We start from the raw sequence: 144,179 nt of genomic DNA, 5'->3' as shown, positions 1-144,179 counted from the left end.
CCCTGGAGCCCTTGGTGAAGACCACGGTGAGGCAGGCTGTCCTTCTCCAGATCATGGAGGTTAACGGTGGAGCAGATATCTACCTGCAGCCTGGGGAGGACCCCATGCTGGAGCAGGTAGATGTGCTCGAAGGAGGATGTGACCCTGCGGGTAGCCCGCACTGGAGCAGGCTCCTGGCAGGACCTATGGACCCATGGAGAGAGGAGCCCACACTGGAGCAGGTTTGCTGGCAGGACTTGTGACCCATGGGGGATCCATGCTGGAGCAGTCTGTTCCTGAAGGACTGTACCCTGTGGAAGGGACCCATGCTAGAGCAGTTTGTGAAGAACTGCAGCCCGTGGGAAGGGCGCACATTGGAGAAGTTTGTGAAGAACTGTCTCCCATGTGAGAGGCCCCACGCTGGAGCAGGGGAAGAGTGTGAGGAGTCCTCCCCCTGAGGAGGAAGGAGCAGCAGAGAGAATATGTGATGAACTGACCACAACCCCCATTCCCTGTTCCCCTGTGCCACTGGCAGGGAGGAGGTTGAGAAACTGGAAGTGAAGTTAAGCCCAGGAAGAAGGGAGGGGTGGGGAGAAGGTGTTTTAAGATTTGGTTTTATTTCTCATTACCTTTCTCTGATTTGATTGGTAATAAATCAAACTAGCTTCCCCAAGCTGAGTCTGTTTTGCCTGTGGCGGTAACTGCTGAGTGATCTCCCTGCCCTTATATCAACCCATGAGCCTTTCATTATATTTTGTCTTTCCTGTCCAGCTGAGGAGTGGGGAGTGATAGAGTGGCTTTGGTGGGCACCTGGTATCCAGCCAGGGTCAACTCACCACAAAGATAATCTCTTCGACTGATAGCAGCATTTTTGGTGGAGGCCTGGTGACTGTTAGGGCATGATGTCTCTCAAAGGAGACCAGCGGAGCGTATCAAGACTGTTCACACATGGAAACTGTGGGCTTGGTTGAGGGGTGGTCATTTTGAGTGGTTCCCACTCTGGTGAGATCCATGTTTGAAAATTTGCAGAGTGTCAGACTTCTACAGACTGGAGAACTGCAGTGCAGCATATGCAGAGGGCCTTAACTCCTCCTGCTGGGGCCATAGACTTGCAGAGCATGGCTCAAGTTTTGCCAGTCTCACGCTCACAGACTCAAATTAAAGATCGACTTCCTGAGCCTTCTGTCAATCCTGCTTCCTGACAAAGCACACAGAATAAACTACCTACATGCTTTGTGGCTTGTTCATGACCTCAGCCTTTCTCCCATCTGAGATGGGTTTCTTGAATCCCTTTCAACAGTACATTGTGTTAAAAGGGAATGGATATTTTTTGTCAAATTTTTTTTTTGATTGGACATACTGTGAAGTAAATTTGTATTTGCTTTTGAATCATGGCTTTCTCAAGCCTAAATATACAATAAAATAAAACATTGCTTATCAAAAAAAAAATAATTTCAATGCAATGTAAATACTCCGAGTCCATCTGCAACGGAATTGTGCATCATTGGGTATCATTCTTTCAGGCCTGTAACCCAGGCCATGGGCACAAGGTGACAGAAAATTTACTGATCAGCTGCACAGTGAGGCAAGTCCTCCGCAGTGGTTCCATGTGCCTGCTAGCACATATAAAAACAAGCTAGGCCAAATGAGATGGCTTAGAGCAAGACTTACTGGATGTTTAGTGAGTTAGTGTACCTCTTGGGAATGCTCTCCATGAGATATCCAGGGCTGAAAAGACATTTGCATGTGTGCAGTTGCCCTGTAGTGATAGCAGGATATACATACACGATAACTCAGTTTGCCAACTTGTTACTGGGTGAAGCTTCAAGCAACTCTCAATTCGTGCCTTCCCTTCAGTTTTGGTTACTGTGATGTCTACAGAAGTGTCACAGCTGTGATCTGGAAGTGTTGAGTGAACAAACTGGACAGAAACAGCAGCAAAACGGGAGCAATGGGAGGAATCTCTGCCCTGAACCAGCCTTCTAAGAGATTCTTTTGAGGTCATCAGGGGCACAGCCTGAAGGGCCATTACATTACCTCACTGGTTCTCCCACATAACATGGTCTACTATAACACTTACCCAGTAACCCTTATACTGAGGGTTGACTAACATTTGTGAAAGGATGGCTGATCAGCCACCTTCCAGGCATCCAGCGTTGACTAAGCTTCCAAAAGACAGAGGCTCTGCCCTGGTAGTTTGATCATTCACAGTGTTAAATGTTAGTTAATTTATATTATCGATATGAGTGACTTCAGCCATTATTTTCTGTTAGATTAAATGCGGACTTTAAGGTTCTTTGGCATTCACTATTCAATCACCTCTCTACTCTCGATGCCATTTCTCAGTCTATGTCGTATTAAAGAATCTAAATGAGTCACATTTCTTTGTAATACATCTTCTCTAGCCTTCACATAAAGATTAAGACTTTTTTCAAACTCCAGATTTCCAATTTAAAACTGTGCACAGGACCTAACACATTGTCCCTTCATTAATCTTTTCAATGTGCTAAGAGATATCACCTCTTTGGCCCATCTACTTACAAAGCTGAAACTAGCTTCCTCATGGCACTGCACTGGAAGCTGTTGTTGCATTTCTTGTTCTTTCCTACTTTTGAATCCTCTTTTGAGTCCCTAATTTCCAAGGTGTCATCTCTCAAACTGCAGATGTATCCTTCCTGCTTCTTAAACAATGGATCCAAATAAGCAAGCAGTCCAGATCAATCTAAGTGATTTATTCTCATCATCAAATGAACTACGTAAGAAATGCTGACTTACCTGTGGTTTTCCATGGAGGTGTGGAGATGGTCCATAAGTATGTGGAACATTGCAAAGCCTGAACAATTAGAAATTTAAAGGACTCTCTGCCTAAAAGCATAACCTATTTTGTATTTATTGCATAGTTTATGTACAAAAAATAGATAAGATTTTGTTGATTTTCAGGCTACACATTTTCTTCCCACTTCTCTCCCTCCTTGATGTGATCAAATTTACTGAAGTGACACGTGAACATTTCCCCATTGTGACAGCTATGGTTGAAACATGCAAATCCTTGGATGTTTTTGTTCCAGAGAAAAAGAAATAGAACATTACTTTAAAAAAAATCCCAGACATCCCAGAAAGCAGTCAAATATTTATGCAAAATGAGTGTAGCTTTATACACTGGCACTGAACACCACAATGCTCTGTCTCACACAATACTGTCATTCATGTGTGTACACACTGCTACAGGCAAAAGTCCCACACAATGTATTTTTATACAATTGCTAGCATATTTCATTACAAGTTGTTATTTTAATTCCCTTATGCAGGGGATTCTCTTGATAGAGGCATTCTGTCTCCCCAGAGTTTCCTAAAAGGAAGAAGAGTCGCAATATAGAATCTAGAGAAAATTATGGAATAAAACATTAAACTTCAGTTGTAAATAGCATTAGCAAAGAATATTGTTATACTAATAACAAAGGAAATGGAAAGAAACTTTTTCTCCCCTGAAGAGAATACAGAGAACACTAAGTTATATTTTGTGTTCTTGCAGCTATCATGTAAGCAATTAGAAATACAATGCAAAGTAGACAGAATTGCTAGTATTAAATTTATGATACACAGCACATTAGGACCTCGAAATCTGTTAGTGTAAATAAGAACTGGATAAAACCTGTGCCACTGAAGCACAGAGCAGAATGACTATCAACCTCTCTACCTCAAGAAGCAAATACCCGATATCATCCTACCTGCCCAAGTAGCAAGTGATGAGAGGCAACGGCCTCAAGTTGCACCAGGGGAGGTTTAGATTGGTTATTAGGGAAAATTTCTTTGCTGAAAGGGTTGTCAAGCATTGGAACAGGCTGCCCAGGGAAGTTGTTGAGTCACCATCCCTGGAGGTATCTAAAAGACATGTAGATGTGGCTCTTAGGAACATGGTTTAGTGGTAGACTTGGCAGTGCTAGGTTAATGGTTGGACTTGATCTTAAGCGTCTTTTCTAACCTTGATGATTCCGTGATTCTACAATTCTACCTCAAAAGCATATCGAAAGGCAAATTTCCAAAGACTGAAAATTTGGGAAAGGCTGAAGAAAAGCATATGAGATGCTTCACTTTAGTTATCTTGCATGTAGTTGTGATGCAGAAGCCATGGCTGAACACATAGTAATGTTACACACGAGTTGAATCCTGGATTGTGGACTTTCTATTAAACTGAAGCCATGTGCACACCATGGGCAGCCTTTCAAGGGCAGTGGTAGTGCTTGGCCTCACTGGTCCTCGCTCCAGCACTTGGGAAGCCTGTGAGTGAGGAAGGACTCAGGTACGCCAGAAAATGATGTGGCTTTTCCCATTCTGCTCTCTCAAACTGGACTGACCCTCTTCCCTTAGCATGGGTAAGAAATGTGAAATACAAAAGCATTGCTTGGTTCTTTCCTGTACAAATAGACCGATACTTTCCTGTGCAAAAAAAAATTGAAATAAAATAAAATAAAATAAAATAAAATAAAATAAAATAAAATAACTAAACTAAACTAAAATAAATCCTCTATGGAAGCATCTAGTGAGGACCCAGCTGTTTGTTCTCCTTTGAGATACCAGAGAGAATGAAATGATGAAATCTGCACACAAGACAGAGTCTGTACCATAAATGAATAAAACATCTTTTTAATTCCTCTGTGGGGGCTTTTCTGTGAAATCCAGGTGTCCTTTCCATTGAAACTCTCAGAAGAGAAAAAAATTATACTGTTCATTATCCCAGACACAGCATTTGCATAGAACACTTCACACAGTGGCTCCTGTCAAACTATCCATTACTCTGCAACATCGGCTCTCTGGTCACCATGAACCACTTGTGACACCTCAGCATGCATTTCCTTTGTCCACTACACTCCAGCATGCTAAACATCCTATACTACACATCCCCTTCTCCTTTGCAACACGATTAAGATTTTTCTTCCTTCCTCTCCCTGGCAGAGCAGCCATCTCATCCTGCTTAAAACCCATAAATCTGTATGAAAACTTCAGGCCTTTATTAGAAGGGACACTCGGAATGATTTGAAAGTGAGCTCACTTTATAGGTTTTTTTTGTCAGATCATTTTTCTGTGACATTTTTCCCAGTGGTTCACAGACACTCTTTTTCGGGGGAGCCAGTTTGTTTTGTTTTTACAGGGGCTTCACATAGATTTCAGTTTCATTGTGAAGCATGGAGTAGGTCGTGTTTAAACAAGCTTGCTCCTGTAACTTCACGCCGTTTAAATGCACTCTTCCACTTTAATATCCTCTTAAATCATTTATGTATACATCACTATTGAATATACCATACTTTACATTCCATATGTAGCGACGCAGGACAATTACAACAATGCAAGCCAATTAAAGCTACAGGGTAAAACTCTGACCCCGTTGAAGTCAAAGGGAGTTTTACATCTTACTTCAATATAGTAAGCCTTTCACCCCGAGGCCCTTTCTGTCCCCCTATGTTTCCCCTGCTGTTTGTGCAAAGAGTCCTGGAGAATATCAGGTCTCAGAGAGCCAATTAGACAGAGACAGCAGTAAAACAAAGCTTCCCCCCGCTGATGAGGAGGGGGCAGCCCTTTTCCTTCAGGAAACAGGTCCAAGCTGGGGTGGGGCTGTGGCTCAAAGTGTCAGCCCCACCATGGGTATAAGGTAAAGGCAGAGGAGAAGCTCTGCAGGTACAAGGATGCAATGGGGGCAAAGTGACATGAAAGTAATTGAAGGTGAGGGGAAAGGGCCTGAAGCTGTGTTGCAAGGGCAAGTGATCTGAGCACTTGAAAGCCAAATGTTTCCTTAACTGCTATTTAAAATGACTGCTCCTGACCAGGGGTGCCCAACCTTCCCCACTGGGTGGGCCACACAGCTACCTCCGGTTGCCGCCTAAGGGTGGTATGCGGTGGCATGTCCCCTGGGAAGGACCAGACGTCCTGCACATGCAAAGCACACGTGATCTTTTGCTTTAATTTTCTACTTTCCCAGGGGGTTCTCAGCACAGGACAGGGAGTAGGTCGCTGACTAGAGGAATTACTCCAGCAATGGCAAGACATTCCTAGTCACTCTGTCCCCCACAGGGTCCCTCAGCCTTTCCCATGACATTTGAACAGATGTGCATGTTCCATGCAACAGGAAACAGGGTCCCAGACAGGGCTGGAACCATGGGCTGACTCCTCACCATCTCTGCCTACCAGAAATGAGATGCAATGTGAGATCTCTAATCACCAATGCCACTGGCCCACAGTCTGAAGTTTTAAAATGTAACCTGAAGAGATAGGTGCTCATATGTTCAAAATTTCCAACGTGATCGCTTCTCAGAGGATTGTGGAGTGGTCTTAGTAGCCCAGTGGGGTTAGTTGTTCCAAGTGTAAAATTAGTTTTTGAAGAATGGAAATCCATTCTTGTTCTGAAACATTGAATGAAGACTAGACTTGTCCTTGACACATTTTGTTTCAACGGAAAACAGATTTTGGTATGATCTGGCCTTAAAATTGGATAGTACGTTACAGATCATGGAGACACTGACAAAATGGAGGGATCATAAGCTGTTGAAAGGTGCTTTCTGGGTGAAGATATTCATACTCATAGAACAGTGCACCAGGACTACTGTTCTTGGACCAGAGTAACACTTACTGTGAAACTGAACCTAGAGAAGTAAAAGAATCCTTGAATTTGGTATTAGATCAAGGCTTTTTGGAGGTTTTTGAGGTTCTTAAGCCTTATGAAAACCTGAATCAGACATTGTTCACCTTCCAAATGACAATGCCGTTGCCTGAAGGCCTCCTTGGTGCCTGAAGTTCCTTACTATTTTCGTACTTCACTTTTAGCTGTGGGAATTGAATGTGAACAAACAGTGTTCATTTTGGTGTTTTTGTGTTGCAAAAGGTCAGGTCCAATTCTATAATAGCATGTATTCATCCTTACAAAGAAATGCTTTGTTCAATCTGGACACAGAAAGATAGTGAAAGCTTTTTAAACTGGTTAAAGACAGACATGGATTCATTTATCCAGTCAATTTTGTTGGTTTTTGAAGAACAGCGAAGCACTGCCTTTGAAAAATCTTTGCTAAATTGCCTTGAGGAACCTTAGCGAAATCATAATCAATGTACTTGTGAATACTTAAAAAAGAGTTGCCCATGCCATGATAGCATATACTTTTTTTGTTTCCCTACTGCAATCATTGAAGAGGATGACATAGAAATGGAACTCCACTCTATTCTTACCAAATATTTTGTTTGTTTGTTTGTTTTTTTCTGAAATCCTTTAGCGACATAGGGATGTGCTAGTCAGAAAGAAGTTCAGATTCAGAAAAATAAAGTTATCAAAATTAATGACATTGAGTTTATTTATCCCTGAGAGTGTTATTGATGAAATGCTGGACCATGCAGGAGCATTGGATAAACTGGAAAGAAATACCTGTATTCTAATCCATATCAAGTGTGGAACAGTTGTCTGATGATCCCCTTACAAGTACAGACCAAATAATGAGATTACATAAACATACCTTCTACTAATTTCCTTTCTAGTGGCTTACTAGCTAGAAACAATAATACCTTTTTTTTTTAATGGTGATCTGTTTTGGGACACAGTAATCATCTATGAAGAGTAAGAATTAGTTTTTCTTCTAGACAAGCACAACTGAGACATCGTCAAGAGACCATGACAGAGGGGCAGAGGTCTCTTCCAAGTATTCCAACCACAGCCTTCATTTCTGGTTTGTACAGGGAATAAGGCTTTATAAAAGGGATGTGAGGTGCATGCTGGTGAAGAGATTTTTAGCCAACAGGGAAGAATATGTCATCAGTTTTCCTGTCAAAGTCACTGGTTAGCTCTTGATACTGTTGGGCATCTGTGAACTTGCAATCATCAGCAGCACGGACAGGTTCAAAGGAGCATAATTGTAGGCAGAAATTGTTAGGCTAGACTCAATGACCTTCCGCAAAGTATCAGGGCCATGCAATATATCTCATGGAATAGTCTTTTATAATAACAAAATATGATGCATTGAACTGCACATTTTTTTGCCAAACTTGATTTCTGTCATGTGGGTGCTCTACTTTACAGGTGTTAGAACCAGGTATCAAGAGACACTAGTTTCCACAAGTCCAGGGACCTGCTGGGCACAAGCTTAGTCAAACTGAGTATCTTCTGAATTGCTGAAACCACTGCAGTCAATAAGCCCATGACATTCAGTGTAAATGTAGACCATATTTTACAGCTTCTCCAGCCAAGAGGAATTTGGAGGTGTTCATGGATTCAGCATGGCACCAACTGGAAGAATTTTGGAAGAAGAGGACCTTTGACGTTGCTCATGATGGGAGTGTGACTTTCCTAAAGTGTCTCCCTCTGGGTTATGTCTCAGGTTTTTATTCACTGCATTTTGGACAGATGAAAGAAAACCTGAGTTGCTCCCCATCCTGTAGCATTATCCCTTCTGCTGTCAGTGGCATGGGAGGCAACTTCAATCTGGAGCTGCTCTGTGATTGTCTATCTTCTGGCAATTAAGTGGAAGTAGGTACAAGGAGGTGTCTCACATGCTAACAAGGAAGAGGGGAGCCTGAGGACAGCAGCATGGACTGTGCTAAACAGGTACTCATTAGTGTCTGCTGTACATTTGTAAGTCCCCAAGGTAGGATGGATGGATGTGCTGTATTATAGGGACTGATAAGGAAAATGTAGTGGATTGGTCAAAACCCAAGTCCTTTTATCGAGTCATTTGAAGTCAGTGGGTTGGTCCACTGGAAGCACATGGCGAGCGTACAGTGCAAACATTCACTGTTCATAGCCTGTGATTGCTCTGTCCTCACTTTTCACATGGAATCTCACTACTATCAGTTGTGTTCTACCCTTCCAAAAGTTACCTTGAAAATAAGAGTTATTATACCATATTGCATTAAGGAATTGCCTCGTTAAATGGAATGCTGTATTTTTCTATTCCTTGGCTGCTGTGAAGTATTGATCTCCTAAGTTTAAATATGATCATACTTCCTCTTCTGTTCTGACATAAGGATGGAAACCACTGTTGTTGCAAGGTTGCAAAGCCTTCAAACATGTGACTACATTTTGTCCTTGTGAGATGACAGTTATACCAACACCTGTTTTTGATTAAGCAATGCTAGCAGCATCTCATTTCACACACTTTGTTGGTGGTTTTTTACTGAACGCCTGAAATATAATAGGCAGAGGCATGTCCTTGGAAATGTAAAATAGTATTTCCTTTCTCACATATTTTACACTTTTCTGATGAACACCACCCAGACCTTAGTCTCCTTGACTGCTGGAAGGGTTGATTTGCATCATTGGCTGAGGACGGTTTTGATGCCCAGACAGCCAGATCCAAAAGGCTTGTTCTTTCCACTCTTTCTGGGTATTATAATGAAGTGCTCTGGAGTAATCTAAATTATGTAAATACTCTTTCCTATCAACTATGCTTCTCATATTTTCCCTTAAAGCAAGATTAAAACAGTGTAGGAAGTGTGCTTGATATTCCCTCTAAAATGCTCTGCACTTAAACTGTACTTTTTTTTCATGGTTTTTCTACCGGAATGAATTAGGCAAAGCAGAATTAACCTTGTCAGTCACCAAGTCAGCTTCCATGACACAGAGTGCTGCAACTAAGAATACAGAAATAACAAGAGAGCCCCAATGCAGTCACCCTCCACTGATTCCTGCATAGAGTATGTAAAGTGCTTTGGGGTGCTCTGAGAAAATAGACCCAATATAAATGTAAAGTAATAGTTAGCAAAGATAAACCTTTTTGCCAGGAAGTCAAGGGTGAGGGGAAGCATTCTCAGGCAAACAAAAGGTTTTATGTCCAAAACCATGGATGGTGGGGGAAGCTCTGCACAGACCTCAGACACAGAAACATTGAGCTGCTATCTGAAGTGTGTGGCATGAGCAGGAGTTTGGGGGAAGGAAACAGGCTGCTTTAGCAAGAGGCAAAGTGGGTAACCAGAAAAAAAGGAGTGAATTAGAAGGGAGAAAGCGCATGCAGAGTGGTGCGAAAACTGAGTCCATGTGGTGGTAAACCAGCATGAACATTAGAGAACTGTTGCCAGATCTTCCTATTCTGGCTAATTTAGTCTTGTAAAGGCAGATTATAAATGGGAGCAAGGCAACCACGTGCTTCTGAAAATGTAACGTCTGCCTTTCTGCTGATGTAAGGCCCTAGGAATATGCTCTGGGTTAGAAAAGGAAAACATTCTATCTTTGTACCTACCTTATCTCACCCTCATGGCTGTCTCAAAATCCTGAGCCAAGCCCCAGTCATTATTCCAATGGACTGTTCCCAGGCAGAGGGCAGGATGAATGCATAACACAGCATTCAGGCTGCTTCTACTGATGCTCTTGGAGCAGGGGCAAGTGCAGGAGGCTTCTTCTCAGACTGAGGAAAACAGAAAAAAACAGGAAGAATAAGGGGAAGCACCCTCAAGTGTGAACTGCTGAGATCACTGCAGTGCAAGGGGCACCGTGTTAGAGACACCCCAGCAGCCTGGTCCATGCTGTTATTGAACAGTCTGCACAGATAGCAGTCGAGATAACAAATCAGAAATGCCATCCATGGTTGGCTTGGGCACACTGACATGGTGAGAGGCCTATCATTGCCTCTGGCACTAATTCAGGAACCTTTGCATCACACTCTATTGCATGGTGAAGACAGGACATGGCCCACTGGTTACCAGTAGCTCTCCCAGAAGCTCCACCAGTACAGTTCAGTGACACATTTGCTTTAGAAACCCAGATGAGTTCCTCACTAGTCAGGCTGTTCCTGGAGTAACTTGCTGAAAAATATTCCTGCAACACACTTAAGAGACAAGACATGCTCTGAAACAAGAGCTGAGGTTTTTGCATTTTTTAAAAGCAGTCAAACAACAATTTCCAAAACTGTGGGGGTTTTAACATTATCAAACTTTATTCTCCACCCTAGACTTAGTGTTTTCAATTGACTGTGTTCCTGCTTGGTAGCTCTAAAAAAAAAGATGCCCTTAGACTTTGCAAAATTCATAGACTCTTGTCACCTACCATAGAACTCTGTTGTGACAGGATGCCCCCCAAATTGGAGATAAAGTGTGACACTATATCCATTAAGTTACCATTAGTAACTAGCCATTTCAGTTTTGTGGTGTTGTTTCCTTGCCACATCTGGTTAATGGAGAAAGGAAGTCCAGAACACTCTGAATGGGAGCTATGGGGGCAATATCCTTGTTTTTTTAGGAGCTTTATCTTGTGAGCATTTCAGCACAACTCAAACGAACATCTAATTGTTAATGCATAGAGCCGACTCGCGTAAACAAAAGTGCCTGTAGTCAGATGGAGGGTCCAACAAGGCTCCATGTATAATTGCTTCCAAAGAAATAACAGATGACCAGAAGATCTGTCCTATAAAATTTACAAATTAAGCAGATAGATAGAATTTTTGCATCAGAAACCAAGTACTCCCCATTAACACTGGAGCTCATGACAAACTCAAATGCTTCTGGCAGGCTTTTCTTAATTCTGTCTTTCCAATAATGACTAAAGCAATGAAAGTCTCCTTTGTGTGGCAGGAAAGGAGATAAACTTGAGCAAAGCGGAAGCTTCAAGAACATGTCATTTCAAAAGGGCTTGCCTTCCTGAGCTTTAACAGAATAGCCTAATTTTCATGATATAGTGTTGCCAAATAAGAAGAAAAACATATCTCAAAATACTCTTTGTTCTCTGAGTGCCTGTTTGTATAACAGCAGCAGCATTGTTATTCTGTGTCATCCCTTGTTGACAAGCCTGTTTGAGTTCCAGTAATGGAAAACTATCATGTTGATTTGCTTCAAATTAACCTCATCTTCTTGTCATACTGCAGGTATTTTCCATTACAAGAAACAAATATATGGTGATACGTAAATGATTTTGATAAAGTCCGACAAAGATTTTAAAACAGCTGCATAGCTGCTTATTTTATTTTAGAAAAAACAATAGCATCACAAAGATGGCATCTGTCAGATGTCTTTGGTAATTTTATCATTAGGTGTTGTCATGACTTTCTACATCTGGCTATAACCAACAACTGCTTTTAGTCTGTGTTATAAATATTAGTTTGAATGACTTACTTAGAACTTCTAAACCAATCAGTAAGGAGAACTGAAAATAGTGAAATCACCAGCAAAACTAACATTAAGGACTGTAAATAATTGCTCTAACCAATTTTGATATGTTAGCTTCAGACTACAATGATTTTGTATCCCAGGCACAGAGCTGCTGATTGTTTCTTTCATATTTTTCCTTTCAGATGTAAGACTTGGGAAAAGTGAATTATTCTGATCCTATGATGACAGTACTAGTGTCACGATGCAGCATACTGAGGTGTACACTTGTTCTATGCAGAGAATGGTGTTTACTTTACTGTTAGCAATTACCAGAAGCGACTCAAAGTCAGCACCATTTCTGGCTATAACAAGACTTACCACTTCAGCCCCTTCCAACACAACAAAAACTTGTGCAATTGAAACTTTAAAATTCTGTTTCAGAAGGAAATGCTTACTTAAAATGTGTAGTTGTTGCAAGCCTGTTATTTAACTACATACAGGTACTGTGGTGTGCACAGTAACTGCATGTTAGGCAAGTAAAATACAAAACCACTTGCATTAAATGCTACCAACACAGGGCTGCAACCTGAAGGCAGGTGGTCTTTTTCTAAAAATTTACTCTTTTAACTCATTTTGTTTATCAAAGGATGGAGAATGCTTGACTGGTAAACTTTTGTGCTTCCACCCCTTTGGACTGCAGTGTGTAGCAGAATGTTGTGTTATGTTTGTTTATGTTGGAGTCAAGTCACTGGGCAAAGACCTTGAACAGAAACAGGACTATGTATAAAGCCTTGAGATGGTATCTACACTCCATAATGATACTGACTTCAGATACAATTTTGAAATTACCAGGAAAACTTTTCAAGGAACCTGCAGGTCTGAGTCTGATATGAAAAAAAAACACATGCCAGAATGACAAACCATGTCTCCACTATAGACTTAGAAGGAGCTGGTGGCTCTGTCTGGTGGTTTATTGCAGAGCCTTTTAAACCTGAACCCCATTGCTATCTGATGCCGACTTTGTCCATGTGAAATCATTTGCTGGTCTCTCTCCAGCTATGATCACAGAAATGGTCCAGCTACAAACTCCAGCATCATGATTAGCACTAATGGGCCAACCTAAGAGGACAGGAGAAGGGCTGAACAGCCAGCAAGGCAGAGCTGAGCCCTCTGATGTGATACCTCTGAGTTAGGATCTCCCTTCCTTGACAGCCCACAGGAAGGAAATTTACCAGTTTACCTTGTCTCTATCTTCCCCGTAACTATCATCATCTAGCAGTACCAAATGATCATGACTATCCAGCTCACAGGACTTAAGACTCTGTCAGAAACACATTACAGACCACAGTATCTAGGAATGGAACTCCTCCTTTTGTTCCCCCTCTGTCTGTAAGCTCCGGGCACTGGACTGAGCTTGCTCCTTCAGCTCATGAGTGTCTTCTCACACATCCACGGCCCCACTCTGCCATCCAGTTTCTTTGTCTTACCTGTGTGAGGGAAGCGCCTGGAACCAAATGAGGGTTTCTATTCTCTTCTCCTAGGAAGATTTAGTGCATTTTTAGTGGCAATATCTGACAGTCCAGGCACAAAAGTAAGGTCAGATCTATTTCTAGGGCCCTGTTGGTATCTATAACTGCCTGAGTTGTACTCTAACCATATGTGACACCCACCGAGTGAATTTATTGTAGCAATCACTTTGAGCATATCTCAAGGATTCCATCATGATATTTTGCTGCTTGCAATGCCAGAGAAAGAACAACAGCATGAAATAAAATGCGCAGAACTTCCCCTCTTATGAAAGAGAAATGGAAAAGCAGAAAACAGGCTGAATTTCTCCAGCGTAATTTTATGTAAAAAGAAAGACCAGCAACATCCTTTAAGGCCTGAAATGTCAAGCTTGTAAAAATAGTGTTCTTGGGAGTTGTATTTGATCATTTGTTAAATACTGTGATATAAAATGTAGAAATCCATGTGTAATGCTTCAAATCCCTAATCTGGTTTAAAAGGTCAGTTGAAGCCTAAAAGGACTTGACATTTTCCCTTTAAAAATCTGACTTTTTGACTCAGAGCTAACAACATTTGAGCCTGAATGACCTGAAGGATAAATACAAAAGCTGATTTCAATTGAACTATTTAGAAAGCAGGGGATCTTCTAATTTGTAAGATAGCATTCAGGGAGGTTTTTCCATTAAGAACTCAATCGACTGAAAAATGATTTCCTTGGGTATTCCACAATCTTTCGATGCTTGTGTAAATTTTACACAGGAGGGGGCAGAGAGTGAGGCTGAAGATGTATAACAGTGCCAGGAGAGCAGAAAGCTCTTTATGAAACAGAGGTAACTAGTATTTGCCTCAAAAAATGTACCCTTTCCACTTTCTCCTTCACTGCCTTGGAAAACTGGGTCTGCTTCAAAATCTTTACTGTCCAGTGCAGATGAGGCTTGCTGGCTAGTACTAAAGTATTGATAAGGACGATGACAGTCCCTTCCAGCGACACCCCTTCCCACACCTCAGACTTCATTTGGCTTGCATTGTGTAACCACATGGGTGTTTGATGGCTGCTTTCGTGGAGGTGTGCACTAACAACCTGCCTGGCTGTACAGGTATGCTGTGCAGGTGTGCTTCTTTGCAGAGCCTCAGGCTATTCTGCCTGGCTCCAGCTCCACCAGAATGTTACTGTGGCAACCGAAAGCATGGCCCCTTTTTCCTCCCCAAGTCTCCATTGCTCCCTGATTGCCCCCTTCCCTCGTGACCTCCAGCGCCAGACCTCCTCCTGGTCACTTTGCACCCTCACATCCATTTTCCCAAAGCAATGATGGAGAAACTAGGGCTGCCTCATGGCGAGTCAGCCTCACCCCTCTGGCCTCTCATGCTCACGGGTGTTGGCCCCACTATGTACAATCTTCCAAGGGGCCCGTGAGGCTTGAGGCGAGCATGGTCCCACACCAGGAGTGAGGCGCTGACCTCCCTGTCCAGCACCATCTCTCGAGGGCCTGTGTCAAGCCTTCAGCCTTGGGTGTACCCAGGGCAGGGGTGGGAGGCAGACGTGCAGCCCTCCTAGCCCCACCACCACTGGGTCATCTGTACATGTTCCCTCCTACCAGCTCTGGCAGTTGGATAAGCAACAGGGCTGGAGACCACCACGTGGGGGCTGGGAGTTAGATGGAGGGTGATGGAAGGGTGACGCTGTGCAACACCTCACAAAGACCCCACAGAAACTCCCCTCTGACTGGGCACCCTACGCAGGCAGCTGCTCCCCCTGACCAATCACCACATGGCTCCCCACGGTGTGGCAACCGTTGTGGCATATTGACACGCGTCAGACCCAGCGGTTGCATACCCATCAGTCACTCGCTGGAACAGAAATACCAGTGATTTAACAGAGTGTTGTCCCAGGATCGATGTCTCCCATCTTCCACCGGTGTTTATTTTTTGATAAATGCCTCAGTTTTGGCTCACATCCACCCAGCATCTGGGGACTATTATACCGTGACAACCTTCTATTCCATTGTCACAGAGTCAGATGCCTGAAAAGGATAATAGGTAGATATTTCTGCTCTTCGGATGTTAAGAAATAAGTGGCATTCCTATTCCTTATTTAGTTACTTCTTAATTATAATGAATAGCTTTAGTGATAATTACCAGATTCCTATATTGATAAAAACTGGCACATTCTGCATGTTAATAATAGCACAAATTTGATATTTATGAACTGCTGTTCTTTTGCAAATATAGACATTTGGTAATCATCATTATGATGATAAAATTCATTAAAATTTGAGAAACAACCTATTATCCCTTCTGCCCGTCATCTTTTAATTAAGTAACACAGAGAGATTTTTTAAGACTCTCCTAGTCACACTGCAGAGTATTGTTGCTGTAAGGGAGTCTCTATGTATCAAAATACCTCCATTTCAGTTTTGATAGACTTAATGTAAAAGATCAAAAGTAGATTGACAGTAAATTAGTTGCAAAAAGTATTTCAGACATTTCAGAAATTTTAGCCACACTTAGTTCAGCCCACACTTGAATCTTGTTTGGGTGTAGATTGGAGTTTGGGTGTATACTGGAGGTTATAACAATGTTAGAGTCTATATTAGGATTTGGTAGTTTGCAATAGAAAACTTTTGTGATTAACTTATTCTTCAGAAATTTCTAGCAGTGTGAATGCTGGAAAATTTGTGAGGTCAGTCGCTCACATGAAAAGTTCAGTTTTCTCTAAAAGGATAAGTAAGTCCTTTTTTAAATTTGGATTTGGCCAAGAATAAAAAATGTATGGGGACGGGTTAGATTCAGACACATTCAAACAGTTCAGGCAGTTGAAGAGCTTTCAGTCCTCATCTATTCGTGGTCTGCATTATAATTAAAAATTTTAAGCTGTATTTTGAATGACAAAAATATAAGCAGTATTAAAATTAGTTTTTACTTTGGATCTCTTAGATATTAGTATCTGGACAGAAGAGTTTTCTTAAATAATAGGAGTGTTTTGTTATTACAACCATGACCTTTAGGACTACAACCACAATAGGCACAATTTGTATTATTTGATAATATCCTAAACTGAAATCTCACCTTGTCAACACACACCTGATCTTGTTTCATTTTTAATGCATTTATTTACCTGACTTAACCAAACATTTATACTAATTTCCTGTGATGCTATCTTTGTACTCAGTAGAACTGTCAAAAATACTGCTCAGAACTTATTTTAAGAGTTCTTCTGTATTTCCTTTTTATTCTTGATTGCTTTGATGCTGGAGAATACTCATGTGGGTAGCACTTACAACACCAGTAAATGTTTCAGGGAAAGATACAGCCTCTGCATATCCTATCTTTGCCTTTCAGTCTTAACTAGGGCCTAATATACTGACAAATCCGGGCAGATTCTCATGCATACTGTGATATATCATCACTGTGTTCAGCCAAGAGTGAAGGAAGCAATTCTGTGAGGTCGCAGGATGGTCAATGCTCTTCTGTTTGAGTTTTTCTTGGGTTCGTCCAGACAATTTTCATCTCAAAAGGTTGTTCCCCTTCTTTACATAGTTAATTCCTTCCTCTACAAAGCTGACATAACTCATCTGAGGAAAGCTACATAGGAGTTTCTTCTTCCAGACAGTCTGGTGTCATGCAGAGGCTATGATGATACGATCACAGGAAAACCCAAGAAAAAAACCTCATGAAACAGAGGAACAAAATATTTTCTCTTACTTAGTCCAAACTTTGCTCTCATGTTTGTTTGGAAATTACTGGAGCTAGAGGGGGAAGTAAAATTCCCATTTAAAAAAAAAACCAAACAAACCAACAAAAAGACACCACCATTTTAATAAAAAATAAGTAAAGCCTCAAGAACTGAAATACTTTATCCTAAATGCAAAGATTTAGAGTTGCAAACGATGCTGCACTGCTACCTGGGGTTTGCTTCCCTTCTGTTCCCACCACTGTCTGAGGGTTGACTTTCTCTGGCAAACTGCACTAGAACCACTTCTATTCTTGAAGAGCATTGGTATCCCATGGAAAATACCGCCCTGTCCACCCACCCACCAGAATGAGGCAACTGGACCACAACATCCAAGATGTACTACAATTGTACTACAGCACTGGGGAAAAAAACAAAGCAGAACAGTTTGTTCCCCAAGATGAAATCTGGTCTGGAAGATTGGCTTGACAAATAAACAAATCAAAGCACAGTTAGAGTTTTCTTAGCCTTTCTCTAATAATCATGTAGAATCACAAATTTTAGATGAACTCTGTGATAATCTGCAAATCGATATAAACCAGCTGGGGAGGGGAGAAGAAGTGAAAATATTCCTCTTTCGTAGTTTCAGAGCCTAAATTGAAGTTACCTGGAATAATGCTAAATTTCTTTGCAAACATTTTACACAAATCTTGGTAAATATACCATTTTGTTGCTTTGAAATGACAGATAAAACAAGCTATTTTAGCACAGACAGTCTGCCAGTCCTCTGCTCCAGTACTGTCTTTCATTAACAATAATAAAAAAGTGATGGAAATATGATTTATATCTCCAGAAATTTCCAAAGGACTGCCAAATGTTGTCTTGAAGCACCCTGCTCTTAGGCAGCCACTATAGTGAAAATGTTCCCAACATCCTTCCAACGCAGCAAGCAGGAATAATGTAATACTCTTTCTCCAGATGCATTACATTGTTAAGCACTTAATCTCAAGGACCTTTTTGAAGTTCAGATAGTCCTACTTTATTCATCATCTAGTGTTTAGTTTAAAGTAACAAATGATTGAGCTGAAAGTCTTTCAGGAACAAAATTCCTTTTTTCCCCATACATAAACAGAGTTGCAGCCTTTGCATTTTTTGCCATCTGGCCCGCAGTGTGAAATGACATTAGTAGCATGTCAGGTTTATTCCCTTTTCAAAAAAAAAAAGAAAGAAAGAAAAAAAGAAAGAAAAAACATAATCCTAATCTATAGTATGAAGCGTATTAAAATGAAACATCTGCCTCACTGAAATGAGTGGATGAACTCTGAAGCCTACAAGCTGCTGGAGTTTGTCAAGTACATGTTTACATTGCTGACTGTTGTAAATTTGCAGGATGATGACAAGAAGTCTACAAACTAAAATATCTTATTCAAATGTTTTTAAACATCTGTTTCGAACAGAAAATGCCAGAACAACGAAGTGGCATAGTGATCACAGGCAGACTGGGGATGCAATAATATTATAACTTGGGTTACATAATAAAAGACGATGGCAATAGAGGTTTGTAACTGCAGTTACCGGCTTGTGATCTTAAGTGGATAGACTTGAGTGTCTGCCATTTAACTATGTGACTCCATCCAAAGTAAGGACAAAATATGGTCAAATGCCCCTCAAAAAGTTCGCTTTTACTACAGTACCTGCTGATTACAAAGCCAAATAAATCCTGTGCTCCAGAGAACAGCTTTGAACACCCCCAGGAATGAAGGATGGCAGATTTCTCAAGAGCTTTGTGCAATCAAGAAGCACTTGACCAATGAGATTGTATTGTTTAGCAAACAGAGTTTATCCTCGTTATCAAAGGTTTTTTGCTTTGCAGATCTTCAGATTCAAGTCCTAGGATATAGATATTTTTTTAATCACCAATGCGAACTTCAGATGTTGCCATGTAGTGAATTTCTATTCTTCTCTATTCTCACCCTAAAAAAAAATCCAGAGATGATTAATAAAAAGGTGGTAGATTTTTTTGCCTCTCACTTTTTTGAAAGGCAGCCAAGAATGAAACATAAAAGAACAGCATCTTCCTGGTCAGTACTCTTTTAAAAAACGTTTTAATACAAAAAAATTAATTTATTGTTATTTCTAAATTGACTTTGTGGTATGATATAACATTCTTCTGAAACTCACCAGACTCCTTTGGAGTCTGCTAGGACCTAAGCACTTTTGCTATAAAGCAGGGAGAATTCTCAGATTTATTTAAGTTCTTAGCTCAAGCAAAATTAAAATATTTCACTGCCTTCAAAATGCCTTTGAGCTGATGAAGGACAGTGCCAGGAAGCTAAGCAGGGTGACCATGGCAAAAATATGGCCATGGCATAATTACGGCCAGGGCTGTCCATATCATTTATTGTTAGCACACTCTCCAGTCCATGCCAGTCAGCAGCGAATATGCAGGTGTGCTGAGGAAGACTGAACGGGACTAGGATTGCTCCCTGTAGGTATTACATAGGACAAATCCACTTTTGTTTTTTTTTTGGGGAACAGACGGAAATACAAATTAAATTTAATGATATGGATATGAGATGTGTCACTTGCTTTGAAAGCTAGAAAATAGTCTTTGGCCTATTTTATCTCCTAGTATCTGTATGATAATTTATTTCAGCTGGCATTATCACAAGCAACAGAATTTTACTCTGTATTTGATTAATCTGAATGATGCAATAATTTATTTGTACCACTGCTTCGCCAAGTTATCTTGGGAGGATTAATTCCCAGTGACTTAACTTCATGTTTATGCACCCAGAGTAACAACATTTGCTTGTGTTTGTAAATGAATAACATTATTATTGCCTGCATCAGACCAGAGTAGGATGAACCATCTACCTGTAAAGGAAGCGCATGTCCCAGGAGTATTGTCCAGGCTGTTCTGCCAGGAATGCCTGGTCTAGGTGCTAAATGCATAGACAGACATGAAGTTTCTCAGGGCAGTCACACAGCAGCACAACCTAAATTAACGTTGGACCTTCAAGGAGAGGAAGTAAGAGGAAAGCATGAAAGGGAAGAAGGGTGATTTATAAGCTAATGATAAAGGAATGAATAAGGCCCCCTCATCCATCGCCCACTATACGGCAGTACGGGTCTTTGTTCTGAAGACATAACTCAAGATACAGTTTATACCAAAGAATGCAGTTAAGCTTCATAGTTGTGTTCATATTCATCTTTAACATAGTTATCTGATGGGTTTGTGATAGCTTTTAGTATCATCTTTTTAATATTAGTGCCTGATTTAATGTATCTGCATATTATCTCAGCCTTGCTAAATGTGTAGTCAGTATTACTGACTACAAGTCTTAATCTTTATTTTCATGGTGGTTGCCCTGGAATTCCTTTCAAGGGGAGGATCCCAGTAGTAAGTCTTCATCAGACATATCTATGACAAAGACATGATATTCTCAGGGACTTTGCATAACTTAAACAAGAAATTGGCTATCCCTGTAAAGTACATCTTCAGCTTCTTTGTGCTTCCTCATAGTCAGATCCAAGACTAGGAATTTGGCTTCTGTAGCATTTCCGTTCATCTTTTAGGGTCCCTACACAAACTTGGGCTATATCACATAAAGACAGCATATTAAAATAGCAGTCCATACAGGAAAGAACACAAGTCTTATGAGAGTGGTTTAGATAAGATATATTTAAAGTAACTTAAATGAAGAGGTTATTTACCCAAATAATAATAATTGCTTCTGTAAAGCACCTTTTTGTCTAGGAGGTTCTTAAAGTCTTCATAGACTTTATACCATTACATGCTTCTGTAAATATTTTTCGCTCTGAGGTTGAACAGAGAGGTGGTGGTCATGCATTTTAACAGGGAATTTTGGTGGAAAGCAAGCTATGATCTGACGGAGATACTGGAATGGGTTGTTTATAAAGGTGTCATGGTCCAGAAGTCAGCTAGGCAACTTGCTTAAAAGAGTCTCCAGCAGCACTAAGAACCACTGGCTAGTACTTACTGAAATAAGAGAGTGCCATTTTCAACACTTTTGGTTTGCTGCCCCAGGCTCAGGTCTGTTTCTGTTGTCACGTCTGGTGAAATCATTGCTCTTGAGCACATGGTCCCAAGTCAATGTGCAAATAAATTTTCTCCATCACGGTGAAATTTTCTCCATCTCTTTTTTATTAATGTTTTTAATTTCACTTGAACATAATACTTTATTTTACCTAATTGTTCATTTATTAGGAAAAAGATTGCTATCGCAAACTTACGTACTGGATTTTCCAACTCCTTGGTTGTCAGTGAGAAGTGTTCCTAATTTAGCCTAGGGTCTGGTTCAGCTAAAAGCACTGGGGTGAAATCTTTCAGTCTGAAAATTTAAGAGCTTAAGGGGTGTGTGGAGTCCTCATTCACTTAGCGAATCTATTCCTACTGAAACCACGAAGCTTACACAATTACCAAACGTGCAGGCATGCCTGATGATAGAAGCGTGTCTCTTGAACTTAGAAACAAATGATCACACTGTAGTTAATACTTTAAATGCTATTTAGATGGGAAAGAGAAGCTAAATACCCACAAAGAAGTTTCCTTTTCTAACTGTTTCTTGCAGCTAATGCAGTCATATAAACATAAAGCAGCCTTTACATGTGGAGCACAACTTCCTTTAACATGTCTTTTGGGTTCTCAGCTCATCAGACTGAAGTTCAAACAGAAGGCCAGAACAATTCAGAAAGTGTAGAAAATGCACAATCACATAATCTTCTTCTGTGGCCATAATTCCAACCAGCAGTAATGTACTGCCTCATTCTATATAGGGATATAATATATATAGGTAAATACAACTTGTGGAGATACGTGAATATGTCATGCAGAATGGGCTTAAGAAAAGGTCATTTATTGGACTGTATTTATACTGAGGGGCAAATCCACAGGGAAAGAACAAACAACCCACTTCACTGAAAATATGCTTCCAGCACACTGCCTAGAAGAGGGTATGTCAAGCCCCCACGATGCTGGTACACAAAATGGCATTTTGAGGAAGGGCTTTCTGCAGAGCTGCAGCGATGCTAACGAACGCAGCGCAGATTTGTCATTCTGAGCACTCAGGAGCTGTGTCAGCTCCACACAAATGCAAGCACAGCACAAAGCCCACTGGATCCTCTGTTGAAGTCAGTGCAGTTATACAAATATATAATTTATTAAAATCTTTGTCTAGACACACGGTTTCTGTTGTTGTGAGGATGCCAGAAGCATTGTTACCTTCTCCACTTCACTCTCTGATGAAGTAAAAGGACCAATCAAATATATCATCACATGCATGGGTTCACATGCTATACTATGTGGTTACAAAAGAGAGAAAGAAAAAACATTAATGAGAAGATAATGTTGTTAGAGAGTTTGCTCTTTCTCTGTGGACAGAAAATCATTCCTCATCAATGCTAAAATAATTAAACTGATATTTAATAATAGAGCTGTATACTGTATATGTGCACAATAATCTTTGAACACAATTTGAATCAATAGCAGCAAATATTAACACTAACATTTTTTGCTGCAAATGAAACATAAAACCTTTGTACATGAACAAATAGTGGAAGGAATTGTGAACATCAAGATGAATGAAATGGAGAAATCTTTCTTTCCTATTTGCTGTTTTGGTTGGGAACAGGTAAGGCTGAGGAAGGTGTCCATGAAACCCAAACTCCAGACTGCAATTTAAAATCCCCAGACTTTTCATGCACTAAATTTTGATTGAAAGAAAGCAAGCTGTCAATAGGGCAGCCTTTCAAAATCATGAGTATTTGCAAAGAACTGGAAAAGTGCAGGGTTACTAAGACTTCTGTAAATTATGGTTTTCTGAATGAACTAGAATTTCATACAATGGAAGAAATATAACAAAATATTTAGTATAGTCAAAAAATTATAATTGATTTATGGCTAAATATTTTGGCAAATACTTCATTCTATATAAAAATATGGCAAAGGTTGAATAATATAGTGTACCTCAGTACCTACAGTGCTATTAAGGAAAATATCGAATTTGCCAAGCATTTTTTACTGATCATAGAATCCTTCAGCTTCACTGTAACTTGATAAAACTCTCTGAGTTATCCTGCAGAGTGCTTAATACTTCCCTGGTGGACTCCTGAGGTCTTCTCAAATGTAAGATATTTCATGAAGGGACAGGCTTTTCTAATCAGGCTGCTTCTGCTTTCAAGTTTATCTAAAAGACACATTATTGAAAATCTTTTCCTTTCACAGGAATCTTGCCTATTGTTTATATAGGTATCACAGAGAGATATGTTTGATACAAATTGTTTCAGTTGGAAAGAGCTCTGCCAAAGAAAACACACAGGCAGCTGTTTGCATTGCATATAAAAATTTTGTTAAATATGGCTGCACCTGTGTAAACACAAATTTATTTCCAAGAAGTACCCCTGCAGCTGCAAAAGCTTTCAGACATTGCCAGACAAGTTATTTTTATTAAACCATGTAACATACTAAATAGCTCTTTCGATGGCTGTCATGCCTTAAGAACATATAACATAAAAAATCTTGTCCATTTTTAGGGAAGATATTTTTTAGTTTTACTTTTCAAAAGCTAACAGAGCAATAGGCCCACATTATAATTTAGCATTATTCTATATCAGTATGAAAATTTAAAGCCATGCATAGATGTATATACTGTATGAACACTATGTGCATGTGTGCAGACATATGTAGTTTTAGATTTTGTTAGTGCCTCAGTATCTGCCTGATCCAGAGTCTACCAGAGGTGATAGATTTTTAGTGCCTGCAGCAGACTGTGAATCAGAGTTAACTTGCAATGCCTGGATCTGTTGTGATATTATTGTATATTCCGTGCTTCACCTCCAGAAAGCATAAACAAAGAAGACTATTTAAAAGACTGGAAGATGCTGGGGAAAATCCGGGGCAGTGCGCTGCTTCTTCACAAAGCAGGAGCTCTTTGTTTCCTCCTGTCCCACACGGATGCAGAGCAGGCACCGCATGGCCACCGCCATCCTCTTCCCAAGGCGGGCAGAGATGGAAGCTGGGGAAGGCACAGGGACCCTCCTTCCTGGCGTCTGCCAACGTGCTTACGCTCATGCTTCAGTGAGAAGGGAGCAGAGGGATGAAAAGATTTCTGGGGCACTGGAAACCTTCTTGGATTGTTAGGAGTCTGTTACCAAATTAAATGGCCAAAGAAAGCAGCACGTCCATGCAGTCGACAAACAGGATGGACCCAAGTCGGTGCTTTCTGGCTCTAAGGCAGAATTTCTTCCCCTGCTCTGGTCACCCTCAAAGACACAAAAACACCTTGCCAAGGTGGGTGCAAACTGGTCTCCGGGGACTGCCTGTGTGACCAGGGGACGTAGTCCACATTTACGAGTATGCATTCTCAACCTTTAGGAGCCTCTGGGGTAGGATTAATCGACACGGTGCGCCTGGGCTCCGGGTTTCCCTGTGCAGATGCACATTATGTAATTTGTCTGGTGCATTTGCTCGCACACTGAGGTCCATTCTGCTGCTCTGCCAGACTTGGACTGAAAATACATGCATAATTATTTAAATCTATACGCATACACATTCAGTCTATGTGCAACACATCAAGAGGTCTACCTCTTCTTAATAAGTTCACAGATCTCCCACTGACATTTATTTTAGTTATTTATATCAAATCATTTTCAAGGAGAATAAAAGCTCTTTTATACACTGTAGGCTGTATGAATGGCTTCTCTAGAAAGCTGAAATCAATAGTGCTTAGTGATTCAATCAGTGTTAGGTGCAGCGCCGTTCCAAGCATCAGGGAGCCTCATTGGATGGGTAATATGGTGCCAATGAGCCTACCTGAACTTAGCTCTCCTTCCTGTCTCTCCGTGAGGATGCAGAGGGCAGGGTGCTAGGGGCACAGCCTCAATTACAAGTACAAGCTGAAGTAATAGCCTGTGTTTTAATATGTGATCTAGCCATACCTAATTCTTTTTTAAGGCATATTTCTGGTGATTAATGTGTAAATGCAAGCACACACAGACACACATACATAAATATACTTTTTAAAGACATTTCTCAATCATCTCTCTGTGCTCCCAATTCAAGCACAAGGGAATGGATCTTCAGAAAATGCCACAGTACCTTTTCTCAGCAGCCTCAATCTCACTTTCCTGTGAAGGTCTCGAAGGCAAAACTAATTGGTAGGCAGGATATCATGGAGCTGCTACAGCAGCATTCAGTGAGAAATGTAAGCATCAGAGCAGGTTCTTACTCACTTTAACAAGAATGCAACCTGAATGAGCAGCACTATTCTTCATCTTTATAGCAGGAACAAGCCTGAAATACTGAGAGAAGCAGTCTAGATATAGCTGGCATGTACCTGCTTGACATAAAGAAGCCGGATCTCACATGCTGCTCCAGTTCTGACCTGCAGCTCTGAAATTGTGGGGATGATAGTGAGCCTAGTTAGGATAGGGGAAAAAATTAAGACTATGGATATAAGAAAGAGAAAAAAGTAAAGCAAGTATGATAAAAAGTGATCACCAAAGCCTGCTTGAATTCCAAAGGAATGCTGCTCCTGTTCTTCACAAGCAAGTTGCCACAAACCTTTGGAGAATGATTTCTTTGAACATGACAAGCATATTCATGCCATGCTAGATCAGACAACCGCTGGCACTCAGCTAGCACCAGAGACATGATAAAAATGTATATGGAGCCTACGGGAGGCAAAGTTAGAAATAATTTGACCCCCGAAAGGTCTCAGGCAAGTCAAAAAGTAGGGATTCCCGTAAATTTTGTAGGCTGAGCTTTCAGGTGCCTGCAAGAATGAAGTATTAATGTACTGTGATTCTGGAGAATCTTGCTATTAAAGTGAGTTGCACGTAAGCATAAGAACAAGTGAAATTTGTTGTTCACTGCTGAGGAATTATTTATTAGTTTCATAATTTCATAAGTTGGTGAAGGAGAAGAAACTACTTAAATCAAGTAATGAGAACAATTTTCAAACAAATGTTGATGAATTCAGCCACAATTAAGAAGTGAATATATAAAAATGGTGAATCACATACACACACACAAATCAAAACACAAAAACAGTAGGGGAGAGGGGAAGGAAGAAAAAAGCTCTTATCCAATGAAACATTCTCCCACATTCACATTTTCGCTGGTGGGGCAAAAATATAAACCTCAGGTTGTATGTGCAGCTCTCCTACCTCGTAACAGATGAGTTCATGCAGTGTTCATCCCAGAATCAGACTGTAAATACACAAGCAAAAGACTGGATTATAATATGTCCAGATCCTTTGACCACAATGAGTGAAGAGTTAACTGCTTGCTTTGTCATTTGTGTATGAGTGAAACCTTGACCCATGGTCTGGAAGTGGTTTACTCTATACCCATGCTGATGGCTATAATTTGTGATGTGTGGACTTGGCTTTTGTGAGCAGTTTATTCTTTATTAGTTTGTATGAGAGCTGGCTAGTTGGTAAAACAAACCAAACCAAAACAAACAACAGAAAAATAAAATGAACAGGTCAGTCTGTCTCCAGTAGTATTGGTAAGACTTTCATATTGACAAGGAGGAAGGTTTGTCTCCACTCAGTGGCAAAACATTCTCCTTCAGCAATAAGGATGCAGTCCAATGTCAGGAGGCAGCAGCAGGGTAAAATGCGGGACGTACAGTTTCCACAGTGGGAGGCGTACTGGCAACTGCCATGGAGAAAACATGGCCATCAGTCTTCCTGCTGAACGGGTAAGGAAACTGATGACAGTGATCAATTCGTTTTTTTTTTTTCCATTCGGACAAGAAAGACCATTTTCCTAACTGTCTGCTATGTCTAGGATGTAAAAGAGTCCTTTTGGGTTCCTTATTCCTGGGAGGAAGTGCAGCATGACTGCACAGCCAGCACTGTGCAGAGCAACCATGAAATGCATTGTCCATGTGGTAATTCATATTTTATTCAAGAAAGCCCTAAAATATAAAGTGTTGGTTGATTATGGGTAACCAAATCATGTTAGGTGTCCATAAGCAATTATAATAAAATATTAAAAGATTTTTGTAGGTCTAGCAAAAAAGATAAAAATATAGAGCCACATACTTCTGATTTAATTGCTTTCGATTTTCCATTTTCGTACATTAAAAATGTATATAGGAGCTGTCATCTCAGTTGCATAGGATATCAAGCCACTTTATTATTTGAGAAACACTAACCTAAGTACAGTTGATTTGCCAGGTCACAAAGATTCACCCCAACTAAGTTACACATAACAGAGTCACACTCATGATCCCTCCTTAAATAATAAATTTAGAATCCTTATTAGAAAAAGTGCTGCTGTCTAGCTCCTGGAATTAAACTATGTTGTAGAAGTCTCTCGAAAAAGATAGAAATAAGTCGCTTAATAAAGTCTAGATCATTCCTTAGGTTAGCTAATAGAAGCACCCGTGGTTATAAAATTAATCAGTCTCCGCTATTACAGCAAATTGGTGAAGATTGTATTGACACATCTTCATCTGCATGTCTCATCAGAGGTGTCCGTGCCATTTAGCTACAAAACCCTGGAGGCTTTACTCTGCACAGAATCTTATAATACTTCAATTAAGGGACACCAAGCTGCCAGCCAGACAGCAGAGCATTTATTTCTTGATGACTCCTTAAGTTGTGCCACAGGCCTATCATTAAGAGAATATTTTTCACAGCATGTTGCAAAGATCCTCATGCCATTAAAAGGAATTGAAAAAGCATCAATTTGTTGTTTCCACCTAACACAGATATTTTTCATTGCTGGAACAGCCATTAAAAACAATCTGTTTTATTGCGTTCTGAAAAGATCACAGGAAGTACACATTGTGATTTATTTTAAGTATGACATTAGTATTAAAAGCATAGTGAATCTGAAGTATTTGAAATAAATACTTAAGAAAACAAAGTATTAAATATGTTTTCTTAAAAATTTCGCTGAAAAATCCTTTGCCACCTGTTTTAAGACCTTCAAATAGAGATTCTTAAATGCCCTTGAGGGGATGTTTGCTTTTTGAGGGAGGCTAAGGCCCTTTTTGGCCATGTGATATTCAGGACTAATGAAAAAACACATATAATGGATACAAAACTGAAAAGTGAATTTTTGTCCTCATTCCTCCTATGGCTGTGATCTTTCCTCAAGGTGGAGTAATACAACCTCTAGGCCAGGGCATAGTAAGATTTACATGGAATATAATATATATAGAATAAATTATACCTTCTCCAACAATTTAGGACTAATCTGCAAAGGGACTCAGGCATTGCTCAGCCACTTGAAGTACTTCAATAGTAGGAAAAGCTGAGGTCCTCAAAAGCAACTAAATCCCCAGGCGCCTGCACTTCCTTAGACACCAAGGAATTGCCAATACACCTGCCTATGTGACAGTACAAGCTAACCTTACTGACCTGTTGTGTGCCTAACCCCCTGGGTAATCTGGAGATCAGCAAGCCCACACTGATCATTCCTGCAAACCCTCCTCTAGGGCTCATTCCCAGACCTGCCTCCTCACTGGACATGGCTCAAGACATTAGGGTCTAGCTGAGTGATATGCTCAGTTTTACTGAACTGGTAGGTGAATGGGGCTTTCATCTTTTTTCTCATCATCATTCTGTCTGCTTTACAGCAAGAACGTAAGCCCTGTTTTCATACATCTGCTTGGGAGTCCCCCACCTGCCAGGGTATGTTCTCCTCCCGGGTAGGTCAACTCTAGTGTCTCCTGTGGGAGGTCTTTTGCTTTGCATTGCACTGTAAAGGCAAGTAAGAAAAGCAAGAGGCTTGCTCCCTCAGCCAGTGTGCAGGAACCTCATATGAGAGTAACAAAAATGGGGGTCAGTGCTCCAAATCAGGCACTATGGGGATCTGAAGGGAGGTTTCTCACATGCCCAGTGACTCCTTCAGTCTTTGTGCTATCAATGACCATACTGCATCTCTTTTTTGATCTTCCCACTTCACCAGGCAGTCTCTTAAATTCTTTTTTTAACCCTGACTGTCCCACTTACAGAGGGGTGGATAAGAGCCTCTCAAGAGCCCACACAACCCTTACATTGACATTGTCTTCTGAATACCACCACTCCTACCTCTGTGTGCTAGGATTTCTTTCCAAGGTACTTAACTCTGTTCCTGTCTGAAGGAAAACCAACTTGAGTTGTCACTGAGTGTTAAGCCTTTCCAACCACTCAGGTCCCTGGTGATCTCAGCCCTTTGCCCACTAATGCTGTAGTTTCATGGACAATTTTGAGGGAAGTGGTTCCATTATTTTACAGTTTAATAGGAGCATCCACCCTCTCCCTGGTGCGGCCACAGCTATTTGTGCAGTCATGGACTCCAGCTGGGCAAACAGTAAGGATTAAGCTAAACTGGGCAAAAAAATAGTTGGTTAGTTTTCAGCCAAATCAGTCCTTGATCTGAACAATGTAGGCTCCTCAACAGCTTGGGTGGACACAGGCCAGGGTGGGCTGAGAAGGCAGGAAACAAGCAACATGGAGTAGAGCAGAGAAAGAATCTTTTTACAAGGAAGAGAGCCAAATTAACGTACGTACTGCTGGTATGTTGTCAAGTTAGAGCTGGTAAAGTAAAAATAACATATTCTGAATCTTGCAAAAGTTTGCCTCCTGAGCATCTCTAGCCACACATAAATGAAATAGTAGCACTGAAAAGCAAGTATTTGTCACCCAAATCTGATTTCTGAAGTAGCTGTTTTCAGTGTAAAATGTATATTTAATATAAACGAAAAAGCAATCAATTATATTAGCCACTGGTTTATCTGGCCTTAATCTTGATCCTGGAATCATAACTCATAGTGAGTAATCCCACTGAATGAAATCAGATTCTTAACGTGATTAAAACCTGCTTCCTTAAGTAAAAATTTCTAGGGTCAAGACCCTTATTTGTAGTAAGTTTGTTTTGGGATGAGCCATTAACAAGAGACATCTTCATTTTAAATCAGCAGTAAACTATCATGTTAACATACTCCAGAGAGAGGGAGAGAGAGATTAAACTATTTGGCCTCCTACCCCTTGTTCATAAATGTGTATTTCTGAAAATATATTGAAAGGAGCAGCATTTGCAATTTCATCTCCTACTCAATTAATTTATTTAAAACTAACATGTACGGTTGAGTGTCAATTTTGCGGAAAAAAATCCAACCTTATAGAATGAGGGCCAGACTCTATAGCTCTAATTCATGTGAATAGTCTTGCTTGTGTGAATAGTCCCATCAGTTTCAATGGACTATTCACACCAGTTTCAATGGATTATTCACATACCTTAATACCCTATGGTATTTGGGATGAAAAGCACTATATAAATATAAACTATTATAAAAATATTAATAATATGCATTTTTAGTTATAGCAAATATGCATTTATCCTGGTAGTCATTATAGCCAATAGGGTAAATCACGCTACAGCTAAGAAACTCCTACTACACATCCAAAACTCTTATTTAACTGTCCTACTAATAAGTAAGTCTTTTTTGTAAAAATACAAATATACATTTACATGAATGGAAATACGACATGTATTTATGAAAAAGCTTTTGAGAGCGTTCAGGTAAATACGATGTATGTTTTCTTATTTCATAAAGGCAATTTTTTTTCTTTTTTCTCTTTTAGAATAAAAAAAAAACACAGGTCCAAATTCATCTCTGCAGTAGTTCTATTGACTTCAGTGGGGTTTTACCAAAACCAGGAAGGCAATTTCACACAAAGGGTATCACAAAAACTCTACTGTCAACCATTCGAAGGGCCAATTTGCAACATCTTGTGTGCAAGCACTTCCTGCAAACCAGCATGGAACCCTTCAGCAGCTTCAGGGGAGCTGAATTGCACATTAGGCAATATTCACGTTTCTAATGCCAAAACCTACAAATCCATAGTTATCATAGATCCACAGAAATTCATAGATATCATTCATAGATTGCAGTAATAATAACAATTAGAGAAAAATTGACAGACAAGTTACATCTTAAGAACCTTTCCTCAGTAAAATAGTGTATTAAAAAACCTCTGTGGGGACACATCCACAGCCACTGTGACTCTGTGGTCTTCGATTCAAAGTCAGCCAACTCCTAAAGAATAAAAAAGGGAAGAGAAAGTGTGAGAGTGATGTACAATTTTGTGCCTCCCAAACCAACAGCTGTGCAGTGAATTAACATTACATAGTCTAGGAAGTCAGTCGCTGTCAGGGAAACAGTCTGCTAATTTATTAGTTTGTTATTACTCTGTTTTCTTATTTATTTATTTCTACCAATTCTCAGGATGCACGGTAATGCCAGCGAGTATAATGCAAATCCCAGTGGTGTCCCTTGGGGTTAAGACACAGTTCTTTTTAGGTAAGCACCATGACAACCTAGCATAATGGACCCTAAGTTTGTGCTACATGGGCAGCTCCACAGCCCTTTTGGCCCCCTCTTCCCACTTCTTGTTCACTGCATGGGAGAGAAAATTGGTCAGTGATGAGGGATGTGGTGGCTGGATCTTCAAACCTGTCCTCCAGGCAGAGAGCTGTGCACTGCTACTTCCATCAGTGACCCCTTGGGCTCAGCACTTCTACCAGTGTATGTCATTGATGTGTTTTTTCTGTTCCTCTATGTTGTGTTTTGATTGGTGTGGATTTACAAAGACAAGAAAGGAGGGGACACTAAGGGTAGGTCTACATTACCAACGGGTATGACACAAAGAAGGAAGGACAAGGGTTTGATTTGCTGGGACCTTGTATGGGTCCACTATTGTAAATCCATATTATGACTTCAGTGGTGAGGAGGTTTGGATGAGGTACCAGTTCCAGGCACACACTATCTGTGCACAGAGGACAGACTGGTGGAGGATCCCACAGGATCCCAAAAAAGCTCCCTATTTACTAAATTGACACACTCAATGGAGACTTTACCTTCTCCCTTCTCTCTTCCGCACGCCCACTGTTATGGTGATGGCACCAGACGATCTTCACCTGTTGTGATTCTCTACTTCATTTCAAATCCTCCATCCCACGTGTTAGACTTCAGAAGATAGACAGCATGCACAAGGGTGAGAAGAAAGAAACAGAAGCTGCTCCCTGACAGAAGCCCTGCCATGTAGCCCCGTCCTTGTCACATACCTCTCTACATTCTTCTGTCATTAATTTTCCAGACTCATCCAAACTACACTGGGCTTTCCAAACTGAATAATAAATTGATGTTGACCTGAATCAGAACTATGCTGGAATGACTTCAGTCACAGTTGAACCTGAACCAGAAACATGCTGATTCACATCCCTTGATATGTCTCCTTTCCTTGGCTTGCCTTTGCTTTCTTCTTCCTCAGATGAAGTTCTTCATCTGATCTCTACACATTTTCTTTCACCTTCCCATCCCATCTCTTAATCTCAGGAAAGAAAACCCCAAAAGTAGTGCATTATTCTAACAAGTACTCTACAGTAAAATTAGTGGTCCCGAGGACTCTTCTTTCTTCCCCTTCCCCATTTTGCAGTGCGGCCAGATGATTGATCAACTGAAAAGAACAAACTTAACACGAGGACCAAAAACAAACGGACATGACAACCAAGAGCTGCCCAGTCTAGGGAAGAGAAAGCAGATCTAATGTAGTGGTCTGGATCTCATGCAGTTTCAGCCCTGGGCTTGGTGACTGGGGAAAGGCAGCTGGATCCCTGAGCCCCATCAGGCCATGGGAAGATATGAGAGGTTAAAAAAGAACTGTGCTTTGCACTTGAAGTCCAGGCAGGCTTCAGTCTCTCAGAAAGATCAGGCAGACCCATTGCAGTGGTTTCAAAAGGGCCCACAGAATCATATAAAGACTGGTATGTTCATCATCTTTAGTGACTCTTTTTGTTCAGGACTTAGTTGCCTTATATCTGAAAGCAAAATAATAAGCAGGTAGTAAAGAAAAGAAACTAAAAACCACCGTTTAGTGACTTCTTAAACCGAAGGTTCCTTTGGGTCAGTCATATTTAATAGGTACTAATGAACCTATCTTACATAAAAGTCTAACCTCTTTTTGGAAAAAAAAATCACTTTTTATCTCCACAGTATCTTGTAGCAATAAGTTCCACAGTTTAAATATGTATTTTGTTTTAAGTATGCTGCCTGATCTTCCCCGAGTCCCCCCAAGACAGTGACTTGAGAGTCACTCTCTTACTCTCTGCTTTTGTTTAATCTCATCTTGCTCCTTCCTCTCACCACAAAACCAATTATTTTCTCAACTTAAAAAAGACTGCCCTTCAGTTGCCACCTTATTTCTTTTCTTGTCTCTTCCATTTGGAAAATTTAGAGTTTTTTCTGTTCAAAACTGATTCTGAATCCTCTTCAACATGACTTCCACACCACTAAGGCTGGCAAATTGCACTTGAGTCTCCCACGAGGCTATTCTGACCATTGAGGCACTGTATAAAACAGAAGTAGTGGCAGTAATTCCTCTTCCAGATGTGTTTTATCTGGGAACAGCAAATTTTCACAAAGCTGCACCTTATTATTCCCTGCACAGCCAGCCTAGAGTTCACCTTTTCTGTGAACCTACAGCAAACAATGCTGAGACTGCTGCTTGTTTTAATGTTCCCTTTAACTCCCTTATATCCACCTGCCATACCTTCTTTTATCCTCTGAAACCTACTGAAACATGTCTTTTTTGTCCTGTGCTCATGCATCTCCTTGTACACAGAACTCTGCTGTGCAGCTGAGATTCCCAGATACTACCAAACTGCAAGCAGTAATAACAATTCCACATCCTGCACCCATTTTTTTGGATGTGGAACGTGTACAAATTTCCTCTTCACATGGAATGCGAATAAAATTTTGTCACAGGTAGAACGACACACTTCAAAAAAGCCCAGGTAGCTGTTTGTAGGATGGCAGGTATAAATGTCAGCATTTTATCCCACTCAATCACTTGTTTTTACAATATTTCAGCTCTGTCTTCATGAAAGGGACAAAGCTGAGATTTTTTTTCTCTCTAATAATAGTTTCTGTGAGACCTAAAGCCATTTTTCATTCTCACCGCAAGTTAAGGGCATGGTCATTGTGACTGCTTGACTGGGGTTACACCAAACAAAAGACTGATTTAGTGCATGTTGAGATGCTCTTCATTCAGCTACTTGTTACCCCTCCATCACAGAACTGCTGTCCCTTATGATGTGCCATTTCTACTCCAGTGTGACTGAAGAAAAATCACACAGAATCACAGAATGTTAGGGATTGGAAGGGACCTCGAAAGATCATCTAGTCCAATCCCCCTGCCGGAGCAGGATTGCCTAGACCATATCACACAGGAACGTGTCCAGGCGGGTTTTGAATGTCTTCAGAGAAGGAGACTCCACAACCTCTCTGGGCAGCCTGTTCCAGTGTTCGGTCACCCTCACCGTAAAGAAGTTTTTCCTCATATTTATGTGGAACCTCCTGTGTTCCAGCTTGCACCCATTGCCCCTTGTCCTGTCAAGGGATGTCACTGAAAAGAGCCTGGCTCCATCCTCATGACACTTGCCCTTTACATATTTATAAACATTAATGAGGTCACCCCTCAGTCTCCTCTTCTCTAAGCTAAAGAGACCCAGCTCCCTCAGCCTCTCCTCATAAGGGAGATGTTCCACCCCCTTCATCATCTTCGTGACTCTGCGCTGGACTCTCTCTAGCAGTTCCCTGTCCTTCTTGAACTGAGGGGCCCAGAACTGGACACAATATTCCAGATGCCGCCTCACCAGGGCAGAGTAGAGGGGAAGGAGAACCTCTCTTGACCTACTAAGCACACCCCTTCTAATACACCCCAGGATGCCATTGGCCTTCTTGGCCACAAGGGCACACTGCTGGCTCATGGTCATCCTGTTGTCCACTAGGACCCCCAGGTCCCTTTCCCCTACGCTGCTCTCCAACAGCTCTGTCCCCAACTTGTACTCATACATGGGGTTGTTCTTGCCCAGATGCAGGACTCTACACTTGCCCTTGTTATATTTCATTAAATTTCTCCCCGCCCAACTCTCCAGCCTGTCCAGGTCTCTCTGAATGGCTGCGCAGCCTTCCGTTGTGTCAGCCACTCCTCCCAGTTTTGTGTCATCAGTGCACTTGCTGACAGTACCCTAAAATAAGGGTGCATAAGCCAACAGTGGGTCTCCAGTCCTTCAGAGACTCTTTTCCACTGTTCTGTGGGCAAGTATCTTAGTCCCTAGAATGTCTCAGTTTCATTTTTTGTCTAATGCCCAGTTTTGAGACAAAGGGATATCTGCCTATCTATCCATGTTAATTGTGATTGTGAACAAGCCTTTCTACTTGTAATGTCTTTTTTAGTTTTCTATAAAATTAGGAAAGATCCAAACACAATAGCAATGATCAGCTTTGCCCCCAAACATAGAAATAAAATTTATGTATTATTAAGTATTAGAACCAGATTATTTACACACACAAAATTAAATACACATATTAATCCCTGAAGCTCAAATTCTACCAAAGTGCAGAATGAAAGTAATAAAATCATACAATGAATAAATTGGGGAAAAGAAAGATGTAAATACAGATGAGTGCATGGGAATTTTTGACACCAAAATGAGAAAAAACTATGAAGACTGACCCTGATCCTGCAGACATTGATTTGAGTAACTTAGGTCCTCTGTGCAGAGATTTGTTTCAGCATCTGAGGTTCTGAAACCAGAAATGTGTGAATTTTCCGCTGATTCTTTCCCTTTAAGAAGCCACCATAACTGAGTCATCAAAACTTTTTAATCTCTGCAAAAATGTGCTTGTAAGTAGAGTAATATCATAAACACAGATGAATGCTCATTCATGCTGGACCTTTAGTAATAGACTTGCAAGTCACTGTCAGATGATTTGTTTCCATAAGATGCTTCATTTTTCTTATATAATTTAGGCAGCTCAAGGCATGAGCATTATCTTGACCTAAAAGAAAAAAAAAATCTCTGTATACAGAGTTTTGTCTTATTCTAGGAAAACTCCCCCATGAAAGAACTGATATGCTTCAAACACCCTACTAATGGTACAGTAAATTACATTTTCTCATTTGGAACATTGTAATAGATTTCTCTACAGAGTGATTTATCATGCAACAATTAGGAACCCTAGGGAATTAGATGACCATTTTAAATTTTATCAGCTTGTTTCAATAAACTGTTAATGTGACCCTAATGTTTGGGAAGCACTTTAATATAATCAGATTTCAGTTGTTCAATCTACTGACATTAATGGCTACCTCATTAATCATAGGATTCTCACTGAGACCTCAGAGGCTGTGCTAAGTTCAGTGGACCAGTTCTTACAATAATAAAAACAACAGGCAGTTTCCAACAGGGAAATATTCTCACTTTAACTGCAAAACATTGTTTTTTGTTATCCTCCAGGGGTTGACAAGGTCATTTAATAATCCCCCAAAGGTTGGAAAAACAACATTTTTGTGTAGTTCAGCTTTATTCATAAATTGGTCAATTAAAAATGATACAGTCAGAAGAATTGCACTCTTTTGCTGTAAACAAACAGCGGCAGCCTAAGATGTAAAATATGAGAGGAAGACTGTGTAATAGCCTATGTACAACTGGGTGTTATGGTTCAGAGTATCTACCCCATGCACCCAGGGACAGTGATGTTTCCTCCCTGAAAGCACTTGTATTCCGTGGTAATGGCTCTCACCTTGCTGAATAATTACTAATAAAGCTTACTAATCTGTAAGGCATTGCATGAATACTGCAGTGGCTTCCCTGCCATCACCAAAGATGTTGTTCTATTTTTTCAAAACATCTTGTTTTCCTGAGTAGTTTAATGGAAGACAATCTGAATAATACCAAAGGCTTTGTCACCTTATCCTTTGATGTGTCAGTGGCAATTCTGCTATTACATACTCCTTTTAGAGAATGAAGAGATATGGTGTTAGAACTTGTGTCTCAAGGTCTAGGGAAATTTTGATGACCATCCTTATAAAGGCCTTGACCTTAGGTGGTTTGGGTTGGAAGGGACCTTAAGGATCATCTAGTTCCAACCCCCTGCCACAGGCAGGGACACCTTTCCACTAGACCAGGGTGCCCAAAGCCTCATCCAATCTGGCCTTAAACACTGCCAGAGAGCAGGCAGCCACAACTTCTCTGGGTAACGTGTTCCAGTATCTCACTCCTCTCACACTACAGCATTTCTTCCTAATATCTGAGCTAAAGCTACCCTCCTGCAGTTTAAAACTGTTACCCCTTGTCCTGTCACTACATGCCCTTGTAAAAAGTCCCTCTCCCTCTTTCCTGTAGGTCCCCTTCAGGTACTGGAAGGCTGCTAGAAGGTCTTCCTGGAGCCTTCTCTTCTCCAGGCTGAACAGCCCCAACTCTCTCAGCCTGTCTTCATAGGAGAGGTGCTCCAGCCCTCTGATCATCTTCATGGCCCTCCTCTGGACCCGTTCCAACAGCTCCATGTCCTTCTTATGCTGGGGACCCCAGAGCTTTTTGTTAGGAAACACACAGTCATATTTCAGTGCAAACCTTGAAGAGGTTAGGTATGGTCTGAAGGAAAGTTGAGTCCTTTGCATGGGTAGATAAACAACCAACCACTCAAATATTTGTTTCCTTTTGTTCAGAAAGTTAGTAAGAATTGTGGGCACAGGATGTGAGGAGATATTAAAACAATTTCTGAGAAATCAAAACAGCAGCAAAAATTACTGGTATCATAAAAAGCCGTAAACTGAATTCAGTAGAAGAAGCAGCTTTTTCCCTTCTAGTTGCACAAGTTCGTTCAGCAGCTGAAGACCTGCTTGTCAGCCTTTGATGGACAGCAGAATGGCAGAAATTTCTACTGCCTCCAAAAGAAAGCACTTTTTGTAATAAAGTATATTCTGGAAATGAAGGAGCCAATAATTTCTCATAGCTCTAACACACAGCCTGAGAATGCCAAATAGCAATAAGCATTGAAACAGTTAATTTTAAGAGTTGATTTTAACACGGTCTTGGTTTCTTTATTGATAATGCAATCTAACTTAGGTATATATAATTGATAAGTTATTCACCTGACAGTCAATACAGTTAATGTGTACTTAGTTTATTTGCTGAGTTAATCTGTCCGAAACAGGAAAATGGTAGCAAGCCAAAGAGGATATGTACAGTATTGACATATTTATCCAATACGTTGCTGGGGCTTCAATAAAATTAGGTTTACCAAGTTAGAAAGTCGGTTCTTTAAGACATTAGCAAGGATCATGCATTTTGAGTCCTACTTTGTTTAGTAATGAAGATAACAAAGACCACTACATTAAGTCTGGTTTTGTAATACATTTAAAACACAAAAAGATTACTTTGATCTTATCATATAGGCGTATTCAGAGGAGGAAATGTTAGCAGCATTTTGGATAGACTGGAAGGCAACAATGTAAAGCCACACTGCAGAAGTGATTATTTATATAGCATCCGAGAAAGGGACGACAACATTCCCAGATATGTTTTCAAGTTATTACTGTTCAAGAAAGAAATCCTAGAGTCAGTGAAAAAAAGTGAGGAACAGTAAAGACCTCTGGATCACTAAGTCTACATCCTGGCTATCACAAGCACCACACCAGGCACTCTCCTTAATGTCTGTATTAAAAAGGGTTGGATTTTTTGCTACAAATACTTCCATTGAAAGCTACTCCAGTCCTGCTCTCAAATGGTTAGAAATCTTCTTAATAATCAAATAAAAATCATCCATGGTAAGTTTTGTCATTGTATTACTCTTTTATAAGAGTATGACCGTACTCTTTTTTTTTTTATTTGACTAGCATTAGCATCTAGCTTAGATATTTTCCTACCAGGCATTCCCATTCCCTTGGGAATCCCACCAAACTCCAAGTATTCTAATTCACTGCCATACAAAGTATTTCTCATTTACCTAAGCATCCAAAGCTTTTCATTGACTGTTCCAGATTCATCTAATCCTTCTGGAATATGGCTGATGAACCTCGTAGAAGCGGTCTCATCAGAAAATAACCTAATATTGGGAGCAGAGAGCTATGAAAAACACATGATGGAGTGGTGGAGTCATAATTAGTATAGAAAAGAGGATTTTGATATTAAAAGACTGAGAGCTGCTGTTCTGAACTAGACAGATCCACATACATGTGGCTATAGTGGAAACTGCACGAGGAAGGCTGTCCTGGTTTGGCAATTAGAGAAAGTAAACTCACAAGGTAAGTTATCTTATGAGAAGATCTCAAAAGCTTATCTTCTTGTTCTGTAGAGATTTTTTACTTATCAGTAAAAATCCTATGAAACCCCCCCCGATATAATTTAAAAGGGCCAACGTGAGGGAGTCAGGATTAGCAAAAAGGCAGTACTGCAGTGACAGCTATCATTAGAAGCTAAATTAAAAGCTTGAAAGGTTCTGTAATACAGCACCTCTCTATAATATGCAAGTACAGGAACGAAAGGGAGGGAAAGAGCTTCACGGAGGTGACCGACATAGGAAAAAAGAACTAGCAGAGAACGTAGAACAACTGGAGGCATCGGAGATCAGAATGATGATACAGGAAAATGAATGACACTACAAGATTTGGAGAGACCGAGTCATTTTAATCTTGACTAAAATACTTTAAAAAAAATTCAAGCCATAATCTGTTAGTGATTATATATGTGGCCTTGGCTGAGTGTCCAGTGCAGAATTTACCTGATTTATGGCTTTAGTGCAAAATGTGACATTTTTAGTACGTGTTATCAGCAGTGATCCATCACGGCGTAATATGTAAGATTACCCACTGGAACCCAGTCTTTTTGCTTCAGGTGATTTTATTTATAGTTTGTGCAGGTGCAGATGAGGCAGTGAATCTCAGCTAGCATGTGAAGAGTCGAACAAATGAAGCACCTTCTTTCTGGACTGTGCTTTTAGACAGACGGGAAACTGTCAGTCAAGCATCTCACGTTGAAAAGCTATCACTGGCTTTAAAGAGACACTTAACTCCAGGACACAGGTCCGGCAGTCTGCTCTGGGTTTTGGGAGGGAGAGAGAATAGAAAGGATTGATCACAGAATCACAGAATCACAGAATGTTAGGGATTGGAAGGGACCTCGAAAGATCATCTAGTCCAATCCCCCTGCCGGGGCAGGATTGCCTAGACCATATCACACAGGAACGCGTCCAGGCGGGTTTTGAATGTCTCCAGAGAAGGAGACTCCACAACCTCTCTGGGCAGCCTGTTCCAGTGTTCAGTCACCCTTACAGTAAAGAAGTTTTTCCTCAAATTTAAGTGGAACCTCCTGTGCTCCAGCTTGCACCCATTGCCCCTTGTCCTGTCAAGGGATGTCACTGAGAAGAGCCTGGCTCCATCCTCTTGACACTTGCCCTTTACATATTTATAAACATTAACGAGGTCACCCCTCAGTCTCCTCTTCTCTAAGCTAAAGAGACCCAGCTCCCTCAGCCTCTCCTCATAAGGGAGATGTTCCACCCCCTTCATCATCTTCGTGGCTCTGCGCTGGACTCTCTCTAGCAGTTCCCTGTCCTTCTTGAACTGAGGGGCCCAGAACTGGACACAATATTCCAGATGCGGCCTCACCAGGGCAGAGTAGAGGGGGAGGAGAACCTCTCTCGACCTGCTGACCACACCCCTTCTAATACACCCCAGGATGCCATTGGCCTTCTTGGCCACAAGGGCACACTGCTGGCTCATGGTCATCCTGTTGTCCACTAGGACCCCCAGGTCCCTTTCCCCTACGCTGCTCTCCAACAGCTCTGTCCCCAACTTGTACTGGTACATGGGGTTGTTCTTGCCCAGAGGCAGGACTCTACACTTGCCCTTGTTATATTTCATTAAATTTCTCCCCGCCCAACTCTCCAGCCTGTCCAGGTCTCTCTGAATGGCTGCGCAGCCTTCCGGCATCTCAGCCACTCCTCCCAGTTTTGTGTCATCAGCGAACTTGCTGACAGTGCACTCTAATCCCTCATCCAAGTCATTAATGAATATATTGAATAGAACTGGTCCCAGAACCGACCCTTGAGGGACTCCACTAGATACAGTCCTCCAACTGGACTCTGTCCCGCTGACCACTACTCTCTGGCTTCTTTCCTTCAGCCAGTTCACAATCCACCTCACTACCCGATCATCCAGACCACACTTCCTCAGTTTAGCTGCGAGGATGCTGTGGGAGACCGTGTCAAACGCTTTACTGAAATCGAGATAGACCACATCCACAGCTTTACCATCATCTATCCACCGGGTAACATCCTCATAAAAGGCTATCAAGTTGGTTGAGCAAGACTTCCCGTTGGTGAAGCCATGTTGACTGCCCCTAATGATCCCCCTATCCTTGATGTGCCTAGAGACAGCACCAAGAACAAGTTGCTCCATCACCTTTCCGGGGATGGAGGTGAGGCTGACCGGTCTATAGTTACCCAGGTCCTCCTTCCTGCCCTTTTTGAAGACTGGAGTGACATTTGCTTTCCTCCAGTCCTCAGGCACCTCTCCCGTTGCCCATGACTTAGCAAAGATGATGGAGAGTGGCCTAGCAATGACTTCCGCCAGCTCCCTCAGCACCCGCGGATGCATCCCATCAGGGCCCATGGATTTATGGACGTCCAGGTTGCTTAATTGGTCCCTGACCCAGCCCTCATCAACCAAGACAGATTCCTCCTCTATCCTGACTTCTTCTGAGGCCGCAGGGGTCCAGGGCTCCTCAGGACAGCTTCCAACAGTATAGACAGAGGCAAAGAAGGCATTCAGTAACTCCGCCTTCTTTTTATCCTCTGTCTCCAGGACCCCCACCTCATTCATCAGTGGGCCTACATTGCCTCTAGTGTTGGCTTTACCTGCAATGTATTTGAAGAAGCCCTTTCTGTTGTCCTTGACCTCTCTTGCAAGGTTTAATTCCAAGGAGGCCTTAGCTTTCCTAGTTGCCTCCCTACATCCTCTGACAACAGACTTATATTCCTCCCAAGTGGCCAGCCCCTCCTTCCACGATCTGTACACCTTCTTCTTCCACTTGAGTTTGCCCAGCAGTTCCCTGTTCAACCATGCAGGTCTCCTGGTACCCTTCCTTGACTTCCTACCTGTGGGATGCTCTGATCTTGAGCTCGGAAGAAGCAGTCCTTGAACGCTAACCAACTATCTTGGGCCCCCTTACCTTCTAGTACCCTGTCCCATGGGATTTCCCCTAGCAATTGCCTGAAAAGGCCAAAGTTGGCCCTCCTGAAGTTCAGGGTTGTGATTTTGCTAGCTATTCTGTTCCTGCCACATGAGATCCTGAACTCTACCATCTCATGGTCGCTACAACCAAGGCTGCCCTCAACCTTCACCTCTTCCACCAGACCCTCCTTGTTAGTGAGGATCAGATCCAGCAGCGCTCCTCTCCTAGTTGGCTCATCCACCATTTGCATCAGAAAGTTATCATCAATGCACTGGAGGAACCTCCTGGACTGGGGATGGCTGGCTGAGTAGGCCTCCCAGCAAATATCAGGGTAGTTGAAATCCCCCACAACAACCAGGCCCTGTAATTGAGAGACTGCTCTCAGCTGCCTGTAGAAGGCCTCATCACCGTCCTCATCCTGATCCGGTGGCCTGTAATAGACACCCACAACAGTATCACCCCTGCCAGCCTGCCCCTTAATTCGCACCCACAAACTCTCAACTCGCTCCTGATCCGCCCCTGGACAGAACTCAATACATTCTAGCTGCTCACTCACATAAAGAGCAACTCCACCACCTCTCCTTAGCGGCCTGTCTTTCCTGAACAGATGATGTTTTCACAAGATGTGACTTGATGTTTCAATTTCATTTATTTAGCTCTTTCTGATTGCCATTTAGCAAGGAATGGCTTTGAACTCCTAATTGTATATTTTGTTTTTATCAGAGCACAGACCCATCCTGTCCTTTCTCACTCCCCCCGCTTTTTCTCCTGCAGTCCTCACTTTACTGCTTTCTTCCTTCTCTCTTTCCTTTCATCTTCCACCCTGACAATAAACAGTCTGGAGCTGAATCCAGAGAGCAGAAATGGCTCTGATTCCCTCCCACCCAATAAGGATACCAATAAAACTTTAAGATGGCATCCAGATCTTGCCGTGTGGTATAGGGTCTGTTCTCTAGTGAAGAAGAAAGAAACACAGCACAATTAGCCAAGGAGGATTTTCCTCGAGCAATCTTCCACACTAAAGAAGGTGCTCCCATATTCGCAGGAATGTTTTTGTGCAAGGAAATGAGCACTAGGAATGGAAGAAGCAGCAGCTTGAGAAGAGGTGGAGCCTGTGCAGAAAGGATGATGAAGATGCTGAGGATTAAGGGCCTGGTTGCCTCTTGATGCACCAGGTATTTATGTCAGTAATTCTCATTAGGTTTAATGTGAATAACAGTCACAAATCCCCTGGGGACTGAGAGAAGAACAGATTCCTTAATGTTTCCATGAGGAATACTTTGAAACCTTCATAAAACATTCATATTTGATGGAAAGGAAAACCTACTTTAATAAAACATGTTTACCACTATTATACAATCAGCAGTTGGTGTTTTATCTGCTTGAGTATCATGTATAACATACTTGCATTGCCAGTATATATTATAAGGCCAAGATCACTTTACTTCATAATACTGGTTTGTTTATCTGACATTAACAGTTCATTTTACTGTAACCTCAAAATGGAGTATTTTAACTAAGTAAGACAGAATGAACCAAGTTTACAGAACAGTTTCTTTTTTCTTACTCTAAGACCCTATTTCTGAATGCGGCTTCAAAGGCAGACATCTGTACCACAAAACTGCTGAGTTTGAAGTGATTGTTACTTAAGGTTTATTTTAAAGAAGGTCACAGTTCGGTTGGAGTCCCTTGTGCTGGGCACTGAATAAATGCAGCAGACTTTCAGAAGGGTAGTTTGTTGACTAAAAAGGGGCGTCATGAGACACCTGACGTGCCCTAAGGTATTTGACCTGGCTGCTTCAGAAGGCCAAAATGTCCTGCAGACTCTGTGCCTTATGTGCCAGTCCTATGGGGAAGCTCTTAATACACCATGGCACGCAAAATGGCATTAGATGTCTATGTTCAGGCAACTTAATCCCATCTTATAATGTCTGCTGCTTCCAGAATACAACCAGGGACATTTTGCTTGTGACTGCACACCTTTAATGTCCTTTGACTACAGAACGGCACAGGACGTTCATAAAACAAGGCACAGAACTACTGAGAATACTCTGGGTTGTGTATACACTGGTACTCAAATAGATAGAAACAATTCAGGGGAGAGCAAGAAAAGCAAGCTTTGCTCCATAAAAGCCTTTCTCTGTCCTGGTGTAATTATCTTCATATAATAAGAATATTCCAAGTCGAACTAATGAGTATCTGTTGTTGATGAAATTTGGCTTATCGTAGGTTATTTTTAATTCCAGTGCATACATTTTAGAAATCAAGGATAAAATCTGTCCAACTTCCAGTGCAGCTGGCTAAGTCCAGGTGTGTGATCTCCAGTGTTTTATGTATCTTTTAATGGTTGTTGCCATTTCAATCATTGTGAACCTGAGAGTAGTACACACTTAGAGCTTACATATCATGAGTAAAATCTGCCACGCTTCTTGAGGAAATGTTAAAATGTTCAACACCATTGTTCTCAACAAGTAAATAACACATTATAGGGCTACATTATGACCAGATTATATCTATTAGTTACTGCTGTGCACCATGTAAATCTCCAGATTCCCCTGGGAAATGAGAAAATCATTTCAGACTTCAATAACTAACAATCAGTTATTGCTCTGGGCAATAATAAAGCTGAATGCAATTACCTAAAGTGAAGTTAGCAGTGTAACAAATGAAATACAGATTTCTTTCTCTCCTAAAATAAATGTAGCATCTCCTCATCACACACTACTGCATAGTATAATAGGGTCTTCTAAACAGTGTATTGTCTGAACAACCTATTTGAGATTTGAAATATATGTGATTAAAACTTATAAAAGTTACTTTTTATGACATCACTTGCAGGATTAGTGCTGGAAAAAGACTAACGGCTATGAAACTGCAAAAGTAAAGCACTCATTCTAGGAAAACAGATTTCAAAACAAGATTCTCTGCTCCCAGTAGTACTCCTCTTCCCACAGTAAAGTCAATTTACCCCAAAAGGGAAATATAAAATTTCTGTTCACAAAATGCCTTTGATCAGATTTTTCTCAAAACATGCTAGAGTTGTAAATGCAGCATTTCAGTCTTCACACTTATCCTACCTCCTGTCACATTAATTTATTATTTATTCTGCTAACATGAAAATGTACAGTTTGTTAAGGAGGAAAAAATATTTTTATTTTAAGCTGATTTTTAAATGAAGTGTTTGAGAACTGAAGTCCGTAGGAGCTAGAACTTTTCTTAACTTACAACTGAATTCTATAATATAAAGCATATACATAAACATTTGCAGAATAAGAATTTTTGCATATAACTCTGGAATAAATATGTTAGTAAGAAACAAGAGATTAGATACTGGATGAAAGAAAAATATGTACAAAATATTCATAACTAAGAATAGTAATGTTTTTCAGCTATGCTACCTTTTGCCTTGTTATGTAGGGTAAGTACTAATTCTCCATGCTGAATTATTGCTGATTAATTATTTGCATGTACTTCCTCTTTGTCACTACAGAATTCAATTATCCTGGAATGGATTTCCCAGTAGAAAGTTAATCCTAATTCCTGATCTTTTGAGAAACCAGCTTTTTATCTATAAATATAGGTTGGGCTTGAACCAAGAATGTTCCAGTTATTTCCAGCTACTCAAGTCTTTTTTTACACGACGTTGAAGAAACAGCTTCTTATTATGTCATTGAGTATTTTTTTATATGTTATCCTAAAATGGTGTTGACATTTTTTAACAGCTCCTTGGAAGTTAATGACCGCCCTTTCAAACTGTGTCCACTATTTTGTTGTTGCAGGGTAGCTCATTAGTGTTACACGAAGCTCATTATCAGAAATTTTCAAGTAAAGAATATCTTTTTGTTGTATATTTGTATGACGCATAGTTCAACATATTATTACCAGTATTAGTAATAATATATTTACAAGATGTATCAAAGCAATTCCAGACATATCTGGCTGCCCTTCATTTGGATAAAAGTTTTATTGGAAAAAAGATATTGAGTTAGTGGATGCTCTAAGGAGGTGAAAATGAAAAGATGGCTCACTTTGGCTATACCAATCCTGAAAATATCCTTTTTAGGTAATTGTAGCTTGTATTTAGATCATTCTGATATAAATCTCATTTAAAAAAAAATAGAATCCACACAGCCGTTAAAGATGGGCAGCACCAAGAGAGACGATACGCAGCAGCTAGGATAAAACATTACAGCACGAAGCAGCATCATTTCGGTTCAGTATTTTCTTAGTTAACTGGAGCAGTGCCTGGCAACTATTGGTAAGGTTTGAGGAGTTCCAGCTTGTTACTGCTCTACTCTTATTCTACCCCTGCAAAGCAAGGAGGAGAATGGGGATGCTCTCCATGAATGCTGTCCACCATTATGAGCTTAAGATTAAGCATCCAAACTCTGGATCTGGTAACATTTAAATGGAGCTTTCATAGGGGAGAATGAAATTCACAAAGCCATATTGCAGTCAAGGGGAATTAAGGAACTAATTACCTTACGTCTTTGGACTCGTGGCCAGCCAGGAAATACAGGTTCTGTCTGTACTTACTTAAGTGGTATGAAGTGCTGACAGAGAAAGCGCTCACATTATCCTTGAATTCAGGCTGTGTAAAAATCCCATCTGCTTTTCCTAGCAGGTGATGCCAGGTTCTTTCTAGGAAGGATCCTTCTGCCTTGTGTCAATCATTACCAAAGGGAAAAGGTGTTTGGGGGGGCAGCCCCGCCAGGCACAGCATGCCAGCCGCACGGTGAGGGAGCTGTCCTCTTCCATCCCAACAGCAAAAAAGGACCAGCAGCAAATGAGGTCCAGAGGACAGCCCTGAGGTCACTCCCGCACTTCAGTGGCCTGTAGCCATGACACATCCTGTCAATTAGGCAAAGGCTGTCAAACTAAAAGACCTGCTTTCTAATTGTGAATTTGTTATTAAGCTAATCAGGAAATTTTGGCAGTCTACTTATGTCTGTGGGAAGAAATGGTAAAATGTGACTTCCCTAATAACAAAACAATAGAGCACGCATTAAAGATATTAAGAAATAGATGGTGAACCAAAAAAGTAGCTATTACTGAACATACACTTCTACTGAGGTTTTGCAGGGAATGATAGCAGACCACACACGTGTTAAGATTTTTGCCAAAGCTCCAGCTAGAAATATAAAACCATTTTGATAAAAAATGAGAACAGAAAGGTTGGCAGGTAGTAAATAACACTGAAGATGGAGTTAATATAGAGTGATAAGAATCTGTTGCTAATCTGGAAACATTAAAACATTTTTTAATGAAGCCAGATAAAGAATTACAAGTGATACCTACAAAGGTGGGAGGCTTTATCCTGAAAAACAGTGATTTGAAACTATTATGGTCACTGATTCCAAATGATTCACTGTGGTTTGCCAAAACAAAGCTTTGACAAAGCATATACTCAGTTGTTGGATACAAAATCATGCAATAAAGTAATAAAGTAATACAATAAAGTAATATGCTTTAATTCGGAATTTGTCACTGATGGGATCTCTTTTGGAATAACTCATGCACTTCTATCATCTCTTTTTTTAAAAGCATTTTGAAAAATTAGATAGACCACAGCAGACAGCTGTAAAAATTATGTGAGAGCTGAAGGAAATTCCTAACAGTAAGAAATCTCAGTAAAACTTCACAAATCTCAGTAAGTACAGTTTATTAAAAAGAAGGGTTAGACTGTGGCCTGATTACAGTGTATAAGCACCTTCACAGTGAAAAGATACTGATGAGTTCTCTGATAGATAAAGACAGAACAAGAGCTAACAGCTGAAGGAGGGAATCAAACAGATTCAAATGAGAAATTAGGAACAACTTTGGCTGCTATTTGTTGTTTTTTTGGTCTTAACTATGAATGTTGGGGGGAACAAACTGCAGCAGAAAAAATGACTGATTGTCCATCTCTGGATTTCCATAACTCCTTTGCAGAGCGTACAATGTGTTCATACTCATGTCCCTGTGCTCAGCAAACCTCAGCACAACAGTAAGTGGGCAAGTTTTAACAGCACAGGATATACAGACTGTGAGAGCAGATAATCTAACCTTCTCTTCTTACTCTAAACTATGAATCTGAGGAACATAGGCACCATTGTATAGGTGTCCATGACAAACTATACTTTCTCTGAAATACATGTAACCTCTCATGATGAGGGAGAAAAAACCCTGCAGGAGAAGTACTTACTTTGGTCTGAATCACGTAATCATTTAATTGAATGATCTTGTTACCTATCCATAAAATAGATGAAATATGTAGAAGTCCAACACTGCCCACATAAAAAAACATTAACTGAGAAGAAATTTTATAAGTAGCCTGAACAGCTAACTGTAACATAAATGCTACTTTGATGCTAGTAACCTTAAAATAACACAAAATGTTTTTTAAAAAAGAGATGAATGTCATATTTATCCACTTGAGATGCAAATCTATATGTATACGGAGTTTTATCATACAGTAAGGAATGGAATTTCTGGCTAAATTACAAATTTACTGCCAGGAAGGAACAAAAGCAGGGCTTCTCCACAAGGCAGGTTGGCCAGGAGTTGCCGGCGGCCGCAGGGCAGGCATTGCCCTCACCAGCATGACCCAAACCCACAGCATCTGTATATGATGGGAAAAGCGAGGAGAGACAACTGGGTCAACTGACCATCCCAGATAAGGCAGAGCAAGGAAGCAGGTCCACGGTCCAGCAAGGACTTCTGTTTTAAACCTGCTGCCTGAATTTTTCATTTGGTGCCCTCTTATTTTTGATTTTTGGGAAACAGCAAGTAATTGCTTCTTCTTTGCACTCTCTCTGCAAGCAATGACTTTGTGTCCCTTTCTCATGTTATCTCTTTTCCAGGATGAAAACCTTCAATCAGTTTAATCTTCTCTTGTACAGCAGCCAAATCTGATCATCCCTGTTACCCACCTCCATAATGTTTTCTGGTTTTATGTGTCGTTCCTGAGACAGGGTGACAAGGTGCAGTATTCAAGATGCAAAGTCGTAGTTGCACACTGTGGTATAAGGAGGACTTCTGTTTTTTTCTCTGTTCCTTTCTAAACAAGTCTGATTATTCTATTTTGATGTTTTGACCAGTGCTAAACACTGAGCTGATATTTTCAGAGAGCTGTCTACAGTGACTCTAGGATTTCTTTCTCAAACAGTAATAGCTATAAATGCTATTATAATAGCTGTAAAGGCTATAGCTCACTATAGCAGTACATTGAACTCTGATCCTGGGCACCTGCATTTGATTACCTGTGCTACTAAATTGCTACAACAGTCTCCAACACAGTATTGGCCTATGCCAGCTAGCACTCTCCCAAACTATTCCCAAGCATAGTTCAAGCTCCCTGAAGCACGAGTCGTCATCCACCAGGAATGGTTACTAACAGATAGTCCGTTTGCAGCCACTCTGTTCTAGAATGTTAGAGGGAATATAATATAATATTGTGGGCATGTGCCACGACCGCAGTGTCAAAGAGCAGTCCTGGGTAAACTTAATGAATGAGTATGTTTAGGTGACAAAAGGAAGACTAGGGAAAATGTGGGCCCATTGCTTAATGAGATGGGGGCCCTGGTTACACAGAACATGGTAAACGCTGAGGTATTGAAGGCCTTTGCCTCAGTCTTTACTAGCAAGATGAACCTTCAGGAACTGCAGGTCCCAGTGACAAGTGGGATAGGCTTGAGCAAGGAAGATGTACCCTTGGTGGAAGAGGATCAGGTCAGGGAACACTTAAGCAAACTGGACATATATATGTCCATGGGCCCTGATGGGATGCACCTGTGAGTGCTGAGGGAGATGTCATTGCGAAGCCACTCTCGATAATCTTTCATTGATCATGGCGACTGGGAGAAATGCCTGAAGACTAGAGGAAAGCAAATTTCACTCCTATTTTCAAGAAGGGCAAGAAGGAAGACCCAGGGAAGTACAGGCCAGTCAGCCTCACCTCAGTCCCTGGGGAGGTGATGGAACAGCTAATGCAGGAAACCATTTCCAGGCACATTAAGAACAAGAAAATCACCAGGAGTAGTTAGCATGGCTTCACCAAGGGGACATCCAACTTGATAAACTGCTATGATGAAATGACTGGCCTGGTAGACAATGGGAAAGCAGTGGATATTGTCTACCTGGACTTCAGTAGGGTCTTTGACATGGTCTCCCATAAGATCCTCATAGACAAGCTGCTGATGTATGGGCTGGATGAGCAGTGAGGTGAGTTGAAAACTGGCTGAATGGTCAGGCCTGAGGGTGGTGATCAGTGGCCTAAAGTCTATTTGGAGGCCACTAACTAGCAGTGTGCCCCAGGGGCAACACTGTGTCCAGTCCTATTTAACATCTTCATTAATGATCTGGATGATGGAGCACAGTGTACCCTCAGCAAGTTTGCAGATGAGAGTGCTACTGTCCATCATTTGTATGGATAGTTATTTTCCCCACGGTGTATGTGCAGTTCTTACTGCTGGATTTCATCAGCCATTTAAAAATGCAATTCCTGAATATCACGGTATGTTTCTGCTCATCTTTGAAGCCAGTTTTACTTTTGATTGCTTTTAATTATTTTGTATAATCAGAAAATTTTGCTGCTTTACTATTGAGTCATTTAGGACTGTATTGAACCGTATGGATCCCAGACAGATCACTGTGAATATGCGACTATCCTATTGGTACAAAAACAGAGCTATTATTTCTATTTATTTTTTCTAGGCTTCAAACAACAGCAGTAACTTTCCTTTTATCCCATAGCAACTTAGCTGTTTTGGTTTTCCAGCTATAACATTTTGACCAGCCATCCTTAGCCACATTTTTAGGTGACTCTTCCAAAGTACTCTAACAGATGCAGAAGGCATGACCCCCATCTACAAAAATTATGGGGTATCTGCCTCCATATGTGGCATCCATCCAGTTCTATTTGCTATTGTAGCTTCAACAATTTTCCCTGGTACAGAAGTCAGATGTGCTGGTCTGTAGTTTCCCAGCTCCTCCCAGCTGCTCTTTGTGCCTCACTTCGCCATCTCTAAAACTGTGATGCTGCTACCCCTTTATCTTATAGGGCTGTAATGATGAAGATTAATTGATTTTTGTTTCTGAATCACTCAAATATGAGTGATATGAATGACTATAAGGCATTCAAACTATTGAGAGAAGTCTACTAAATAGCAAATAAAAAAGGGAGATTAAACAAAAAAACAGCAATAAGAAAAAAAATACTGAACTACTTATTATTTGTAGTGTGCTGAGTAGAAGCATAGAGTGTAAAGCTGAAGGAATGATAATCACCCTCTAGTTTGCTTTACAGCTTCTCCAAAGCCAGGAGGCATCCTCACAGATAAAGGTCTCATCTTCTGAGGAAAAAAAAACACCTATTCAGTAAAACAATGGAGAATCCAGTATAATGCTTAGAAAAAGCATGCCTTATTTCTAGTCTCACTTTGTCTAGCTTGAACTTCCAGCTATTAGCTTGTTATATACATATTCTTTCTAACAGTATATAAAGGTTAAGGAGTTCATTGTTCCCAGATTTTGATTGCTTAGGTAGCTTTTCATAGATGGTGATCAAACCATCCAGTAAATTTCCATTGTTACGTTAAACGGATTGAGGTTCATGAGGTTGGGGTCTTACTGAGTCCCTTTGGCTGGGTATGCAAAGGGACTTAGGCATTTAACTGTCACTTTAGGTGACATTCACACAAAAATGAAGTCCAAGATTGTGTTGTCCCTTAGACACTAGACTCTCAGAGAGGTGATGCATCATGATGCCAGTTTCATTGGCATGAAAGCATTTGGTCTATCATCTCAGTAATTTTCAAAATATGTGATTTTTTGCAATACGAAATGAATCATGAAGTTTATTTTCATTCTGCAAGGTCCCTAAACAAATCACAGCTTACCTCTGTCTTGTAATATGGCCTGTTCCAAAGACCTTTCAAGTTTCCAACCGACTCAACAGGCTTTGGATCTGGCCCTAAAGTAGTAAAAACTTTGTTGAATGTTTATAGATAACCACTTAGTCAGTGCTGGCTTAAGAAAAGAAAAGGGAAATAAATGAAATACATCTTGCAGTGACATAAGCCTCATGAAGAATTAACTAGGATAAGCACTTATTCTAGTTGGTACACTGTCAATCTGAACAATGTAGACAAAAATAATAATTAAAACATAGCTTCATGCTGAGATGAAACTTGCAAGAGTCTCTACTGTGTTAAGCTTATGATTTTTCTGGTTTTGTATTTGCAAGCATAATTATGTCCCAGAGGCAACAGGAGCTAGTGCTTGTCACTCCCCACTTCCCCCTCCAATAGGAGATTAATTTCTTTACACAGAAATCCAAAAGTTGATGCCAGAGCAATAATAATAATGTAAACAAGTCTTTTATTCTTTTAATCTGGAATGCATAATTTAATGGCATCGTAGTATAAATAATGAAAATACCACATCTACTTTAGACAATTAAGGGTAAAATGAAGGTAACATTTAATGTAGTATTGATTGACTGTATCAACAAAATGACGGCAGACATCTGTATGGATGATAGCAGTTAGGAAAATGCTACCAAGTCTATCAATACAGATTAAGTAGGGTTGGGATGGAGCAGACTTGATGGCTCAGAGTACTGGTAATGGAATATGGAGCCTTTCACCTCCAGCACACTGGCTCAGCCAGCCTAGGTCAGTCTGTGACTGCAAGTCATTACCGTCAGATGGCTCTTCACTGAAATGAGTTTGTCCTAATGGCAGGCTGTCTGTGTCACAAAACACACCATCTATCATGACTGACACTGCGTTGACATTTTCAGCTGGAAGGACAGAATATGGGCTCCACGTCCCTTCTACCCCGTGGGTAGCAGGGGTAAGGACAGTTGTCCGGGGTTGCTCTGCTACAGGCTGTGCTGGAGAGGTTTTAGGAACGTCTGCTTTTAGGCACAGTGGGGCTAAATATTAACCAAAGAGCAAGAGGAAGGTACCTATGCTGAAGAGACTGTAATTGAAGTGTGAGACATGACAAGAACTAATGGACAGAAATGGTAAATAAGGGGAAAGCATGATTAGAGTAGGCTCAGCACACCAGTGGCCTCAAGTTACAGGGGCTATCCTGCCATACCTGTGTGTTTGGATGGATTTGAGTGAAACATTGTTACATGGGAGAAAGCACAACAGGGTTTGTTTAAAAAAGAATGAATAAAAGCGCAGTGGAAGCCAGTATCCTAGGTTAGTCAGAGGCAAGAAGCAACACGTTAAAGCTAAGTGAAAACAAGACAGGATAGGAATAAAAGATTTCCAAATGAAGGCAAAGTGCACACATAGCTGGTGTAGAGACAGGAGATATTGGAGACATGCAAAGTGGGGAGTGACATGGGCAAAGGGATGAGCTAAGGGGTTATTTCTTTCAGCAGCAGATCTGGTTGGATATGAGCAGAGCAAGACACTATCTGTCAAAGCCACCACAAATGACATTGTTAAGAAGCAACAGGAGCATAGAGTTTTAGCTTTATGGTTGGGTGGGGAATACTGTACCTTTTAGAAGTTCTTGAGAAAAGTATTACCTGAAAGACTTAATGATAGCCTAAATAGTAGCACCAATTAAATAGCTGTTTTATTGGCAATATCCAGGCTACAGTCCTGGGTGAGAGATGAGGCAAAACTCCTACTCATAGTGACGGCAAAATGAATGGAATAAAAATAATTAAGAATATTCTTCATACTTTGAGCTTAACCTGGTGGTTAGCCATGCATGAGGAGACAACAGGTTAGACAGTTGACAAGTTGTTCCATTTTGGGCAGTTAGCTTTCTGTCTTTTAATTTAATCTGTGTTGTCAACTTGGAACAAAGTTGTTGAGCATCATTTTCCAATCTTTTATCTACTGAACTCTAAACGCTCAGGGTCTGCTTCTAGGAGCTCTACAAAAGATAAATAAGAAAAGGAAGCCTATTTTCAGCAGGCTTAACTTCTATTCGAAAATTTTTCACAAATCGTAAAGTTGAAAACCACTGCATAGAAGGAGAACAAAAAGGCAGAGATTCTTGTCAAATTGCCAGAGTAAGCTGAAGATCTTGTGAAGAAACGAAAAGTAGGAGGAGAATTAGGAAAAGACAGTCACTGAAAACAGCGGCTGATACATTTTCTTCAAAATGTCATGAAATGAAACCATGTAATTTTAAAAAACATTTTTTGATTTTTAAATTCATCTGCTCAAGGCATATGGCACCAAATTGATGGGCATAGTAAGATCAAGAAAAAATTCCTCTGTATCCCCTGTGAATTTATACCTGTAAGAGACAGGTTATAAATATCCTATGACACATATACTTCACCCAGGCTGCTTCTTATCCTACAGAACACAGAAAGCCCATCAGTAGCACTTTCTATCACCTAAATGTCAACTGCCCTCATGACCATTCCACAAATATGCACGCCTTCTCTGCAGAAGAAACCTTGCAATCGGAAACAAACATTTTTCCTATAAAATCGGATTAAGAATGAAGAAATTAAAGACTGAAACTAAAAACGGTGACAATTTCTCAGTGGTGGTAGAGCTCCTTTTCATGAAGTCATTAATTCCTTATGACTTCTTTATGGACTCAGTATCGAGGCTGCTGGGCATACACAGGTTTCTTACTTAGAAGAATAACTTGGTGGTGAAATGAGTATCACGATTAGGTGAAATTAGGCGAAACTGAACTAGGACTAAATGTGTTTTGCTACAAGGACTCACAAGTACAAACTCCGCAGCAGTGGTTCGATAACACAAAATCATATAACCAGATACACCGATTCTGATATTCCTTCATTTGTTTATTTTGGTTGTGATTACACAGTCAAAAATCACATGTAACAGCTATTTGAATGTGATGGCTGTTTTGCACATACTACTATATTCAAATATCCATGAGCATAATCATGAATTGGGTTTAACTGAATCATATTACAACAATCAAGGAATCAAAATCAAGTATTAAAATATTCTACATGTATATGGTTCCTGGCTTACCATAAGGAGTATGAATGAAATAAAATACTGTTGAAAATTCTGAGCACACAGAAGTTAGAAAAATCAGAGGTGGTGCCCACAGTGTGTGTGACACCCTCTGTCCCACAGGGGACTAGATACCCTGGGAAGAAAACATAAGGTTGTGCCCAGTGAGCTGCCACGTCCAGAGCAGCCAAATACCCTTAGTGTGAGATTTCTTGGCAGAAAAGGTACAAAAAAAGCTTTCTGTCTCATCACTTGAAATCAGGACAGGCTGTATTTCTAAGAAAGCTGTTTAATTTCAGCCATCCATTAAGCTTGCTACAGAAATTACTGGAGAAAACCCTGCGGTTTGGTAGGCACGTCAGACGGAAACTCTGATCAACTTTTTTGTAGGCTCATTCTCCACTCTGTGTGCGTGTCATCTAGAGGGATGGGAAAGTTCAGCTGGGTAGGGCTTTCACTTCCTAAGCTGCAGAGGTAAACAAATGCAAATATTTCTTTTTTTGTGTCTCTTTCCTTACAGCGGAGTGTTACACTTGGTTATCAGCTGTCATTTTTCAGGAAGCAAAGCGTTCACTTGCAATACTAATCAGTAAGCTGTTCCAAGAGTCAGTGGCTTACTTCTTGCACCAAAGTAAATTAATTATCTGTTGCAAAGGACCTAACATCATCTCAAAGTGGTGAAAAATTCCCTCACAGGGTTAGTAATTTCCCATGTGTTATGTTTTTAGGACCTTAAAAGTAAGTTCCCACTGAAGCCAGCTTGTGATGATGGTGATGACATGAAGGTGGCAAATTGGTTTTCATTCTACATATTTGGAGCAACATTTCTGATACAGGTAGGCAAAATAGAGTTAAAAACTGAGAGGAGGGTGTGAAAGGGGGATGCTGAAATACTCCACGACTGAACTTTCAGCCTCCCCCAAAGCATCTCCCCTGGAAAACCCAGCGAGACAACCGAGAGGGGCAGGCAGCCGGCAGCAGGGCCTCCCGGCGAACGGGCAGCACTGCTGGGCCGAGGCAGGAGGCGAGGGCCGAGGCCGCCGCCGCCCCTCCGCGGGCCGGCGCACGGGCCCTTCCGCGCCGCATCTGCGGGCGCAGCTGCTGGGCGCAGCGGGTGGGCGGGGGCCGGGCAGCGCTCCTGCCGCCGCAGGTGCCGCGGGGCCGGCGGGCTCAACGCCCCAGCCCCGCGCAGGCCGCTGCCCGGCGGGGCGGGCGGGAGGCGGGGCGGTGGGGGCGCTCGGGCGGGAGGCGGTGGCAGCCCCGCCAGCACAGGAAGTCGCCCCGCCGAGAGAGGAGGGAGGAGGCGGAGCGCTGCCGCTCGGCCCGAGGTACCGCGCCGCTTCCCGGGGTGGGCGAGGGGCCGCGGGCGCCAGGGCCGGCCGGCATCGCTGGGCCTGCGGTTGTCACGGCAACCGCCCCCCCCCCGGGGCAGCGGGGGCGCGCTGCCCGCCGCTCCTCCGGCGCCGCCATTGGCCTGCGGGCACGGAGCGTCCGCGCTGGCGGCGCGCTCGGCCGGCCCGCTGCCCGCTGCGGGCCTCCGCTGCCATTGGCCGGCAGAAAGCGCTCGCCTCCGCGATTGGCCGGAGCGCGCTGCCAATCGGGGCGGTGCCGTGGGCGCCCTGGTGCCGCCCTCGTAGCGTGGGCTGAGGGGCCGGGGCGGGTCAGCGGCAGCCGCCGCCGCGGGCATTGTGGGTGTGGGCGGGAGAAGCCGCCTCTCTCCCTTCCCCTCCGGCGGCGTCCGCTGTGCGGGGGAGGCGAGAGCCCGCCGCTGCCCTCAGGGACGGGGCTGGCGGTGCCAACTCACGCCGCACCGAGCGCTCCTCGGCTGCCTGGCCTGTTTCCCCCGTGCCCGCAGGTGGTACCGGGCTGAGCCCTTCACCAGGCTGCGACTGGCCGATTTGGAGGGAAATAAACCCCTTACTAGGGGGTCTTCTCGGCGAGGGCTGTGTTCGAGGCCTGGCCCGGGGGCTGTCAGTCTGGCTGAGCTGACAGGAGCCTGCGATGGCTCCGTGTGAGGACACCCTCTCGGCTTTCCCTCGTGAGCTCAACTTCTCACGTGCTGCCCTCCAGCCCAGCGTGGTTGGGTTTGTGTGTGTGAAACCCAGCTGTGTGGGGTTTCTGGGTGTCCGGGAGCTGGACAAACAGCTGCTGGGTGCATGTGTGAGGAGGCTGACAGCCCCACACACAGTGAGACCAGGATGTGTTAGAGCCGCTGCACATACGGTGTATAACGGGGCTGTATGTGTTCTGCCGGCTGTGCGTATACAGTATATCTGATATAGCCTGGGACTTGAGCTGGCTGTGTTTACCTTGCAGGCGTGATGTGTTCTGGGTACATTGGACTCCTTTGTGTTTTCTGCAGAGTACGCTGGTTCCACTTAAGCTCAGAAAATCCTGGACAGAAATACGGGAGCTGCAACATTTCTAACTATGAAGTGTTGGCAGGGATTTCTGCCAGCATATTCATGTGGCTCTCAAACTGTTCCACCTTACATCAGCCTACATAGTTACAGGGACAGAGCGTAGTACCAGAAAGCCCCTTTAAAAGGGCTTGTGTTATAACTGGGCTGTATGTACAGCACGCACATTCACACACAGTAATTCAATTACATGTCATAGTGGGCTCAAGGTCTTTGCTGTTGGGGACCTGGCTCATTCCTGAAGAGCTAATCAGAATGGAAGTGTACCTGTTACTAAAGACATGTTGACTTTCTTCCAGCCTTTGCTATTGATGTGTGACTTCCATAGTGGGAAACTGTTGAAAGTGATTTTTAAGGGATACACAAAAATCTACAAGTATGCGGAACATTGAACCATTTCTTAAGTAGTGCTGTTTGGCATGTCTTCCTTGGCTGAATCTCTTCACCTCTTGGTACAAAATGGGCTAGGGACAAACTTCGTTGTTCAGAAAATAGCTTGTCTGCTCACTAAGGAAAGATTTGGCAGATGCTTTTGTTGGCATGGTTTTCTTTGATCATGAATTAGTACAATTTACCCTTCTAGGTCTTGTGTTATGTTTTCATGGAAGCTGTGAAGATGTAAGCCTACTTCAGGTCAGTACTGTGAGTGTGAGCATAGAGAAAACAAAGAAATGTTGACTTTGAAATAAATTTATCACACCAATACAAACAGTTGACACATTTTTTTTAGGAAAGGGCAGTTGCTCACTTTTTTTCTCTTATTCTTGCTTCAATATGTAAATCCATTTTGTAATTTACTTTATAATTTATGTATAGTCTTCTAGCTGAATCTGTCTGAGCAGGGGCAGATGACCCAAGTAGATGACCTCAAGAGGTCCTTTCCAACATCACTGATCCTGTAATTCTGTGAATTTGATTTGTTAATTTGACCAAGTAGAGATTACAACAGTATTCTACAATTGACTTCTTAGTGTGCCTAAAATAGTATTTTGTATCTGCAAAAGCAGTAGAGAAAATACTCAGTTGTCTCAACACAGATGTGAGAGCTCTTCAGATATCTGGGTTTTGAAAGATTGTTTCAACTCAAATTACTAAAACAGAGATTCCTGTTAGCGTTGGTAAAACTCCTGTTATAATTAACTTTAAATCTTGTATTGATATACATACAAAGACATATGTGTTTCTGTTAAGTTCCATAGAAACAGGACTATCCCTTCCATTTCAGATGCAAGCAGCTGAGTTCCTGAATTCAATTACTGCATCACATGGAATGAACAGGATTTTTCCATACATCTTCCCTTAAAAACAGACTTTAGCAAAAGGTAATATGCAACAAGATATATACTTTTCTTCATAAAATCAAGAATAAAGGCAGTGCTTTTATTACTGTTTTTTTATTATTTTCATAAACTTGAACTGTACAGAGTAAGTTAATATGCATTGAAAGATTCCACATGCACTCCAGCCAGTTCCCTGACTTCTTCATAACTCTTGCCATTACACTCTGCAGCCTCTTCAGAAAAGGAAGCCAATTTGTGTGCGACTTTTATAGCACGTATGGGAAAATCCTTTAACTCACTATTGTTCACAATAACAGAACAAAGACTGGTCATGTAAGCTAATACGTTAACCTGTGATACTGCCCAGTGTATATATAGGATTTACTTGGTTCCAATATTTCAGCCAAATCCTTCAGCCAAGTCTTAAAGAACGACTTAAGCTCAGTGCGCTTTATGGCAGCACCAATTTTAGTACACTCCACATAAAGAACAAGGTGAGAGGGTTTTTTTGCAGTGCAATGAAGACATTTCCCTTTGATTTTTCTGTGAAATTTGTTTCTTGATACCATGAATTAGTTTTGTTTCTTAGATAGCTTTAAAAATATTTCGAAAGAAACCAGACAAATACCGTCAGGATTAGTCATAATTAATCGCAGTTGGAATTTTAGAGTTTCCATAACTAGGAAGTTCTTGGTTTTGTTTTCCTTTGGGATATTTCCATATTAATCTAAATTTTTCATTAGGCAAGACAAGCTGTAAATTATAGAGGAGGATAGGATACTTTGGGAAGTGTTTATATGTTGCTAAAGCAGGCTAATGTTACAAAATGGGGTTACATGTTAAAAAAAACTAAGCCAGTTTAATATCATCTTGGAGAGCCAAGTTGCTCTATTAAGTACTTATTCTTCATAAGTAAATTGTTATGTTTACGTGTTATGAGATACATAAAGAGAATGAAAGATAGATGGTTGTAAGGTGTAGAGAAAAAAGCTAATTATTTCATTGACAGTAGAAGTCTCCCTCAATCCTCCGACCCTCTTACGATACTACTGTTGTAATACAGTTACTTGTGGGAAAGAGGACTGCGAAACTATATGTTTTCTGCCACAAGCTCTGCTTTAAATTTTTCTGCTCATGTAGATTTTTTAATTTGCTTGCAGGTTTACTTTTTATTGGGGAAAAAATGTGAAGAGGTTTACAGAATACATACAAGCTGATCATTTTTTAAAATAAAAAGTGAAGTGCTTTTCAGTGAATGGCTATCCTCATTTCAAATGAAGTCTGCAGTGATTAAATATTAAAATGATCGATGGTTTAAATTAATATAAAAACTTTTCAGGATATTATTACAAAGATTAACATTTTTAATGTTTTAATACTTCCATAGTTTATCAATCACAGGCACAGTGAAACTGTTTTTAGTTACCAAGCTGATGATCTCATATATCATTGCAGTATTATGCACAATATAAACATCATGGTGTCGCTGCTAGAGGAGATGAAGAAACACAATTTATGTTACAGCTCTTTAATAATCAGTTGTAGTCTTGAAGTATTTTTTGACACACAGAATAAGCAGATAAGATTTTTTTTTTTCCCCTTGGGAAAGAAGATAACAAGGAAAGATAGTTCAAGAAAAACTGTGGTGTTTACTATTTAAGAAGGAACTCTGTTTCATGTGATGACAAACATAGACGGCCACTGGTACTGCTACAGAAGAAGAAAAAGCACTTGCATGTGTTTTTCCAACGAGGACTTGCATTAATGCAACTTTGATATCCCAAAGTTATCCGCAACAGCTAATGATTCCTGATACATTTTTATTCATTAGAATTATGTTTTAAGGTCATGGGAAAATGTCAAGGCACCCCAGGTGCTTTTGTATCACTAGCTGCGCATAGGTACCCCTGTAATTCAGTGGGCTGAGTAAACACTTACTCCAGGCATTCTTGACATGGACAGTGCTAATCCCTTTGTTTCTCATTTCTTCTGCATTTTTTAGCAGCAAGGCTAAAAATCAGCATTAGTGATTTTAAGTTTGATTTTTGCCTTTCTAACCACATATTGCAATGATACAATAGAGCTTTTATGCAATACAGTTTCTTGTGTCCCAGGACTTTTTGCAATGTTAAATAGGATAATTCATACATCAACAAAATATTGCTTATTCATGTGTTGTGATTGTTCTTGGCATTGTCCTTCATCCAGTATGTTTTACCATCAAAAACAAGACGGAATTGGAAAGACACGGTGGAATGAATTAGCCAATGTAAACCCAATAACAAGTGTAAAGAAGGATGGGAGATCGTCAGGAGAGAAAGGGTGAAATAGAAACCCAGGAGCAGATGTGGAGCTGATGAAGTGAATAAATGGGGAAAGACTGTTCTGACAGCAGAAGCTTACAGTGGAGAAGTCACTTTACCAGAAAGGGCAAGTATGAGAGAGACAAAGAGCAAAGGTTAGCACTAGGTTAATGTTGAGAACGGTATTGGGAAGTTAAAATCCAGGGGGCAAACTGAAGCACACTATTTTGTACACAAGTTTGTTGTCAGCTACTAATGCAGTTATTTCTATTCTTAAGTGAGACAACAAAATAAAAGATGGGGTTACATCACCTATAGTTGCCAGAAAATAGCCAGAAGAGCCAGAATGCCAAATTTATCCTCATGTATTTCCACTGAAATAAAATAAATAATGAAACAAAATAACCTGTTATGAACTGTTTTTTATAGTGGGGAAACAGATTGGGTTGGAAATGTAGTAGATTTCAAAGTTTCAATTGTTTTCTCTCCGGTTGTGCTGTGTGATGTAAATGAAGAAAAGGTTAAGTTTACCCATGATAATTCCCTCTCACATTTACATTATCAATCAGCCTTTGTAGCTTTTTGTGCTTTTATCTATTGTGTTTTCGTTGTAATCTTTACATATGAAGTTCTCAATTCTACAGACTCTCATGCTCAAATTTATTCATGAATAGCTCTGACAGATGTGCTCTGGAAGCCTTAGATGCTGTGGTTTAAGATGCTGCCAGCTGGTCACCTTCTCCCCATCCCTCAGACTGCAGTCTGTACAGAAGAGCCAGCAATACTTGCACCTCAGCTCGCTTCCCTCACTTTAACTCACATTTCTTTTTGGGTGGCTTGAGCTGATGCATAGGCTAGGAATGGGGTCCTGGGCGCAGAACATACCCACTCTTGTTGCCCTTTTTTATAGGCTGCTCACCCCTGGCAGAGAGGTGATTAAACACGCAGGGTCAGCAAGATCCTTAAAGCCTCTCAGATACCCAAAGTTTGTTTATGAGACTCCCCTATAGTTTCAGGTTGAACATGTTTTAAACTTTCTATTTTAAATTACCTATATTTTCAACTTGTTACTGTACCAAGTCAGTGTGGGGATATTTCAGTACTTAGCTTTACTATGTCACCATCTCTACTGTGTCTGCTTTTAAAAGTGATAGTTCCTAAAAGCTCATATTAGAAAACATAGATCTTTCTTTCCTGTAGTGTGTTTGCCATAGAAATTGTCCAGTAGGCAGTTTTAGTGTTGCACTCATTGTGTGTGGATTGATTACCCTGCCTCCAATTAAGATTACGTCACTTACATCGCTGCTAGACCAGTTTTGTATTACTTGCATTCTTGCCAAAAGGAAACAGTTAACCTGAAGCAGTATATTACTTGTTTTGTTTTTGTGTCTTGGCTGTCAAACTGAAAGTACACTATTTGTATGGCTAACATTTAAATTTGATTAGGTCCTTGATTTACTGTTACTCAACTAAAATTAATTTAAAAATTAGGACTGTACAGTAACAGTAAAATGGATAAAGAGCTGGTGAGCTGCCAGCACTCAGAAGTAATGGCTGGAGGCCACTGTCAACAGATGGGAGCTTGTGGGGACTTTCCCCAGCGTTCGTGCTGGGTCTGATGCTTTTTGCTGTTTTAGTCAATTGTCTGGGTGTAAACATAAAAGCAATAGTGACAAACGATGGTTCAGTGATTGCTGGATTGCTGAAGAAGGGATGAAGTTTAAAGCATGGCTGAGATCATGGTAACATGAGTCTGTTAAAATGCAGTTTGTCTGCAAATGTGTTGAGGAAGAAGGAATGCTGGATGTGTGTGAAGAATGGAAGATTTTATCTTGTAAAGCTGTGACTGTGGGAAGACTTGGGGCTGTGAGGAAGCACCTGTAGCCAAAGGGGATTCAAGTGCAGGGCAGTGGCAAGAAGGGCTGGTGCTGCCTAGTAGAGATAGGGGGAGAGGTAGGAGGCCTGTTTAAATCCCTTTAATAAGACCAGTGCTGGAATGTTGCATTTAGTTCTAATTTCTATGAAAAACATGTACTGAAAAATTTGAAAGCATGATGAAGGCCCTGGAAGACAGGCTTAATTCTGTCAATGGTATTGCCTTTGGTAGGTGGGCTTGAGAGTAGGTTCAAGTTTGCCGTGATGTTTCTGACTGTGTGTCTCCTTACCTCACCCATGTGGGACCTCAGCAAGCTCTATTAGCTAGCTATCCCACCTGGCTGCTGCAGAGGCCCTTCTACATACAGAGTGTTGGGTGTCCTAGACAAGGCTATGCGGCGTCTGTGTGAATTTGTCATTTCTTCCCATTACAGACGGCGTGGAAAGCATTAATTCTTTTTTGTCATGTATATGCATTGTGGAAAGCTTTCTATGACATGTTTTTTCAAATTTAGACTTTGGTGTGATTAAACTTAAGTATGCTTTTAATGGAACCACAAAGAATTGCAGCAGGTAATAATTTGGGGGTGTTTTGATTCTGCAATCATAAAATGGTCAGAGAAAGGATGGATGTTGCTTTCTTTGGAATTTTTGACATATGCTATTTAATTTATGAGTGAATCTTTCTGTAATTTGGAGTGAAAAGGTTAACAAAGCATTCTTAGATTGCTGTTTACCTTTTCATTCTGAAAGATAGGATAAGTTGAAAGCCTGGGTGTACAAAGCAGCATACCAACAAGCTAAATAGGAAGAGGGTGTTCTGGAAAAATGATTATTATAGAGCCAAAACTTATTTAAAAAAGCTTCAAACTATTTTCATTTTAAGTACACCAGTGGGGTTAAACAATATTAGTAACTTCTGTTAGAGTAACAGATCATAATAATTTAAAACAAAAGGTCCCAGTGCACTTGCTAATATCTTTTATGGCTTCAGTAAAATACATCTGAAATGATTTACAAAGCAAAGCTTCTGGATGAATTCTTCCAGTTCTATACGGGAAGAGAGCCTGTTTATCTTCATGCATGTTTATATAGACCCATGGAAATTATGATCTAAATGTGAGTACTGTACTGAAACATAGCCATATATGCAGAGTAAAGAATTCAGAGCACTTGCATTCTGTCATTTATTGCACACGCGTAATGTATATTGTATAGGCTCAGTTCAATTCTGTATCCTGACTATAGAAGGACTCTATAGAATATGTACTGTACCTCGAGGAGACCTTCAAGGGAAGGGAATAGTGTGTATAGGAAAACGCTCAGGGCAATGGCTCTCTGACCAAACTTGTCTGGTTTTGAGCCTTCAGACTTAAGCACTGTCAGTGCTGGAAATACTGAAGAGCTGGAAAGATGTTTCCTCTGTACTATATTGCTATAGATTGTCATTAACTCACCCCATTACGAAAATATAAGTATAGAAACAACTGGGACAGCTGTAAAGCTGAGTGCGCGGGATAGAGTATTTCGGAAGTTAAAAGCAGAAGCACCTTAGCTGAAGTCCTTTGCAGAGCTGACCCAGCTCTCCTTAAACTTCTTAAGCTCCGTTACAGGGTTGTACAGCTTTTGGTACAGTAGTGGCCAGGCTGAGCCGTTGTAGCAGGAAGAGAACAAACCTGCAGTTTCTTGTGATGTTGGTGTTGAATCTGTTCGTATGAAAACCGTTCTGAACTCATTTTACTGTATGCTCTAGCAGGTTTTCTTTTTGTTGTATGCAGTCTACAAGGCTAGATTTCAGGCAGTATATCCCCCTCCTCCTAATAAAACTTTATGGCAGTGCTGAAGCTTACGTTCTCCTTTGGCTCTAGCCAAGGGCATGTGCAAACCCCCACTGGTTAGGGAGATGCACAAAGGAAATTAGAGTGAGTGGAGTGGATTGTGGTCTGCCATTTTGTCTCAGGCTAGGGTTTCTGAAGAGATGCTCGCCGACTGATAGCTACTCATTAAATGATCCCTTTTAGGAGTCTTATAACTATTCAGTTCCTAACTAGTTTGAGGTGTAGAAATCTCTCGATCAGAGGTATCTTTTAGGCCAGAGAAGGCGAACCTTTCACACATCAGAACCCAGGATCTTAAAAGTGTGCAGTCTCCAAAAGCAGCAGCTCATGAAAAAGTGTTAAATTTTGTATTTCACTCTTATCTTTAGAGTAAATAAAATTTCACATGTAGTGCATTACTTGAAACATCCAAAGGAGTACTTTTTTTCAGTGTATTAGTCTCCATGCCATCCATTCCTTTGGCATTCTCCTGGACAATGAACCTTGCAGCAAAATTCCTTCTTCTTTGTGACACACGCACAAACTGTTCAAGAGTAGTGGGAATAGATGGGGACACAATCTCACACGCTTCTGTGGTCTTGTGGGGAGAGCCGTGAAAAGCACCCAGGTAGACATTTGCACAGATGGTTGCATCTGGGACCATCAGACGTTCACATGACTTTCTGCTATTTCAACTGATACTTTTCTTCTAGTTGCTGATTTTTTTTTTTGCTGCCTTTTCTTCCCATCTATGCTCCACACTTGTCTCCTCTGCATTAAAATGAGGCAAGTAAACAGTTTACCACATTTTCTGATGGCTGTCAAAGCTTATTTTTTTCATTTGGTGTATATAAAGGTTTTAGCCTGATTTTGATCCATTCCTTTAATTCAATTTTTGTTCAAGATTCAGATTTTTGATAAGTATCAGTGATCTTATATTCCCTTTTTGCCCTAATAGCACATAAAGCTCCTCAAGAGATGGTATCATGTACACTATTACTTTATTCTTTATTTTAAAAATCATTGCCTTTAATGGGATCTCTAGGTAGGTTTCAGGAGAGCCAAGTCTTGAGCAATTTAGATGTTATCTGCAGAGAGCGTACTTGGCCTATTGTTTTGAACTACTTTGGAAACTACTGAGGCAATGTTACTTAAGCCGTATTAAACTCTTCCCCAATTATGGCCTAATCCTGCAAAACCAATAGCGTAGGACTTGGTTTTGAAAATGCTGCTGCTAACACCTATGGGTCTGTTCACTAAGCCTGACTATTAAGCTCATTATGAAGTGCTGTAGGGCTGAACTTTGCATTTGACACGTTAACACGTAAGTTATCTACTGGTTTATCTACTGTTTTTTGGCTCAGACAATTTTAAAGAAACAATACAAAAAACGATGTATTGCATTAAGGCTAAGGAAATACATGTCAGCTTTATTTTCTGATATTTATGGGGAAGATTTAACAGGTTATTCTGTCTTTAGTCAGTTATTGAAAACATAGATGCCAAAATGACCAAATTAAAACTCTTTACACTTAATGTTTCTTTTGCCTGGTGACTAGAATAGATTTTTTTTAAGCTGAGTTGCTTTCCTGAATGCCTAATACAGTATGTGAGACCACAAAAGTGGCATAAAACTGTTTTTGTTCATTCATACATCAATCTATTTAATACTTATTGAGTTACAGTAGTTTCAGAGAAGGGAAAAAAACCCACATTCAGTCTGAACGCTGGATGGAAAGATTGCCTTTTAAGTCCTTTCAAACACCAGGTTTAATAATAGAACTAATAATTGAGTTTTGCTGAAGTGTTATGATTAGGTCTATGTGTACTGAAGTGTTATTTGCTGCTGTCATTTGTAGCCTGTTTTCAGCTTTTTGCACGCTTGCTCAAGGTCAGAAGTGAGGCAATCATTAGCCTATAAACATAGTGACCAGTTTTAGCAATTATTATGACTGAAGTCATGTGTGATAGGACATCGTATTACACTACAGTGAAATACATAACAGAAGGGCATATTGGTCTGCCTCCCAGCTTCTTGCCTGTGTGGCTTATTTGTGGCTGTTTTCTCTTCTTCTGGTTTTCAGTTATTAGGTTGATTGTCAAGGAGGAATGGACTATTTGCTGAGAGATGGTTTTCTTCTTGAACGGCTGCCCAGGGAGGTGGTGGAGTCACCATCCCTGGAGGTGTTCAAAAAACATCTAGATGTGGTGCTTCAGGACATGGTTTAGCAGGCATGGTGGCATTGGGTTGATGGTTGGACTTGATGATCTTTTAGGTGTTTTCCAACCTTAACAATTCTATGATTCTATGATTCTATAGACAAAATGCAATAAAAATGGAATCAAAATAGATGGGATATCAATATTAGAATAAATGTGGAAAAATCAAGCTGAAACTTTGGCTAACATACTTTAAAAAGCATTTATTTAAAAACAGGGTGAGTGGAAAGAAAAAGTTCCAGCAGTTTCAAATTGTCTTGTTTTGATATATTTCTGAAAAGAAACTATTTAAATTTTTAAATAATTCACCCAAAAATTGTGGCTTTTTAAGGGTCCAAGATAATGCAAGCGAAAAAAAAGGCATAGTGGAAACAACAAAAAAAATGCTCAATATGGAATTACTTATTGTTCTAAAATTTTTTTGTATGTGAATAACTTCAGAAGTTACAAGATTTATTCTCACTGAAGGTCGTATCCCTTTTTGCAATATTGAAAACATCGTGAAACAGACTTTCTGTCCTCTGGATGGTTGTGAACTGTAGTTTAAGATGGATATGCTAAAGGGAAGTATAATTACTCCCTAAATATTTCTTCTCACTTAAGGAAGAAATAAGAATTTAATTTCTGTCAAAATGAACCTAAGCTTAAAAATCTACAAATGAGGAATTAACAAGTGTGTATAATCAAATCACGCAGGCTTATAGCAAGCTATGACTTGTGGCAGTCCCAGGAAAGGAGTAACATCTGGAAAAAATTGAATTTTTGTTTCTTCCCAAAACTAACAAGAGGGGAGAGCAAAGGGGTTATTTTCTGGTTCAAAGAAGGGAAGGAAGTGGCTCTTCTCCTGCTGTAACACCTAGCAGGGCAAAACAAAGTTCCTGAGGTTTTGGAATAAGACCTCAGTGAAACCATGTGACGCTCTATTAAATTCAAGAATCATAACTTCATAACATATTAGAAGTGAAGTGCTTAGGCAGATTTAGCTGATTTGGAAATTTAAGGTCTACGACCTCTAGCTTTATACCTGTTATTTAAATTATTCCCTACTTCATCAAAGGAAGTGAGTGCTGAAGGGGTGTGTGGTGGGGATCAAAGAGGGAATAAAACTGCCTGGATTTAACCGAACCGCAAAACGTTCTCTGCTGCCGCTTCAATTACTGAGACAGAGCAAATAATTGTTTCTTGTCGTTGCTCTTGACTCGATGGACTTTTAACTGGCGAGGCAGAGAGCGTGTGCTTCGTTTCTGTCTAGTGTAGTTGTGGTGGTTGTGTCCACCGTACTTACCCTCAGACCACGGAGGTGGCTATACAGCATCTGTGGTTGCTCCCATGGAGGATGTATCCATCCTTGGTGGATGTGCTTCTGGGCATCGGAGTGGTCTGGATGCCTGTTCTCTTCCCACCCTTTTTACCTCTGATTTATACCATAGACCCCCCCTCCCAAAACAAAAGAGTTTAAACAGATTCTGTTATTTTGAAGAATGTTATTCTGAAATACTGCATATGGTGTCATTAATCGTGTAGTTTCCCTTTAGCGGAGATTACTCTTTCCTCTGGGAAACGCTACATTTTGAACTGTCTGGCAAGGCAGAATTGAACCACATGTATGCTTTTTTCCTTCATGAACTTCTTCAAGGATATTTTCTTGATACACCAATGCCATCACATATTCATAAAAATGAAAAAAAAAGGTTAATCTTTGAACGTTTGGAATTTTAAATTTGTTCAGATGAAGATCTGTCTTCATATTAAAATGAGTATGTGGTTCACAGATGGTATAGCTCTACTCAGCTCTGAAGTGAGTAGGAAATTTGGTTCTGAAGACAAATAACATCCTAGTAATGAAAAGTAAATGTAAGGTGCATAGAATTGCTACAAATAGGAATATTCTTCTGCAAAATGTCATAGTTTTTGGCCAATTACATTTTGATTCTTCTTCCCATAGAAGCTGTGACAGACTGTACTCAACTGGGAATGGAAGGAACCTTTGACATTTTTAATAGCCTCTTTTTGCTTAAAAAAACAAATTTACGTAAGTGTGAAGTCTTTTTAAAACATCTTAGTCAGGTTTTTCAGTCCTTGTAATTTTCACTTTTTTTCCTGGCTGTCGTGAATATATTTAATGGTAAACTTTTCAACTCCAGATATTTAAAAACATTTTACACCTAGCAAAAGTAGGTGTACTTTTTGCTGAAGGAGCAAATGTAAATGCTTGGGCCTAAATAATCCACCAAATTTTGGGTACTTAGGGGAGGTTTAGGAGCATAGCAAGAAAGTAAGATTGCCGGAGGCGATTTGGATACCTTACTATGGCATCTCTTTCTTCATTCACTGTAAAGGGAGCAGAAGTGGCCTCCTGCATAACTTGGGTGTCTCAGTTACCTTCCTGAAATTAGGTGGAACTAATCTGGGTGGCTGATGAAATTTATTTTTCATAATACATTGCCTCAGGATTTTGAAAGAGCCTGGAGAGTGTGCTGAGTATTCATATGGACTATTACCTGCGTCCTACTTTTGTTACATAAGTTTAGAGCTAATTTCATGGGTTTCATAGGCGCTGTATAAGTAACAAACAACAGAACAACTCCTTTCCCTAGAGTGCAAAGGGCACTTACTGGAAGTAACAATGTGCATTTTGTTCCTAGTGCTTACATCAAGCTATGAAACAGCCTGATATATGTCAGAATAAAAGTTGTAATTCCTAGATATTTTTAATCTTGGGATACGGTACAGTGTTTGTTGTCCTTGTGTAGAAAGTTAAGATTATTTTAGCAATATTTGTTCCAACTGGGTTTTTTTGATTTATTTTCCCAAATTTAACTGAATTTAAATCGCCTCTACTGCTTTCAAGTTTAAATTAAGTAAAGGAATGTTAAATTCCTTTTATTAAAAGAAAGTTAAATAAATCCCCAGAGAAAGTAGAGCCAGATTCTGCAAGAAGCACCATGGGCAGGTGGTCTTTCCTTTGAAATAATAGTCTCATCCTTAGAGAGAGACTTTCCACAGGAATGGTGAAGACTACTGTAAGACTTATCAATAGGACATGAATGTATTTTTTTTCAAATTTTTTTGTTCATTTATAATTTTTTTTAAGTAGTAGCAGTAAAGTTTTTAAAATTCTTTCTCTTGGCTAAAGTATGGTTAAAATATTCAACTGCGTTATTCTTGCAGTTTTGGCTGCAGGTTACTTCTGCTGATGTACAGACAGACCTGAGTTACTGTACTTCAGCAGTACACCAAAAAAAAGCCAATTAAAATAACCAACAGCAATGATTTCCAAAATACCTACATGCAGACAGCTTCCCACTTTAAATGCAGTGCTACCAGTTCTTTGAAATAACTTAATGTTCACAGAGGATCTGATCTGCTCCTTGGATTTTACCCAAGGAGAATAAAAGGCTATTTTTGCTCTCTTGTAACTTGTAAGGGTTTTAATATCCATTATTTATTAAACTGAGAGCTATAGAATAGACTGGTAAAAGACCAGTTCTTTCACTGACATCAGTAAGCTTTGAAGCATATTAAAAATTATTTGGGTTATGAGTCCAAATTATCAACCTGTATTGCAACCAACAACAACAAAAAAAAAGAAGGATTTTTAAGTTAGATAACCATTTGCAATTAAGGATAAGGTACTTCTGCATATATGCAGATATTCACTGTGCATTAACCTGCATTTTCAATTGTAGCAGCAGACTTGGCCCAGTACTTTTACATTCTGTAGTGGTTCTTTTCTGTCCTGAAGTTTTACTTGCTTTTCTGTCAACTGACTAGCTATACTTCAGCTACAAAACCAGTCATTTCATTGATTATTTTTATTTCATTAACGTGCCCTCTATTAATATTTAGGCAGCTTACTGTTGAAGAATACAGACATACTATCAAATATCACTATTAGGAAAGTTTGTACACATGCACATATATAGATCTTTGTGTGTTCGCTGGTTCCCACTTTAAGCCTTATCACTGTTATTTATCATTTGTATTGCACTATAAATGCACAAAGTACAATCTTTGTGCTATATAGTCCCGTACTTTATTAGTATTTCTAAAGTCATTCACAGTATGTTTCTATTTCATTAAAGTACTTGCTTTAATTTTTTTTTGGTTGATATAAGTGGTGTAGGCATCAAGAGTTGTGAGTTGGGATTTAAACACTCTCGTGGTCAGACCTTGAATGGACATTCAGAACAGGTTTTTATCTCAAAAAATGCTCTTGACAGTTGGAGGTGATAATAGGCAATTTATTGTATTATCAGTCACTACTTATGAATAAAAGAGGAGGAAAAGAAAAATCGTTTTCTTCTGAGAGTGTAAGCCTTCACAGGTGAATTACTGGAGGAGAAGAGAAAGAGGATGAAAGAACGGTGAAGGGAACCACAAAAACAAAGACATCTTTTGACCTTGTAGTATCTCTGAAATAGCAATAAACAAAAAAACATTCCAGTGGGCCTCACTTAATTTTCTTAAAACCATCTTTTGTAAAAGCTTGAAAGTTGAGGAGGGCTCACGTTGCCTTCAAATGATCTGAACTTACTCTTGAAGTATTTTTAGTAGCCTGTAAAAGCAGCAGTGGCAAGCTCCTTTACGTGGCTTTTAAGTGGCTATGTAGCCATTAAAATTCCCGGGACCTGAAGGCTGCTTGGGGTGCACGCGGCATGGTGTGCTGCGTATCCCTCCAGTTTGGTGAGGAAACAGAGGAAGTGCCAGATCCTTCAGTGGCTGACACTGGGGGCAGCGGAGCAGCCAGAGGCAGCTGGGAAAGATGGAGTGCAGATTTTGTTCAGTAAAGTTAAGATGACCAACTGTTATAGGATGATATTTTAAATGGGGAAATGGTGTTTTTCAAATCCTTTTGTGACTCGTAAAGGTTCCAGGCTTTTCCTTTATGGAAATCTGATCAGAAAGTTACGTTGGAAACCACTGCTACAGCAAGGTTCATAAATAATGAATATTCTCTCTTATTAATCCATATTTTAGTTTAACTCTGGCTCGTGGCAAGTTGCTTCCTCAGGGAATGCAGGATTCTTTACAAGAGAAGGTGATGAGCCACACTCCCTGAGGGATTAAATTGTGAAAACAATCTCGGTTTTATACATGCTAATATAGATCTGTTATTCCCTTTCCACATCTATCACAACCCATTTTAAATTGTGGCTGATCTTTTATGCAAATAGCTGTCTTATTAGACATCGTGGCTGTATGTGCTAATGTCTCCATGGGTTTCTCGGGCTTTTGCTATCTAACCATCAAAGTGGTGGAAATGAATGATGATTAGTGCATCCCTTTGAAGAACAAAGAGGAGTAGAGGTTCTAGATGCAGGAGTCGGTGACACCGAGCCACACGGGCAAATGCGAGCGTCTCTGTGGGTCATATTAAGTCAGGAAATAATTTTTGCCTGCGTTTTCTTCTTGTGTTTTATTGGCACTGCTAACACTGCAAACATCTTTCACAGCTGACCTTTTGTTACTAAATACTAGTAGTCTATTGAAATTGCAAAAGGCAAGTCAAAACGGTCTCTAACACTGGCATAAAAAAAGCCAAGAACTAGTTTTGCAGTGTAAAATGTATCTGTTATCTCCTCAACTAGCTGGAAGTTCAAATGGTACTTTTATTTTCCACTCTCGTTATTACAATGTGAACATTATGTGAGAAATACAACTCAGTCGAGAGAATAGCTGGGAAGTGTAACATAGGGGAAAAAGCTCCAGTGGGTTACAGCTCACTGCTTATGTGTTTTACATAAAATGTGAGTATTCTCTGAATTAAACCAAAGTAATGTATGGAAACATTAGAACACTATAACTGAGTTTTCAGTTCGGATTAAAAAATGATGGCAGTCTTTTATACCTTGTTATTATTCCTGCAACCTTTAAAAAAAGGTTGCTGATTTTTGAGCACCAAAGTTCATTTTATGCCCTGTGTCCCACACTTTAAATTAAGGAGCGTGGTTCCATCTCTCTTCTTCCCGATTTGTCACTTGACATAAAATGCCAATAATTCTTATAGAATACATAAATAAAAAAGAAGAAACTTTGTGGGTTTAAAACCATAGAATCATAGAATGGTTTGGGTTGAAAAGGACCTTAAAGATCATCTAGTTCCAACCCCTCTGACATGGGCAGGGGTACATTTCCACTAGACCAGGTTGCTCAAAGCCCCATCCAACCTGGCCTTGAACACTGCCAGGGAGGGGGCAGCCACAACATCCCACGAATAATTAGTGGGATCATTCCTGCAGCTGTAAACCTTGTTTGAAGCTATGAAGGAAATAATGATGGATGTTTAAGGTTGTGATGTTGGTGATAGCCCATTCAGCAGTGCCTTGGCATGCTTTTGGCCCATGGTTTGGCATCGCAGCGCCTTCAAGGGCTGTGTTTCCCAGACACCGTGCCTTGGCAGAGCACGGGGAAGCTCATCTTGCTGTAATGCATCTGGTTATGCCTAACAGAAAAGTAAAACTCTTGCAGATACTCCAAGGCCACATGTGCACAATCTGCAGATGGTTTGTAGCTGCTGTGGCTTTTGTTCAGCCAAAGTTTGCCCTTGGCGCTGTGCTTGCCAAGGCCGGTTGGGAAAAGGCAAGTGTTGGCTGTTGTGCATCTTTTGCAGTTGCATGGTAAATCCGGCGCTTCTGGAAAATGTCAGGCCTCTTGTGAGCGCAGGGGTTGATGTTTGACCACAGAGGTGGTCAAATGGTGGGGCATATCATTGCTGTGATGAGTGATGTCATCAGCCCAGCCAAAATGGTTGAAAATCAGTGCTTTGAGCAACAAGTGTGACTGTAAAAGCCAGGTATTTTTTGGCTATGGAAAAAGAGGTGAAATGAGCATGTTTGTAGAATGTTACTGTATCTTTTGAGTGGCAGCCCTGCGAGGGGACGAGTAAGAGACCAAAAGGTTTTGCATGTTAAATGGGTATATTGGGAATTTGCTAAAATACTACTCAGATGATGCTTGTTCAGTTACATGGATGGTATGGGAGCACCAAAGTACCAAAAAGAGCATGTTTGGATGAATGGTAGTGCAGTTCCCTGTGCAATCCTAGTGTCACCTGCTTGTGCTGCACCATATGAGAAGCCCATTCAAGAGTCAGGATGGTTGTTACCTAAATGCATGGAAGGTGATTTAAACTCTCAGTACTTTGGCTGAGAGGTGTAAGATGGGCACAGCCCCAGCTCTCGCCTTTATTCTCCACTTTCTTTTCATTCGCAGATCTCTAGAGCCCATGGCAGGAAGGTAGGAGCGTGGGGTTGCTGTGTTTTAGGTATCTTGTTCCCGTCTTTTGCTCAGGGTGGCTGGAGGGCTGCGTCTGCAGGTGGGTTTCCTCGGCAATTACACCTGTGGATGCACACATGCCTAGTCCTGCCTCAGACTCGCGTGCGTACTGTAAATGTGTTTGCCAACAATACAAGCAGCTCACAATACTACATTCACACCCTGGTTTACTAAAGAAAAAAATTATACAGGAATGTAATTCAATGGTACCAAATGCTGAATTACAGTGCAATCAGGTTTTTTTCTTTTTTTTTTCATTATTCAAACTAACAGGCATTCTGTATTGCTAATAACCCATGCAATGGTGAAAAAGGTATGTTTAGAATTTATCTAATAGTCTTCAGAATAGTGATGATTAACTCCAGTGTCTCATTGTACGCTGGGAAGACTTATGAATTTGTGTATAATGATGCAAACGTTGCTTGTTACAGTTTTTTCTTATGTTAGAAGTCATTGATTTCCTTAGTAACTTATTTAGAAATAATGCTTTTTTTTTTTTTTTCTGTTACTGGCAGTGATTTTTGGATTGAAAACGATGGGTAGAAAAGATCCCTCTACAGCAAGGACTCCTGTTGACCAATACAGGAAACAAATAGGTAAGAGATCTGAAGAAAAGTTTGTGTGCTTAAAAAACATCTCTGTTTTTTGCAGTCAGACCAGCTGGTTTAACAAAATGTATTATTCCTCTTCAAAAAGTTCATGTTACTTGTGAGTGGTACAAAATAATGCATGCTCCAGGAAAACATCTTTTATGTGCTTTTGACTAATTCATTCAGCAAAACCTTTTATGCAGACAGTGTTTCGTGTAACTTGCAAAAAATCCATGTTCTGTGTTTGGAAATGCTAGTGAAATAGTGCAGTGCAGCGGCTACGTGATGTTTCTGAACTGTTGGAACTTTCCTGATTTTCCTGTTTGTCTCCAGTGTAAAATACAGGCATTTCTGACAAAATACTTTTCCAACTTTGTAACAATTTTTGATACGCTGAAAGATACAGAGCTTTACATTGTATAATGACGTTTATTCTCACGTTAACATTTTAATCATTTATTTTCCTAGTTTTTTTTCTGTTCTTACCCATTGTAAATGTAGGTAACTTGTATACAAAATATGCACGTGTACACACACGAACGCACACACATACACTCACACAGGAATGTACATCACAGACACAAATCCCTATTTTTGTGCTTAAATGCAAAGGTAAATGATTTATTTTTGGAATCCATATGTGACAATTCTATCTCTGTAGGTGTTAAATGATATTATAAACCAGGCACAATATTTAAAAAGTGCGTGTGTAAAATGAGGTACCTTAATCTATACTGTTATTTAGGTGAATGACTTTGGTTTACAGTTGCTAAGCACCAGCATCTGTGTTTAAATATGCAGAAGAATAGCAAGTGTCTGGGAAAAAAGGACTGTTTATGATGTACATTCTCATAGTGAAAGTGCTAGCGGTACGTGAACAATCTTATTTTTATAATATCTTAATATTTTCAGTGCTACCTTACTATTTTAATATAAGTGTTTTAATGGCCTTTCCTGCATTTAAAGTTGAAAGTAAGGGACTATTTTGTATTTTATTTGTTTTACATAGCTGTAGAATGCTTTATATTTCCGAATCTTGGGCAGTTTGTGTGGCTGGCTTCCTCAGTTCATTCTCTGAGATAGTTAGAAACGTGGCTGAAAACCTCTAAGTACCTTTGCAGATGGGAAGCAGATGTACTGGAAAAATGTTTAAATAGACGGGCTCTCCACTTCTGTGCTCTGTAGGTTTCGTATAGAAAACCTTGCAAGGGAGCTATTACCCAGCAGAAGATGACACCACAAATATTTCACCCAAATGGGTTTGGTGAGAAGTAGGAGCACTCCAGCTCATCTTCGGGACAACTCTTCCCATGTAACTGGATGTTTGGAGAGAGGATGATTGCATCAGGTTTCTGGCATTTTCTCCACATGTTTTTTGTCATGGACACTTCTTTTTCAGCCACCTCTGTTAGGGTTGCTTTTCTGCCTTTTGTGAACACCTTCAGGTGACCACAGTTGGAGTAATTTTTGGAAGTCCTCTGCAGGGTGAAAGAGACTGGTGGTCTCCAGCGGGATCCCTGGAGAGCAGGCTGGGCTGCTGGAGGACCAGGGGGGTGTAAAACTGCATCTAAATATGAGCCTCACAAAATTACCTCCTGCTCTTCCACAGCTATTTCTTGCACATTACCACCACGCGGCACCGTGTTTGCACATCTCACACCTATGAGATGCCAGGACTGATCAGCTGTGCCCTGGGCAGGGGAGACAACTGGTGCTGTAGCAAAGGGGTGAGAAGATTTGTATTGGGGCCCAGCACTTAGAGGGATCCTGCTCTGTAGCCGACTTTCCGGTTTCGGGCTAGCGTGTCATCTGAACAATTTGGCACCTTCCCTGTTATACGATGCAGCACTGTGATCCATTGGGTACTGCAAAATACAGTGTCTGAGGGGGCTCATAATAAGCTCATTTTCCTTAGATGCGACGCAACAATGCTTTTAACTTGGCAAAAGCAAGTGTTAAAAATTATCGTAGGGAAGAATCTCATGCTGGCAGGCAAATAAACTATATAACCTAGGAGATGTTTCTGTGACTGTAGTATTCCTTAGAGGACAGAGAGCAAGACCTAAGATAGACTATCCAGTGCCTTTTGCTCTGGTGATAGTTGTTTCAGCTCCCACTCTGGACATTCAGTGATATAGCCATAGAGTTTGCCAATGGAAATTAGTTCTCTGATCTCACTAGTGAACTTAATGAATGTGAGAGGGAGGAGTTGAAAATTTATGGATATGATTTTATACTTTAATGTTGTGGGCGTGTTGGAGTTTTATATATAAGCATTTTGGGCTAGCTTTAGGCCTGGTGGCTGAGCTTAGTGGAGCTATCCCTCTGTTCTCATTATGCCCTTAGGAGCAATAAATAAAAATATTGTCCAATAAACAACTTTTCTTGTCATAATGAATATGGAAATCTTTCTCTTTTTTCTTTTTTGCCATTACTTGTTGATTTTTTTTCTTCCTATATAGTTTTGTGCAGGTGATGATAATTCATCTGTTTATCACATAATCACAGGATGGTGGAGGCTGGCAGGACCTCTGGAGGTCATCTGGTCCCCACTGCTCAAGCAAGGCCACCTAGAGTCAGTTGCCCAGGGCCATGTCCAGATGGCTTCTGAATATCTCCAGGAAGGGAGATTCCACAACCTCTCTGGGCAACCTGTTCCTATGTTTAACCACTCTCAAAGTAAAAAGTGTTTTTTTTAATATTTAAATGGAATTTCCTGTGTTTCAGGGTGTGCCCATTGCCTCTGGTCCTGTCACAGGGCAGGAGTGAAAAGAGCCTGGCTCTGTCCTCTTTACACCCTCCCTTCAGGTATTTGTATACATTGATGAGGTCTCCCCTGAGTTTTCTCTTCTGGGTAAACAGTCCCAGGTCTCTCAGCTGTCCTCATAGGAGAGATTTTAACTCCTCTTGATCTAATTCTTCATGATCTGATTTCATTCAGATACTTATTGAAAATTATACAGGAAGTATTTCAATTTTGCATTAAAATCTGTTCATCAAATAAGCGCTGGATTTGGCAGTTTAGGTACTTTTGTAGGCTGTGAGGCTGTTCAGAAGACCCCCCCAAAATACAGAACACCATCATGTTCCAGGACTGTGTAGCTTATGGGAGGGTCATTCTTTTTTGTGGGAGAACAGAGACAGAAGCTCATCTGTTTTGGAGATGGATGTTTGATCACCTTTTCCCACATAGGTTATATCTAGAAACAGTGGGCAAAGGGAGGCTGCATCAGACCTGTCTTTAAAAAAATTAATCAAACCCATTTAAAGTTTTAAATCCATGCCTGGAGTGATTGCTGTCCTTCCTTTCCAGGCGTTCGGTATCTATGGATTCTTGAAAATATTATGATGGATGCTGGCTGCACAGCTATCTCTTACTGACTAATGGTGTGGCGTTATTTTTTAGCTCACAATTTAATGTTTTCTAGCCTTGCTCTATAGAAGGTAACCAGATTGAAACATTTTTAATACCTTTTTTTTAAATGGAAAATGGCAGTCTTCGAGGAACAACATGTCACAAAGTCATGTCAACTTCAGCACAATTTTCAGTTAGATGTTTAGTGGAGTAATTTGAAATAAAAGCAGATTTTTAATTTCATTTTGTTCCAAGCTTTCTGTTTTGTTCTGAGTTTCCATACGGCACGCCACATGTTTGCCCTGTGCCACGGTTCGAGTTCATGTTGATCACTTCAGTTCAGCCGTCTGCCTTTTCCTCTCCTCCATGAGTGCAAGATCACTCGTGTCTTGTTTGCCACTGTGCCATTAGCGGTTGCTGTTTGGTTCAGTAGCATTTTCAGAGGATTCCCCTGGCGTAGAGATTGATATTGCTCTTCTCTGTCAGCTGGCTCTCAGCCATCTCTCCTGCCACCAGCCAAAATTTGTCTGTAGTGCCTCTTGTTCAGCTGCGGTATCCAACAGCGGCACTGCCTTTTCCGTGGAGAACAGAGGCAGCCTTTTAGTTATTGGACCGAACTGGCACTGGCTTCGTGAAGACTGTTCCCAAGTGGGACAGGGAATAGCAGCAGCAACCTTTTTGAAGTGGCTTAGACTGTGCCTGGAGGAGGGGGGACAGCGCTGAGGGATCTCTCCCAGTTCAGTCCCCGTGAGCAGCCGAGGCTCTGGAGGAAGCATGAGGAAAAGTAATTTAAACACTCTTTCTCCAGCTCGCTCTAACATACACAAACACACACCTGTCATGCAGCAGCAAACAGGGCAGCTCTTCTGCATAGTGTTTCCTTCTCACTGCTGCTGTTTGTGCTGCTGTGCTTAATTTGCTGGGATCGGAGGAAAGGTGTGAGGCAGTATGCATCTTTCTGCATTTATGCAGTCTTGCTCTGCAAATGCTGTGAAAATAGCAACAGGTTTTGCACCATATTTGCTTTGTTTACTGTTATGTGTGCTTTAAGTTCCCAGAACAATTCCACATGTATATTTTCCATCCTTCTTCATCTGGTGTGTCGCTTGCTCGGCATGGAAGCCGCAGGATTTGTGGGTAGTGTTCATGACTCGTGTGATTGCAGGATCCTAAGCAGGCATACTGAGAGGATTATAGCATAACTAAAACCTGGTCTGCAAATCAGGAATAGACATACTTTTGGCTCCCATACTATTGTGTTGCTGTAGCATAATTTTACATGAGGAGAGGTTGTTTGCCAATCATTCAACCTCCGATTTGTAGACTCAAAGGTCTGCTTATTGTCTGCTTATTATCTTCTGACTTGCCAGCTTGATCCTTTAGGGGCTGGAGCTTATACCGGCATAGCCCAGGGGATCTTTGGAGTAAACAAGGCTTCTCACATCCCCTGGGAAGGAGTAAAAGTTATGAATGAAAATAAATTCTCTTTTTGTTTTGGAAAGCAGAAGGTGCTAGGCTGAGCATGATGGCCCAGTGGTGATGGTGGTGCTCGTTGACATACCACGCGCAGAGCGATGGGGTGATGAAGAGGACTAGGTGGGAGTCCTGAGACCCCGGCTTTAGCAGCCCAGGAGGGAAGAGAGAACTGCCCACCTGAACTAACAGATAAAACTCTCTGGGTAAAGTCACCCCCTTTTTAAAACTCTCTGGTGTGGGAAACTGGTGATTCATCCAGAAGAAGGGCATCTCAGCCTAGTGCCAAGGGTTACGGTCCCATTGTAGCCCCAATGAGATGGAGAAGAGCTTGTCTCTCAGTGTGAGCATGGTGGGCAGAGCTGGGCTCTGTTGCCTCCCAGCCTCCTGCACAGAGTAGCTCAGCTGTCAGCTCGGTGATTGCAAAGGAAAGCAGTCCCAGTCTGCCAAACCAGGAGTTGTTTGTGGTAATAAGATTGCACTGACAATATGAAGGAATAGACCTTGGTGAGATGGATGGATGGATGGATGGATGGATGGGTACTAGTGGCAGCAAAAACATCTCCGGGGTTCCCACCTCCAACTACCAGCTCAGTTGTGAGCATGGACCTGTTGCCTTCCTGTCTCCAGAGGGAAGCCCTTCTTGTGGCAGATAGCCATCTCCACTTGCCCTACTGCTAAAAGCAGTATCTTTACTCTCTGCTACCTCACCTTTTTCTCTGTTTTCCATTATTGTTCACCACCTGCTTTTTTACAGCATTAATGTCCTTGTGCCTTCCTTATCCTGAGTAGTGCCATTACATACTCAAATCAAACCGGCCACTAACAGTCTTCCTTTTCAGTTCAAAAAAAGGGAAAGTGTTACATTTTGGTACTTTCTCCTGAAATATATTACATACTTGGAAGTGGAATGTGATTGTTTTGTTTTGGATCAGGAAATGTTTGTTATCAGCATCAAAATTTTAGATTTAATTCCTGAAACAACATCAACAGCAGCAACAGCAAAGAATGTTTGGACTGCTTTTGTGCTGAAAATTTGAAAATCACACCATTTGTCACAAAATAGGGATTTCTGTGTCTTTTGTCTGTTAAGAAAAGGCACAGGATCAGAAGGCAGCATTTGCATCATCGAGATTGTTCTCTGTTGTCACAAGCAAAGATGTAGCAGGAGTGATGTCAATGGAATGAAAATTCTCCAACCTATTTTCTTAATTAGTCATGTTTTTTTTTTTCTCTCATATTTGATGTCAGTCACCTATTTATTGGGGGAAAGGCAGGGAGGAGAAAAGTACAGAAACAAATACTTGCTATTCTAAGTTGAGACAAAAAGGGAAGAGACCTCTCCTACTATTTAGAGTGTAAACAGTTCCAGTTCATGGTGTGCCCTTTTTTTTTTTTTTTGCATATGGAACATTACATTTACTCGCTTGAATTTTTCTAATAAAAATATACTATTAAGCACATAATAAAGAGAAGTAGGAAAAAAACCCTCCTTTTGCTATTACGTGTGACTGTTGGCAAGTTTTGGAATCTTTTCCTATGCTGTTTCATACTTCACAGTGATATGCCACGGATACCACCTGTAGTCCCTTTTCTTTTGTTTGGGAGGAGGTTTTATGAAGAGTTAATTTCTTTGTCACAAAAATTGAACTAGATCTTTTGGTCAGTGATAGCTGTTTTGAGTTCAGTTTTGTGCCAGTGGCATCACTTCTTGGAAACTAAAGCAGGAGCAACTGAGGAAAACACTGCTGTGAAGTGAAGCCTAGTCTGGCTGTACTAATTTAATCCACATTTTGTGATGGTTGAGATGTTTTTAAATATGTTCTGTGAAGGCTGATGATGGATTTTAAGCACATACGGTGTGTGATCACTTATTTTTTAAAGTCCAAAGCAGTAAAGCTATATTTTATTGCCTTGGCTTAGAGCATAAAAGGTGGTGGTAGATCTGGATATGTACTTGTGTTAGTGTGGATATTATTTAGTTTTCATTTGCCGGGCAGACACAGCCCCAGCCTGAGCAGGGATGGGAGGGGTGGACACAGAGCCGGGGGCTGTGGGAGCACGTACACACACCGTGCAGGGATGCTGAGGAGGAAGGTGGTGGAAGGTGGTGTGTCTAACCCTTGTCTCCCATCCCCTCTCCACAGCAAAAGCCTAGAGTTTCTCTGAACTTGTTTGATTATACTACTTTTACTATACATTTATACTACACTTGTTTAGTACTTCTATACAGATTCCGGAGGCTCATAGTCTGCTCTTATTTTCATCTCATCAAAAATATCACCATTTCACTCAGTGGAGTTGCTACGAATTTTTTTAGAGATGTAAATGAGAGTGGAATTTGACACACTGTTTCCAATTGCTGAACTGCATTTCAGCATGGTGTTATTTCAAGCACTTGCAATTCCTGTAAGGTATCTGGTGTCTACAGAGCTCTTGCAATGACACATATTTGTGCTTGTGCTTACTCTCAGCTTCTGATCCATTCTTCAATGGATTCATTTCTGCAGTCAAAAAACCCAAATCTAAACCAACCTCTTTGCATGCCCTCCAAACTACATAAAAATTTCACTATAGACACATAAGCATGTATATATTACATTCAGAGGCAGAGCAGTTTAACATTTTTAGAAATTCTTTCACCAGGCTTTGAAAATCTTAGCTTGTACAGTGTGAAGGGTGGACTTCAAAGTACTCATATCTCAACGTGAATCTGTAAATCTAACTTCAGGCACCCATTTCTAAAAAATCTCAGACATAATTTTTCTATGTATACAGAGTTCATATATATGCACTCTCTGCGTGTGGTGCATGTGCTTATATTTGTAGGTAAAATTACATCAATATAAATGCAAGGAGAGTTGGGCAGTGAACTACAAATCTGATTTCCTCTTCTTCCATCATAAGGCAGCACTGCAGAAGGTGTAAGAATGAAGTGCCCAGTGCACATTCATCTATCAAGATGTGCTTGATGATAGATGTTTAAGGTGGACATAATGCATAGTTGTAACTGCATTTCTTCAGTTACAGTGCTGTGAGATGTAGCACTGTTTTTTTTGGTGCAGTTAAGTTCTGTCCAGCCATTGTCCCACAATGGAGGGTGACAGTCTGTTAAAACTGCTGCTCCTCCACTGTCTGGACTAGCAGAAATGAAGGCAACAAGGACTCTGGCGAGCATTGCAGGAGGCACTGGTCTAAAAAGAAAGACATAGAGTCCACTTGGCTCAGTTCAAGAGGTTTAACTGAAGGGACTTTTGTTTTTGATGCTTCAGGACGTGACCATGTGCATTATGTAGTTCAGCAGGTATTGCACCTATTTATGTCCTTAAAAAAATGTGTTAGATGTCTGTGTTCAGGGTAAGCATGACCATAGAACAGTCATCTGGCTTTTGTAGTGAATTTGTTCACATTGGTGATTGCTATCATGCAGTCCATTAATTGCGTGTTGTCAGGGATTTCTGTGACTGGTTTGTATTAAAAATATTTTTTCAGTGGAAGCTTTTGCATCTATTATGCCTTATTTTGGAAGAAAGTTAGGAACTGGCTACATTGTGGTTTTCAAGGTCTTGAACTATTTATGGGATTGTCTGCTAGGCCCTGAGTATTACTTGCAGGCTTTAAATGTTGGGTGGTAAACAAAGTAACAGGGCAGCGGGAGAATGATCTTAGTAAGCTCAAACTGCTAGAATGAAAATATAAAAAGACAGTTGCTTAATTTGAATTACAGTTACAGAAATCACAAACATCATGTGCCTAGCTTTTGCTTTTACTTGGTGGTAAGGGCTGATTAAAAATAAGTGCTATTGAAAGTATTCACACATTCAAAGTTATTTTGAGATGTTTCATTTGTGTAAATGTTGCATCAGTACAGCAAAGCACCATGAAGTGAACACAGAGCTCTACAATAAGTGGAATGCAGGAAATCAAATACTCTGCCCTGATTGAGTATTCTGATTGCAGTTAATAAATTTACAGATAATATAAGGCAAGTCACTAATCTGTTGTTTAATCTCTGAAATACTTTACTTGAAATCTGGTCCTTATCATCATCCCAGCTAAATAGATACCCTGTTTACTGTGGGACCAGCTGAGTGATTTTTGCTCTGCTAAGCTATTGGCACTGTTGTAAAATAACTCATACATTAAATAATATTTTCAAGAGTTTTGACTGCCTGTTAAATGGGAAAGGTGGAAAAAGCCTGCTTTTTCCTTAGTTTATTTTCTGTGAATATCTTAGCATATTCATCATGTCTGCATTGGTGCTGTAAGATTTGTAGCAATACCGATATCCTTGATTATGATATTTGATTTTTCATTAACAAAGTAACTAATTTTAGAATTTTAACTAATTTTCATTAACAAAGTAACAAAGTTAGCATTGGTGCTGTAAGATTTGTAGCAATACCGATATCCTCAATTGTGATATTTGATTTTTCATTAACAAAGTAACTAATTTTAGAATGCATGGTGCTTTTTATTAGAATTAATTTTCCTATGGTATTTTAACCAAATACCTGTGGGCTTTCTTGTTCATAAGAATTGGGGTTTGTATGATCTAGGGTGTGATAGGTGAGAGGATTTGACACAGCTTGTCACTAAATCACTCGCTCAGGTTCAGTCTAGGTGATAGTCATGGGAAGATGGTAACTGCCTGGCAGATGTTGGGTGGCATTTATGATGTGATGTTTGTGCATTCAGTTCCTAGTGGAGAAGTGTTGAAAAACATCATCATTTGTTGGCAGTCAAAACAGAGAGGAGGTGGATAATGAACTAGCATATGGAATGAAACAGTGTCTCAGCATTAGACATGGTCCCTTCAGCTCAAGGTTACAGCATACTGATGAGAGTGTGGCCCAGATTCACTGAAGCTGTTGTGAGTATGTCTGAACTCAGAGGGTGCTTTAAATCCCTCAACTTTGGACCTCTTGAGCATAGTGCTCATGTTGACCTGCCTCTGGCAGCACTGATTAACTTGACCACGATTCTGTGTGTTATGGCAGTGTATCTCCTGGTTTGAAGATGGCTTGCACCTAACCAGTTCACATCACAGGCAGAATGAGTGTGCAACTGTTTGTGTAGACCTGGCCTGAGGGACCTTCAGTCACTGTCACTGAAGAGCTGGAAAAAGTTTTAAGATAAAGTAGAATGCAGGTGGGGCCTCCTAGGAGTTTTTCAGGCATTGAGTGGGGATGTGTAAGAATCACTTCTGTAGGCTTCTCTTCTAACAGGTGAAAAGTCTGAGTTTGGGCTGGTGATTGATGTCTGCACTTGTAGGTTAAGCAAGCCTGGTACTGCTTTCTGGCACAGAGGTCAACTGACATCAAATGACCCTGTCCATACTTTTAAACACTTATCCCTAAAACAGTGTGGCTGCTTGCAAACTGCTTATTGAAAATTGCTTCAGCCCACGTTAACTCTTGAGCTATGTGTAGGAATTGCTTGGGAGAGGGCTACTCTGGGCACAAACTGTGCTAGGGACATTGTAACAATTGGAGGGTGCAGACCATTGAATTCCAGTTCCTATTGGAGTTGTATAATATGTTGTATAATATGCAACCAGATAGCCGGAGGGTACAGTTTGACATTACAAAGTGACCTTTAGCAACACCTACACCTCTCTACTTGTTCCTGTCCCCATGCCACAGTGTATACTGTACCATCCTCTAGGATGGCACAGCTGTTTCTGGGCCATTTTGATCCAGCTTGATGAAAAAGATGTGCTGGGCAGTTTTTCAGTTGAATCAATTCCCTGATCTGCTTCATCATCTGGCTGCATGCACAAACTGGGCTAATATGCATCGACGAGCAGGACAGCACACTGCGGGGGCTGAAGTGTGTGACAAAACTGAGGCCAACAAGTGTCATAAACCAGTATTGCTGTTGGACATCTTGCAAAGCCAAGCCACACCTCGAGTGAGTCTAGAAGGAGTCTGTATTCCATATAACATGGAGATTGAACAGATTAGGAAGTGTAAGAAGGATTTGCTTCCTGTGTAGGCTTCCCCCAACTTCTTAGAATCACTTTTGATTTCAGTCCAGTGGCGTCTAGGTCAGATGAGTCCCACTGGCTGAATTACTTTATGAATAATAACTACAATAGTTTAAATCCATGTACTTTTAGAGGTATTTTACACTGTCTGCAGTGAACAATGATGTTGTCTTCCATATACGTGGAAGGCACAACAAAACCTGAATGCAGTTCTTTTTTTGGCACAGCCTTTTCCATAACGTTCGGGTATAATACAGTGTATTTTGCCTACCGAACATTAGAGAGAAATGGAGTGAAGTGACTAGTGGAATTATCTCTGCAAAAATACTTTTCCAGAAAAAGCAGGGTGCAGTCCGCTGTGCCTTTTCTGGAATAGATAGGGACTGTGCAAACTAGAATGAACTGCACAGGGAGAAACATTGAATAAATTGCAAATCAAATAGAACTGAAGGTACAATCCTTAACATACTTCATAGTGTGAAGTGTCTCAGAAAATCAACCTGTTAAGTACAATACCAGATGGAAATGATTGGTAGAGTTACAAAAAAATCAGACTCACGTCTGTAATGCAGGAGGCTCCGTGTGTCTTGATAGGCAGCTTGGAAAGCCACAGACCCCACAGAATATTTTCTGTGGAACGATTTCTGTCCAACTGGCTTAATGGAAAAAGCAAATATGACCTGTTGTGTTTGTGCAGAGAAAACTATCAAATTCTAATGAGTAATCGTCATGAAAAGTATAAAGAGGGAACTGCTTTCATGTACTCTTCAGAGTATTGTCTGGAGAGGAGAGAGGATTGTCTTCCCTGTCTTACTTCTATCACTGATGCAAAAAGAGAAATTAAAAAGCATAATACAGTGTTAACTTTTTTGCTTTATCCAGCTACCTTTCAGGTAATTTTTAGTCTGAAGAGAAACACTTCCTACAGTCAAGACGCCATGAGTAGGAAGTTTGGATTCTATGGTAGAGATTTGGGACAGGTATCACACTACTGAATTTAGCAAAGTTATTTCAGATGCTCACCCTTGCAACTGGGAGCAAAATCCAATCTGTAAGTGTGAAGATAAAATGAAGAACATTTAGATACTGGAAAGGCTTATTATGTTTCTTCATTATTTGTTTGTTGTCTGTTGTCAAAATACTATCAAAGAACTGTGCATGTTGCTAACTTAGTAATGATTTTGGAAAAGTTTCATGATAAAGGAGGCTAAACACGAGTACAGATTGCCCAGAGAAGTTGTGGCATTTCCATCTCTGGAAATTTTTTGAAACTGAGTTGTACGAAGACCTGAACCACATGATCTAACTTTGTAGTTAGCCTGACCTAGCTTCTGGCTAGAGTAGGTAACCTCCAGAGGTCCCTTCCATCCTGAGTTATTCTGATATTCTCTGCCATTATTTTCATTTGTTTCTGAAATGCTGGGAATATTTGCTTCGAGTAGTACTGGCATAGAGTCCTGCCACAGAAAAGGTTCTCAGAGCTGCTCAGTACGCTACGTTGCATGGGCAGATGAAGAAAAAGAAAACTAATGATACAGTACTTCTCATACATTGGGAATGTCAGGGTGGTTGCATCAGCATCTTAAAACATGGCTTATATCTTTACTTTGATGACCAGCTAGCTTGATACCAATGATGTCAATTCATCAGCTGGAAATCTTAGAGGAAATGACCCCTTGTTTCTGATGATCACCCAAAATGTAGTCATGAAAAAAAGTGTGTTTTATCCTTGTATGTATTCAAAGTAGAGATAAGAAATAATAAATCCATTAAATAGGGCACTGGAGACAGTGTGTTTGAAGTACTGAGCACTGCTTTGCTCATCCATGCTTAAGAAACATGAATCGAAAGTGAGATGCTGATAGAACTACTAGGATGACCAAGAAGAGCCTTGTTTAGCACAGCTGAACACAAACTAAGACAAATATGGTTCCTCTTGGTGAATGTTTTGGGGGTAAACACTTGGGAAAGACAACAGTCCATATATATCCAGTCTGTAACTGTGTATAAATTGTCCATAAAATAACATAGCTAGAAATTAGAAGGTAGTTTCTTTACCAATAGGAGATTGAGCGTCTTGAGCAATGTCCTACTTATAGTGCCAAAGACAAATAAAAAACCCCAAAGCTCCAACTTATTTTCCAACTGATCGTTCTCTATGATCAGTTTTGAACAAAACTGAATGATATAGGTGCCTTCACTAACAGAGTACTGTATTTCAGTAGTTTACCAAGTCCTTCCTAGTCATATGTTCCATATGGGCAAAGTTTCACTGTGAAGTGGAGCAGCTTTCCGAGATATTTATATCTAGAAAATGCATTTGGAAGGATTACCATAACTTTCTGACTGTAGTTTTCCTTGTAGAAAAATTAATACTGAGTATTTTCACCAAAATCAAGATTTCAGGAGAACTGAAAATACAATCTTGAATTTCACAGACTTTTTCCTTTTTGTTGAAGAGAATATGAAATTCATGCTGAAAGTCCAGGCTGAAAGGAGAGAGATAAGGGAAAAGGGCACATTTTGATTGGAACACTAGCCTTTGTTTTTCAGTGCCTATGCTCTCAACGTAATATGGTGAAACTATCAAAACATTTCCACAGCATCATCTTTTCTTGTTTGTTTTTGGGGTGTTTTAATAAACTGCTGGGTGTACATTTGGTGTTGCTGCTTTTTTTGTTCTTTATCTTATAGAAGTGCAGTACTTAACAGTCTAGTAGTAAGTATAGTGTGCAATTTCTCGGAGGATCCCCAGTTGTACGTCTTTGACAGGACTTTGCTATGTCACCCCTTGGCCCTAGCTGTTGCAGAATGTGCTGCTGGTACGAATAGGACGTGACTCAGGCATTCTTGTAATCAAAAAATGCCAATGGGAAACTAAAGAATGGTTCATACCAAATACTTCTAGCAATTAGCTCATCCCCAGGGGGGCAGAAAAGAGAAATGCATAGCATTTGTAAGTTGTCAAGGAACCTGGGAACATACTTCATTCAGTAAGTAAATAGGAAGAGTTTGGAAACAGTTTATAGCAAGTGCCCAAGGTTGTGGAGTAAGGGCATGGTAATGTGGGCTGTCTCCACTGCGAACATCGCTGATGGAAGTGCTTTCTTTAGGTAGAGTTTTCATTCTCCACTTATCTATTTATTTATTGAACAGCATGTGCAAAATCAGTCATATCCCAAGAATTATTTTAACCTAGCTTAGCACATTTTGAAAAAAAATCATGTGGGTGCGCAGCACTAAGCATTACTGAAATCTTCGGCATAAAATTGCTTGTATCTTGGAAGTGCACACCAGTATGGGGGACATTGAAAGAACTTCGTTCCCAGTAAATCTTGGAATAGGTAGATACATTGGCTGGAGAGGGTTGTAGTTGGGTAAACACCTGGAGCAGAAAGTGATCAAGGCACATGTATTTATGCAGACTATTGATCACTAGCATATCACAGGGACATATCACCTAAGGCTGCCATTTTATCGTGGCCTGTGATGCTGGCCTTGGAGAAGAATGAGATGAGACTATTGCCATGTTTTACATCATCAAATCTCTGTACTTTTCCTAACCCAAAAGAAGGAAGACTGTTACCTAGGAGTGCTTGCACATTTGAAGAATCAAAACATGAATGTTTTGTCCAAGGTCATACCCAAAACATGTGGCTGAGAGAGGAAAAGATACTCTGGTCTTGTTCTATTACCCTAACCATAAATGCATTTGTTATCTTCCATTGGTCCCTTGCCTCATTTACTACACTTCATACAACTTGATCAATGAGTCTTATCATCCATATTTACTTGGCTACTGAAAGAGGAAGGGGCTTCTGAGCAGCAGACATTATCATAAAATGAAAAAACTCATAAAATTCTGTATTCTGGTATATATGTTAGGAGCAGAGAGCTTTATATTTATTCCTTGACTTTTCAGTGCCTGCCTTTGCATATGCTAGTATCCATATCTATATTAAAAATACAGGTGGGTGCCTAAAGATTTTTCTTACGATATTTCTGTGGAGAAAAGCAATAAAAAATACAGCACTAGCACACCATGGAGTGAACTGTCAGTGAGTCCTTTTGCCATGCTCTGTAGCCCTTCTATTGTAAGAAAAAAAAATTACTGATTAGAACACGTGCATTAAATTAGCATTGTGTTTCTGCCACACCTTTGGATTTTACGCCAAAAGAACTAAGATGTAACTCAATGTAAATCTTCATTTCATTTACGTTTCACTGAAATGTTAGTTGCAGTAATTTTGTTTTAATAATTTAGTGTCCTCTATTCTGCATATGCAAAATCCCTTTGCTAAATTCTTAGAACTTGACATAATCAGATCCACTGGCTTTTTCTTGGATCTAGGAAAAGTGTGTCTGTCATAAAGACTACGTTGTTACTGAAAGTGAAGTTGTGTCTCTCTTCTTCTGAGGAAATGAATTGCTGAAAAACAGGCCATAGGGAAGGTGTGTGGCTTTGTTTTGTTCTGTTCTTCTGTATCTTATCTATCTATGAAATGAGACATTCAGAAAACAATACACTCCGAAGGTGAGACAAACCTCTAGGTTGTGAGGAACTGAAAAATGACTTGAAAAAGAAATGCACTGACTGTTTTTCACTTTGTATGCTGTGTGTAATAAATGTGTCCTTTCTGGTATGTTTAAAGAACGGAATCAATCAGAGTGAGATATGTTAATAGAGAGCTGTCCAGGTGGTTTGCAAATAAGCTCTCTTATCTGTCCTGAACAATGCCTGTCCTGTCTGTTGGGAGCCCACCACCACGGGAGGTGGCGGATTTTCTCTGCTGATGCTGTGTATCAGGACTTTTCTGCAGGAAATGCACCTGAACTAGGACCAAGTCACTGGTCACCTAATGGTGCATGGCTGAAGTTCTGTGTCTGGCATCGCATTCTAGATATATAGTTATAAACAGTTTGTGAGGAAACCAGCATAGCTAAAAAGTTTTCTGTTTAATTCTATTTAATTTTGTTTTCTTTTAATTCTAGAAACTGAAATTGCTTTGTGCATGGATTTATAAATATTTAACACACATTTTTAATGAATAAGAAATTGACTTTAAGGGTCAGTAGCAGATTCAGTTACTTTTTCAGGTACTTTTTTTAATTGTTTCTCATTATATTTGTAAATGTAATTTTTAAATCTTTAGAAATAAATTTATATAGGCCATCAGAGAATCATCTCTAATAGATAACACTCATGAGTGTTTTTCACTTCTATTACACCATTAGACCAGGATCTCAGAGTTTTTGATGAGTACCAAAGTCTTGCAAGGAAAAGAGATTTCCCAAGGTCATACAGTAATTTTATGGAAGATTCAGGAATAGAAAACAGCTCCATGCTTTATCTGCTCTAGTCGAATAGTTTTCCAGATGGTAAACTATTTTCCTCAGCAGTCTCTCCAGCTTTTGTATGTTTCCTACAAGAGGTAGTGTACTTAAAAGATCATCATGTGGAATTAAGTTTTGGAAAAAATGGTGCTGGGAGCAATCCTTGTTTCTTTGAATAAATTGCCCTAATACATATCTTTTGTTATTTAAATTGTTTATAATATAGTCATGTTCAAAATAAGACTATTACTGAAACTGACTGACTTTATTCATTAAAACATCAACAGAGCACTGATGCTGGTGCAACTGATGAAATAAAATCAAAAGGTCTCAGCTAAACTCATTACCATCACTCTGATGGCAAAGTGATTGGAAAAATACAGCATTTAAGTTACTTGACAAATTTATACGCCTAAAGAGAAGATGTGAAGTAAAGCCTAGGTGTTCTTCCTTATATATTGAAGAATTTAGTATTCGTGAATGATACCAGACATTCACCTGTAAGGCAGCAAGTCCAGTCCTAAAGTCAGGAGTAAGATACCATTATTTCACATGTTTTAATACACTACATGCATACACACGTAGTACCTTTTCTATGAGCCTTCAGAAAAGGAAAAAGATGGAATAGTATGTCTGGAAAAATAAAAATTAATTTTAAAGTTAGCCAGGCTTCTTTATCCTGTTATCTTAACACAAACACGGATCTCATCACTGGCTGTAGCCCAGTTTGGCTTTTGAAAGTAAAATTGTGTCTCCTAATATGCCTTCAAGACATTATTACACCTTTAGTTCTGAGGTCCATAAACCATTACTCTGGGTGCTCATAAATATGCATTTCCTTTACACTTTTAAGTAAGCTGCTATTGCTGTCATTCACTTTTAGTTAAGACTTGTCAGGTGGTGTTTCTGTTGAAGGAAAGAAGTTTAAATTATGGGTGAAGTGAAGATATGTAGTCCTTAGGAGTGCTAAAATTATGAGTGAGTTGGAGAGATTATTCCTCACAAGTAATTTTAGGATCCCAAGGGATAATGGTGATGTGTACAAGAGATGTTCCCTTCTCCGCTAATTCCATTAAAAGCCTCTAATTTCTGCATTGCTGGAGTGAGACTCCAAAAACCTGCTTTTCCATCTTACATAATCACTTTCACAGTATCCTGTAACATCCACCTCTGCTAAGACTGTCAGTGCATTGACTCCTGGAGTGACAGTGATATATAGGTCTGACAAAGTGTCCTTTGCAATATGCTTCATTGAAGTGAGAACTGCAAATGCTGACAGTATTACTGGGAACCTTTTACTTAGGCAGAATTAATAAATTACAACTTGTATTTTGGGATGGTCTTGTAATATACAGCTGGTCCAGAATGATATGACTTACTAGAGAGGAATTACTGCATCTTGGCAGACAGCATCCAATTTATTTTCAATTCTGAATAAAGCATTATCCACTGGATAAGACACTGGATCTTAAGGCATTCAGGATCATGTTGTGCCATTCTTCTGGTGCCTGATCTCATGCAAGTCTCTTCACCCAGATGTCTTTTGTTCCTTCCCCCACTCTTTCCCTTTTTAGACTGTGCCATTGTCCTTGGGGTGTGATGTGGCTGTGATTGTTCATAGGGTGTCCCCCTCAGCTCTTGCAGCTTCTCCGCTCATAGGTGAATGTCATGAATCCCATACTTGCACTAAATCCATAAATTTAGTCCATTACCCACAAGTTCTAGCTCCAGTCCATATTTGGTTCAGAGTTGGAAAGCTTTTCTTTAGCAAGTTGTGACCAGTGGCAAATTAACGGTGAGTCAATCTGAAGCAAAGAATGTTTTTGATCTTGGCAGTAAGGATGCAGGCTAATGTTAGAACGGATTTTAGCTCAACAAGGCAGTCATTAGAAAGAAGTGACCCTAGCTTCTCCTGAGCTGCACTGTCTCGAGGCTCTGTCTCTGGCTCATCATGTGACTTTGTCAATGTCCTTTATTTGCCACAAGGCTTTTTTCTTTTTCATAAAATCACATATATGATTTAATGCTGGGTGATATACTAATACCATTCAAATACTGCCATCCTATTGCATGTGAGAACAGAAGAGTGTGAAACTGTTAGAAGCAGATGTGATGTGGTATCTGTGGTGGAAATCCTGTACTCCATTTCTTATGGCCTTGTCTGTTCCCCAAGTTGCTCAGGTTTTCCATGCCACCCCCAAGACCTCTCTGTTCTAGCCGGGGAAAAGGATGCTGTGGGTGACAGGTTTTGTCCTTCCATTCCTGGACTAACTGTCATCATCCCAACTGTCATCATCCCTCCTCTAAGCAAAGTCCCACAGCAGAACGGCTGGTCGGGTTTGGTTGGGAAGGTCTGTGGCTCCTGGGAGGGTGCTTGTGAAGGAGCAGGGGCACGGGAGAAGGGATGATGACTCCAGATCCATGGGGTGCCACAGTCCACTGTGACATCTCCTGGGGACAGGGCCTGGTCACCTAATAAGGTTGGACACATCAGGTAGTGTGGGGTTAACTACAGCAGAGGGAGAGAGATCCTTCTTTCCTGAAACACCACTGACCCTTTATCCAGAAGGTTTAATATTATTATTCCAGTACTTGGTGATGTGGTACTTACTCAGCAACCTCTGTTGTGAACGACTCAGTGATGTTGTCTGTCAGTAGCATGATGTACACCAGAGCAATTGGGAATAAATTTCAAATTACTGGTATTGAAAACATTTTTCAGGCAGTGGTTGGTTTGGTCCTGTTCATGTGCTCAAGAGGTTAAACTTGTTGTCAGAGATGTGGTCTGGAAGAGTTTCTTGCTGGTTCAGATAGGCTAGGGCTGTTGAAGGGGTTCTCTTCAGTGCAGAAAGAGGGAAAGGGATATCACTTTCCTTTTGATGATAGTCTTAGAATCATTTAGATGTGTGTTGTTTTTTTCCCTAAAAAAATACCCCAGTAGGGAATCTTTGACTTCTCCTGTGAGCTCAGTTGCTCCTGTTCTGTTTAAGGTTAAAAGAAAGTAATTTATGTAAGACAATGGGAGAAAATTCTGGCTATGTAGTGTTGGGATAAGAAAAACAGAGATGTTTTGTGGAACATCTGTTACATGGATATGCTTTATTGTGGCCAACTGAATTGGACAACCTGGTCATCAGTCTCTATATTTTCCTTTATTGTCTTTAAGTGCTCTCAGTGGAGAATTATTAGTAGTATTTTCCTACCTTCCTGCCTAAGCGCAGGCTAGCTTTTATTGGAGCTAACCTCTAGTAATTATAAAGCTGACATCACAATAACAAGCAAACAGATGGGACATATAATATTCATAAATTATTGAATGCAGCTTCCTCATCCTTCGCAGTAAGCTCTTCAGGACAGGGACAGACAGTGTCTTGAACGCACCTACAGTACAACAAGGAGGTAAGGAACAGCCAACGCGATTTGTCAAATCAATTCCATTTTCTTCTCTGACAGAGTAGCAAACTTTATCGATGGGGAAGAGCAAGAGGTGCCATATGCCTTGCAAGGCTTTTTGACAGTGTATTCCAGTAAACAAACTAGAGATGTATGAATATGAAGCTACTGCAAGATGGGTACCAAACTGCTATGAAAGCTCTTCTCAGTAGTTATTAATGGTTTATTGTCTGTTTGTAAAGGTGTAATGAGGGATCCATAGTGGTCTGTCCTGGACCCAGTATTTTAATTGCAAGTGGGATGATGAATTTAGTTTGCAAATTATACCAGCATGGGAGGCAGTAAAGAGAAAAGATTTTAAAATTAAAATTCAAGTTAAATTTGATAAATCGATAAAATGACTTGGAAAAACAGAATATAATCCAACAAGGAAAAGGGCAAGATTCATAACTTTGGTATAAGTAATCAACCTACAGACTGAATATGGGTAAGAAATGCTTAGGCAATAATTGTGGAGAAAGGGTTTGTAACAGTGAGTGGAGTCACAGGCAGACTGTGATTGAATGTGTAAGGAGAGTATATACATAAAAGATACCAATAAGGCCTCAGATGAAGTTCTGTGTTCAGTTTTGTACAAAGATCAGAAAAACAGTCCAGAGGACAGAAAGAGGAGCCCAGAAAACAAAGACTGAAGGACTGAGACTGAAGGACTGGTTCGATCTGGAGAGCAGAAGACTTGAGAGATGTAACGGCAGACACTAATTAGAAAAGCCTTATGCAAAGAATCACAGAATCACAGAATGTTGGGTATTGGAAGGGATCTCGAAAGATCATCTAGTCCAATCCCCCTGCCGGAGCAGGATCACCTAGATAATATCACACAGGAAGGCATCCAGGCGGGTTTTGTATGTCTCCAGAGAAGAAGACTCCACAACCTCTCTGGGCAGCCTGTTCCAGTGTTCAGTTAGCCTCACTGTAAAGAAGTTTTTCCTCATATTTATGTGGAACCTCCTGTGTTCCAGCTTGCACCCATTGCCCCTTGTCCTGTCAATGGATGTCACTGAGAAGAGCCTGGCTCCATCCTCGTGACACTTGCCCTTTACATATTTATAAACATTAATGAGTTCACCCCTCAGTCTCCTCTTCTCTAAGCTAAAGAGACCCACCCCCTTAATCATCTTCGTGGCTCTGCGCTGGACTCTCTCTAGCAGTTCCCTGTCCTTCTTGAACTAGGGGGCTCAGAACTGGACACAATATTCCAGATGCGGCCTCACCAGGGCAGAGTAGAGGGGGAGGAGAACCTCTCTTGACCTACTAACCACACCCCTTCTAATACACCCCAGGATGCCATTGGCCTTCTTGGCCACAAGGGCCCATTGCTGGCTCATGGTCATCCTGCTGTCCACTAGGACCCCCAGGTCCCTTTCCCCTGCGCTGCTCTCCAACAGCTCTGTCCCCAACTTGTACTCATATATGGGGTTGTTCTTGCCCAGATGCAGGACTCTACACTTGCCCTTGTTATATTTCATTAAATTTCTCCCCGTCCAACTCCCCAGCCTGTCCAGGTCTCTCTGAATGGCTGCACAGCCTTCCAGTGTTTCAGCCACTCCTCCCAGTTTTGTGTCATCAGCGAACTTGCTGACAGTGCACTCTATTCCCTCATCCAAGTCATTAATGACTATATTGAATAGTACTGGTCCCAGTACCGACCCTTGAGGGACTCCACTAGATACAGTCCTCCAACTGGACTCTGTCCCATTGACCACCACTCTCTGGCTTCTTTCCTTCAGCCAGTTCACAATCCACCTCACTACCCGATCATCCAGACCACACTTCCTCAGTTTAGCTGCGAGGATGCTGTGGGAGACTGCATCAAATGCTTTACTGAAATCAAGATAGACCATGTCCACTGCTTTACCATCATCTATCCACCGGATTATGTCCTCATAAAAGGCTATCAAGTTGGTTAAGCATGACTTCCCGTTGGTGAAGCCATGTTGACTGCCCCTAATGATCCTTCCATTACCTTTCCAGGGATGGAGGTGACGCTGACCGGTCTATAGTTACCTGGGTCCTCCTTCTTGCCCTTTCTGAAGACTGGAGTGACGTTTGCTTTCCTCCAGTCCTCAGGCACCTCTCCCGTTGCCCACGACTTAGCAAAGATGATGGAGAGTGGCCTAGCAATGACTTCCGCCAGCTCCCTCAGCACCCGCGGATGCATCCCATCAGGGCCCATGGATTTATGGATGTCCAGATTGCTTAATTGGTCCCTGGCCCAGCCCTCATCTACTAAGACAGACTACTCCTCTATCCTGACTTCCTCTGGGGCCTCAGGGGTCCGGGACTCCTCAGGGCAGCCTCCAGCAGTATAGACAGAGGCAAAGAAGGCATTCAGTAACTCCGCCTTCTTTTTATCCTCTGTCTCCAGGGCCCCCACCTCATTCATCAGTGGGCCTACATTGCCTCTAGTGTTGGTTTTTACCTGCAATGTATTTGAAGAAGCCCTTTCTGTTGTCCTTGACCTCTCTTGCAAGGTTTAATTCCAAGGAGGCCTTAGCTTTCCTAGTTGCCTCCCTACATCCTCTGACAACAGACTTATATTCCTCCCAAGTGGCCAGCCCCTCCTTCCATGATCTGTACACCCTCTTCTTCCACTTGAGTTTGCCCAGCAGTTCCCTGTTTAACCATGCAGGTCTCCTGGTACCTTTCCTTGACTTCCTACCTGTTGGGATGCTCTGATCTTGAGCTCGGAAGAAGCAGTCCTTGAATGCTAACCAACTATCTTGGGCCCCCTTACCTTCTAGTACCCTGTCCCATGGGATTTCCCCTAGCAATTGCTTGAAAAGGCCAAAGTTGGCCCTCCTGAAGTCCAGGGTTGTGATTTTGCTAGATATTCTTTCCTGCCACAAGAAGAAAGGAATAAATCAACTGTCCTCCAAGACTATGGTTTATACAACAAAAATTAATGTGCTGAGTTCAAAACAGGAGATTTGAGTTAGATATTGGACATGAGGAAACTTTTCATGGCAAACCTAGTGAAGCACAGGGGGAAAGCTAGTGAGGCTGTGCCGTCTCCATTTTTAAGGACCTGTTTTTCTGTGGCTCTGTAGTCCCTGCGTGGAACATGGTTGCTGGATGTGTCCAGGTCTGTGACAACAATGTAATCACCTCTCTTTCTCCTGTCCTTGCTACTTAGCTTCTATTTGACAGATCCTCTCCTGTTCGGCTTTTTACCTTGTTATGTGAGCTGTGAGTACACCTTCCAATGAGGTATATTAACAAAGGTCTGAGGCCTCTAGGGTCAGAGATGGTAAAGACGCTCAGGACTTGCTCAGGACTTGCTCAGGACTTGTACAGCTCTGGTACGATGGCACTGCATGCTACCTCCGTCTTCCCAGAAAGCTCTGACCATAAGTCCGTTTCCACTTATTTCCCACAAATGGGAGCTGGACACAGCCTGTCTCAGAAAGGCAAAAAGACTCTGTGTAGTGTGTGTCCCTCTTACCACACCTTATGCTGCCTGTTTCACACCTCTCGTCATCAAAGAAATAGTACAACAGTTTCCATTCCGTTTCCAAAAATCATCTATTCAAATGTTTGATAAAAATATGGCTTTTAATTGCATTAATGGTGGGTACTTCACTCCAAAGCAGTAGTATTTTTGTTTTGCTTTTCTCATTTTCAGAATTTATACTAAAAGATGTTTATATGAAAGTAGTTGTTCCATAGCAAAGTAATAAGAATGTGCTCAAAACTACATGTGCACATTAATGCATGTATATATCATGTAGATGGAGAAGCAGCAAAACACCCACCCAGTGATCTGTTTCAAATTAATTGTGTTAATTTCTTTTTAAGAAAGGTATTTAATGTTATCATAGTTGTCTGTTTGAGTACGAAATGTTAAAGAGATTGTTGGAAAGGTTAATTGAAGAACTGCCATCATGTGTGTTCAAGATACTCCTTTTTACATGGAGCGATTACTTTTTAATGGCTGCAGGCATGCACCTGTTGGGCTTGAGCAAAAGATTGTAAAAGATGATTTAGCGTTGAAACGCATGAAAAATGACTGCCATCAAATACTATCTAGTAAGCATCAATATTTTTAGTGCTGTTCTTCAGATGTTTTATTATGATCTTGCAGTTAATTGAATATATTCTACAGGTATTGAAAACAATGAAATTACCTGACTAGTTAGCTAATTTAAAGTGTTGGTGTTATTTTTTCTTTTGTACGTTATTGATAACCAATTTTCTGAATTCTTTTTTTAATTGCTTATATACCTTTTTAAAATATTCCTTCAGAGAAGTATCAGAAAAAGTGCTAATTTAAATACGTTCTTAATTACTCATTATAATCAATGTATGTCTAATACAAATTTTAAATGTAATGCATTTCTTTAATGAAATGCTGCTTTTCATGGCAACTCATAGCAAATTCTGAGGGATTTTCTAAGGGATTCTGATTCCAGACTGAATATTAACTTTAACAAATATTACCAGACTCTGTTTTGGAATCAGGGAAAGATAGCAATAATTAAATGGATATATCTTGGTGTACTTAAGGATGCTTTGTATTTTGGGGTGGTTTTAATCTTGCATGCAGCATAAAAGGAACTTATTCATTTTAATGCATCCTTCTTGTTGGCTTAGAAGTGAAATATAGTTGCTTGAAAATTAATTTACCCCTCATGAATGACTGGTTGGATTATCTTTGTAGCATTAAATGTCAACTCTGAGCTCGGAGCACATTGTGTCTACGGTAAAAAGTTGTCCCTGAGCACTTAATGTTGTGTTAAATGATGATGTGTCCTTTGCAAATGTATTATTAGTATCAAGCTGTTCCATCTCTCAAGATCGAAAAATGGTCAGTGATTTGAGCTGCCATTAAACCTGAATAAAAAAGAGAGAGGCTGTGGGGGGTTTTCATGCTTTTTCTGAATACAGACATACTCTTCAGTATGTATAAGACATATCAAAATGTTCTGTTAACCTAAGACTCCAAAAACTCAGTCTGAAATCACAGCAGTTAAAAATGAGAAAATCTCACTTCTGCTTCTCAGGAAAAGAATGGTCATTGAATACATCTGTGTGACACTAAGAGCACGAAAACCAATAATAAATACTTGAGAGCTTGGTCTTGTTTCTGTAGACATGAGCTAGAGTTCTGGCGCCGATTCTCAGACATAGATTATAGCACTGTTACTGATGTGTGATTTGCTGTCTGATTTTAGCTGAGGTTAGGCCTGAAATTCCTTTGGAATTTTGTTTTTCTGAGGTTCCTCTAACACCATAAATAAATAGTTCCAGTTTTATAGCATAGTGTTATGGATGAGGCATGCATGTTGAAGATGTGTCATGTGTGCACAGAGTTTCACAGTTTCACTGGATTGAAATTCTGTTACTCAATGAATATAGAGTGACTGGTTTAAAAACTCTCAAAGATATTTAATCATGTGCTTCTGTACACACACCTTAGAAGCTAGGTGACTGGGTATCTTTATGGATCTGGGTGATGTTAGAAAGCACTTGAGGAAACACTTTCCCCATGCCAGACAGCTAACTTGCTGGCGTTAACAAAGGCCCTTAAAGAAAAATTCTGCTATGGTGTATGAGATGATAGAGCCCAGTTCTGAGGAGTCCCAGGGCATGTAGGAAAAATAGTGCTTATATGACCTCCTATTAAAAAACAAACTACTGTAAAGTTATGGAATTGTTGAAAGTACAAACTGATTTGAACTTTTTGTTCCATTGACTTGCTGTTTATAGACCCTACTGAATTCCTTTGGTGCACTTGAATTACATTACTATAGCGTTGTTTTTAAGGTACTTCAGACAATGTGATTTTATGGCCAAATTTTCCTTGAGTTGTCAGCCATTTAACTGGTTCGAGGGAAATGTTACCTTATGAATGGAAAAAGGCAAGTGCTGTGCCCATCTTCAAGAAAACTAGAAGGAGGACATGCACATACTAGAGTGGGTCCAGTGAATGGCCAAGATGAGCATCTAGAGCACAGGATGTGCAAGGAGAGGCTGAGAGAGCTGGTTTGTTCATCTCTAAGAAGAGAAGGCTCAGAGATGTTATTGCTGTCTACAGGTATTTAATAGGAGGCTACAGACAGTGTGAAGCCTAACTTTGAGTCTCAAAGATGTACAATGGTAGGACAAGAGGCAACAGATACAAGTTAGACATTCCAATTATGCAGGAGAAAAATGTTTTTACCAGAAGGAAGGTCAAATGTTGGAAAAAGTTGCTCAGAGAGGTTGTGGAATCTTCACCTTTGGAAATACTCAAAACTCAGCTAGACAAGCTCAGCTAGGCTGGCTCCCTGAGCAACTGGAACTAACTTTCAGGTTGGATCCAGTTTAGAAGTTGACTCTGTTGTGAGTGGAGTGTTGGATCAGATGACCTCCAGAAATCCCTTCTAACCCAAACTATCCTATGAGTCTGTAGCTTAAAGTCCCAGGGACCATAGCTGGCACACAGGAACGGTTCTGAAGAAGCACTGTGATAATTATGGTACATCTTCACAACAGTGGCTCTGCAGCACAGGTGTAGCTAACTGGCTTGGGAACCACCACAGCATAGCTGAGCAAGGGTGGAGTTCACTGGGCACCACCAGATAAGCTGTGATTTTAGATGCATTGTACAGTCCCTCCATGGCTCTGTGGTGTTCTCTCTATAGTACTAATAATACGTAAGATAATTACTTCAAAGGTAATTTGGCTATGTCCGCAAATGTCCTGAGAATCCAGATAAAATAATGCGGGAAACTGGTTCTCCTTCTCCACTTCCCCTTTAGATGTAGTTTTCTTGGCTCAGATTCTCCCCCTAACTTTAGAAGCTTTACCAGCCCACCTGACTTGGGTGCTGAACAACTCTAGGCTCTCTCTGTTGTTGATGACAGTAGAATAGGCGCTGCCAGGGAGCACTTCAAGCTGTCCTAGGCTGCTGTCACTCACTCTTTTGAGAAGTCTCTGTATAGGAACTAAAGAGAGACCTGAACAAGCAATCACTTAAAACTGAAGTCAGGTGTGATGGCTGTGACCTTCTGTGTCTTGCATGTAAGGAGGTTGTGGAGGATGGTGTGACTGAGCCTTCCTCCGTCTTGAGCTTTTGCCCCCGCCAGCGAGATCTAACTTCTTCCTTACCCCTGTTACAGCAGGGAAAAGGAGGGGATGCTCTAAGTCAGACTGTGGAAACCCTGAAAAGACCAGGGGACGTTTACTTGTTCTGTGTTTGTTCTGTGGGGTTTTGTGGAGCGTTCCTGGAACCTTCACTAATTTAGATCAGTAATCGTAATAAGATCATTGATTTCAGCTTAACTAGGTGTGTGATTTCACACTCCCATTTGACAGTAAAACTTGCCACAATCTGTCTGTAGTTTCTAATTAGCTATGTATACATTTTAGTACGGGTTTCAGCATCAGTTACATTAATGTACTTTAGTTAAACTACGGTAACTACAGTTTACCCAGTAGTTGTAGTTTTGTTACACCTTAAACAGTACTTTAACATATGAAATGGAATGCTACTGTATAGAAAAAGTCTTACTAAAGTTTTGATTATGATTATAATACCAGCACAGAAAGATTCAGGACAGCAGTTTGTTGGTTGTTACAAATTAAGTGGAAGTGTTGAAAGGAATTTTAAATCTGTAATGTTGATTAGCAAATTTTACTATCTGTCAGGTTTTTTGGCATGCTGTAAATAACTCATCTTCAAATAATTTGTCTAGAGTAATTAAATTTAGATTGCACATTTCTCATTTCAAATATTTTGACTCTTATCTATTTGCTTTTCCATTGCGGCTTAATTGGTGTGGTCTATATAAACGGACAATAAATTTATATACCTTTGTTATAAAGATCAGTCAGTGAATAGAACTTGGTATTCATCCCGGGCAGAATTATGATTGAATGTATTTGCAAGATTAAAGCACTGAATTTACTTTTTTTCTAATTAAAGGCAATTAAAGATTTGCAGACACAAATAAAAGACAATGAATTGAGGAATAAGTGTAGGAGCAAGTCCATTTGCAGGTGAAAAGAAGTGCCTTTGAAGCAGAACCAGCTGTATTTTCATTGAAAGAATAACAGTTTAGGAAGCTTTTCTGCATGTGCTGGCTTGATAGCATAATGTACTCATAAGCAGCTTATGCAGTACAGTATTCAGAAATAGCAGTGCATTAATTTTTAAAGTAGCAAATGCAGGCGAAGAGCAATGCTGCCACATGATGATAATGAAGGTGGATACTGTAAAGTCTACTGAGAGACAAGAAAGCAGGGAGCTCCCGAAATGTGAACATTTATAAAACAATAACTAGATATTCATATGATAATAAGCTTGGACAGCAGCATCAACAAAGACCAAAGACACAGTCCTGTTTCTGCTTAAGCCTGATGAATTGAAAAGCAGAGAGGCAGTCTTTAGTCTGTTATTCAATTCCAGTAATGAGCTATTGTTAGAATGAAAGAGTAAATATCTAGAAGGGTTGAGAATTGAATTTTTTTTCTCGTGAAGTTATTCTATAGATTTGTCCAGGTTGTGTCTTAAACAGCAGCATCTTTAAACACAATCTTAAATGTAGTCAGTTTTCTTGAATATAGTGTTCAGCATGTTGCATTCTCACTTATATGTATAACAGAGCTTGGTATGTATGCAAAAGTACAGTGTTATGCATACTACCTGGTAAAGTCACAGTATTTCTGTAGACTAAGAAAAAATAGTCACCCAGAATTTAATGAACTTGTTTAGCTCATATGTATTATTTCGTATAAGTTTTGCATTAATTGTGGTGTCATTGAAGGTTTAGTTAAAAAGAATACTGATTATACCAGATCAGGTCATCTCTAATCTGTTATTAAAATTATTGAATGGAAGATGTATGGGATCTCAGTTTCCCTTGTCAGTAGAGATAAATCACAAAAATTCTTGTGAAATCTGCAGATTTTTAATCCTAGTTACATGAGGAGAAACAAACTCATGTTGCATATTGTATGAATCCTTAATATTCTCTCTGAGAGAGATACTTTGGCATTTTTCACAATGCAGCTGTGTTTAGCAGCTCAGAAAGTACCTATATTTCACATTTATCTTCACCCTTTTCCAGTTCTACAGCTAGTAGAATAGTCTTCATTTCTACTGTGGAAAGTTTTCAAAGCAGGATCTGTAAACAGGGCATAACTCAGTTCAGCTGCTACTGAAGTCACTTTGCCACCAAAGGAGTGGAAAAAACTGTTCAAGAAGGATGGAAGGAACGGGCAGGATGAAAGGCATCCGAAGGGCAAAAGCAGCTTCAAGCGCTGAAATGGAAAGGTGGATGATCTTTGCATCTGATCTTGGGAGGGACTGGCAGGAGGCAAGACAAGCAGGGAGATGATGGCTGTAGTTCGTAAGAAAAGTTGCCTTATCATGGATTAGAACTTTGGCCTTAAAAATGGAAAGTGATGGACTTGGGAAAAGTTGTAAAGAAAGAGGTGGCAAATTGTGAAAAAAAAAAAAGGAAATTGGGGTAATTATAAAAAAAAAGTTAATGAAAGCGAATGTTGAGTTTGAGAGATGAGGTGAAGAATTGATAATGATAATGAGAAGTAGAAGAGGAAAGGATTTTGTTTAAGTAATACAAAAGGTAAGATTTGGTCTGGAAATTTTCCAGTTCTATCTTTTTGGCTGCTTCTTCTTGTCTTCGTACATTCCCTCAGGAAAACCCAGTGTCTTGAATAGACATTGGGTAAAGCAGACAAATGGGGCTTTGTCTGACAAGTCCGTCTTAACTGGCTTTGACGGTCAGTTCCTGGAAAGAAGAAACAGTTTAAGCTGATGACTCTGACAGATAAATGTACAAGAAAGCTTGCAGGATAAGTGAGATAAAACTAGAAGGCATTGGGCGTGTGAATATATGTATTCCAACTGGTTGCATTTGCAGGCCCAGAAGAATGTAGGGAGCCTGTTCTGCTTGTTTTCCAGGTGGTAATGATCAGTATTCACGTGGTAGGGGCTTTGCATTTCATAGTTCTTTATAGTCCTGTAGTGCAGATGTCTTTCCCAAGGCTTCGGAAAGTTCAGATGTTTTAAGAGTGTTTTAGCACAATTGCTGAATCTGGTTTTCATTACAAAGGACTCCACAGATGCCTGTTTTAAACTTTTGCACTCGATGGACTCAGACTGTTTCCCTACCATATATATATTTTTTTACCCTTTTGGCTATCACATTTAGCAAGGAGAGTGGTAAATTAATGGCAGGTGCATAGATTTGGAGAACTACCATCTCTAGAGTCATTATTAAAATAGCTTATTTGTTGTGTAGGGGGGTTTAGTTGTTCATATCAGATTTAATATAAATCTGGAAGTATTCTCTAGATAAGTAGAATCCAGTCTTAGCCATAGCTGCAATACTGGAATAAACTGTGCCAGAGTGCCTGAAACCAAGGGAAAGAACACCAATAAGCTTCCCCTTTTGTAGGAATAGACTTGGTCCTACTGATAGATCTAGTTCATAGACTAGGTCTCCTGTGCAATGTTTACCCCTGCTTGTGTCACCTTTGCAGTTGAGCACTGGAGAGGAGGAGGGAGATTGGGCAATGGGAGGAAAGGGAGGTGGTTTTCAGTAGCCAACTTGTTTCCCATTCCTAATGGGCCTTACAGAGCTTTCTCGTTTTCATTATCTAATGCCGTCGTATCACTGGAAGGAAACCTCTGACTGTCCTGCTTTATTTACCCCAGATGGGAGAACAGCAAACCTAAATAATGAGAACTGAAATTGAACCTATTCATTGTCAGTTACATACTTCTAAACGAAGGTATTTTTCATGCTTAAAACATCTCAGATAAATTTCTGTAGTTTGTTTGCAAGTAAGTAAGAACAGCTGCATCACTTCATTGAAAGTTGGCTCCCAACAAACAAACAAAAAAATTCAGCACTGGGGTATATCTATGCCAAATTTCAGCCTGGAGTGAATTTTTCTGAGTTATAAACTCCTGCCATTTATAATGGAAATTCTGACAGCTCTTTAACTATTTAATAGCAAAATTATTACTTCAGTACTTTAGGGAGAAGAAACACGTTCTCTTTCTGGCTGGCCTTGTCTCACGATTTAGCCATTTTGGTGGTTCCTGCAATTCTTTCCCTAACTGTTCAAAGAAATTACTGTATTCCTGATGCATCCTATTATCAGATATCATTGACTTCTGAAGAATAATGCTGCAGTGGTCCTGTCCTGCAAATGAGGTGCATTGACTGGATGAATATATTGGAGCATCAGACATAAATAGTCATTCTGTCATCTTTTCTTCACTCCATCCTCTAAGAAGGTTCCTTGGATATATGCACTTTTTTTTTCTAATAGACATGGTTTCAGTTATTTTTCCTTTTGTAATTGAGTATTTTCTAAGTTATTTCAGGCCTTTTACGAATAATATCTGACCAAAGGGTAATACGTAGATCTTCACAATATATAATCCCTAGGGTTAAGGAGAGATTATACAATGAAAGCAAATTCATTTTCTTTCATTGTGAGTTCAGCATCCGCAATATGCTACAGAGAGGAGATCTATATTGAATATGAGCAGAGCGTTAGAAAGAATGGACAAAGGCAGAGGTGTGTTTCCATGAATCCAGTATATCACTGGAGAAGACCTTTCTTTTCCAATTCATGTTTCAGAATTTTACCACTACACTATAATATCCCAGTTTTGAAGGTGACCATAAAATGAGAAGCTTGCACTATTGGTTATGAATGTAAGACCACATCTGGTTGAGCAAATGGGAGTGTTGCATGAACAAAACTACTGGCACGGTTTTACAGAAAAGAATAAATTATTTGAATGTGACAATGATGAAAGCTAAGTGTAAAACTAGGTAAAATTAGTGGTTAAAAATGGCCGAAGATTTCCACTTTAAGCATTGTAGCTCAGCTTTGGAAACAGGCAAATAGGACAAAAAGGCATGTATGCATAAGGGGGGAAAAAATGGAAAGGACTTTTTTTGAAAAGCCAAAGCAGTTGTCCTGAGGCTCTACCCCTCTGAGCAGTTTCTTCACAGATTCCTCTTTTCCTTCTCTTCCTTTTGTGACTGTATCTGTACTTTGACTGCTGGTGACTTAAAGAAGCTATGGTTAATAGTTCATAGTACAGCAGTAACAGACCCTTCAGACAGCAAAAATATCCCTGAGAGATATTGAGTGTTTTATGCTTTATTATTAAGTTGAGATAAATGATTTATGTGTTTTATAAGTACTTGCATGTCCTCCTCTGAACTCAATTCATATGGACTCACAGTAATCAAGCACTTGGCAGCACTCTTTGTGGCTGCAAGAGATAGTCCCCATAACTTCTTAAAAGTCCATCTAAGACAATTCTAGAAGATTCTGTTTAAGATGTTTCTGTAAGCAGATGGTGTGAAGCAATGGTTTTATTAGCGCTTACTTGGACTGACCTGCATGTCTCTGAGTTCTGATACTTGCAAATAATGTTCCAGTTTGGAATGATGAAACATTTACACTCGCCATGATGACCTTCCTGTATTACACATTTATATATGCATATATGCCTAACCAACAAAAATTAAGATGAAATTTTTGTTTTGATTGAAATGCGAGGGGAAAACGTTATCCAGCTTTAATCTACTTATTTGCTGTCTGATGCTTACTGAACAATTTAATAAACATTGTACTAGTGGATGGCTAGCGGTATGTGTGTTTTGATGTCCCTCTGGAGTAATAGGTTCTATGCTGATTTGTTGGCTCTTGCTTGTTGCTGTCATTGTCTGTGTTAAGGACCGTTGTTCCACAGATCAGACCCCGTCTTACAGACTAGCTCCTGCTTAAAGTGCTGGACTGTGGGATGGTTTCAAAATGTTAGATCTGACTTTTCAACTGAAATAATTGCTGACATTCTTTTATCATCTTTTTGCATCACTTTCATAAAATGTGCTTTTCTACTCTAGGAAAACAAGATTATAAGAAAACCAGGCCTATGTTAAGAGCTACAAGATTAAAAGCAGAGGCCAAGAAAACTGCACTAGGCGTAAAGGTAGAGATCTATTTGATAGCTTATACCACCTTTGTGTATATGTTGTTTCTTTTCCCCATAGATGGGGAATATTGATTTCTGAGAGATATTGTTTATGACACTTCAAAATCTAAGTGGAATGCCAGAACCTAAAATATTTATGATGGATTGCTTTTACTTAACCCTAAAATAACTAGAATAGCTGAAATGCTATAAGATTTTAAGTAGTCCGTGTCCTTGTTATGATGTGTACTTACTTTAAGGTCAATAAAGTACTGTATGCCTAGAAAATTGATCTTTTCAGGGAGCCTCTCTACACACAGAACAAATGCTTTAATGATTTCATATAGTTATAAAAAATTACAATAAGGATCTTCCTTCTTCCTCTTCCTATCCTATACCCAGGAGTAATTTAAAGACTGTGTTTGTTAAGTATATTACATTCTCAGTATTATTATCTCAGTCTACATCCTTGTGTACTGCCTCTGACTTGGAAAAAGAAGGCTTAACTAACAGCAAAACACATGGAAAGGTACTGAACTTTGTTGCGGAAATGTCTCTTTCAGGCAGATATCACAGAATCACAGAATCACAGAATGTTAGGGATTGGAAGGGACCTCGAAAGATCATCTAGTCCAATCCCCCTGCCGGAGCAGGATTACCTAGATCATATCACACAGGAACGCGTCCAGGCGGGTTTTGAATGTCTCCAGAGAAGGAGACTCCACAACCTCTCTGGGCAGCCTGTTCCAGTGTTCGGTTACCCTCACCGTAAAGAAGTTTTTCCTCATATTTATGTGGAACCTCCTGTGTTCCAGCTTGCACCCATTGCCCCTTGTCCTGTCAAGGGATGTCACTGAGAAGAGCCTGGCTCCATCCTCGTGACACTTGCCCTTTACATATTTATAAACATTAATGAGGTCACCCCTCAGTCTCCTCTTCTCCAAGCTAAAGAGACCCAGCTCCCGATATGAAGTATATCATATATGAAGACCCAGATATGAAATATAATAATGACTATTTGATCACGGCTGTGCATATGAGCAAGGAGGACAATTAGGAATGTTTTGTGCTCTCTACTAACCCATGTGTCATCAAAACAAGGTTTATCTGATTGCATATTGTTTATTTAAGTTGCATCCAGTATTTTTCCTTCAAACTTATTTTTGAATCAAATTGATATACAGTTAACTTAGCAGCAAGGGTAAAAACCAAGCAAAATAAAAAAGTGGATCCAATACCTGGGTATTCCAGTGAAAGAAACTTAAGAAATGTTAAAAGGAGAACATTTTCTTGTTTCTGGCAGATGAGAAATCAATTTTTTCAAGTTATAGCTTATAGCAAATGCCAAGGTATTACTACCAAGCTGTAACAGCTGTTGAGCTGCCAGATGATGTATTTGGTTGTCTTCCAGAATTTGCTATTATAATCACGAAACAGTGCTTTCTTTTTGCTCCTGATTGCTAATCTCGATCAAGCATTACTGTGTGATGCAGTGTGTTTTCACAACATAATCTCCTCAGTTAGTGCTGTGTGTCAGGTTTTAATGAGAAAAAGTAGATTGCCTTTTTTGTTTAAAGGATAGATTATTAACCTTTCGAGTTCAATGTTTTTTCCTTCCTTATTAAATTTTACTTTTTCTTTCCGTTTTACTTTCAATGACATGACCTTTTAAAAGTGATGTTCTACTTGGAGACTTTTACTGTACAGCCTAGTTCTTTTAAAATGTGCAAGTTTTTTGCATGTCTTCGACAAGTGGGAAAAATATGAACCTTGGTCCTTCAAAACCTGTTTTTTTCCCTTATTTTCTTAAGTAATTCTTACTTAAAAATGAGGGAGAATAGTAAAGCATGTGTAATCATATGTATAAGAAAGAATCAAGTATTAGTGAGTAAGAAATCAGGGACAGTTTATTTTGTACAAATATGTTCCTGCATGTTATAGCCAAATACCAGCTGAGTTCTAAGTAAGAATAAGCTTTTCCATCAAGGTGCACACGTGTTCTTCAGGTCATGGGATGTTGTTGTTTCTGGGGTTCTGCTAGTTGCAGTGTGCAATGTCTCAGGTTTGCAATTCTGCCTCTGCCTTTAAAAAGAGAAGACAGACATTCTTTAAAATATTGTCTTCCAACGGTAACATTTTTTGTACGCCTGGGCCTTAAAATATTACTCTGAATCATCCCCAAACAGATCACAATCATTTGCTTTGCTTCCTAATGGCTGAGAAAAGCTGACAGAGCTGAAGCAAAAGGGAAGGTAAGCTGGGCACCTTTCCCTCTGGGGATACGCTTGTGGGTGAAGGAAAGCCGGGCCTTTGTATGCATCCTTCTCACTGAGCCTGCTTAATGCCAACAACCTCAGGTTTTCTATACGGTACAATACTTCCACCAGAATATGGGCAATCCCTGTAGAATAAAACACTGCACTTCTGCTGACAGACCCTGCAGCGCTCAGCAAGGAAGCGAGGCATATTTAATGTCTCAGGATAAACTCACACCTTTTCCCATCTCACAGTGACAACTCTTCACCCTGCTCTATCCCTCCAGTTCAGCAGAGCTTCACCATGGGCAGTGGATGCGCCTGGAGTGTCTGCAGGGAAGTTGCCCTCCTTACCCCAGAACACAGCTTCTGTGTCCCTGTTGTGAGATCCCGTAACCTCTCATCTCTCAGGCAGGGCTTATTTTGCTTAGTCCATTGTTAAGTTCCATCAGCCGTCCAAGAGCAATCTTCTTAGGTTCATCTTCCACATCTATTCCAGATACTTCTCTGTTGTCTTCTGGATTAATTTTGAAATAAGAATTTCTTGAAGTCTCCTGCTTGCTGTGTCAGCAGGGTGTTAAACCATTCCTCATGTCTGTGGCTGTCAGAAGAGTCAGCAGAGTTGAGGTCCCATCAGGTTATGTACATTCATTAAACTATTTTGAGGCTTAAGTGTACATTCCTTTACTTGTTTCCTATTATTCAGAGCTTTTGAGTGTGCCTGAGCTCTTCCTTTTGGAAGATATTGTCACAGTTGTCACTTCATATTAGCAAAGTTTTCTGATGGTGATAAGTGACACGATTCACTTTCCAAAGTCTGGGATTTCAGTCTTTTTATTTGATGTAGGCCCCAATTCTGTGCTGTGACAGTTGATTAACTTCAATCTGTATTGAGGAAAAAAAAAAGTGTAACTACAGTGCAATGTAATAAGTAGCAGCACGTTAAATAGAAATGTCCAAAGTTCTTGTAAATCTTTTGGAAAACACATACATATGTGTATTTACCATATATTTTATTAGTTTATCCAGGTTTCAGTACATGATGCAGTATGCAGCATATTAGCGTTTCTTATATTAACATTTTCTTGTAAAAAACTAAGCTGCAGTTAATAAAAATATTGTAGAGGAAGGATATCCTTATCCTACATGTAGAAATACAAGCTCTCTAGGGAAGAGGAATATTTTTATAATTCTATGAAATACCTAACACAATAAGTACCGTACTGCCACTTAAAATGATAGAATTTTTAGTGCTCATTGATACCTCTAGAGCTGTTTTGCACTGGTGTCCTGAAGAGCTTATATTCGTGTCTGTAAACTAAGACTTGGTGTAGTACTTAGGGGGGAAAAAAAAAGAGCACTGGAAAATAGTGAAGGGATTTTAGTCCTGATTTTCTGTGAAGGTAATGAAATTCCACTGTTGTGTATTTCACCACAAGAGCTGACAACATTTGCTTTAAAAAAAAGGCCCTATAAATGACATAAAACTTTTCAGAACCAATCCCCTGGAGATCCTTCATATTTCCTTGCTGGCATAGTAATTAGCTTGTCTTGTCAAACTTTGATTGCATTGTCATTTTAATGCAAGGTTTAAAGTAACAAAGTTTCTTTCAGTCACTGCCATTTAGTACTTTTTAATTTCCCCAATGAGAGATTTTATCCCTGTTGATAATGTCAGAAAAGCAGCTAAGCACTAATAACTATCAAAAGTTAGTTCAAGCAGGGTGACCATGCTAGTACTCAGAGTGTAATGTTTGCTCTCTAAACATGTTCAAAAATTAAATATTGTAGCAGATGTATTCTGGTGGCTCTGTTTGTATATAAGACACCAATGCAGAGAGTGCCAAAATATATGGTGTCTCTCGGAAAAGCAGGACCCCTGTCTCAAGAAACAACTTGGAGAGAAAGCAGTATGCTGTACGTCTCCTGGTGTTTGGATAAGACAACATTCTTTGTAGCGGTACCAAAAAGGGAGCCTCTGAACCTTCTCTGTATGGTTGTTTTGTTGTCCCCCCACCGGGGACTTGTGATGGTGGAAGCCCACCTGCTCATCCTTACTAGATGGAGCAGCAAAGGGTCTGCATCATCAGTGCTAACTCTGCTCTCAGTGCATGAGGAAGAGGTGCCAGCAGGAGGGTGGCAAGCAGAAAATGGTTTGAGGAACATGGAAGCTCAGCCCCAGATAGCTGGGGTTTGGTATGCAGAAGCTGAAAGTAATGGGAGTTCTTGGGGAGAGATTTTTTCCACAGGCTGCAAGAATGAATCCGTGGTCTGTGGGACAGATGACAGAGACTTCTCTCTTGTTGAAAGGCAGACACAAATCTGAACAGTGGTATTTTACACCCACTTGAAAAGACATAATCGACTACTGAATACCACTCCATAGAGAGTTATTAGCAATGTAGTACATCGATTAAGCTAAGGAAAAAATGTTTCCTAAAAAAGTGAGAGCTTACTGTCTGTCATTCTTTTGAATATCTACTTAATCTATTGTGTAGCTAGCGAGCTCACTGTTAAGAGTTTATCTCATCTGGAACAAGTTATGTATGAATAGATAACAAGACATTCCTAGTGTATTTTGGCAAAGGGAATTCTCTGATTTCGTGCTGTTCATAATCTGCTAAGTTAGTGAACTACATTTGCCAATATAAATTGGGAATATAGTTTCATAGCTTTGCAGAAATTAAGGCCACGAGGGACTATTAGATCATCTGATCTGGCCTTCTATATGTTACAGATCATAAAATTTCATCCAAATACTTTCTAGGAAGTCCAAGCACTTTATAATGGCCAAAATACTGGGTCTTCAGACCAGCTTATGTGCCTCACATAAAGAGCAGAGCAGCTTAATATGCCACCAGTGAACAAAAGGTGATATTCCCAGTGATCTCAGTAGTCAGACTTTGATCCCTGAACTTGGAATGGAAGGGAGGAGGAAAAACCCATACAAAGAGAAAAAACAAAATCAGATTGCTCCCATCTGACCCTGGCCTGATCTGTACACATAAGTACAGTAATCATGGTGGCTTTGAGCATGTGAACAAGATGCACCAGGCAGGAGCTTAGGAGGATTTTCTGTACCATCTCAGGGCAGTAGTCCATCTTTCTCAGGCTTTGGTCTCTACTTAGGTCCAATCTCTAACACTTCAAAGGGTAGTTGACAACAACCAAACCTCAAATCCCAGAAATGAAATCAATACAATTGGAGGGAAATTTCCTGAAAAAGAAGGAAACTTCTTTTTATCCTATGTAGAAAAGACTGAAGCATGAGGTGTCATTACTTTTTTAACAATCTGGTGCTTCAGGGGTTCAGAATATAGCACTGACAATGTAAGGAATCCCAGTCTTCCCAGGGCCCTGAAGGAGGGGAGCAGTCTGGAGGGCTGAGTTCACCAACAACAAGGCTGGCAGCCAGGACCTCCTTTTCACACAAGCCCAAGTTGAAGTATTCTTCCCAACAGCTAAATAAAAATGTACTTTTTTTGAGAGATCTGACCATAAAAGGCTCACAGCCGTGGAAGTCCATATTTTCCCCAAGAGGTGACTGGAATGTTCAGTTATTCTTGCTCCTAGGAAATGGTATCTTATTTCAAGACTGAGCTTATCTAACTGCAGCTGGACCTTGAGAGGTTCATGTAAACAAGATAGGAGGACCCCACACTGTGAAGCATCTTACTTAAATTCAGGTGTATGGCATATATAGTTATATGTAACCAAGCTGATTCTCATTCTTCTCTGTGATTAAAACAAATACCAGTCATTTCCCTACTGGAATTCCCTCCACCTTTGCACATCCAGGGATCACACTGAGGGAGTGGTTACCCCTTAAATCCAAAGACCTTTTCAGAGTCACAGTTTTTCAAGGCAGAGTCACACAGAATCACAGAATGTTAGGGATTGGAAGGGACCTCGAAAGATCATCTAGTCCAATCCCCCTGCCGGAGCAGGATTACCTAGATCATATCACACAGGAACGCGTCCAGGTGGGTTTTGAATGTCTCCAGAGAAGGAGACTCCACAACCTCTCTGGGCAGCCTGTTCCAGTGTTCGGTTACCCTCACCGTAAAGAAGTTTTTCCTCATATTTATGTGGAACCTCCTGTGTTCCAGCTTGCACCCATTGCCCCTTGTCCTGTCAAGGGATGTCACTGAGAAGAGCCTGGCTCCATCCTCATGACACTTGTCCTTTACATATTTATAAACATTAATGAGGTCACCCCTCAGTCTCCTCCTCTCTAAGCTAAAGAGACCCAGCTCCCTCAGCCTCTCCTCATAAGGGAGATGTTCCACTCCCTTAATCATCTTTGTGGCTCTGCGCTGGACTCTCTCTAGCAGTTCCCTGTCCTTCTTGAACTGAGGGGCCCAGAACTGGACACAATATTCCAGAGTCCTCCACTTTGTAAGTACTATCTACATCTTTGATACCTATATATATTAGCTTGCATTTTGCTATATTCAAATGAATCCTGTTGCTTTGTGATCATATAGTCAGGCCTTTTAGATGACTCTCTACCTTGTTCTTGAGTAGTTTGTTCTCATTATTTGAGACCACAATGATCTTTGTTCCATCCAAAAATTTTACCAGTAATAAATTTATAACATAAAAATTACTGATAAAAGTTAGTGAATTACTTCTTTTGGCTCGTATTAGATGTAGAATAACTTGCATTAAGGAAGTGAACATCCGTTTTTAAATACGATTTTTTGAAACTCTAAAAAATGGTCACAGTGAAAGTGTAGATGAAGTCTTCCAGTTAGAAATTGTATGGGATAAAAAGGTTGATTGTCAAGTCCATGTATGTTTGTCTTGTTTCTACAGGTATCGTTGGTCAGCGTGATTTTCTTTTCATCTCTTTCCAGAAATAGCTAGGGATAGTTTAGCATTTCAAAGACAGCAATCTGTGGTACTCTTTCACCTAGTTTTAAGCTGGTTTCAGATAAAAAAAGGTACAATTCTCTTTGGAAGACAATAAAAAATTCGTAAAAAATCCAAAATTTCCTGAAAGTGTGGTATTTCTCTATATGTGCAGGATATGATGCTGCCATACACAGTGGCCAGATTTGTGTTACTATAGCCAACACTTTTTCCTCACCCCTCTTTGTTCATCTCCTGGTTAATCTTGTTTAGATCCCAACTCTGCAGCTTGCTCCATCAGGGTGAATGTGAGGACATTATCCAAGTATTTTGGCATGAGAGACATAAAACTGACAAAAAATGACAGGAGAATTAAATCTATGTTATGCTCTAATGGCATGTGTTTCCTTTACGGAAGAGTTTCTGAAAAACTTAACCAAGCTGAAATCAGTAGGATTCTACAGACATTATTCTAAATATAAGAGAATATAATAGAAAATTCTGTTCCTTTTAAAAGCTTCTTTGACTGTACTTTGGGATTTGAGAGCAGGGATGTTATTTCCTAGTGTTCTGTACCATGTTATAAAAGAAAAAAAGAAAAAGCCCTGTGATCGTTTTAAGTTTATTTCTATAGGACTTTTTCTATATTGGTTAATTATTCATTGTGAAATTCTCGAAGTAAATGGATTTCACAGAGGGATGATGTGGATGATCCTTAAAGTGCAAGAGAAAGGGAGCTATATATGCTGAGTGGGGACTATTGTAACATTTCATTTCTATGCATGGCTTAAAATACAAAGAGCAAAACCTGCTAAGTATAAAACAAAATGACACTATATGCTGTTGTTGCAAGGACAGTATAGTGATGTAGCATTTCATTTGCTATTTACATTGCAAAATTTATGTTTATAAAAGTTCATAAACTGGATGCAATTCTTAAGAAATTGCATATCCCTAGCTCAGAGCCAGGTGTCCTTTGTTAGGCCGTTTATTATAGAATTTTGTTACTCTGCCTTCTTCAGTAACTCAGAATTAAGGTTCTTGCATAATTCTCAAACCTGGAATTTCAGTAAGGCTTTTCATTCCCAGGGTTAATAAATACTGATCCAGCCACCCAGTTCCTAATGCCTGTGTAAGGAAAGTGGTAATGTTATCTCAGTGTTACTCACTGTAAAACTTAGGCAGAGGAATTAAAGAACTTCTCCTGTCAAAGCAGTTACTGGGCAGCCTGAGAATAAAAATCAAGGTTTCCAGTTCCACTTCCTAGAAAACAAATCTTTTATGAAAACATTCCCCAGAATTTTACTGCTGCTACCACAGCATTTTATAAGGGAGACTGGGGAGAAGGGAGGGGAAAGGTGATCCTATTGTGAAGCAGGAAGTGTGGCAAGCGTGGCGTCCAAACAAGGGAAAAAACTTTTTAATACTGAAATGAATTTGCTCTCTGTGTCAAGTGTGAACGGTGCCTGCATTGTACGGTTTTGTTGTCCACTCTCCTGAGCAGATGGAGCTTGCAGTTGTATGTCACTTGTTTATTACATCCTCTTAAGATTAGTAGCTGTGTGGCCAGATGGGTCTGAGAGCACAGCTGTGGATACAAGGAAATAAATGAAACCTGTCTGATGCTGCCATGCCCTTTTGTGAGATACTGACGTGTTGCAAGTACAACAAAGCAAAAATCACTTTCCTTTAATATATTAGTGAATTAGATGTACTTTCTTTTTTTTAATCAAATCATATGAAATCAGGAAGATGAGATTCAGAGGATGGTGTAATTCTAAGAGGAAAATGCAGTTGAAATCTGTAGCTAACAGCCTCAGCAAATTTACAGGAGCAATTTTAATGTGGTAAAATAAATTTCAAGTACATCTCAATTAATCGTCTATATAAAATGTAAAGCAAAGGTTTCTATAGAACAAAGACTCCTATAGAGCATACGCCAACTAGGCAGTAATATTTCAAAGTTTATTAGATGGCATATGTTGAATTATTGATCCAACATTCTGATAAACTATATAATGCATTCATGTAAATGCAAATGAAATGCTGTTCTATAGAAGAATGCCAGATTATGGGCTAGACTTTAAAAAATGGAGTTAACACAGTTTTAACTCCTTCATGGCAGTGGAACCACAAAGTCAGTCACAAAGCCACCATGAATCTAGAGATACTGGATACAGTGTAGGTCTCCACACCTGAGCTATCATCTCCACTCCCCTTCTAGTCCAAGGGAAGAAATAGGCATTTTTAGGGAGAATTCACCTGACCTCTTTTAGAGGACACGATGAGTCTTACACCAAAGAGTGTCTGATTTTCTCCTTGGACTGTAAATTGTGTCTGATTGTCTAGGTGAGGTGTAGGCATCTCCTTTCAGTCCCATTGGCAGAGTAGATTTGATGTAGTGTCTTCTGTACCAATTCAGATTCGTTGCTATAAACTCATTGAACTGTTTTTCTCCACTCCTTTTAAGTGTGCAGGTGGATTGCTCAGATGCAAATGGTTTGTGGGTTAACGTGAAGCTGAGATTTTGAGGGGAGGTTGTTGCTTCTTTTTGTAGAGGTAAAACAATTTGGGGAGGTGCAAACTGTCTTGTTCCTTTTGAGCTCCCCAGTGCATGGTTTTAAAAATACATCATGATGATAAGGAATGAAGCAGTGTATGTTGTTAGCTGTGGACATGGCACTTTCTGTGAGCTGAAGGAACATAAGAATTTTTCTCAAATTTATATGTCTTCTTTCATTGTCTAGCAAAATGAGAGTCAACACTATAGAGAGTGTGCTGTGCTTTCCAGGAAAATAAAAACTTAAAAATGTGAAATACTGTGACTTTGAAAGAAGCAGTGTTATAAAAAGGATGATCATAGTATGATTTATTATATCTTAGATATAAAGTTGGAGCTAAACAGAGTCCAGCCTTAAGACAGACTATGATGATAGGCAGTCCCATAATGAGTATGACGTGTAGTACAAAAACATTTTTCTGCTTCTGAAAGCTGCCATAAATCATGTATACTTTGGAAGACTCTTCTATGTTAATTAAGGAAGATGCAGCAAATTGCAATATTTTATAGGAAGGGAGGCAAGTGCAAGTGCAAATTGTTGTGCTTTTTGCCTTATTGCAGAGGGGAAGGAAGAAAAGTTTCATCCAGTTCTGAAGGATTTTGTAGCTCCATATTGTAATGCATACCAGGAGGCTGGGAGGCAGAGGTAGCAATTTTCATTGACTTCCACCATACTGTGTTTGCTTCATTAAAAAATTACAAATTTGTTGGCAAAAAGAAGTAACATATTGCTAGAAAACATCAAAATTCACAGTGTAAATTCATAACTTAAATTTGTGTTCAAAACTGTGGTTTGTGAATTCTGTCTTTTCTTTTACAAAAGGAAGAAATAGCATAATAAAAGGATGTAAAGCTCCTATTTCTAGGTCAGACCAAAGATCTTTAAGCCAAATATCCTGTTTCTGGCAGTATATCAGACTCACCAAAGTCTTTATTTAAAGTGAATGGATTTTATAACATTCTGAAATGGTAATCACAAAGAAGAAATCATTGAAGTATTAATGCCTTATGCAATTATATATGTCTGATGTTATTTTGATGTGCATTGTAGAATGGAAATAATATTTATTGCTGATTTATCTGAAAATATCGTACTATTTCTAACAGATTTTGTTTTATTTTTTTTCTTTTATTTCTACAGGAAGTTGCCCTTGTCCTTGCAGCTATACTGGTATTTTTGTTGGCTTTCTATGCTTTCTTTTATCTTAACATTTCCGATGAAGTTGACCTTGATCTGGATCCAGATGAAAACTAGCAGATGCAATGAATCTATCATCAAGATTTCTTCAGCTTCAACAAGACTACATAGGAACACACAGTCCCTTCACTGTGAGACAGTAAATGATGCCATTTCTTGCAGTCCAAATTCATAAGAAAGTTTTGCAATACATCAGTCACTATTACATTCCAGATCTCCAAAATAAGAGAACACTCATGCCCGGCAAGTGTATTTGGTTAACACCAAAGCCAGGAGCAGCAGTAAAAGACATTAAGTTTATTGTTTACATTTTTTTTTCTCAGGCAGAGAACTTTGATGTCAAAAGACAGGTGCTATTATTATCATGGGTATTAATGCTGACTTCACAGGAGGAGAGTCTGCCTTGACTAAATTTAGGAATCAAAGCTTCCTAATAGCCAAATTAGTTTCCTTTTTCTTTCCCAAAAGAATGCAGAAATACCAAATAAAAAGTCGGTTTTTTATTTGTATTTAAAATATATCAAAAAGCCTTCAGCCCTTCTCTCTCGTTTAATCTTTCTTGTGCATGTGTGCACATGCGCGCACACGAAGGTGGAAGAAATTGTAGGAAAAAAATATCTTTTTAGAAGCAGTCTGTCACCTCCTATGTGGACTTAATTTTATGTCATCCCAGATTCTGTGTGCCCATATATCTGCAGTAATCTTTTTCATTCTTTTGCCAACTGTTCAGCACACATGTGTTCTGTCAGAAATGGCACCTGGATGACAGAAGCTCTAACATTCGCATATGCCTCTGAAACACAGTTCTTTGCCTCCTGTGCTGTCTGAACTAGTGTAAATAGAAAGTTCAGTTGATGTTGGTTTTAATTAGTGTATTGCTCTATTATTAATATAAAGTCAAAATCGTATTTTAATTATACTCTTCCTGCTGGTTGTGGTATCAACTTTCTCTACCTGTTAGGGGGATGTTGTAAAAAAAAATTGCTTTCCAGTTATACAATCATTTTAATCATCAAACTAATGTGAGAAGTTGTAAGTATCAAGAAATCTTTTTTTTTCATGCATACTAGTAATTGGGAAAATCTTGGCTCCATGACATCCTTCAGTTCTTGCATAGTACCTTTCAGAATATGTACTGTAGATAACATTTCTGATCCCTTTGATAACCACAAGCAACTTGAAGAAGTCGGTATGTCAAAGCAGCTGCAGGGAGCTGTAAAATTCTGGCTTTATCCTATTCTGCTTCAGCTTTGGCATATAACTGAGCTTGTGGTTGTAAAGGTTCAGTTTTGATCCTTTTAAAAATGTAGTCAGTCTTTCTCTAGTTTGGATTCACTTTGATACCAAGAAAAGCATAGAGCCATTGGTGCTAAATGGGGCAAGGGAGTTAGGCAGATTGTCTTCTGGAAAAGTTATAATTCTGAAATTCTATTAGAAAACAAGCTTGGCTTTATCTTTGATACCAATTTCAGGGCTGAATGTTAGGTTTAGTTTCAACTGAGGTATTTACTGACTTGTTCCAGAAATGCCTGACTAAAATTTCTTATAGTGATCTTGAAGACAAAGGGATACAAATCATAGCAAATATTATAATGGAAAATATATTTATTTTAAATTGACATAGTCCCATTATCAGCACTTAAGGAACTTAGATCAATACAGTTAATTTTTAAACCATACAGTAACTATGACCATATACATTATGAGTCTCTAAGGATCCACTTCTTATCTGTCATACTCCTCATTCACTTTATGCAGTGCAAAACAACTCCTCTAGAAATTCAGAGTACAACAGTCTTCCAAGAAGAATACGAAAGAGCAGCACAAACGTATACATGCAAATACTTCTTATTTTCTAATTATGACTGTTACAGACACAAAATCCTAACATTATGCATTCATATTACTTATAGTCCACTAATACTTGCACACATGACCAAACGCTTAACAACATGTTGCATTTATGGTGAAGCATTATCTGACACATGGCCCGACTTTCAGTGGAGAGAAGTGCATATCAGAGGCTGTCTCCTTGGATGTGACATGCCTTTCACTTCACCAGTGCCACACCACATGTCACAGAAGCTGCAGACCTCTTCTGTTACTTCGCATGAGCAATTTTCTTGTTCCATAAAGTGCTGGAAGGATTGCTTTCTTAATGTCTGCACGTAGCTCTCTGGGTGATGTGTGGTCTGAGAATGATGTGTAGTTATCCCCTTCGTGCAGGTTGTCTCGTAACTTGCTTTCTGAATCTGTTACATTAAAAAGCAAGTTATTCTTACTGTCAAATTTATGAACATGAAGTTCCTAGAACAGGAAGATTGCATTTCCCGTAATTATGACTCATAGACAAAATCTGAAGTGCTTATATGTGTGACTGAAGCAGCTTCCCTGATTTGTGGCTTATCAGTCCATATTGCCCACAAGTGCCATAGTTTGCAGGTTGTCTGTTGGCTTCATTTAGGTTAGGCTGTTTTATTCACATGAAAGACATTCTCATGTAATAAGAAAATTTCCTTTTGCTTAGATAAACTGGATTGACTTCTGTTCAGTGTACATAGAAATACATGGCAAATATTGTGGCAAATACACTTTTTCTTTTATCAGTACAATAATTTCTAATGGGACTATGTGAATAGTTTTTTAAAGCTCAAAGCTCCCACTTTTTGTGAAATTATTCATCCTTGGTTTTCTAAAAGGTACATGCACAACAATATTAGCAATGAGGTCTGATTCTGAGCTTACTAATTTATGATACCCCTGAGTCCACTGAAATTACAACTGATTTACTCCAAGGGAAAATCAGAATCTGACCTGAAGTTATTTCTGCTTTCTGGAGTGCTACATTGTCCATGCCTGGTATTTTAAAGTAGAGACTGATTTCAATCTTGCAAACATGTGGCTTATTTTGCCCTTAATTATATCTGAGATTGAAATATGCTTCTTGATTTTTGGACCACGTATCTTTGTATGAGTTGCTCAGTGTCTATTGTAATAATAAATGTATTTTTACTATTTTTGTCTCTTACTAATGTTGGATGTGTCACACTGAATTATATGTACATTTGAAAGGACATTAAAGCAATCTAAACAGCACAGTGTTCAAATGTGAGCAGTGATACTCACCAGTTTTAGACTATCTGGATTATTCTAAGCAGTTCTATCCCCTAAGCTCATATTAAAACTAAGCAGAGCCTATGAATACATAAAAGGCAACAGAGAACCTCCCTTGCCATCCTACCCAATACCAGTAGAGCAGATCTCTTTCTGCGGAGTTGTTCTGCATAGCTCCCATCAACTTCAGACAGATTGACTTTATTATAACAGTAATACTTTTATATGCTTGTTTCAAAGAAAGATTGCTGATCAAACCAGTTACACAGCAGCCCTGGCTTAACAGGGCAGGTTTTTTCAAGGATATTCACCTCTGGGGAAAGGGTAGACATCAGTATTGTTGTTGCCCTCTGCTTGTGAAGGAAAATGAATTTCATTCTAGCAGAGGCTGTGGAGGAGACGCCTGTACTGGGTCCTCATGCTGTGGGTGGGAGCAAATGTCCCAGCTGGAAGAGTCTTGGGCTAGGAAGACGTTGACAGTCTTCCATCAGTGATTTTGCTCAGTAAATCTTTTCTCAGCAGTTTTCCTTTTCTCTTGATCCTACAAAAGCAGAGCCAGCATGTAGACCATCTCAGGACAGAAGCCTCAATATAGTAGTTTTACTAGTGCTACTGGTGAACATTGCCAAGGAAAGGCTTTAACTCTGTTTCCTAGAGTCCATAAATATATTTTACTGGAAGCTTAGGAGGCATGTTAAGCATTTCCCTAATGGACCCTAGAGATATATTTAAACTTTTCTTGAAGAACGCTTTATTTAAAGTTCACTGCTGTGTATCATATAGACATCATGTGATTCAGGGTCTGTCATAGCTCCTTCCGTGCATCAGACCAGCTGTAGCAGGGACAACACGTAGACCATGAGATTATGCCGCAACACGTAACTGCGAACATACACATGAGCAAACTCATCTGTTCGCTTAGATGTCATCTAGAGCAGTTGACCTAACAAGTTGTGTTTGAAAACAGTTTTTAAACAACCTTACTAAATGAAGGCACAGTTAAAACCCTACAAAACCACTCGGCCCATTTCCATGAAAATTGCTATCATGGAAGAAGCTTATCTGCTGACTTAGGGCCAAGTTTTGAATGCTGCCCTTTCAGGGAGGAAAATGTTGCTAGCAGCTCCCGGTAGAGTGATGATTCATTTTGCTCTGATACGGGATTGTGCCTATAAGGCACAACTGAGCCAGTTGGTGAAAGTCAAATGCGTTCAGGACAATTCTCTGTAAAGGACTGTACTTGAAATGCAGACTAGGCAAGGTAGAGTGCCAACAAACAGGATATTACAGATCTTGATCGCATTTCAAGTTTTACTTACAGTAGCATAATAATTAGTGGTGCTTATGACTAAGAAAATAACAATATGGCACATCAATAAGGCAGCAGAAATGTGATGCTGGAACTACTTCTTAAAAGATTTTGTAGTGGATTTTGCCTGCACTTTGGAAAGTGAGTCCATGAGATGAATAAACTGGCAAAGACTGTCTGTGATCTTATCCTTACAATATTTTTCCCTGAAAGAGCCGATGGAGATATTTTGAAACACTTTTTCCCATCAGTCTCTTAGTTTGCTGTAATACATTCTTTTGTAGATGTATATCTACAGTTTTCCAAGAGTGGAAAAATACTTTTTGTAGTTCGTCAATGCGTTTAATTGTCAGAATCCTCTACTCTTTCTTTTATCCCGCCTTAATCACAACCAAATTGGTGGGGAGACAGACAAAATGTTAGGTACCAGTGTCTCTCAAGCAGATGTCACACCACTATTTTTTAGCTCGTTTAAATGAATAAACATGTTAAACTGTGAAGTATTACATTTTAGATTTTTTCATTAAAAAAAATGGGACAATCTGTTTACTGTCCTTAATTGAGACAACAATCCTGGTGGTTGCCAGTTTTGGCAGTTGTAATGATGAATTATAAATATTGGGACAAATCAACTAACTGGTGATTGTGAAGGGTAGTTCAAGTAGAAGCCTCATTCTGCATGAATACTTTTTTCAGCGCTGTATTTTTTTGCAGCTTCTATAGTTGTTATACTGGTTTTGCATGTTAAAACCACAAATAAATACATGACTAGTCAAACAATAGGCTGGATTCTGTTGTCTTATTCTGAATCACTGAGAAAGCAGATAAAAGCTGACAGCCCTGCAGCACAGTTCATGCCTTGCCCAAATTCTCCCTAAAAGGTGTTTGTTCAGGTCAGTTATAAATGTCAGCTACAAAAAGCTTCATTTTGCTGAACCTTGGAAAAACTGAGCAGCATATATCTCTGGGAGTTTACCATTTCACAAAGCGATTGTAGGAATTTTAAAGAGCAGAGCCACAGGAGGTAAGTATGGAGTTTGGTGACAAACTGATGTCATTCTACTATTGCAGTCCCTCTGGGAATGAGAATGGAAGAAAACCAAAGGAAAATGGCCAGTTCTTCCAGGAGACAGCCACCTTGCAACTCACCGTGGTGCTCAAGAAGAGGGTGAAAGAAAAGCTAATTCTGATATCAAATCAGAGCTGCCTCAACTTCTTATTTTTCATAGGACAAAAAAGGGACCAGGAGGAAATAAAGATGTCTGAAATGAGGCAGCATCTCATCGGATCAATGGTTCATTTATTTAAGTAAAGAATAAATGGGGTTTGGGGGATTTACACAAAGCATGAGCCAGGCTAATTGCTGTTGTCTTCATGTATAAAAAAATGTCACATTATGGCAAGCTAGAGTAGCTCTGTGTGTCTGTTACTGAGTTAAATGTAAATGTACTGATACTAGCAATGTCCCCATTTCTCTAGAGACACCTTCTCCTGTGATACTATCAGCAGAGAGGAGGGACAGGGAGGGAAATGGCAAGGGAGCCCTTTTGCTGATTCTGCACTCCTAAAGCGTCACCCCTGCTCGGTGGGGAGCTGCTGGTGTTTAGACTAGGACTGCAGTCCTGGATTGCTTTGGACAGGCTACAAAAGAGAACAGAGCAGAGCTTAACCTACAGGGTGAGTCTCCTACCATCACTGGTGCCTGATTTGTTATCACAAATAGATAGAAGCTGAGATGTTCAGGCTTTTTACTTTTATTTTTTAGGTTCTCAGGGAGGTGCCAGAAAAATTGTCTTTTGTTGTCTTTTTGAAACTTGTTTCTGCATAGTTGTTTCCTTTAGTGTCTATGGGACTGCTTTCCAGTCAAAGGGTGTCAGGCTCATGCCTACTGCTTTTGCTAGGAAAGCTGTAGTCATTATCCTTTAGCAAGGAAGGGCTGGGGAGTGACCTGCCATCTCCCCTGTGCTCACCTGGATGAAGCTGAAGAGGCCCCAAGTAGCTGTTACTGTGTAATATAGTGAGACTTGCTCTGGTTTGGGAAGGATGACAAATTCTGAAGTCAGGGCAGCTTTATTTAGCCTTTCCTGCCTGAGGAGTCTTCAGAGCAGCCCGCATGGTGAAAGTCAGGTTTTATGTCCTTATTTGCTTGCTTGCCTCTTGATGGCTTCCTTCAGCTTCTCATTTTAAAAGATGAGCTAAGGTACTATGGTGGTCTACTTAAAGAAGGGCTGTTTTAAAACGGTATCATGGGTTCTCACTGCCCTAATGAGCTTGTGACTGTTCCTTATTAAAAGGCAAACAATCATATTTGTGTTTATCTGTTCATTAATTGTAGCTGCTCCCGAGCTGCTCTTCTCAGACAGTACTTTACCTTTGTCCCTCTGTGTCTTTGCCACTCCAGTAATAATAGGATGTGATGAACAGAGAAGAGAGTAAAGGGGCTTCTTCAGATCACTCCCAAAGCCACAAATCCATTTAAAGTTGGGCAATATATCTAGGGAAAATTTTCCCAATGCCCTATATATATTTTCATTTTGAAGAGCAGCCCTTTAAAAACTGCTTTCTTCTTGTGAATGCAGTTTGACTGTCTTTGCCCTTATACATGAAGACTTGTGAGTTCACGTTAAAATAAGACAAATTGTAAACTTGTTTATGTTATTCACGAGAATACATCAGAATGTTTTTCTCATAAAACAGTCATCTGCTGTTTTTAATTAATAGAAAAGTTGCTTTGTTTGTGGATGATACAGTTTGGTCAAATGTAGTTTCTCATCTGAAATGTTACAGAATGATAATTACCTCCTTTTGGTTAAGGGTTGTCTCGAAATAGGAATTACTTCCCAAAGACTGTGATGCTGAAATTTGGTAAATTCTCCACAGAAATATCAGATCTATGACTCTAACGAGCAATGGTTTTGAAATTTTTCCTTGTCGATGAGTTTTACCTTCTGCATTAGGAAATTTTCAAGTTGATATTGTGATGGAGTGGGTAATGCCTGAAGGACAACTGAAAAGAACAAAATAAATGCTGAAGAGACTCTTCACGTGCATTATTCAGCCTCTCACATACACACTGCTGTGACTGAACTATGTCAGTGTTAGGGAGTGATGGAGAGGCAATGCATGTGAGACAATCTACTTTGCAATTGTTGTACCTTCAACTCGCAGGAGCAAGTGTTTCTGCTACGCTATGTTATGCTCTTATGCACAGAAGTAGTGTCTCTTACGAAATGAATTCCTACATACAGAAGAAGATAAGTTCTGTTTTGTACATCTTCACTTAAAATATAGACATGGAAGAAAGAGAAGAGGCTGCCTGTGAGCATAGGCATTTAGAAACAAGAATCATTCCTGCAGCACAGGAGATTTGCATAGGCATAAGATGTTAAATTTAAAAGATAATATAAATACAGAAAGGAAGTTTTTGTTACAATGCACATTTATAAAGCATAAAAGTAGGCCTCACTCCTCTACCACATATTCATCATTCCTTACAGTACAGATCTCTAGAGTAGTTTCCACAAAGCTACTATTCCCGCTTTTACACCACTAGTTTGGGTATTGTCATTGCCAACTCAGAATGAAAAATGATCTTCTGTTTCCTAGAACTTAAACAAGAAAATTAAAGTATCCCTGCTATGTGTTGAGTTAGTTGCTTTGAAAGGATCTACCAGAGGGTACGTACAATCACGTATAATGAAAAGTGATGTAGAATAACAGAAAAAAATTATAACTGACTTTCAACCAATCAGATAACTATGGAGCTGGCCTGGGGGCCTTCAGCGCTTCCTTACTGCTTTCTTGCAAAGCCTTGAGGAACAGATCTGTCACATTCACTCATCGACATTTATCTCAATTACCATCTTAGTGTTCATGTCCTTTGTAAAGAATTAAAACTTCAAGGTCATTGGTCTGAAGAAGGCTGATTTTGATCTTTGCACCCAGATCAGGCCTTCCAGCTTGATCAAATCAAGGCTCTTCAGAAGATTCCTTCCAGAGACCCATGAGCAGTTTGAAAAGAGACTGCCTGCTCTTCCTGCAAGTTAGCAATGAGATCAACACAAGATGAAGACACTGAAAAAGTGACTCAGCCTTCCTTGGAGAGAGAAGTATTTGCTGAGGTTGTCTGGCAGTGGGGTACCAGATATGTCAAGCTCTGTATGAAGGGAGGAGTGAGCCCGGGTAGACAGATCTCAGGATTTCAGCAGGGACTGGATGCAGATGTACTGCCAGATGCTGCTTCTTATGCACTCCCTCCTCCAATGGCACAAACCCAAGAAAACTTATGAGAGGACCCCAGTGCAATCTTGCTCTTCAGGAGTAAAAGTTGAGATCATGAGATGTATCTCTCATGCTAAGGATGATGAAAAGGTGGTCAGTTCGTTAACAACTCAGGATTATAGGAACTGCAAGTGCTAAAATAAATCTTCCTTGACCTAACAGCAGGGGTTCATTTGTAAATGAATCTTCACAAAAGTCGAGGCACATTATGGATAACCAAACAGTTTAATACTTGTAACAGGAAATCTGTGCAGCTGAATATGAGAGAAAAAACATTTCAATGAGAAATATGTTAATTCTGTTCCAGAGGAACTACAAAGGCCCTAGCTCTGATGGGGTCTGAGGAAGGAGTCATGTACATTAATGATGTCTGCCTCCTTTCATCATGTGCTAGTAACAGGGTAACACATCTTTCCACCCAGCCAACAGGAATACTTTAATTAAGTAAGTAAAACAGAATTACAAAACACCAGGCTACCTAACTGCACCAGTTCAGAGAGTTGCAGAAATAAAGCTCTCCATTCATTAGATTATAGCTTATATAGATACCCCACTATTACATGCCTCAGAGCCAAATATCAAAAACAGATCCACCAGCAACATGTTCATGCACTGTCAAGTTCTACTGTGTCTCAGAAGTCTTGAGGAACACAGAGACTGTCACGTGTGTGAGAGTTTTTGTCTTATGTTGCTCCTCTCACAAGGTGTTCCTTGACCTTAGCATAGGCTGACAGCTGAAGATGGCAGGCTAATGAGAAGGAAAAAGGATATTCTGTAAAACCTCTACTATATGCTGCTCTTAATCATTTAGAGGCAGACATCACAGCCGTCCTTGGAGGTGGAACTAGGATAAAGTACTCCGGGAAAGACACTGTTCCTCTTTGGAAAGCACAGTGGAAAAAGCTATGGGCCCTCTACGTCCCAATGGAGGAATAATCAATCAGTGACGTAGAAAGCTGAATAGATGGTCCTGAAATGAGGAGATCAACCAGCAAGCAGAGCAGCCCCTTCTTCCAGAACCTCAAATCCACAGCAGTGCCGTGGCCCAAAGGAGCGGCTTTGCCTCTCCATCCACATCCTGAGCCTTTGGCCAGTTCACTCTGTGTGGGAGCTTGGGAAAAACAAACCTTGTGTGACCCTTCAACAGCAATGACTCAGGATGTCTCTCCAAGAATGAAAATTTGCTCAGACAGGAAAAAAGAGCTTGAAAACCTCTGCGTAATGCTACCACCCACCAACTCCCACTATTTGTGAATTATATCACTGGCTTGCATCCCTCTGAAAAACAAAGTTGATTTGACTAATACTGTAACGTTCCTAATTACTTGTTTTTTGGATATATGGCAGCTGCATTAAAAAAAAAAAAAAAGAGCCCACGCAGATAGTGGCTTGATTTACTGCAGCTGGCACAGATCACCCTTGCTCATAGAGATGGGCGCAGCACCTCTGGCAGGGCAGCTTGTGTTGGAGAAGGCAGGAGTCTGTTCATGGTTATGCCATCATGATGCTCTTCTCCCAGCGGTATTGCCTGCTTTGGGAGTCCTGAGTGTGGCAGGGCCAGAGTGGCTGACTGTATTCCCTGCTACTGCATCAGCCCTCCATGAGCAGTTTAGGTATTGACAGGGCTTATCAGTGCAGTAGACCTGAGCAAGCAATACCCTGGAGGCAAAATCGAGGCAGGAATGCACGTGGGAGGATGAGCAGAAGCCCCACCAGACACAGAGCCTGTATGCTAAATCGTGAGGAAGATGGTGTCTAATGCGACTCCAGTCAGAAATTAAGAGAATTCAGAAGTTGGATTGGTTTAGGGTTGATTCTCAGCTGATCCTGAATGTACAGTGAACAACTGCCCACACCAGAAGTCGCTGGAGAGCGGAAGGCAGCCTGGAGATGCAGATGTGCAAACGTGCCTCCCAAGGGCTGCTGCCCTGCGGGTTGTCTGCTCCCGCTCCACCCACTCTTGCCACAACCTGTCCAGTGACACAATGACCCACTTCACCCCATGGCAATGTTAAATTTACCTCTGGGTGTGCTCAGGTTTGTGGGCCCATGATCTCCGAAGGGCTGTCCCCAGCTGCTCCCAGGATAGACCATGTTTGTTGCCCATATGAAGGGTGACCACATGTGAAGAGGCATGAATGTTGCATTGAGAAATACTGTGAGCACATTCAAAGTAATTCAGCTTTTGGTATAAAGGTTCTAAATGTGCTCTGGCATAATTATATCCTTTTTGTTTATGACTTGTGACTTGTCTTTTTCTGATGCTTTTCACACAGCTGTATCTCTAACCACCACTGAGACTTTAGCAGAACTTCAGGAGACTCTATCACTTTCTGTCTCCCACACACGTGTGTTTTCTTGGGCTGCATTAAATAGGACGTTTTGGACTCACTGTATTTTGCAAGAAGCCAGTATGGCAGACTTGCAACTTCTGAATAGTTCTGAAGTGAGAATAGAGGAAAAAGAATAAACCTAGACCCTCATTTCCAAAAAGTAAATTGAATAGTTGTATACATTATTCAGTCATGGATTAAAATACTTATTTCTAATTACTAAATCATTAATAATTTAAATACTTTAAAATATTTTAATTAAATCCACCATACTGAATAATACTAAATTCATTAAGATAAAAGCGATAGGTTGGGCTGAATAGAGGCATCTTAAAAAGCAGTTCACTTTTCTCACTGCGTGGTGCTGGCAGGCATCATCCTGAGACTTGCTCGGAGCACGTTTCATAGCCATTGGGAAGCTGCCGTGCTGGCCCATCACCGGCAGGTTTTTCCTTCCTCCAACATGGTGTTGGGATAGCTGTACAGCTTAAGATTTTGCTGTTAGGATGAGGCAAATCTCAAAAACCTAATAATTACTAAACACCCTGTAGAACTTTTCTTCGAAGCTAAGGGGTTTTAGCTGTGGTTTTCCTACGAACCTGAACTAAAATAATTTCCCTTTCATTATTACTTAGCTGTAGTGCTTCTCCCTTGTCCCGATCCTAATCTATCACACAGAATTGATATTATCTGTGTATAAGCAGATGTTGTGAATCACTCCAGAAGTGGCTGTATTTCAGTAACCGGGTAAAGTGGTCCCACCGCGTCATTTTGCAAAGTTTGTAGAATTATTTGGGAGGAAAGATTCTATTTAAACGTCAATTATTTTCCTATTATCATTATTATTGTTATCATCGTCAACTACTAGGAGTGAATAATAAGATTTTATTTATCCATATTTGGAAAAGAAAGAGGCACACAAAGGAATACAGCGAGGTATTTGTCTACCTATTGCTTAATATGAATGGACTCATAGTTTATTATCAGTGTTGCATTTTTTGCCTTGGCTCAGCTAGCACTAAATTTAATGAAAACAGTTTGGAGGTATTTGACTGAATTCAGTAAATAAATTGTTTTAAACTCTTTTGAGCATGAATTTCATATTACGGCTTCATTTTTCTGGCAGTCTTTATTATTCAGTTGAAGGACATCATTACGCTGACTGTGTGAAGTACTCAGAGAAATGGTTTACAGGTGCATCTCACCTGTTGCTCATTGTGACAAGATTCATACCATTAAGAGAATGACTGTAAAATGCTCTACATGGAAATCCACTACCTCATTGTCTAAACATGGTGCATACGATTAATTCCTAATGAAATCTGGATGAGTCGTCGTTAACGTAGTCTGTTCTCCAATAGTGGGGGAAAAAAATCTGTCCTTTGTACCTCTGAAGCATGCTGGCTGATGGCAGAAAAATATTTTGAAGTTCCCAAATACAAACCCCAGGGTTTAAAATGATTCAAGACCAATGAAGTTTTTACCCAGTGCAACACACTAGCATTGCAGTATGCAATTTCTGAGTCCCTAATCCTTGGTTGGGTGCCCAGGGTCTATGAACAGCACATGGAGTTGCATGACGATTGAGCATGCTGCCTTAATTGATTAGAGAACACAGAGATGTGGATGCCATGAGCCCGTCTGAAATCCCATGCCCTTCCCCACTTTTGAATGGCTTTTTAACAGGCTTTTGAATTTCTGTGCCATCGTTAAGATTTGTCCTTTTCCCCACCACCCGAATGCTCTCTTGGCAGTAGGTGCCTAAATCATTTCTGTCAAAGGTGGAGCAACTGTCACATCTCTAAATCACAGTCCTGATGGAAATGACCAGTCCTTTTCTGTGAGAAGGGATGAGAAAATCTCACACTGACTTCCAGGGAGATGAAGGCTCCTGACTAGAGTGTATCACAGGAGGAATGAGCTGTGGCAGGGCAGAGTGAGGCATTGAACTGTATTTCTCATATCCCATTCAAATACTGCAGTAGCTTTGAAAAAGGGAGGACTCCAGTGGCCATATTTCAAAAGAAATTGATAAGCTGTCATTGTGTTTTATGTAAAATCCAATTTCAGAGCTGTTTGGTAGGAATTTTCAGCACACTGAGACTATCCCTGGGGAAAGATGAAGAGAGGAATATATTTTTTGGGTCCCAAGTAAGCTAGTGTCTGAACTGGATGTTGGGCAATTTGACCCTTTTAAGACTGAAGAGCTCTTGGGTATCACCAGAATTCAAGATGTCTGGGAAGCTTTTGTACTGGCAGCTGAAGTGCAGGGAGAGTTTGGAAACCTCCTGGAGTAGACAACAGAATCTCTGTTTTGGATGTAAGCTCATAAATTCCACCTCTGCCAGGTTTAAGTGCCTAAGTCCTTTTCTGAGTATGAAGATGTGACAGATATATAGCCACCCTTCAATCTGAACTCCAAGTAACTTTTTCCTTCTTATTGCACAACTCAGGAAAATTTATACCGTAATTTATGCTCAATGTATATTGAACAGCACTTTTTATCCTGAGTTTTCCTTCCACCATTTCTTGCTAAACTAGCATGCAGTGGGTATGAAAACTCATGAGGGGGTTTCTATAACAACACTGAAATAATAAATACCACAAAGCATCTCTGCAATCTCCAAATAATGTAAATGTTTTTTTTATTTAATTACTATCGGTATTTTTTCCAGCTTCAGAATAATACAGCTGCAGAAGTAATTAATTAATATAGGAATTCAGTTTAATAACAGCACAAAGGTTCTGTGTTCACCCATTGGTTATGGGCACTAGCTAGCATGCTGATAACAGGTTGTTGCCATTGTTGTCACCCCATTAGAAAATTAGCATTAAATTAATTTAGGAAGATATGGAACAATTTTGATATGGGAAATATTTGTACACACTGTCTATTGGAATTAAAAGCTCACATCCAGCAAAAAGCACAGCAGCTTCTACAGCTGGTGGCTGTTGGCCCACAGAAACTAAACAGACTAGCTGGTCTGTGCAGCTGCAGTCGCTGCCTTTGATTTGGAGGGGAAAGGGAAGCTGTGAGACGCGCTCTTATCTGAGGCATCAGATGAAAGGAGTGATCCAGCAGTGGTGTCAGCGCTCGCCTTGCAGGCACTGGAGCAATTCCCCAAAAGTCTTAATGCATTGCCAGTGCCGGCCTATGAACTGTCAAGTAAAAGTTCTGAAGGAAAGATGGCTCTGCTTCAACCTGGGCCTGATGCAGCCTCCCCCAAAGTCAGTGGGAGTCTTTCCACTGACGTCAGTGGGCTTTGGATGGCCCGGATGGGGTTTCCTGGCCCAAGAGCCCCAGTGCTGCTGTGAGCCAGATGCGGGGAGAGGCAGGTCAAGCTGCGCGAAGGTTAACCACCGCTGGTCTGGAGGGGGTCAGAGGGTGGGGAGGAGAAGGGGGCAGCAAGAAAGGGAAGGGGCTGCTGAAAGGCAACTGGATTTTCCTGCTGTTGTTTTCTTACTGTTGACACTGGCTGAATGGTCTGAGGTTTGATTTAGATGCTGCTGTGGATGAAAAGATCCTCTTTAAACTGCAATGTTGAAAACCAGCCTTAAATCTCCTGCTAGCAAACACAAAATAGAAAAAAATCCCCGGTTCCTACGGTGATTTGTTATTCTGACCGGATTCTTCTATTTAGGTTGATGCAAAACCAGGGGAACAGTCAGAGGCTTTTGAGCCTCGCTCCTGCGGGGTGAGGAATTCACACCTACGTGTGCCAGCACGTCCATGCACATCCGTGGGGGATTCCTCCAAGCAGGGTCAAATGGTTATATCACCTCTGTCATCCCTCAGGCTCAGGAGCAGATACTGCAAACCCTCTGCACATGTTTAATGTTGCACATGCAAAGCCGTGGAGTCATGCCAGCATCCCACAAGTTTCTCCCGCTGACGTCCCCGCAGCTGCAGCTGCGGCAGCAGGATCTGTCCTAACCCCGGGCTGAACCAGCCCTCTGCAGCAGCCAGCCCTCCTTGGCTGTGCTCGCAGCCCTGCTCCGGTGTCTTCAGGTACTTCTGAGAGAGATGTCACTGCTCTTGCCAGCAAAAACAGAGCTCCCAGCTCTTCGCTAGCCCTTGCCCAGTCCCACCGAGCAGATTACCACCTGCCAGGAGCGCTGCAGCAGGACATTCGGGGCTCACTGAACAGGATGGGTGGGCTGCATTGTGTAAGGCTGTCTCCCTGGGGGGATCTCACTCCTGTCAGTGTGATGGGCTGACAGGTAGGGACTGACAGCACCCATCAATCACACCTTTAACAGCCTGAAATGCTGCCATTTCTCTTACAGAGAGCAGCAGCCGAGCCGACAGACTGCACGGGGCTGTCAATGAGGCAAATGTCCTCGGTGACAGAGTTGCTCCTGAGGGGATCTCCCACCGTCATTCATGTTTATCCCAAGCAACTGCCCCCTATTCTTCCTCCTGGTGTGAGGTGAACAAATATCAGAGCTGGAGGGATTAAGAATGATTGTGTTGTGATCGGTGCAGATGCTTTTTAAGGCAGACAGTGAAGTGCATGACACTACTGTACGCTGTGTGTCAGGGCATGAGGCAGGCAGATAAAATGCAGTGGTATTCCTTCAGCAAAGGACACCCAGACCCAGTACCGTGGGAATGAGTCATGTATGCCTGCATTACATGCCTTTAATTGGCAGCAGCAATTAAAGGCTGTTTGTGCATGTGAAGCAAGCGATGTAGATGAACATAAGCACTGAGGCTTTGCCATTTCTTGAGAGAGAAATGAACTCGTCCTTGAGAACTGCGGCAGCATTTTACTACCCAAAAACCATCCGGTGCATTCAGAGTAAGATCAGCGCTGAAGGTCAAAGGTGGAAATGATGTAGCTCAAAGTCCTTTCAGTGCCCAGCAGCAATGGTTAAATACCTGAAGGGAGAGACAAATAAATGAGGAAGCAAAGTAAAAAGCTACGAACAAAGAAAACTGCTCATTAAAATCTCACTCTTCATGTCAGTCTTCTGTTTTCCTGCAACTGGTTCAGAAGAACTGGCTGCTTCTAGCCTGCCATAAGGAGCAGAGGTTAGACCCTCATTAACAAGTGACTCTGTTGTTGTGTGTGTGGCTCCATAGGAAGACGTAAGGACAGATGGGTGTCTTGTGGGGCCTGGTGACAGGCAGACTGACTTAGGCCAGGACCTTCTGAAGAAAACACCACACAGTCATACAGTTCTACATTGGCCTTTCCATTTACATTTTCCTATGTTTACGCATTGCTTTCACTGCCAACAATTTATCTTTGGTGAGATTCAGACCACCTACTGTGGTGCTAAAATCCAAGAATATGATTTAAAAACCTACAGGCCATCACAGCTTAACCCTAGAGGCACCTACATCCATTTTAGACCTCAGAGCTCCTGGGAGCAAATACCTCCTGGTCTCAGAAATATTTGGGCATTTAAAGGAAGAACTGGAGCACAAAGCCATCATCTTGTGCTTGTGCACGGCAGCCAAGAGGCAACCGAAGCATGGTTGGGCTTTCTGACCCATGAGTCTGTGTCGTCTTGGCGCCCAGTGTCAGCGGCAGAGTTGTTGCATCGCTGCTCCATATACTTTGCTCCCCCACAGTGATCCCACTCTCTGGAGCAGGCTTGTGGGACACATCTGTACTAGCAAGTCGCACCAGGCTTGAACACGGTTGTATCTCCCTCAGTTGTCTGAACTGTTTCCTTGGCAGGTTTCTCCCCAGCAAGATTTGGGCCTGAGCCCACCTGCTATGGCCAGTCAAGGTGTGGGTAAGATCTGGGACACTATGTCCATGTCTGCCCATCCTTTACATAATAGCCACTTCTGCCATCTCTGGGCACCGACATGCAGTAGTTGAATCCTTACAGCCCATCCAGTCTCTACTCTCAGAAAATGTTAGGAGAGTTACACTGTTGAACGCTGATGAAATTTCAGGTAGCGCTAAGTTCTCCCCCCTCCATGCTACCTACATTCTGGCATTTCACTAATTTGAATTGCTGATCTATTTAAAAAGTAAATTGCTGATCTATTTAAAAGGCTACAGCAGGAGCACAGTTTACATGGAGATCCAGCTGGGATGGAGGGTCAACATTCAAGTTCAGTGTTTTCTTTCTAAATAACTTGGCTGCTAGAACAACACCTCAAGGATTTGAATTTAGTAGATCAAATTTTCTTCTCAGTACATCCCCAGTGACACCACTTAGGTCAATGGACCAGCTTGTGATCTCAGTTAAATCAGCAGGTATTGGGAGTAACATTACAGAGACTAGTGGAACTATTCCAGATTTATATTGGTGCTAATGAGACCAAAATCTGGTCCAATGTACTTGCAGAGATAGAACTGAGAGCAGAGCATTCATTTCAATCCTCAAGTAAAATATACCACCCTGCAGACTTTTTAAAATCTTTGAACACAAGTCTGTGTGTAACAATAAGAATAAACAGAGTGAACACTATAAGAATAACAGATTAAAATTTATCCACTAACCTATACCAAAACTAGTAAAACCTGGGAATGTTCCTGGGTAGGTGCAAAAAAAAGACTGATATCAGGTAAGCTACAAGATTGCTCAAGTTACGAGTTAGCAATTATTTTTTAAATGTTCTGGTTTAACACAATATTTTGAGATGAGAATAATAATTCAAGGTTTCAGCCTTGAAAGACTGGGGTACACTACTTTTGTTAGTAGCACCAACATCCCATTTACTTTATTCATGTTTTGTTAATCACCCATATGATTCTTTGTACTTCTGTTCCCAAATACCTGCCGATTCCTTTCTTTTTACTCTTTCCACCTTAGCTTCCTTATGATTTGTCAGCTTTTTCAGAGAATATTTCAGAAAGCAAACTTTTTTTTCATTATATGTATGAAGAAAATTCTGAAAATTTTATAGTAGATATCAGAATGATTACCAAAATCAGAAAAGAATGGTTCAAGTTCTTCTTGAATGCTTATTATGATAGAAGAGACCTCCCCTTTTTTATCTCGTTGGAAACATCTGAATTCTTCCTATTTGGATGATGAAAAGTGATAACTGGCACTCTGATAGCCAAACTCCCTGTGTTAATACATGTGTGATGCAGTTGTAGAAATCAATACACCATCAAAAATAGGAGTATGAACTGGAGAACAACCGGAACAGCTCCAGCTCCTCCAGCATTAGTGAAGCTCAAAAGGCCCTGCCCATTAGGGCAGGGGAGCAGAAACCTCTATAAGTTGCCTTCCACCAAATTGGCTCCTTTTTCCAGGTGTGCAGAATGATGGTCTAGAAGTGTGGGACAAAAAACAGCAGGAAAGATTTTTCATAAAATGGAAAACAGAGGAAAAGAGGGATATAGCAAACATATATATCTAAGCTGTCCTGTCCCTTTCCTTTCAAATTAGATGAGAAGAGGGAAAAGGTGAGGTGGGGGCAGGGGGAAGAGATTAGGGCAGGGGAATAGGGGAAAGCTAAAGAAAGGTTTTAATTTCTCAGGGATCACTCTGAAGGAGGATATTTCCTGTCTTCCTGCTCTGGAGTCCTGTTTCTTGGGTTTTGCCTTTGTTTTTTTCCTTCTTTCTTTCTTTCTTTTGCAGTTATATCTACATGGACTGGGATTCAGTATAGAAGAATGCATATACACATGCTGGAGGCTCAGCTGTGTAAACCAGTACAGTTTTTATGGGAATCGGTGGAGCTGTGCTGATTTACATGACAAGAGGTTCACACCTTTCTACCTGGTATTTAAACTGAAATGGCAAACTATTGGTGGCATAGTTTGTACAAGGTTTGTATTTCTGTTTTAGACAGTTTCTGTTATGGAATAGGGAAAAAAAGCACACAGAGATCTTTATTATTATCTCTAATAAGAATGTAAGCTCCAAACTTGATAGTACGTGACTGTGCATAAAATTAACTAGATGTGTCTGTTAGCAGATCTGGCTGAAGTTGTGCGTGATTATATTCTGCGTGCATATTTGTTTTCAGTCATATTTACAGGGGTGCCTCTATCCTGATGCTTCAGTTAACTGTTACTTTGAGGAAATAAACAGAGGTGAGGGTCCATTCACCTTCAGCTGTTGGAAGTTAATAAGGTGTTAATGAAACATTGGCAAATAGCAGCAGTTTAGCACTTGGTTGACACTTGATTTTTAAAAGAGACAGAGTGTAAATAAGCTGTGTTTGCAGTGAAAATTAAAAAAAAGTGGGAGATGGGGGAACAAATAACACTCTCACAGCTTATTGGTTTTAAGCAGGGAACACTTGATAGACCACATCAGGGAGAGTAACTCACATACTGCAGTCACTGGCAGCAAACAATGCACGATGGCAAAGGGTTCTGTTTTCATACACGCCTTTTTAAGACACTCTTCTAAAATAAGGCCAGCTCATGCCCATAACCAGTGTAAAAGGACACTTGGCACCTCTGCCTCCGACCCCTGGAAGTGCTCTGTGGGAACATCTGGCCCATTTCAGACCACAAATCCTATGAACCCTTGTGGTTTTTCATGAGGGATGGGCAATCCCTTTCTGCAGGACACCTAAAGCTGTCAAGGAGCATGAGCTCTGTTGTTCCTGATGAATTAAGGGCAATAAACTACACCTTGAGAAATGGTAGCACTCTGAATATTTATTAACTTCTGTGTACTGTAGCAGGGCTATGGAAGTGATCTCTGGGATGCAGTAAGCAAGTAATTTAGGCTTGATATGTGTCAGGTGGTACATAAGGTAGTACAGCATCATCCTGAGTGAATCATTCCTTTTTTCACCACTCACAGTATAGAAGTGGGTCCTGGAGATGACATAGCCAAGCTATACCCAGTATCCTGCTTCTAGCTATGAAGGAAGAGGAGGGTGATGATGGAGCAGGAGCTTCCTGGCATGGAGTGGAATTAAACAAAAGTAGCTTAGCAGACTGGCACTTCAGAGAGATCTGGGAAGAGCATTAACAGCTTTGTTTCAGAGTGGCTTCTGGAATAGAGATTATTGACATCGACACCTAGAATAGATCTAGGCTCAATAAGAAGATGCACATTTGTAACCGATGCACTGAGAATTTTCTGTTTATGCAATATATCCGGAAAGATTCCTTGATAAAATGTTCTACAACAGAAGAGCCAATTCCAAGGCAATTAAAAAAGGGAGATACCCTGGGGACATCACTTTTTCTGCATAGTTACAAGGACATAGTTTGTTTTGCAGGCAAGTAGTGTGTGAGTGATGTTTCCTTGCCATCTTGGAGAGACTGGTGGATTCTAGCAGATTATCAGCCATGTCTGAAATTACTTTAGCAGTGTGAAGTTGTTATAATTAGTAATCTGAGTTACTTGATTTATTTTTTCCTCTGTTCTCATGTGCCACATTCATTCACAGCAGCTCTTACTGTAGTGTACCTTACCAGCATAAGGCAGCTCCTTTGGCACACATACTGTATAATAATCTCTTACAGTACATTACAATTGCAAATTAGAGTTAGCTTTAATTTAAAATGTAAAAATTTAATTTTCCTGAGGTAAGGATTGTCAGAGGAATAAACCTGTGGGTGTAATATACCCATGGGTATTAGCAATTCTGAAGTGTTGAATAAATGAAAGACACAAAGCCTATATTTTTGTGTAGGGTAAATAATGCCACACATAAATATTGAAGTATTGAACGTAAAACACTCTATACAAAAATATAGACTTTGTTTGCTTGATTCTCCCTGATGTGTTAGAAAAGCTTTAACCCAAGGGGGAGTGTAAGTGCAGTCTTTAAAATGAATTCAAGTGTTGTGTGTTGTATGTTATCTATAAATTTCTCTATTGAATTACTGTCTTATTTTCAGTTTGAGGCAATGTATTGTTTTGTTTATGAAGACTATAGTGTAGTGGGTATATTTTTGGTATCAACACACTGTGAGATAAACATCTTGCAATATGTTTGAAAGAATATGCAAATTCACACTTTCCAAATGAGACACAATCCCACATTTTTGAATATGCTTCCCAGGAGCGCTGGAGTTTGGCTGTGGTCAGAGTCAGGATGTTGGGCAGGGCACAGGGGATGTCCCAAGTTGACTGTGAAGCAGCCTAGGTACCCGGCCGCTCACACAGTAGGGACTTGGGGTCAGGATTTCCCCTGGTCAGGCTGGCAAAAAACATTAAGAGTCCTTTTTCTGCCTTTGTAGTATATTGTCCATTTCCTAGGATAATCCATTTTTTCACTAGCTGCTATTATGAGGACATAAGACACCAGGAGGTGCACTTTGACCTCTCCTGTTCTCTTCTGTCATACACAGAGTATTTGAAGCTTTTGGCCTTTTGTACTAAAGGTCCAGTTTTGTTGTAGGATGTCAAGGCTCCTTTTGTAAGGGGCACAGAGCATAATTCCTATGATGCTTTTGTCACAACAGTGTGTTTGTTTTAATGACAACTAAGCCACCTTTAGCAAAAGCAATTGACCCTTGGTGATGGACTGACTTTCTTGCCATCAGAGCATGGAACATTTGTTTTGACTTTAATGCAATAACACCAGGGCTGCTATTTTCTCTAAGTATTGTGCTCTGACTATGTATCAAAAATTTGTGAATGAAAAAAATGCATGTTCAGTAGTTAGAATATAGAAATCTGAGTGAAGAGTATTTGCAAATAGAATTTTCATCCTTTTTCTCCTTGTTTAGCATTTAAAATAAAGAATACAAGGTCTGTTTTCTTCAGATCCAGGTCAGTACAGCAGAAGATTGTGTAACCACTAATAAAAGGAGTCATTTGAGGCTATGAAACAAGGAGAGAGAGAAGATAAAGTAAAAATGCTCCCATTTATGGTGTAGCAGAAAGTAAAGAGGGGACTGAGATGAACAGAAAGAGTGAAGGAAAGAGCACGAATATTTCTAGAAAGAAATTATTTCCTCTGGGATATTTTAAAGAAGAAGCAAAAAGTAATAGGAGTTTAACACCTGAGGAAGATCTGCTCTATGATTGTGCTGTGAGTTGCTCTTTGCTCCTAAAGGTTGAAAATCTGAAAATAACCAATTTGGATTAGTCAGGAGCTAAAACATTACTGCACAGACTTCTGCTTGATTGCAGATCTTGGGGAAGATTATTCCACATGTAGCCTCTCCTCAACCCACGAAGACAATATTTTCCTAGGTAGGGCTAAAAGTTCAGGGCAAGAAGACATTCATATTTGGGTACCAAAACGTAAGTATCTTAATCTAAAACAAGTCTAAACAGTCTGGCTCCATGGTTATTCCAGACTAATGTTTCATTTCCATTTTTGCTCATTGAACAGGAATAGTCCTCTCCAGAGGAACTGACATCCCAGTCTGTGGTCAGGACTGCAAGCTAACTGGGACAAATCTATATATGCTCAGGTGACTAATTTGGATTAGACACCTAAGTAAATTTGATTAAGATAACTTCTACCTCTAGCCTTTAAAATTCACTTTTCAGCTATTCCAGATTCCTGTCAGTCCGTAGGGGAGTATCTTTGAAAAACAAACAGGTTGTCCTCTGTTGGCATACATTTTTTTCATACCACAAGGGCACTTGTGGTTTACAGAAGCATTTGATGGGCAGGATGGCACACTGTCCTGGGGACAGATTACAGCCTGTGAACAACAGTGTGCTGGACATGCCAGAATTTCAGCTTCTGGTCTGGGCAGCTCTGGAGGAACTTATGGCCTCACCTTGCTGAACTGCTACCAGTTGATTTGCAGTGTGCAATGGAGAGTGGTTGTTTTCCATGCTCTGACTGGGATTTTTTTTTGAGCAGTGTCTAGAACGTACTGCATATTTTGCTGCCCTTCTACACTTTCTGCAGAATTAGCTTTTGAGCACTCTTGGGATGGGGTGTTTGTACGTCAGCGTCCCTGTTAGCAGTGGCATGTGAATTGCAAATATAACTTGCATTCAGGTTGAAAAGTGCCAAGGATTGATTATAGGTTACTAGCGTCTTTGGGTAGCTTGTTTTGGGCTTATAAATGTCTTGCACAGGCCCAGCATGCCTATGCATAAATCATCATCGCAAATGAGGAGAGGAAGGAGGGCAGATCTGGACAAATGGGCAAAGTTCTTAAACTGGCAGTGAAACAAAGGATGTTGAGACCTTATTCCATACGTAATAATACTTTGTGATTGCTCTTACTGTGGCCAGTTTGAAGTTTACACAGGTGATTTTTTGATGAATAACTGTTAGGGTGCTCTGATCCCAAGCAGCTGGACCACTAAAGTTGGAAGCTCTGTTTAACTGCATTCTCCATGTCCAGATCAATAGTCATTCTGTTATGAAGCAACAAGCATGACCACGCACAAAGGGTCAAATCCTTTTTAATTAGGTGCTCCCACGATAATTATTTTCCTGGCATACAAAAAAGGAAAATTAACCTATGTGTAGTTTGCCTCCAAGCACTCTTCAAGGGTTTCATTTAATTTGTCAGTGATACAGAAAGAGGAGTAATTTCTTAGTAGATATTTATCTGGAGGGAAGAGGGTGGTAAATAGTTACCCAGGCCTGTGAAGTGCAGGTGTTCATTACACGTACTCTGACATAAATATCTTCCTTTTTTCTTTCGTCTCTTCTGTTTGTTTGCTTTCTCCTGTTTTATTCAGGAGCAGCCGAGTGCTACCCAGCAGGGATATCCACCTGTGGTCACTGGGGTAGATATGTCGTAAATGTTCCTGGAAGCTCATGAAAATAAATCCAACTCCCAAGCAATTTTTGTTTGCTTTTGAGCATTCTCTTAAGAAACTCTGCAGACAACATTTTATTATATCAAGATATGACTTTTTTTCATGGACTTGTCTTTTATATCACTTTAAAAAGAGCTGGTTGTGCTCTTTTTTAGAAGAGACAGTTGGAATTTCATCTATAATTACAGCAAGAACATACTTCCTTAATAGGTTGCAGCTAGAGCCTTTAAAAAAAAACCCAAACCAAAACAAAAAAAACCCACAACCAAACCCCAAAACATCGGAAAGCTTGAAACTTTGCTCTGCAGTTTGCATTACTAATTTATTGGTCATTCAAAACACAGGCGATATAAAACACTTCTTTTAGTCTTTCACTTCTTTATCAGTCTGACTGGTTGTGTTTTTCTGGGACAAATTTTTTATGCTTGTACTTCTTAAATCATTGGGAAACATTACAGCAAAAGCCTGTTCAAGACAAAAAGGCCTTGAATACAGAGTCATATTCCAAAATAATTGCACTTTGCATTTTTCTAACCTGTTTCTAGAGTTGGTTTCACAGCTTCTTAATCTTCACTTCAGATATTTTACTTCCAAATTTCAAAAGCTTTCATTATGGTCACAACCATTTACCGTAAACTTTAGCAAATAGAAGTGCAGCTACCTTGGTGGTTTCTGAGTAGAAGGCAGTTATTAGTATGGCAATGACTTCACCTGTTGTATTCTTTGAAGGTTACAATCGAGGCACTGACCTCATGCAGTTAGATTGGGAATTAGATGAGAGTTTGTAGCACACTCTTTTATTGTCTTTCTCTTGGTTAAAACTATAATTCCTGTATGTCTGTGCAATTCAAAGCATATTTTAGGATTCCTGATAGATACATGAAGATTTACCAAAAAGAATTTGATTTGTTAAAACCAAAGATAGTATAATAAAAAAATCATTTTCCTGTTGCATTAAAATTGTTGTCATGCTCAATACAGTAATAAAATCCAAACAGTTCAACCTGAAAGCTCAAAGTATTTCTTTGCCATGTTCAAGTTTGCAGAAAGGTGTAATTCAGGGATTGAATGCCATTAACTTAAAAGCTTTTTAACATTTGGTCAGAAGAGAATAATGATAATTTTGTATATATTTATATCGTTGTGTCTATGTTTCACTGGAAAATAATACCAAACAGAAGAACAGAAGCAGTAGGCATTAAAACTCATTTGTGACCTTGAGAAATTTCTCAAGGTGGCTCTCAAAGGCAAGCAAAGAAGACCACAGAGACTGAGAGAATGGCAGCAGTTAAGGTCTGGGCATGACAGATTTCATCAAACACAGCTTGGACGTAGGATTTTGCAAGGCCTGGAGCCCCAGTAAGGTCTAGCAGTGGACATTGCCCTTCCAGCTGGAGAATCCTAGGCAATGATGTCAAGTGGAAATCAGCTTCTGATGAAGATGTGTAGTCTGAAGGGTTTCTGTACTCAAGCCATGACATAGCATGCCACATGTAGTGCAGATCTGGCAATATGACCAGTCCATACCATAAATTAGTCTTTGTCTGTATTATGTCATTGCACTTTTCTTCCTATAATAAGCAACTTCCCTAGCCATGCTTAATTCATAACGGAAAGTTTGGTCAGCAAACAGATATTGGAAAAGAATATTTGTCATTTAGATATTCAAATAATTAATTTTCAGCATATGTTATATTCCAGTGGGGAATAACAGACTGGTGTGTTTGGGGATTAATGCATAAACCATTCAGGAACTGTTGGAAAATAATTAAGGAAATAAGATGCCTAGTGTATATAAAGTGGGCTTTTAATTATAATAGAAGAGAAAATATTCAGAAATCATTTGTAAGATACATTATTTGAAACCCTGCCAAAACACACTTGAGAAATAAGTTATCAGATAGTGAGCACATATTGTGTGACAGTATAACGAACCCAACACGTTATACAGGCCCAACTACTGCAGCTCAGCTTCCATCCAAATTTAATGGTGTGCTGAGAAGGTATTGGAAGAGTTCAATCTGCATTCAGGTACTTTTGTGTGCAAGATGTTCTGATTTTCATCAGAGGTGGAGAAGCGTACTGTTACA

General features: G+C 40.3%; 1 protein-coding gene across 3 annotated transcripts; it reads left to right on the top strand.

The window, feature by feature from the left end:
- The first annotated feature begins 56,484 nt into the window (after positions 1–56,484).
- TRIQK (triple QxxK/R motif containing) lies at positions 56,485–118,858 on the top strand. Of its 3 annotated transcripts, XM_068396737.1 has the most exons (6): positions 56,489–56,538; positions 58,214–58,263; positions 58,856–58,952; positions 74,919–74,999; positions 107,485–107,570; positions 118,363–118,858. In XM_068396737.1, the coding sequence occupies exons 4-6, from the start codon at positions 74,939–74,941 to the stop codon at positions 118,474–118,476; spliced, it is 261 nt and encodes an 86-aa protein (XP_068252838.1). In that variant the 5' UTR covers positions 56,489–56,538; positions 58,214–58,263; positions 58,856–58,952; positions 74,919–74,938; the 3' UTR covers positions 118,477–118,858. The 3 variants fall into 3 exon arrangements, with proteins under 3 accessions (XP_068252839.1, XP_068252841.1, XP_068252838.1); XM_068396738.1 differs by lacking the exon at positions 58,214–58,263 and having other exon boundaries at positions 56,485–56,538; XM_068396740.1 differs by lacking the exons at positions 58,214–58,263; positions 58,856–58,952 and having other exon boundaries at positions 56,486–56,538.
- The last annotated feature ends 25,321 nt before the right edge of the window (positions 118,859–144,179 follow it).

The sequence above is a fragment of the Nyctibius grandis genome, chromosome 3, assembly GCF_013368605.1.
Source record: "Nyctibius grandis isolate bNycGra1 chromosome 3, bNycGra1.pri, whole genome shotgun sequence".
Taxonomy (NCBI): Eukaryota; Metazoa; Chordata; class Aves; order Nyctibiiformes; family Nyctibiidae; genus Nyctibius; species Nyctibius grandis.
This window is presented reverse-complemented; position numbering and strand designations above follow the sequence as displayed.

Coding starts and splice junctions, on each gene's coding strand:
- TRIQK (XM_068396738.1), top strand. CDS start 74,939: ATGGGTAGAAAAGATCCCTCTACAGCAAGGACTCCTGTTGACCAATAC. Junction 75,000..107,484: donor CCAATACAGGAAACAAATAG/GTAAGAGATCTG, acceptor TTTCTACTCTAG/GAAAACAAGATTATAAGAAA. Junction 107,571..118,362: donor AAACTGCACTAGGCGTAAAG/GTAGAGATCTAT, acceptor TTATTTCTACAG/GAAGTTGCCCTTGTCCTTGC.